This window comes from Muscardinus avellanarius (assembly GCF_963383645.1).
Source record: "Muscardinus avellanarius genome assembly, chromosome: 4".
NCBI lineage: Eukaryota > Metazoa > Chordata > Mammalia > Rodentia > Gliridae > Muscardinus > Muscardinus avellanarius.
In genome coordinates, this window is record NC_137789.1 from 3,315,988 (window position 1) to 3,456,201 (window position 140,214).

General features: G+C 54.0%; 3 protein-coding genes across 5 annotated transcripts; 1 reads left to right on the top strand and 2 right to left on the bottom strand.

Annotated features, from left to right (window-relative positions):
- Window positions 1-1,027: 1,027 nt before the first annotated feature.
- AGO2 (argonaute RISC catalytic component 2) lies at window positions 1,028-95,639 on the top strand (the record flags this gene model as incomplete). 3 transcript variants are annotated; one of them, XM_080694703.1, is made up of 19 exons in its annotated part: window positions 1,028-1,049; window positions 50,177-50,369; window positions 63,733-63,853; window positions 68,637-68,818; window positions 70,926-71,062; window positions 72,304-72,438; window positions 73,447-73,534; window positions 74,819-74,966; window positions 75,616-75,735; window positions 75,824-75,946; window positions 78,765-78,898; window positions 79,664-79,848; window positions 80,897-81,056; window positions 83,696-83,786; window positions 85,584-85,778; window positions 88,227-88,361; window positions 93,080-93,181; window positions 95,157-95,356; window positions 95,531-95,639. In XM_080694703.1, 19 exons carry the CDS (start codon window positions 1,028-1,030, stop codon window positions 95,637-95,639), a joined length of 2,580 nt encoding a protein of 859 aa, XP_080550829.1. The 3 variants fall into 3 exon arrangements, with proteins under 3 accessions (XP_080550829.1, XP_080550830.1, XP_080550831.1); XM_080694704.1 differs by lacking the exon at window positions 93,080-93,181; XM_080694705.1 differs by lacking the exon at window positions 1,028-1,049 and having other exon boundaries at window positions 50,227-50,369; window positions 75,824-75,955.
- Window positions 95,640-107,710: 12,071 nt separating this feature from the next.
- Window positions 107,711-110,504, bottom strand: CHRAC1 (chromatin accessibility complex subunit 1; the record flags this gene model as incomplete). The annotated part of the gene is made up of 4 exons (XM_080694709.1): window positions 107,711-107,827; window positions 107,928-108,028; window positions 108,514-108,640; window positions 110,358-110,504. The coding sequence occupies 4 exons, from the start codon at window positions 110,502-110,504 to the stop codon at window positions 107,711-107,713; spliced, it is 492 nt and encodes a 163-aa protein (XP_080550835.1).
- Window positions 110,505-122,249: 11,745 nt separating this feature from the next.
- On the bottom strand, window positions 122,250-122,668 carry LOC308262155 (BET1 homolog; the record flags this gene model as incomplete). The annotated part of the gene is made up of 1 exon (XM_080694571.1): window positions 122,250-122,668. The coding sequence occupies exon 1, from the start codon at window positions 122,604-122,606 to the stop codon at window positions 122,250-122,252; it is 357 nt and encodes a 118-aa protein (XP_080550697.1). The 5' UTR covers window positions 122,607-122,668.
- Between the last annotated feature and the right edge of the window lie 17,546 nt (window positions 122,669-140,214).

Consider the following 140,214-nt stretch of genomic DNA (forward strand, 5'->3'; position numbering starts at 1 on the left):
AGGCCAAGTTCAGCTCGGGCGCAGCGTCCCGCGTGGGCCGGGGCTGCGGGCAACTCGCGCCGGGCTCCGGCCTCCCCGTCCTCCCGGCCTCCCCGTCCTCCCCGGTCTCCTCGTCCTCCCGGCCTCCCCATCCTCCCATCCTCCCATCCTCCCCATCCTCCCGTCCTCCCATCCTCCCCAGCCTCCCGTCCTCCCGTCCTCCCCAGCCTCCCGTCCTCCCGTCCTCCCATCCTCCCCAGCCTGCCGTCCTCCCGTCCTCCCCATCCTCCCCAGCCTGCCGTCCTCCCGTCCTCCCCATCCTCCCCAGCCTCCCCAGCCTGCCGTCCTCCCATCCTCCCCAGCCTCCCGTCCTCCCGTCCTCCCCAGCCTCCCGTCCTCCCGTCCTCCCATCCTCCCCAGCCTGCCGTCCTCCCGTCCTCCCCATCCTCCCCAGCCTGCCGTCCTCCCGTCCTCCCCATCCTCCCCATCCTCCCCATCCTCCCGTCCTCCCATCCTCCCCAGCCTCCCGTCCTCCCGTCCTCCCCAGCCTCCCGTCCTCCCGTCCTCCCATCCTCCCCAGCCTGCCGTCCTCCCGTCCTCCCCATCCTCCCCAGCCTCCCGTCCTCCCGTCCTCCCATCCTCCCATCCTCCCCAGCCTGCCGTCCTCCCGTCCTCCCCATCCTCCCCAGCCTCCCGTCCGACCGTCCTCCCATCCTCCCATCCTCCCCAGCCTGCCGTCCTCCCGTCCTCCCCATCCTCTCCGTCCTCCCGTCCTCCCATCCTCCCATCCTCCCCAGCCTCTCGTCCTCCCGTCCTCCCGTCCTCCCGTCCTCCGGTCCTCCCCGCCGGCACAGGCCCGCAGGGGGCGCCCCGCGAGCCCCGCCCCGCCCGCAGGCCCCGCCCCGCCCGCACAAGGCCCCGCCCCGGCCCCGCCCCCGCAGGCCCCGCCCCGGCCCCGCCCCCGCCGCCGCCCGGCCGCGTCGGGGAGACCTGCTCGCTGCGCGCCGCGCCGGGGCCATCTGCGGCCCGAGCCCTCGGCGGCGCCACCATGTACTCCGGAGCCGGCCCGGGTGAGTGGCCGCGGGCGGGTCCGGGGGGGTCCGGGGGGGTCGGGGGGTCCGAGCAGCCGCGCCGCCGCCCTGCTGGCCGCCGCCCGCCCCAGTGCCCCTCGCCGCTCGCGGGCGGGAGCCGTGCGCCCCCGGCCCCCCCGCCGGCGCTCTTTCTTTGGAAAAGTTCCAAAAAACTTAACGCGGCCCGCGCCGGCCTCCCGCGGCCCGAGGCCGTTGCCCGCGGCCGTTCCGGACGAGCCCGCCCCCCCGCACGTGGCCCCCAGCCCGGCGCCCCTTTGTCCGCCGCCGCCCGCCCCCGCCCGCGCGCCCGGGCCCGCAACTTGGAGCCGAGGCCCGAGCGGGGCCGGGGGCGCTGGCCAGGCCGCAGCCCGGCCGCCATGCCGGGGGTCCGCGCGGCGGCCGGCCTTGGGAGAGCTGGAGGCCCGGAGAGGTGAGGAACCTTCAGGAAGGTCAGGCTTTTTGTCTGGTGCGAGCGTGGCCGGAGTGGGTGGTCTCCATCCCAGCCGGGCGCCGGGGCTCAGCGAGGCCGAGGAGTCGGCCAAGGTCGCGGACCCGGCCGCCGGGCGGTCAGCCCCCCGAGCCCCCGTCCCGACCCTCCAGCCTCCGCCGAGTGGCCTTTGGTCCTTCTGACCTTGACCCGCCGTGAGAAATACCTGTGGGTCAAGACCGGGCCGGCCGGTGGCCCTCGGAGCCGGACCGACAGCGCCAGGAAGCGGCGCCGGCCGCGGCGGGCCCATGGCGCTGGGCTGGCTGGCCGCTGGCCACCCGCTGGCCGCAGCTCTGGGTCCCGGCCCGCGCCCGGCCACCGCTGCCGGGAGGGAGGCTGCGCTGCGGCCCTGCATGGCGGCCCGGCCGGGAGACAGCTTGCTGGAGAAAATGAATGTCTAGGTGATTGGGCTAACGGCAGGCCGGCAGGAGCCCAAGTTTGGGGCGTCCGTGCTCTGTAATTACCAGGCTGCACTGCACTTCCATTCCAGTCTAGGCACCGAGGCTTTGAGTTTGCTTGAGAGGGATTTCTGGGCCAGAATCCCGTCAGTGAAACTCATTGTACTAGTATTCCTCCAGAGTTAGAGTACACGTTGGATCCGAGTTGCACAAAAGCCACAGCTCGGCATTGCTCCTTCCACCCGTGATACGATTGCCAAGCAGTCTTGTAAGTGATTTAAAAAACAGCTCACAGTAGGTCCACATTACAAATACTGCCGCACATGTGGAACCCATCCCGGGGCTCTAAGCAATGTTCTGTTTCCTCATCCCTCCCAACTGTCGGAAAGGATCAGGGGCTTAGCACGGTGGGTTCCGCCCCAACCTGGAAACTGCATGGATTAACCAGTGCCCCCCCCCCCCCCCGGTGTGTGTGTGTGTGTGTGTGTGTGTGTGTGTGTGTGTGTGTGTGTGTGTGATTATGTATGCACACATGTGTGCCTGTACAGGTGCTGGAGCTTGAACCCATCCCCTGTCCATTTTTTGAGTCAGGGTTTTGATAAATTGCCCAGGCTGGCCTCAAATTTATAATCCTCCTGCCTTAGTCTCCCAAATAGGTGGAATTAAGTGTGTGGCCCGCTGTGATTGTTGTTGTTGTTGTTTCCCTTCCACTTAAACAGGGAGTGGGGGCGCAGGCTTGTAATCCCAGCATTTGGGAGGCTGAGACTGGAGGATCACTGTTGGCAGACAGCCTCAGCTACCTAGTGAGGCCCTCTGCAACTCAGTGAGACCCTGTTTCAAAGTAAAGAATAAAAAAAATAGGGCAGGGGGTGTAGCTCTGAGGTGGAATGCCCCTGGGTTCCATCCCCAGACCCACAAAAACAAAACAAAACTGTAAGAGATTGTGTCCTCCAGGGGGAAGGTGTCTGTGCAGATCCTGTCTGGCTCACCCCTGGTGGATATGCTACAAAGTAGCCTCTGCAAAGTCTGAAGACAGCCCTCCCACAGGAGTCACCAGGCCTTGTTTGGTGGTTTTTAGCGGCATTAATTCTGCCCACCCCTCCGTCCCCTTCCACCCCAGTTCCAGTGAGGATGAGACCAGTTCTCCTGGCGATGGTTCTTGTTTGCCAGTGGCCCATCTGCCTGTGCCCTGGTGAGGCCACCCTGGGCCACAGGCCTGGCAGCATGGTGGTGTGTGTGTGTGTGTGTGTGTGTGTGTGTGTGTGTGTGTACTGTACTGGGAATGGAACCAGGGACTTCTACCTCCAAGCTATACTCCCAGACATTTTTATTTTTTTCTTTTTGAAATGGGATCCCAGCTAAACTGCTGCCGCTGGCCTTGAACCTGTGATCCTCCTGTCTCAGCCTCCCAAGTACTGGGATTATAGGCGTGCACCACCACGCCCAGCATGGCTGTGTATTCTTACAGTCGCCCTCCCATCTATTATAAACCTGGCAGAAAAATTAACGTGTGTGAAAAAGATGTAAACGCTTTGACTTCTAAAAATTACATGCTTTAAGAAGCATCAGTTTTTAGCTTCTGGTTTCTGTATTGAAAATTTTAACGGGGGGGGGGGGCGTTCATTCTTTATAGCCACAGTCCCTCCTGGGCCAGCTTGATGCAATGTCTCTTCATGTTATAAATTGTTACCGTGGACTTCAACAATGTAACACTTGATTTTTTTAAATGTTTCAGTGGAGCAGGGCCTGGTGGCAAGTTTGTAATCCCAGTGCATGGGAGGCTGAGACAGGAGGATCACAGGTTCTTGAGACCAGCCTTAGCAATTGAGCTCTGTTTCCAAATAAAAAATAAAATAGGTCTAGGGGTGTAGCCTGAAGGTAAAAGGCCCCTGGCTTCCATCCCCAGCACCCACCCCCATGCACAAAATTTCAGTGGTGAAATAATTTGCTTTGGTGATTATCTGGATTTCTCACCTTTGCCGTTAGTGTGCCCCTTCCCCTTTTGCTCGGTGGACACCTCCAGCTCTCTTTATTTCATTTTTCTTGTGCTGGAGATTGAAGCCAGGGCCTTGAACACGCTGACAAACGCTGTCCCATGAGCTGCGCCCCAGCCCTTCTTCGTAGAGTTTTCTAGTGGGAGCTCCAGGCCTGTCATTTCTTCCTTGGCCTCTAAGTGTGTACACCAAGAGCAGGCACCCGGAGCCAGTGCCACCGCAGCCTGCGGTGGTGGTTTTAGATCTGCTTCAGTGCAAGCTCACCTGTGCCTTTGTGTTTCTGTGGCACTCCACTGAGTCCTTGAAAGCTAACCCTTGCTTTAGACTTGTTACAGCCATTTACATTTTTTAAAATATATTTTCTAGCCGGGCGTGGCGGCGCACGCTTGTAATCCCCGCGCTTGGGAGGCAGAGACAGGAGGATCACGCAGGTTTGAAGCCAGCCCCGCACACTGGCTTAGGAGACCCTGTTTCAGACCAGCAAAAAAAAAAAAAGTAAAAATAGGTCTGGGAGTGTAGCCCGAAGGTAGAAGGGCTTCCAGGAACCCCAGTACCACCAAAGGGGAAAAAAAATATATATATATATTTTCCTCTCTATATATATTTCCTACATATATATATATATATATATATATATATATATATATATATATTCCTCTCTATATATATTTCCTCTTCAGAGTAGGTATCTCAAGCTGGGCGTGGTGGCGCAAGCTTGTAATCCCAGCATTTGGGAGGCTGAGACTGGAGGATCATGGTTCATGGACAGCCTCAGCTACTTAGGCCCTCTGCAACTCAGTGAGACCCTGTTTCAAAATAAACAATTAAAAAAATAGGGCTGGGGTGGAGCTCAGAGGTAGAATTCCCCTGCGTTCCATCCCCAGTACCACAAAAAAACAAAAACAAAACAGAGTAGGTATCTCCCAATTTTGTTTGTTTAATCAATCCTTAAAAAAAAAAAAATCCTCTATTCAAAATTTCTTCTTGGTTTCTCTGTTCCGTGGAGGAGGCCGATGGGAGAATCACTCGCTCCTAATGGTTCTAATTCCAGTACACTTATCTTAAGTGAGGTCTTGGGCCAGATCACTCCATCTTGATTTTTAATTTAATTATTTTGTGGTACTGAGGACTGAACCCAGAGATGCTGTACCACTGAACTGTGTCCCCAGCCTTTTGTTTTTATTTTTTTGCGGGTCTGGGGATGGAACCCAGGGGCATTTGACCTCCGAGCTATACTTCCTGCCCTAGTTTTTATTCTTTAATTTGAAACAGGGTCTCAGTAATTTGCGGAGGCCTCACTTAGTAGCTGAGGCTGTCCGTGAACCTTGATCCTCCGGTCTCAGCCTCCTGAATGCTGAGATTACAAGCGTGCGCCCCCACACCCGGCTCCCAGGCTATTTTAATTTATTTACTTTTGTGTGTGTGTGTATGTGTGTGTTACCTCTCAGGTACATTCCCAGTCCTTTTAACTCTTTTTATTTTGAGATAGGGTCTCATTAAGTTCCTGAGCATCTTCCTACTTCATCGAGGCTGGCCACGAACCTGTGGTCCTCCTGTAAGTACTGGGCTTACAGGTGTATATGTGGCTTTATTTTTTGAGAAAGAATCTTTTGTGTGTGTGTGGGGGGGGGTACTGGGGATTGAACCAGTATGCCCTCAGCTCTATTTACTCTTTATTTTGAAACAGAATCTCACTAAATTGTGAAGGGCCTCACTAAGTAGCTGAGGCTGGCCATGAACCTGGGATCCCCGTCTTCACCCCCCAACTACTGGGATTATGTGTATGCACCACCAAGCCTGGCTAGGAGAATCTTCTTTTCCCATACATTTGGAACTAGAGATGTAACCCAGGGACATTCTACCTCTGAACTATACCCTCCAGCCCTATTTAATTTTAATTTAAAAAAATTTTTTTTAGCCGGGTATGGTGGCACAGGCTTGTAATCCCCACCTTGGGAGGCGGAGACAGGAGGATCGTGCAGGTTCGAAGCCAGCCTTGCTGGCTTAAGAGACCCTGTTTCCAAATAAAATATAGAATAGGTCTGGGGATATAGCTTGGAGGTAGAAGGGTTTCATCCCCAGTACTACCACCAAAAAATAAAAAATAAAAATAAAAATAAACTTTTTTTGTGGCACTGGAGGGTGGAACCCAGAGGCTTTCTACCTCTGGACTACATACCCCCAGCCCTATTTTTTATAATTTATTTGGAAATAGGGTCTCACTGAGTTGCTGAGATCCTCACTAAGTGAGGCTGGCTTCGAACCTGTGTGATCCTCCTGTCTCAGCCTCCCAAGCACTGGGATTACAAATGTGTGCCACCACACCCAGCTTAATTTTTAAATTTTTACTTTTTGTGGTGCTAGGGATTAAATCCAGGGACATTCTCTCTATGATCTACATCCCCAAACCCCTGTCCCCCCTTTTTGCAGTACTACTAGTGATTGAATCCAGGGACAGTCTACCTCCAAATGACAACCCCAGCCCTATTTTTTAGTGAGACTCTGTTTCCAAATAAAAAATAGCCGAAAGTGGTGGTGCATGCTTGTAACCCAGTACTTGAGAGGCTGAGACACTGAGACAGGAGAATCACGCAGGTTCGAAGCCAGCCTCAGCTACTTAGTGAGGCTCTCAGCAACTTAGTGAGACTGTCTACATAAAATATAAAATAGGTCTAGGGGTGTAGTTCCCAGGGGCTAGAAGGCCCTTGGGTTCCATCTTCAGTACCGCAAATATAAATAAACAAAGTAGGCATGGTGGCACACACTTGTAATTCCAGTACTTGAGAGGCTGAGACAGGAGAATCACAGGTCTGAGGACAGCCTCTGCAGGTACTAAGACTCATCAACCTAGTGAGACCCTGCTTCAAAATCAAAATAGGACCAGGGGTGTCACTCAGAGGAAGCTTGCCCTGCGTTCAATCCCCAGCACCGAGGGGATGAAGGCGATGTGTGCAGAAGAGAAAAGCTGCTGGGGATCTTGTGGGCTTCTTCCTGCTGCTGGCGGGAGCAGGTTCTCCCTGGGCAGGCCCTGGGAAGGTGGCTGGTGTGTGGCGGGAGCAGGACCTGGCTCCCACCGCCTTATCTGTCCCTAGCCCTCTCTGCCTGGCGGCATGGCCCCCACCGCCCCGCTATCCAGACGCGCCAGGGACCGCTGGCTGGCCAGGCCCCAGCGGGTGCCATAGGTGTGGCCCGGCCCTTGGAGATCTAGCTCTCTCTCAGCAAGATGTCATTAAGCCACGCCAGGCTAACTTGTCATCTAAACTGGGATCTTTTGCAAGTGAAATGGGGGGTTAGTGATTAGTTCCCTGGGACCGCAGGTGCGCGCCAGGGCTGCGGGCACTCCTAGGTAGCTGGTCTCTGGCTGATTCTGGTGCCCTGTCCCAGAAATAGCAGGGTTGGCTAGGCATGCATGGCGGCACAGGCCTGCCATCCCAGGACACAGGAGAATGAGACAGGAGGATTGCAAGCTGGAGGCCGGCGCTGGATAACGTAGTGAGACCGGTAGTGAGATCACCGGTAGTGATGATGTAGTGAGACCGGTTCAGAATAAAAAGACTAGGGCCAGGCTTGGTGGGCACGCTGGTAATCCCAGCATTTTGGAGGCTGAGACAGGAGGATTGCGGCTCACATTTAGCCTCAGCTGCTTAGTGAGGCCCTCTGCAACTCAGTGAGACCCTGTTTCAAAATAAAGAGTAAAGAATAGGTCTGTCTGGAGGTGTAGCTCAGAGATAGAATGCCCCTGAGTTCAGTCCCCAGTAACTACCCAGTAACACACACACACACACACACACACACACACACACACACACACACGCACGCACGCTTGAACACTTGTTGCTTGCTGAAGCTGCTCTGCATTTCCCGAAGCCTCTGGGTCCTGCAGTGTGAGGCCCTGGGATGACCAGGCATGCTTCATGGGGTAGAGAGTAGGCACGAGACCCTCCTTGTTCCTGGGGAGGAAGGGCCTGAGCCCCAGGAGCCGCACATGTGGACACCCAGTGGTGGGGTTTCGCAGACTGCAGAAGGCCCCCTTCCAGCCGGGCGTGGTGGTGCACGCTTGTAATCCTAGTACTTGGGAGGCTGAGACAGGAGGATCGCAGGTTCACGACCAGCCTCAGCTACTTCCTGAGACCCTTCGCAACTTAGTGAGACCCTGTTTCAAAATAAAGGATAAAAACAATAGGGCTGGGGGTGTAGCTCAGAGGTGGAACACCCCTGGGTTCAATTCTCAGTACTGAAAAAAAAAAAAAAGCCCTCTTTTCCTTTGGACAAGTGGTGGTTGGACTTGTTCAGGGAGCCTGTCCGTTCCCACAGTGCAGCGCACAGTGGGGCAGATAAGAAAGGAGAGCTTGCTCCGGGTGGGCTGAGAGGCGGGCCTGTGGGAGGCCGGGCAGGCTGGACCATTCTCGGCACAGCCAGCTAGTCGGAAGCGGGTGGAGCGAGGAGCCCTGGTACTGTGTGTAGGGGACAAGCACGGGCGAGACTTGGAAACTTAGCTGTACCCAGCCCGCCTGGGTGGATGCTAGTGTCGGAGCCACCCTCAGCCAAGTCCCCTTAGCCGCCCCTAAGGCTCCCGGCCTCTCTCCTTAGCTGGCAGTGCAGGCGCAGCGGCTTCTCCCTTCCGTTGTCTGGGTGAAACTGTGAGAGGGCGACCCACAACCCTCGGGGTGGGGTGGGGCCTGAATCCTCAGGGCCTGAGCCTGCCCGCTGGTGCTCTGTGCAGGCCACATGGGGACCCAGCAGAGGGCCTACCGCGGGACCACCCCGCCAGTGATGGGTGGTCTTCCCTTGCGCCCCCGCAGGGAATGTTTGCCCGTGTGACTTCACACTCCGTGGTAGGAGAGCGCAGGTGTGATGCCTCTGGCTTGAGGCGCTGCAGGTGGTGGCACTGTTAACAGAACCGAGGAAGGAGGACCAGCACTTGGGGAGGGGTGGGGCGCGGCATGGCGGAGGTTCGCCTGAGGCTGGGCGGCCACTGGAGGTGGCCTGGAAATGTGTCTGACCTCAGTGGGGTGCACCCAGCCCTTGGCCTCATGATCCAGGCAGCGGCTCTGGGCACTCCTGAAGGCCCTCCATCTCTGTCCCTGAAGGCCTAGGAAGTGGGTTTGCACTCAGGTGATCGCTGTTCATCAGGGCGTGGGGCTGCGGTGCTGGGAGAGGAGGTGGGGCAAGGTCACGGGGGGCCTGGGTGATGGATGGGGGAGTCTGCGTGTGGCCACCAGTCCCAGGGACACAGGATTCTAGGAGGTGGAGAGTTGGGTGTCCAGCGAGGACTATGCGATTGTCCCAAAGGAGTTAAGTTTAGCTGTGGCTACCTTTTCATGAAAAGCTTAAAGCTCCCACTTGGGGCCACTGCACTTGGGATCCTGGGTGCCCTGTGGTTTGTGGCTCTGGGGGGGCCGTGAGCAGTTCTCTGCTACCTCACTGGATGGGAGCCCAGGGGACCTCTGAGTATTGTTGCTGGGTTCAGCAATTACAGGGGGATCATGCTGTATCTGTTTTTAAGAATCTGCAGCTTGGAAAAAAAAATCAACTCCAGCCGGGCTTAGGAACGGCTGGACGCAGGCGTCCTGGGGCTCCTAGAGTCCTTTGGCAGCAGTGACCTAGCGGCCAGCTCTCCACAGTTTTCCAAGGTATTTCTAGGTATTTCCACTCTGAATTCTAGCATTTGCTCAGTATAGAGAAAATGACAGCCAGAACCTTCCAGCAATTGCACATGAAAGAGTAAAAAAACCCCAGAGTCATAGTCACAGGAGAGGTTTTGTCAGGTTTGACTCATGCAGCCAAGTAATACAGTCGCTAGGACATTATGTCACGTCCACGTGTTGGGGGCTTGGACCCACCTCGTCCACAGCCTGAGGACCTCCGGGGATGCGCCTGCTCCATCGTGCCCGCTGCGGCGGGAGGGACCCCCAATGGGCGCTCACACCCTCAAGCCCACGGTCAGTGCTCACTGCCGGAGCGGACGCGGGGCTCTCTGCCAGTGCGCTGGGCGCTGCCCCTGAGTCTCCGTGACAGTGACTGTGTCCTCAGAGTCCTTGACCCCTGAGCACGGTCACCGCACCTGCGGTGGTCAGCAGAGCAGGGACTGAGCAAACCCAGCCAGGTGCCCAGAGCCCAGAGTCAGTGACTTCCCCAGGCCCTGCAGCTAGCAAGCAGTGACGCCGTGTTTTTTTTGGTGGTACTGGGGATGGAAGCCTTCTACCTCCGGGCTATACTCCCAGACCTATTTTATATTTTTATTTGGAAACAGGGTCTCTTAAGCTAGCGAGGCTGGCTTCGAACCTGTCTCCGCCTCCCAAGTGCAGGGATTAAAAGTGTGCACTACCACACCCGGCTTTTTTTTTTTTTTTTTTTTTAAGATAGAAACAGAAATTAATGGAATAATACAAGTAAAAGGTAGAGAGAAAGCAGAGGGATTAGCAGAGGGTGGGGAGGGCCCCGGAGCCCCGGAGCTGCTGGGCACCGTCACACACGCCTCCCTTGGCCTGGCAGGGCCCCGGGCCCTGCTCCTGGGCAGGCGGCCCCTCACCTCATCTCTAGAGCCCCAAGCCCTCCAGCGAGCTCCGCCCTCACCCCCGCCTCCGCGGCCACATCTCGAGGCCTCCTTGCTCTTTTTTGACTTCCAGATCTTTACTTTGCAAGCAGGGAAGGAAAAGGAAACATCTAGAAAGCCGCATCTCCCCTGGGCACCGAGTGCTTGGTGTTGGTGGCGCTCTGTAGGGCCTGACAGCAGGGTGGGCAGAGCGAGACCCGAGCCCTGGCCCGTGGTGCGTGTGTAGATGGACACTGGCTGGAGGTGTGGACTGGCCTTGTCTCTGCTCATGGTCTGGAGCACCGGCAGAGGAGCACTTGGTCCTGTCCCCAGATCACAACCCCATCGCAGCAGGGCGGTGTTCCTGTGGCTTCCTGCCGTGGCCCCCCTCCGTGGGCCCCCCTCCGTGGGCCCCCCTCCGTGGGCCCCCCTCCGTGGCCCCCCACCTCCTGCCTTTGGGCGCTGCTGCTTTGTGGGGCGCAGCTGGTTGGATGTTAAGCACATGGCTCCCTTTGGAGCCCCCTGAGCTGTGGGCCTGGGGAGCGCCTGAGGGATGAGCAGCCGGGAGCACTCCAGGTGGAAGGGTCCCTGTTCTGAGGGGCAGCTCCCAGAAGGAGAGCTGTGTGTTCTCTGGAACGTTGGAGGAGAACCCAGGGGACCGCTGGCCATGCCATACCTCGCAGTAGACAGTCACGCAGGTGGTGGCTGGGCATTTGGGATGGAATCCTAAGGAGAAGCTTCACAAAGGACTGCCACTTGGTGGGACTGGGAAGGCCGGAGTGTGTGCTGGCCGCTGGGAGCCATGGAGAAGCCACGGGCAAGCCATGGGCCTCTGGACAAGCCAGGCCTGGGCCAGTGTGCTCCCGGGAGTCTGGGGCTACTGCCGCGGAGGTGGCAGAGGCGGGAGGGAGGGAGGCAGGCCCAGGACCCTGGCGTGGAGCTGGGATGGACTGGCCTTTGAGGGGAGGCTGGGCGTGCCATGGGTGAGAGCAGACTGGAGGTCCGCAGAGGTGGGGGGCACCTGACTGGGGTGTCCGGCGCGACCTTGAGCCTGGCCCTCGTGCAGATTTCAGTGCCCTGGCTTTGTGTGAGAGGGAGACTGGGAATCTGGGAAGAGCCTGGAGGCTCTCTGACCTCTGAGCTGTACCTCCAGCCCTTTTCATATTTGAATTTGAGGCAGTGTCTTGTAGAATTGCCCCACTGTCCTCAAACTTGGGGTCCTCTTGCCTCAGCCTCTGGGTGGCTAGGATTGCAGCCAGCGCTGGCTCCCTTCCCTCTGTGTACACAAGCATGTGGGTCTGTCTGCCTCGCCCCATAACCAGCTCCTGTGCCCTGGCACTGAGGGTGCTGCTGGCTGGGGCATAGATTCCCGCCGGGGCAGGGGTGGACTCGGGGTGCTGGTGTGGCTCCTCCTCCTTCTGGCTTGTTCCTCGTTTGCCAGGCGTTGGAGGGCTATGCGGAGTGTCTCCCACCACTGGGCCCAGCCGGCCCCTGGGCGTGCCGCCGTGTTCCTCCACCCTTGTGTGGCACCTGTATGTCAGGCCTTGGCCCAGAGGTTGGGTCGGCTACAGCCCACTGCTGAGTGTCCACGCTGGGCTCCGTCCCGCCAGGGCTCCTGCCTGCTGATATTCTGATTCAATTTCTATAAATAAAGCCCTCCCGGCTCACCTGCTGGGTTGGGGACTTTGAGAACTGAAGGGAGGCCTGCGGTTCCAAGGAGGCAGGCAGCCCTGGGGTCACTGGGTGTGCGTGGGGAGGGCCGGGCTGCTCCGTGGCCCGGGGCAGAGCAGGTGCAGGCGGTGTGCAGAGCAGGGCCCTGGTGCCACCAACCCAGCAGTGCCAGGGCCCCCAGGGCCCGCGGGCGGGAGCGCTGCTTGACGGTGGTTCTAAGAAGCCCTGGAGAAACCGCTCAGTTTGCAGACTCGTGGCCAGGGTGTTCTCCCTCCTCCCCTGGTGTGGCCCCTTGCTGCTGGGATCATTACGTTGCCTACTTCTCAGGACCCGCCATGGTGTCTTTTTTGGGGGGAGTTACTGGGGAGTGAACCCAGAGCCATTTCACCTCCGAGCTACACCCTCCGCCTTTTGTCTTTTCTTTTTCTTTTCTTTTTTGATACTGGGGATTGAACCCAGAGGCACTGTGCCTCCAAGTTATACACCCAGCCCAGTTCTATTTCTTATTTGGACATAGGGTGTCACTAAGTTGCGGAGGGCCTTGCCAAGTTGCAGGGGTTGGCTTTGCACTTGTGATCCTGTCTCAGCCTCCCAAGTACTGGTATTACAGGTGTGCCACACACCCTGCTGGCCCTTTGACCTCTTTATTTTGAAATGCTCTCTAGTTGCTGAGACTGCTTTTTGCACCTGCAGTTCTGTCACAGCCTCTCGAGTGCCGGGGTTACAGGCAAGCCCCGCTGTGTCCGGCTGATGCCTTCTTGACTATGTTTAGTTGTTTAGAAAATTAATTAAAAAGAAAATTGGTTAAAAGGTTTAAGCCACACCGGGCGTGGTGGTGCATGCTTGTAATCCCCGCGCTTGGGAGGCTGAGACAGGAAGACCACACAGGTTCGAAGCCAGCTTTAGCTACTGAGTGAGGCTCTCAGCAACTTAGTGAGACCCTGTTTCCAAATAAAGTATAAAATAGGTCTGGGAGTATAGCCCGGAGGTAGAAAGCCTCTGGGTTCCACCCCAGTCCCCCCCTCCCCCCACAAAAAGGTTTGAGCCAGGTATGGTAGTACATGTTTGTAATCCCAGTACTGGGGAGGCTGAGACATGAGGATCACAGTTCATGGCCAACCTTAGCTACTTAGGCCCTCTGCAACTTAGTGAGACCTTGTTTCAAAATAAAGAAGTAAAAATAGGGCTGAGAATGTGGCTCGGAGGTAGAATATCCCTGGGTTCAATCCCAACTTCTGCAAAAAAAAAAAAAAAAAAAATCTAAAAGGTAAATCTGAGCTGGACGTGGTGGCACAAGCTTGTAATCCCAGTATTTTGGAGGCTGAGACAGGAGGATTGTGGTTTGCTGCCAGCCTCATCTACTTAGTAGGTCCTCTGCAACTTAGTGAGACCCTGTTTCAAAAATAAAGAATAAGAAATAGGGCTGGGGGTGCAGCTCAGAAGTAGAATGCCCCTGGGTTCCATCCCTAGTGCCATACACACACACACATGCACGCACACACAAACAATATGAGCTAAATCTGTGTGCTGAAACCTGTTCTTGTTTGGAGGAATCCCCAGGCAGCAGCGCCCGGGGCCTTCCCTGTGGTCCCATCCTCTCCCTCGGTAGCTGGGCTCTTGGTGGCAGCGGGCTTTTGGTCTCAGGGGCCTGGGCTGGGAAGTGGCGACCGTCCGTCCTCATGGTGGGCAAGGGCAGCATCGAGCCATGGAGGGACGTGGGCCAGGAGGGCCGCTCCGGCAGCCCTGACTGACACGGGGGTGGATGCACACGGAGGGCCAGGCCTTCGACACCGACAGGCAGGCGGTGAGGCTCGGCGTCCGCCCTGCCTGCCCATGCAGCACTCTGTTCTAGGGGTGGCGGGGCCTGCGTGCTGTGGGCCCTCCCTGCCTGGCCGGGGGCTGTGGGGCCCAAGAGGGTGCCTGAGCCTTTGGTCCCGTCTCCAGCCGTCAGCGAGGGCAGTGCCATGCCCTCCGCATACAGGGCCAGCGTGGCTACCCCACGCCCATGCTCCTGCGCACAGCGCGTGAGCCCGGGCCTGGCAGTGATGCTGGAGTGAGGCTCGGTTGGGGACTGGATGTGATTTGGTTTCCAGGCTAGGGGAGCCTTAATAGGGAGTCTGGTTTTCCATGATCTGAGGTATGAGCTGCCCTCTTCAAAGCACAAGAGCCTAGAGGTGAGCTAGGGAAGATGCGGGTCTTAGGGAAGTTGTTCTTTGTTTTATGGGTGCATTGTAATCACGCGTCGTGACAACGTCCAGGGCGATAGCGACTGTGTAGTGCTTGGTGAGCTCTTCCTGGCCCCTCGCACTCCGTCCTCGTCCCAGTGCCTGGCCTTGAGATGGTCTGGGCTTCCTGTCAGTCGAGGTGCCTCCTTAGATGCTGACCCCAGGGCTCCACCCACTGGGGTCCTTTGTCTGGAGGCCCCTTGGTGTCCCAGTCTCCCTGGCTTCCTTGTGTGAGGGAAAATGGATGACCCTTAGTTTCTTGTGACTGGCGAGTCCCACTTAGTGTAATAGCCTCTAGATCCATTCATTTCCTTGCAAATGACATAGTTTTGTTCTTTATGGCCGAGTAGAATTCCATTGTGCGTCTGTCCCACAATTTCACAATCCATTCATCTTTTGATGGACACCAAGGCTGGTTCCATAACTTGACTATTGTTAATTGTGCTGCTATGAAGGGGCCCAGACCCATAATGTGTCTTTTTCTTTCTTAAAATTTATTTTTATTTATTTCCTTTTCTGCGTTATCCACCCTCTAATGGGGCAAAGGGGTCCGGCCCCTTGAAGAGAGCACCCTCTAGTGGGGTCGAGGGCTAACGCTTAAGCCCCTTATTTTTTCAGCAAGGGTGACCCTGTCCAGCAGAGTGTGACCCCTACAGGGGCCCTGACACCGTGTGCACGTGTGCCTTCCTTGCCGAGTCAGAGATCTGATCACGCCGGCATCACCCATGTTAGGGTCCGCTACACTTCCTGTCCATTTTCTTGGGGATGGGTGATCTCTGGTTGAGAAATACCCAGGCAGGAGAGGGCAGCTGGTCACTCTGACTTTATTCAGAACATAGAACTGTACCTGAATTAGAGGTCTCACAATGCTACACAAAGAAGTCTGCATACATAAACCTAAAAGCGACTGGCTCAAAGAAAGCTTGAAGAGGAAGAGCCAGGGTAATCTGCAAGGACACCTGCTGTCTCCAGCCCGCAGAAGCCCACCTCGAGGCCTCCGGGCTTTACTGGGACCTGGCTTCCGGCTTTCCCCAGCCATGCTCAGAGTTTAGCAATTAGCCTGTCAGGAAACACGTTATGGGCCTGGGCTTCACTGCCGTGAACACAGAGGTGCACGTGTGGCTATAAGATTCTGCCTTGGTTTCCTTTGGGAGGATACCCAGGAGTGGTATAGCTGGGTCGTACGGCGGCGCCTTCCTGGGTGTGTGTGTACGGAAGCCTGGAACTAGGCGGCCCTGGAGGATTTTAATTCCATTCCGTTGCTCATCACACCTTAAATAGTCCTGGCTGCCAGAGGGAAAAATCGAGGCGCGATTTATGTCACATAAAACGGACCATTGAGAAATGGTTTACTGCGCCCATCCCGCTCCCAGCTCCTGCAGGCCAGCGCCTGCCGTGTTTCTGCGGCTGACCTTTTCCCGCGGTTGCTTGTCGGTGAGTGTACAACACGTGACCTTTTGTGTCTGGCGGCTTCTGCTTAGCGGTGTGTTTTAAGGCTTGGGTTTCAGCATGATCAGAACTAAGCTCCCTTTCTTTCCTTACCCCCTTTCTTTGTTGAGAGACACAGTCTTGCTGTGTTGCTGAGGCTGATCTCAAACTCCTGGGCTCGGCCTCAGCCCCCTGAGCAGCCGGGACTACAGGCGCACACTTCCACGCCCTGCTTTGGACGCCCATGCCTTTTTATTGCTAAATAATATTCCACTGCATGGACATACCACAGTTGATCGGTCTGTTTGGGTTGTTTCTGCCTTTGGCTGTTATTAATAATGCTACTCTGAACATTTGGGTGCGAGTTTTTGTGGTATGATTTCGTTTCTCGTGCTCATGTAGCCCTGAGAGTGGAGTTGCCGGGCAGGTGGTGACTGAGTCGCTTTCTGAGGAACTCTGGACTGCTTTGCATGGCGGCCGTTCTATTTTATGCTCCCACTAGCAATAGACTGAGGCTTCCCTTTCTCGCATCCACATCCTCCCCAACACTTGCTGCTGGCATCTTAGGGGTGTGTGTGTGTGTGTGTGTGTGTGTGCGCGCGCGAGTGCGTGTGTGTGTGTGTGCATGTGCACGCACACACGCACTACTGGGAACTGAACACAGGGCATTCTACCTCTGAGCTACACCCCAGACCTGTTTTATTTTGAAATAGGATTTTATTTATTTATTTATTTATTTATTTGGGTACTGGGGATTGAACCCAGGGGCATTCTACCTCCGAGCTACACCCCCATTCCTATTTTAAATTTTTTTTTTTTACTTTGAAACAGGGTCTCCCTAGGTTGATGAGAATCTCACTACGTGCTGAGACTGCCCTCAGACCTGTGATCCTCTGGTCTCTGCCTCCCAAGTTCTGGGATTACAAGCGCATGGTATACCAGGCCCAGCTGAAACTGGGTCTTACTAAATTGCTGAGGGCCTCGCTAAGTTTCTGAGGCTGACCTCGAATGGAAGAGCCCAGGTATATAAACTTTAAAAGACATCTTATTGTGAAAGAATTCAAATGCACACAAAAGTAGCAGAGAAAACACAAGGTCGGTTCATGTGGCCAGCACAAGGTTAAGTCAGACCCTGCGCCTTGCACATGCTAAGCGCACGCTGTCTCTGAGCCATGCCCAGCCCCGCGAATATTCTTTTAACGATTTGAGATGAGAGACGTACAGGAAAGTGGCTGGCACCCGGCGTGGGGCGTGCAGGGCCGCTGCCTGTTTTCTGGGACTCCGTGCCCACCCTGAAGCCCTTCCCAGCACGTTGCTGGTGTGCTGTCTGCGGCCGTCCCTTGGTCTTTGGCTCTCGTGACCTGGACATGGCAGCTCTTTTCGCGTGGTGCCTGTGTGGCCCGTCGCCTCCTGTGCGCCCTTCTGACCGCTGGGTGCTCGGGCCTGGCTTGTGCCCTTTCTGGCCCAGCTCACTCGTTGATGAGCTCTGCTCCTGCTCTTGGGGAGTTGGGGTGCTGGTGCTCCCTGCTGCGGCGGCGCCCCCAGCTTCTCATGGACCCTGCCTGCCCTTCCGTGTTAATATCAAACACCATGAGTTCCTATGGCTTCTGATCCAGACCCGGCTCTCCAGGGCTCTCTGTAGCCTGCCCTCAGATGGCGAGAAGCGCGCTCGCGTGACCCACAGCGTGTCTGCCTATTTGTTTGCACGCAGCACGTACCTGAAGTCACTTCAGCGTTGCTGGCCACGTGCCGGGCAGGGTGCATGCGCATAGCTCTTTTTTGCTGCAGTTGGGCGCGGCTGTGTGACGCGCCCTGTCCTGGGTGCCCACTCTGCGCCTCTTTGCCGGCCGATGCCCGCTGCGCACTTGGCACCTTGCGTGCTGCAGGCGCTCTGAGTCCTGTGTCTGGTCGCAGCATCCAGCTCGGCGGTGCAGGCGAGGCCCCGCACAGTGCTTGTGGGCGCCGATAAGCCGTCTGCGGTGGGGACCGACGTCGTCCCTGGGCGGCGCCAGCTTCTGTCCTGTGAAGAGCTGCTCTTGGTGTTGCCCGTAGATTAGAGTTGCCACCAAGTGTGTGCCAGGCCCCGGGTGACACTGGGCAGCCCTGCGTGTGCAGTGAGGAGGGCGTGTGCTGTCGCCGTCCTGCGTGCTGGTGATAAGGCCCAGCAGCCTTCTCGGAGACGTGGGCTGTGGTGTCTCAGGAGGAGGGCTCGGCCTCCACCGTCGCCCCTTGCACCAGCTGCCAGTGTATGCACTGTGGCCACGGGTGGCTCTGCTTAAAAAACCCACATTAACATATTGTTCTTCATGATAAAAAGGAATAGAAGCTCGTTTCAGAGAATTTAGGAGATAGGTCAAAGAAACAATTGCCTTGCTATTACCGAGAAGGGACAGGTGTCACATGCACGTGTGTTCCAGACGCTCTCTGGATGAGCGCGGAGGGGCCCGGCCTGCACCAGCCCCTCCTCCCTCCACGAGACCTTGAGCCTTTCTGAGTGCAGTTTAGTTTTTGCCGATGGAACCAGTTTTGCAGAGACTTGGAGGGGTGCTGGAGATTGAACTCGGGGGCGGTCCCCCTAAGCTTCACTACCAGCCCTTTTTGTTTTGAATCAGGATCTCACTAGGTTGCTGAGGCTGTCCTCAAACCTGTGATCCTCCTGTCTCAACCTCTCAAGTACTGGGATTATAGGTGTGCAACTTCATACCCACGTTGCAGCGAATGAGTGTGTGTGTGCGCACGTGTACATGTGTGTGTGCGTGCATGTGTGTGCATGTGTATGTGCGTGCGTGTGTGGCTTTGGGGATTGAACCCAGTGGCATTCTAGCCTTGAGCTATACCTTCAGCCTTTTTTATTTATTATTCATTCATTCTTTCTTTTATTTTGCAGTACTGGGGATGGAACCCAGGGGCCTTCTACCTCTGAGCTATACCCTCAGCCTTATTTTTTTTTTTTCTTTATTTTTAAACAGAGTCTCACTGAGTTGCAAAGGACCTCACTAAGCAGCTGAGGCTGTCCATTAACCGCGATCCTCCTGCCTCAGCCTCCGGGATGCTGGGATTACAAGCGTGCGTCACCACGCCCGGCTATTTTTGTTTTAAAATAGGGTCTCTGCCTTGAGTTTCACTAAGTTGCTGAGGCTGATTTTGAACCTGTGATCCTCCGGTCTCAGCCTACCAAGTACTGGGATTATAGGCATGTACCACCGCAACTAGCTTTTGCAATGATTTTTAAAGTTAAAAGGTTAATAGCAGGTGGGCATGGTGGTGCACACCAGTAATCCCAGTACTCAGAAGGCTGAGACAGGAGGATCACAGGTTCCAAGCCACCCTCGGCAATTAGTGAAGCCCTCAGCAGTTTAGCAAGACTGTTTCAAAATACAAAATAACAAGCCGGGCGTGGCGGCGCACACTTGTCATCCCCACGCTTGGGAGGCTGAGACAGGAGGATCACACAGGTTCGAAGCCAGCCTCAGCTACTGAGCGAGGCTCTCAGCAACTTAGTGAGACCCTGTTTCCAAAATAAAGTATAAAATAGGTCTGGGATTATAGCCCGAAGGTAGAAAAGCCCCTGGGTTCCACCCCCAGTACCACACACACACACACACACACACACAAATACAAAATAACAGTACTTGGGAGCCTGAGACAGGAGGATCTCTGGTTTTGAGGCCAGACTCAGCTACTTAGTGAGGCCCTCTGCAACTTAATGAGACCCTGTTTCAAAACAAAGAATAAAAATAGGGCTGGGAATGTAGGTCAGAGGTAGAATGGCCCTAGGTTCAATCCCCATTACAGCAGAAAACAAAAACAAACAGATAAAAAACCAAAACAAAATAAAATAGGGCCAGAGGTGTAGTCAGAAGTAGAATGTCCTTGGGTTCAATCCCGTGTACCACCCCCGTCATACACAGGTGTAATAGCAGCCAGGCATGGTGGTGCATTCTGTAATCCCAGTCCTTGGGAGGCTGACATAGGAGGATCACGGATTAGAGGACCGCCTCAGCAATTTAGCAAGAATGTCAGGAACCAAGCGAGACCCTGTTTCCAAATATAAAATAGAAAGGCTGGGGCGTGGCTCAGAGGTAGAACGCCCCTGGGTTCAGTCCCCAGCCCACAGGGGAAGGGTAAGAGTGTCCGGTCAGCTGGTGGGCGCCCACCATAGCCGGGCCGAGTGTGGCAGCCACGGCGATCCCTGATGCGAGCCGCCCCAGCTGTGGGCCGGGATGCCGTCGCCTCTCCCCGTTTGGTGTGAAGGCGCGGTGGTGGCACCTTCTCGGAGTTCCTGGTAAAGAAATGTGGGTCTTGTCACTGACACCCTCCGCCGTCTCAGCGCTGGGGGACCCTGTCCTGCCTCCCTCTGCTGAGGGGCTGGACCGTGTCCATGCCTGTACGCCAGCTTGGTGATGGGATGGTGGCACTTAGATGCCGGCCGGCAGCTCCAGAGGCGCACGGCTGTAAGGAGCTTCTGCGGCGCCGCCGAGTGGGCACTCTGCCCCGGGTGAGGTGGGAGGAGAGAAGCCTCGCCACGGTCTCCAGTCTCGGCGAGGTTCGGGCCTCAGCTGCGCCCCTGGCTTGCGTGTCCTCACCCCGTCCGTAAGTCCTCAGCGATAATCATGCTGGTTATTGTTGTTAATTACCGTAACACAGCGTTATTAACATGAAACTCAAGGATGTAAAATGATAGTCCCATCAGAATAATTGACGGAAGGCGGTTCTCCATACATGGCGAGTGGTGTATATTCAGTTATATGAAATAATTGCCGGTCGTAACTGGTTGTCACGGTCTAAGTGTTAATTGTGTCGTGGTTCTGCGGGGAGGTGCCTGCTGCCGTTTGTGGCCGTCTAGTCGCAGGAGCCCACCGCAGCCCCGCTGAGCGCTGGATGTGGGTCCGTTGGCCCGGGGAGCAGGGCGCTGGGGCTGGAGGTTGGGGCCCTGGGTCTCATCTCTGGCCTGGAGCCGTGGGTGACCCGGAGCGGCCTGCTGAGCCGGCCAGGTGCCAGTGTGTGCGTCCGTCCATCAGAGCGAGCGCCGCACGTCCACGGCAGAAGGCGCTAGACACGTGAGACTAGAGGTGGCGGGTGGGCAGGCACCCCTCAGCGCTCCTCGTAGCGCCCCTCTTTGAAGGGGGACAGACGTCTTCGAGGCGACTCTGCCAGCCTTGGGCCGCAGTTATTTGCTTGGACATTGTCAGAGGTGTTTCTAAACAAAGCTGCCGAAGAGACAGCAGACGCGCAGAGTGTGCAGGAGGGGCGGCCGAGAGCCTCGACAAGCGCCCGGACCCCAAAAAGCATCCTCCATCCTCCCTCCTCCCTCCCCCCTCCCTTCCTGTCCCTCTCCCTCCCTCCCCCCCCCTCCTTTTTCATGTACTGGGGATTGAATCCAGGGGTATTCTACCACTGAGCTACTTCTCTAGCCCTATTTTATTTTTTTATTTTGAAATAAGTTCTCATTAAGTTGCCAAGAGCCTCACTAAGTTGTTGAGTCTGTCCTCAAACCTGGTGTCCTCCTTTCTCAGCCTCCCAAGTACTGGGATTACAGGCGGGCACTACCACACCAGGCTTCTGTTTTCTTATTTTGAAACAGGATCTCACTAAGTTGCAGAGAGCCTTGTTAAATTGCTGAGGCTGGCCAAGAAACTGTGATGTTCCTGCCTCGGCCTCTCAAGTACTGGGATTTCAGGCCTGGCCGTGTCCTCTTGTTTTAAAAAAGCTGGCCTTGGTGGTACACACCTGTAATCTCAAGACTTGGATGGCTGGGACAGAAGAATTTCAGATTCCAGGCCAGCCTCAGCAACTTAGCAAGGTCCTCAGCAACTTAGAGCGACCATGTTTCCAAAAAAAAATAAAAATAGGGTTGGGGGTGTGGCTTAGAGGAAGAATGCCCCTGGTTTTAATCTCCAATCAACAACAAACAAAACAGCCTGTAATCCTAGTATTTAGGAGGATGAGACCGGAGGATCACAGGTTTAAGGCCAGCCTCAGCAACTTAGTGAAATTTAGTTTCAAAATAAAAAGGACTGGCTCAGAGGTAGGATGCCCCTGGGTTTTATCCTCAAGCACAACCTAAATGTACACCACTTTCAATATGTTCCACTTATAAAAAATAAAAAATAAAAAAATAATCCTCAACACAAAACAAACAAAAGGCCCACCTCTGAACAGGGCAGAATTTCTTGGAACCTGTTGCTCCCGAGGCGCACGCAGGAGCAGGGGGTGCAGTCCCTCCCTCTACATTCTGGGGACCCCAGCCCGAGCCCTGAGTTGTGGCCCAGGCCTTGGACCTGGAGGAGGCCTGGCTGGAGCTTCCTTGAAATAGAGCAAGCTTCCTAAAGGAATCAAAGGAAACACGACTGGGGGCTTGGTGGGTTCGGGCTCTCCTGCGTTTTGATTGGACAAGTCGAAGGCGTGAACTCCAGGGCGCTCTTCTCAGCCAGCGGCGCTGCCCTGCGTTTCTGCCCTTGAACCTTGGCCCTAGGGCTCCAGGTGCTTCTGGCTCCTCCGGGCCTTGCCAGCTGCCAGCAGCCACAGTCTCTGGGGCCGCACGGGCCGCTCACCGTGTATGATAAGATCATCGTCACCTGCTCCTGTGGAGGAGGGTATAAATGGCATAACAGGATAAAAGGCCCTTCAGACCCATCTCCACGCTGTCATCTCCCCCTTCCTACACCAGAATAAAGGGGTGCTTTTAGTAAAGTGGCTGCGGAACCATGGCTGCAGGCAGGCGTCTCTGGTCGCTTGGGCTATGCGCTGACCCTCAGCCGTCAGGGGAGGGGTTGAAACCTGCCAGTCTTGCCCGGCTGCGCACTGGGGCTGGAGCTGGAGCTTCGGGTCAGTGGCCGGTGCTTTCTTCAACACTGGGTATTGAACCCAGAGCCTCGTGTAAACTGTTGAAAACTAAAATGGGAAAGGAATTGTAGCTTTCCCAAAGCAGCCCGGCCGGAACTGCAAGGGTTTCCTGGCCCCCTCAGCTCCAGGCCTGGTAGGGGCCTGATCGGCCTTTAATCCTCGGCATTGCCTGGGTGGGGGTGAGTGGGCGCACCTGTTTGCCTGGCTCTTCCCTGGGGCAATTTTATGTGTTTGGAAGTGAATGTTTGCTGTCTTTTGAGTTGAGCACTTGATAAATAGTTGTTTAAACTGAAGTTAACTGGATAGACTCGGAGGTAACATGATGATTTGCCAAACTACAAAAAAAACCCAAAACCACCACAGGAAGTGGGCCGTGTTACTAGATGACGGACCTGGAAGTTCCTTCTGTGTTGGCACACAGCGTGGGCTGCCTCCCTCTCGGTTCTGGGTTGTTGATACCAGGAAAACATAACTGGGTTAATCCACAGGCATCTGTAAACTAGCCTAAAATCCCCGGCTGGTCGTGGGTCCTCCTGGGCCCCATGGATCTGTCTGTTTGCTAGGGACAGACCTGTGCTGGTGGTTGGTCTACACGTGGCCCTCTCCCGGCGCTGCGCGACATCTCTCCTCTCCCCAGCCTCACTGGGTGTCCCTCAGCGGGGGCGGGAGAAGGTGCCCCCCATGTCTTCATGGCGTGGGCTGCCTGCTGGAATGGGCCTGAGCAGCTGTTAGAGAGCTCAGTTATCTGGGACCCTTAAAACCAGCGGGCTTCCCCACAAAGAGCCATGGGCTTTGTACCTGGGATGCGTGGAATAGGGGTCATGCCTACAGTCGTCCTAGTTGGAGTTCCGGGCGGGTCCCTCATGTCCACCAACATTGCCTTCTACCTGAGGAAGCCTCAGCCCCTCCCCTAAGAACGCACCCTGGACAGCCATCCTCACCCACAGCTCAGGCTCACGGCGGGTCTGTAGCCCTCGGGGTCAGCACTTCATGTTCTTCTGCTCCTCGAGACCCCAAAGGCCTTCTGTTTGTGTGGGTTTTATTGGTCAGTATTTATTGTATCAGAAATTAAAACTGAGGCTGGGCATGGTGGCACACACTTGTAATCCCCGTGCTTGGGAGGCTGAGACAGGAGGATAGCACAGGTTCGAAGCCAGCCTCGGCTACTTAGTGAGGCTTTCGGCAACATAGTGAGACCCTGTTTCCACTGAATTGTAGCCCAGAGGTAGAAGGCCCCTGGGTTCCATCCCAGTACCAAAAAAAAAAAAAAAAAAAAAAAAGATAGGTCTGAGGCTGTAGCTCAGATGTAGAATGCCCCTCCATCTCCACTACTGCAAAACAAAAACAAAAATAAACCGAGGAAGCTGGGTACTTGTAAGGCTGAGATAGGAGGATCGCAGGTTTGAGGACAACCTCAGCAGCTTAGGGAGTGTCAGAAACCTAGTGATCCAGTTTCAAAATAAAAAAGCAAAGGGGGGTGCATGTGACTTGGAGGTAGAATGCCCCTGATCAATCCCCACTACCAAATAAGTAAAACTTAAAAAAACATAATGCAATTGCAATGGCAGCAAAAGCCAATTGATACAGAAATATTACATGGTAATGATTTTTTTTAAAACAAAAGTGGCCCTGCTTTGTGTGTTCTGACTGTAGGCTCGGGCTGGGAGAAGGCAGCGTTGGCCTTGGCGCTCATGCAGTCTGCTCAGATGTGTGGCTTTGGTTGACGTGTAAGAAAAAAATTCTGTCCTCACACGGATATATGGCTGGGAGCTGCCACAGCAGCCTCTTCAGATAATGGTGCCTTGCACATGCTGGGTAAGCAAGCGCTCTACCACTGACCTGCACTCCCGGCACCCCCCTCTCCTTCCTTTCTTTCTTTCTTCCTTTCTTTTCTTTGCTTTTCTTTCTTTCTTTTTGAGATAAGGAGGTCTTGGTAAGTTGCCCCGGCTGACTTTGAACTTGCGATCCTCCTGCCTTGGCCTCCTCAGAATTGTAGATACTTTTGTTATCACGCCAAAGCCCCACAAATACAGGCTGAGAATTCCTAATTTCAAAATCCCAAATCCAAATTGCTCCAAACTCTGAAAGTTCTTGAGCGGTGATAGACCACAACTAGTGGATCCCACAGCCAGCCTCGCGGGGCAGGGCTTAGTCAAAATCTGGGCATGCTGGCCGGGCGTGGTGGGCACGCTTGTCATCCCGCGTTGGGAGGCGGAGACAGGAGGATCGCACAGGTTCGAAGCCAACCTCAGCTACTTAGTGAGGCCCTGTTCCCAAATAAAGTATAAAATACAGACCTGGTAGAAAAGCCCCTGGGTTCCACCCCCAGTACCACACATACACAAAAAAATCTGGGCATGCTGAACACACTGTGCGGCCGGGACTCGGGCTGTGTGTGTCAGGCGTGTGACACACTGGTGAACTTTGGTTTGGACTTGGGTTCTATCCCTAAGATGGCTCCTTCTACATATGCACATATTTAGAAGTGTTCCGGGGAGGGGCAGTTCAACCCATGTGTGTGCGTGTGTGCGAGGGGGTGTCTGGGCATTGAATCCAATGATGTTCTGCCTCTGAGCAACACCCCTGCCCTATTTTATTTTTATTTTGGAACAGGGTTTTGCAGGGTCACTGCGGCTGGCTGCGCGGCCACCGCGCCGGGGCCATCCTGGTGTCGTAGACGTTGGCTGCGGTGCAGGCTCTGACGGTGTATCAGCTGCAGCTCTCCTACACGGCTGACACCACGTGCGATTTGTAGCCGCACGCCCCAGTCGCTTGGAACAGGGCTTACTGAGATATGCAGGCCTTCCAAACATTGCCACACTCGATTGCACAAGAGCAGACTCCCATTCATGAGCACAGCCGGGTTCACCGGGAGTCTGAGTATTTGGAAGCTTTGAGTTCAGGGTGACAAACAGAAGTCTCGTTTTCATGTCGAAGCCTGAATTTCATAATTGTGCCTCCCACTCCCGCCATGGCCCTTGCAGTGGCAGCCCCTTGGCTCACTTGGGGACCACCTACCCAGCTCTAGGGGCCCGGCTGATGTTTAATCAAGCGAGCGAATGAAGTTCACCGGGTGTGTACGGCGTGTGCATGCCCTGTGCCAGCGGGTGTGGGTCCGCCTGGCCTGTGCGGGCACCTGCGGGCGCCTGGCCCGAGTCACAGCGCACATGGGAAGTAGGTAGTCTTGCCGGGGCCCTGGGGTGCGAGGCCCATGCGGGGACCTGCTGGGGGGCACCCCGAGCTCTGTTGGCCACCCACAGTGAGGTGTGCGTGCTGGAGCCACGTCTGGTCTGTTCTCCATTGTCGTGGTGTGGGTGACTCCGTGCCAGAGCGCCTGGGGTGCCCGGGTGGGGGGGGGCAGGCCGCCCCGGGCCCTGATTGGGGGGCAGGGCTGCTGTTGCGGGGAGCAATTGGCGCCTTTTGTGAGGGGTGTTTTTGGAGTGCTGGGTTGTGTGTGTCGCGGGGGGACTTGTGAGCTACTTGTGAAGGAAGCCCGGCTCTACCAGCTGAGGCAGGGTATGGGAGCCCCTCGAGGGGGAGTGTCGTGAAGGGGCCTCCGTTCCTCGTGAGTGTCCAGAATGGTGCCCAGTATTTTCCTGCGTCATACAGAAAGACCCCCTCCCTTGCCCCTGCCCTGCCTGGTCCTCATTTCTACCACTTTTACAATCAAGTGCGCCCTTCTCCTTGGCCCAGGACGGTGGTGAAGCCGGCTGGAGGCTTGGCGCTGGGCGTGCTCAGGCGGCGTGGATGAGGTTCCGGGTGGTTTTGTGCCTGGGCAGAGGGGGGGTCGGGGCCCCACGTCGTCTGGTGGCCTCTGAGCAGCACCTCGTTGCAGGGACGCGCCTGCTGCTCTTGCCCCAGCCCAGCCCAGGACAGGACAGAAACCTTGTGTTCACAGGACCGGTGCTGTGTCCGCTCCTCACACCCAGTCTCGCGCCGGCTGCCCCCACACCGCCCACAGGGAGCTTGTGTCGGTGGGCGACGGCCCAGAGTGAGATGAGGAGCCTCGCATGCCTGGTGTGAGATGGCTGGTTCCCAGGAGGAACCCTGCGGCCGCGCCCCTCAGAGGATGTGTTACCAGCCCTTCATAGAAAGCCCTGCCCCGGCCGGCCCTGGGTGTGGCGTCCGTGGAGGCTTCCTTGCAGTGGATGCCCTGCGCCCAGGACCTGCTCAGACGGGTCCTAGGCACCTGCCGGCCCTTTCTCCAGAGCTCACCTTGGCTGGCTCAGGGCCCGTGCCCCCACAGCAGCCTGGGGAAGAGGCTTGCGGCTCAGGGCTCCGCACCCCTGCTGTTTTTCCCGCCCCGCCGTGTGCAGGGGCCGGCGGGCATTAAGAGTCCAGGAGGCAGGTGGCCTGAGTGAGTGGGCTATCCAGGCATTGGCCGGGAAGGGGCTGCAGCCAGCTGTGGAGTGCCCCGTGACCCAGAGCTGCCCTCTGCCACTCGGGAGCAGATGAAGAGAAGGGTGGCAGCCACCCCGCTTCCTGCTGTACTGGGCCTGGCGCACGGGAGCCCCGGGTGTCTCACGGCTGGCAGCTGAGGGCCACTGCCTGCGACCTCCCTCTGCCCCACTGTGGGTTCCTGAGGAATGAGAGGAGACGTCGATTGTGCCAGCAGAGGCGTGGAGAGGCCCAGGCGCATCGGGCGAATTCCCGGGGGTGGTTTTTCTAGGAAAGGAGCTCCAGGAGGCGGCTCTGCCACCCAGAGCTGGGACATGGGGTGTGCTGCCACCCTGCAGGGGCCAGCAGGGGGGCCACCAGCTGGCCGGCTCTCACCTTCTCCTGCAGCGGCGGAGGGCCAAGCCCCGGGTTCCACCGAGGCCGCGGCGGGTGGGCCCTCTGCGACAGGAGCTTGGGCTGAGCAGCCGTTCCTCACGTGGACTTAGATGTGCTGTGCTCAGAGTCCCGTCGCGAGGGGTCCGTCAGTGGCGCGCCCACCGCCTCAGGTCTATCTACTCGCGCAGCGCGGTCTTCACCCAGGCGGGAACCCGTCACCTCCCCGTCTCGGGCTGGCCTCTCTGTGCCCGCCTCAGTGATCGGCCTGCTCCGGAGTTCCGTGTGCTTGGAACAGACAGATCGTGGCCTCATGTGGCTGGTTTCTTTGCTGGTTTCAGGCTCACCCTGCTGGTGCAAGTGCCAGCGCGGCACTCTGGACGTGCCGCGTTTCACTGCCTCTTGTTTATCCGTCCACTCGTCAGTGGACATTGGGTTGACCACTGTTTTTTCTTAGAGAATTAGCTTGTGGGGCCTTCAAAGCCTGCCGGGGCTGTAAATGCGTGTGGCTTCATCGGGAAACACAGGCCCATTTGGCCGTCTTGCCACTGTTCTGAAGGGCGGAGATGTCGCGGTGGCCTGTCTGTGCCAGCGTGGGGCGAGCTGGCGTCCCAGGAGCAGTCTACCTTGGCATGCCGGCCTCTCTTTAGGGCTGGGTCCACCTGGCTTCTTCGGGTGAACTGAAATGTAGTTGCTGTTCAGTGTTACTTCTCCGCCTGTGTGATCTGGGAAGAGCCTCCTGGCTTCCGCAAGCCTTTCTGAGGAGCTGGGGCCGTGTTAGGGTTTGCTGGCCCCTGGTCATGAGGAGCAGCTCACCCCACATGTGTTCACAAGGCTGCTGTGCTTTGTGTGTCCAGCTCGGAGGCCCCGAGTGTGAGCAAGTGGGGCTACCCCAGACTCGTGGCTTCGTCATGCCCCAGGTAGTGGCCCGGTGTCCTTACCGGGCTCCACGCACCCTGAGTCTGCTCTGCAAGGGTCTTGTCCGATTCCTGTTGTTCAGTGTTTCCCATGGTGTGATCTCCCTGGTGTTCCCCAAACCTAGGGGTTTAGCCCAGCGTTTCCTGCTGTGCACCTGCCCCTGGGGCCACGGGGTGCCAGCCCCAGGCAGCTGAGCAGCATGTGGGTGACGCCGGTCGATGTGGGTCCCAGGAGAGCGGGCAGACGCAGCGAGGCACCTCCGTGAGCCCCGGGAGGGGGAACAGTGGCCCCTGCGCCTCTGGCCAGCCGAGGTCACCTGGCTGAGGGCGAGGGCAAGGGCAGCCCGCACCACCCACCAACCCGCGCCGAGCTCCAGGTCAGAGCTCCCGGGAAGTCCATGAGGAGGAGGAGGAACCAGCGCTGGGCTGGCCGGGCCTGGGAGTGCGGGCTGGGTGACTGCCCCGTAGGCGTGGGGTTTCTTCTTGGGCTCTGGAGTGCTCTGGAATCCATATTCGAGACCGGTGGCATGGTACTGTCAGGGCACTCCAAGTGCTGCACTGGGCGTTTTGAGATGGTTGAAATGGTGGATTATGTGTATTTTAACAAGGGGAAGGAAGAGGTGTGGCGCGGAGGCCGCACGCCTCGCCTGGAGGTTCTTTGGTGGGCTGCTTCTCCTGTCGCCCAGGCCCGCTGCTGTGGCCAGGGAGCCCAGCCGGGCTGTGTGCCGCGACCCAGCCTCCCCTGAGCGAGCAGAGCAGGGGAGCCCAGCGCGGGCTGGAGCGCTGGCCGGGGAATTCTACAGTGGTGCTGCTGGGAGGACGACAGCCAGGCCTCTGTCCTGCATCCGTGGTCCAAATATGCGCAATTAGCAGCCCCCCCCTTTTTTTTTTAGTCTTCTGAAGAACACAGCACAATTTCAACTTATTTTAAATTGTTGGCTTGTCTCTTCAGGAAGGATTTGATTAAAGCAGCCAAACAGTCCTGGGGATTTTATCTGGTTGATTTTCAACAATTTACTCCTAATTAATTATCCTGACTAGAAAAAAAATTGTACCTCTACAGGATGCCAGTATTTAGGAGTGACATTTCAAATATCTGGTTGGACAAATTGGGGGGAGTTTCCTGATTTCTGTCATTTGTTAAATTTGCTTTTAAGTGCCCCCTCAGGGAGTTGTATTGCATCCAAGTGCCGGGAGCTAGAGTGGGATTTGCAGGGGGAATCGCAGCAGCCGCAGGACTGGCTGGGAGCCTCGCTGACGCCGCTGGGTGGGGACGCGCTGCCTTCAAGACAAAGCCCGGGCTTCCTCGTGAGTCTTTCAGATGTTCTCTCTGGCTACAAGGAACATTCCGGTTTTCGTCTGAACGTTTTCTAACATGGCATGGTGTGTCGTTTGCTAGTCGATGTGTGCCCTGTTTTGTTAACATTAAGACGGCATTTCTGTTCACAGCACGCAGTGACGGTAATTTAAGGGCAGTGCGAGATTTCCCGTAGCTGAAGATGTGCGGAAGTGCCGGGTTTCTGAGCTGTCAGTGGAGGCGGGCTCTGGCTTGCTTCCCAGTTCCCTCTCGGGCGGGCTGGGAGACCTGTTGTGGAATAAGAGGCCGTGTTATTGCAGACAGGACAGCACAGGCCGAGAGCGTGATTCCCTTCATAATATTTGTTTTTAAGTATTTCTGTCTAAAAAAAAGAAAAGCACCCACAGCATTCTTTGTGTTCACTGTAAGAAGCGCAGTGCAGAGAGGGATGCGTGGCTGGGTGGTGAGATCTACGGTTGGGCCGCAGCACACACCTGTAATCTACGCCTTTGGAGGTGGAGGCAGGAGGATCCCACGTCCAAGGCCAGCTTGGTAGCTCACCAAAACTCTGTCTCAAAATTAAAAGGGCTGGGGATATTGCCCAGTGGTAGAATGCCCTGGGTTCAGTCTTCAGTACTGATAGACAGATTCATGCATACATATATACAAAGCAAACCAACCCTACGCTCCAAATAGACCCAGATACAGCAGCTGGGAATTGGTCGCTGAGGAGCTGGCTGCCCTTCCCGCAACGTTGCAGGACTGTGGGCTCAGACACGGCTCCAGGCACCACCCGGAATTCTGGCCGCTGGCGCCTGCAGCCACCTGCCTGCTATGCGCCCGGCCACCTGGGGAGCCTGGAGCCTGGCTAAGTGGGGGCCACACCCAGTTGGTATAGAAGAGCCAGCGGGCATTAGTGGTCAGCGACAGCACCAGACGTGGCGGGGGGAAGACGCAGGCCTCTTGGAGATGGCTGGTCACCACCCTTCAGCCCGCAGCCTGCTGCTGGGTGCTGGGCCAGGCCAGGTGCCCCAGGCCAGGTGCTGTCACTGGCCAGGGAAAAGGTGGGCAGCAGCGGCCCCTACGCAGGTGATGCTTGAGCAAAGACCTAAAGGGGCGAGCGAGTGAGCAGGCCAGAGAGAGGGTCTCCAAAGAGAGTGTCCCAAGCCACGGGCAGGTGGCCAGGGCGGAAGTGGGAGACAGAGGCCCCGGTGTCCTGGCTGGGACCTGAGCTCTTACCCAGCATAGGTGGAGCGACCCAGCTGGAGAGAATGGCGGCCTCGCCCATGTGCTAAGTGGGCGGGGAGTGCCCCACATGCTGGGCTTTCACCCCGGGAGGTGGGCAGGAGTGTGCGGCCTGAGCCCCGGTCCTGGAGACCCAGTTGTATGGCCCAGGGCCAGTGGGCGACTCCTGGCATGTTGGCATCGCGATGGAGATTGGGAGGGGAGCGAGGCAGGAGGAGCTGAAGGAGGCAGAGGCAGGGCTCTGCGCCCCCAGCCAGGGGGCGAGGGTGGAGCTTTGACTCTGGTGTGGCTGCATGGTATCTGCAGCAGCCTGGCTGGCGTGAGGAAGCTGGCAGGTGCCAGGGGGACGCTGGAGGGGGCAGCATCCAGAGAGTGCTTCTCGAGTGGACTCCATGGCTGCGACCCTGAGCTTACTGGAGGCACCTCTGCTTTTCCTTGGTTCTGTGTGCATGCGTGTGCTATTGGGGATTGAGCCCACGACACTCTACCTTGGGGCTACACCCCCAGTTTGGTTTTCTGTTTTTCGAAACAGGGTCTTGTTGGGTTGCTGTCTCATGACTTTCTGAGGCTGGCCTTGAATGTGCTGTGCTCTTGTGTCAGCCTCCCCAGCCTGGTATTAGGGTGTGCGCCGCCACGCCCACCAGTTTTCATTGTTTAGGGAAGTTTTTCTGGGTATAAAGTACCAGTGTTTGTTTTGCTTTTGCTCTTGAGATGTCTCTACCTGTGAGCCCTGGGGCACCGCAGAAGCTCTGCTGGATCCGGGACTGAACTACTTTGTCCAGGTAGATGAGTGCCCACATCTAGCCAGGCACGGTGACCGTGGTGACGCCTGCTGTTCCAGCACGTTAAGAGGACCACAGGTTCGAGGCCAGTCTGAGAAAAATAAAATACGGAAAGGGCTGGACCGTGGCCCCGAGCGGGTGCTAACGCTAGCTTGGCGCACGGCTCTGGGTTTGACAGGAACATGTCAGAGGAATGCTCGCTCCCAGCAGCTTTCTTTTGAGGTGTTCACTGTGGCCGGTCATCTGTGCTGAATCGGGCCTTTTGGTGGGAACATACTTCAGTCCTGGTTGGTGTGGCGCTATGGAGACATTGATACGGGCCGAGCCTCCCTAGTCTGAAAATTTCCAGTCTGAAAATACTCGTGGGGGTGCCACGCCTGACCTCCGTGCGTGCGTGTCACAACCAAAACGGGCCCTGGCCCGTGCGTGGTCACCTTCAGGCCACGTGTGGAAGACACTCATGAAACACAGTGGACTCCGTGGACTCAGGTCCCATCCCCCAGAGGTGTATGCGCACACACTCTGAGTCTAAAATCCTCCAGTCCCCAGCGTTTCGGGCAAGCGACCTGCTGGCTGCAGCCACCCTCTGCTGTGTAAAGCTCCTCTAGGCGCTGCGGTGTGGCCTGGGTTTGCAGGTTGGGATTGGTATTACCATCAACGCACGGGAATCAGAACCATCAGGGAGGTTCAGAGTGGCAGTTCCGTCCGGGCCCCTCCCGCGCCCTCCTCGCCCAGGAGGCAATGTCATCACCCACAGAGCGGCCTCCTCTGTGAGCACGGGGCTGTTTGTACCCGTACGTGATTGGCTCTCCCACCACCCCTCCCTCCCAAATCCCCTTCCGCCAGTCTACTGGCGTCTCCCTATCTAGCAGAAGTCCTCTGTTTTCATTCTTCATCTTGAAGCAGGGTTTCTCTAAGGAGCTGAGGCTGGCCGTGAACCTGGGGTCCTCCTGTCTTTGCCTTCCAGGCACGCGTTGCCACGCCCGGCTGGACGTCCTCGTTTCCCAGTTTCTCTCTGGCTTCTGCGTGTACATGAATTTTTAAATTTGGTACTGGGGATGGAACCCAGGGGCATTCTGCCCCCGAGCTACACCCCAAGTCCTATTTTTTTATTATTTTTTTATATTGAAACAGGGTCTCACTGAGTCACAGTGGGCCTCACTAAGTAGCTGAGGCTGTCCGCAAACCTCACTCCACTGTATTAGCCGCCACGCCCGGTCATTCTCAGTCTTTTAAGGAAACCTCCACATCGATCTCCATATTGGCTCTACCTATCTGCAAACTCACCAGCAGTGTGTAAGATATTCTGTTTCCTCACATCCTCATCAGCATTTATTATTGTTTGTAATAGGGCCTTCTACCTCTGAGCTATACTCCCAGCTATATTTTTTATTTTTATTCTAAAAACGGTCTCACTAAGTTGGTGGGGACCTTGTACATTGCTGGTGCTGGCCTTGGACCAGCGATTCTGTTTCAGCCTCCCAAGTCCCGGGATTCCGGGTGTGCATCACGACACCTGGCTGACCAGTGGCCCTTCTAACTGGGGTTAGACGTGGCCCGTGTCTTTGGGACTTGGTTTTCCTGATTGCTAACAGTGTCGAGCGTTTCTTCCTTATTCGTTGGTCTTTGTCTCTGAGAAGTGTCTTCAGGCCCACTGTCTGTTTTGTTTCTTTTTCTTTTGCGGTACTGGGGATGGAACCCTGGGACATTCTACCTCCAAGCTAAACTTCCAGCCCTATTTTTTTGCTCTTTACTTTGAGATAGGGTTTCCCTGAGTTGCATAGGCCTCACTAAGTAGCAGCTGAGGCTGTCTGCAAACCACCATCCTCCCGTCTCAGCCTCCCAAATGCTGGGATTACAAGCGTGCCCACCACGCCCGGCTGAACATTTCTTCATATATTTGGTGACCATTGTCTCTGAGAAGTGTCTTCAGGCCCACTGCCTGTTTCTTAAAGGCACCCGAGGTGCTGTGTGTCTGCTCCCATGCCTCCCTCAGCTGGGAGCTTGCGATCTGCCTCCCGGCAAATGCCACAGAACTGAACACCGGCTATCACGCCACTCTGCTGCCTCAACTTGAAGCTCGTCCTCCTCAATTGCAGGACAGTACTGTGTTGGTTTTAAACAGCCCTGTTCCTGAGAGGTGGGGCCAGGACCCCTCCCTGGGACCTGGGATGGCTCTGGCCGGGGCCACAGAGACGAAGGAACACCTGAAACTGGTGAGGCCGCGCGCCAGCGGCTTCCCCACATCGCCTTCCAGCAGTCCACACAGCGGGGGCCGCTGTGGGCCAGGCCCATGGCCTGTGGAGCCCAGGCTGCTGGTGCTGATGTGACTTCCAGAAAAGCAAGTTGGGCACAGCTCGGCCAAACCTGGGGAGCAGCCACCCTGAGAGAGGCGCACTTCCAGCACACCGACCAAAGTGCGCAGGTGGGCCTCTCCACGGCAGGTGGCAGCCGGTGGGCCTGCGCCAAGCCAGGGCCTCCTGCGCGTGCTGGGTGCTCCCCCCAGGTCTAGGACTCAGCTTCTTCCTAGTGCCTCTCAACAGAGGTGTGCAAATTAGGTGGTTTTCTCACCATCAGCCCGTGGTGTGGGGAGGAGAAGGGGCTCCCCACTGTGTCCTGAAGGAACCGGCCTTGCCCAGATCAGTCCCTTGAACTGTGATGTTAGCCCACCTCCTGGCAGGTGTCCTCTGGTGGAGGCCTGATCTCCAGCTGTGGTGTGAGATGCGTACGCCTCTGGGCCAGGGTGCTGTCTCCGTCCTGGGCTGGTGCACCCCGGGTATTCTCCAGGACAGGGCCGTCCTTGGAGCTGGGCGCCTGCCCCTCCACCTGCCCCAGCTCTCCAGCTCCCGGCCCGGCCCGGCCTGGCAGGGCTCCGCTGCCATGCACGGGTCTTGGCCTGGCAGGTGTTTAGTGTGGGCATCTGTGGAGTCGGGCAGTGACTGCGCTCACATCTTAGCTTCTCCTCCCTTCCCCTTTGGCAAAGGGCGGAGGAAGGCAGAGGCTGCGCCCCGCGCCCTCTGCAGACCAGCCGCTGGCTTTCTAGTAGGAGATGTCATTGGTCTGTTGAAGGCACGCAGAACTATAAAGAGTGGGGACGGCGGCCGAGCCTGACCGTGCACGTGCTGTTTGGTAATCTGCCCGTAAGTTTTCCCATTCAGACACCAGTGTGTGTAAATATCGGCTAGATGGACGGCATCCAGCACCGTCCCGGAACTCTCCCACTCGGAGCACAGGGCCTCTTCCTGCACGGCGCTTGGCAGAGGCGCCCTGCCACCGCCCACCGCGCTGGTCACCCGGGCCGGCTGCAGTGGGCCAGGGTGAGGGTGTGCCGGGTGGCAGCCTCCTCTTAGGACCGGGCTGGAGACCAGAGGCGCAGTCCAGGTGCAGGCAGACAGCACGGCCCTGTCTCCCTGCACTCAGCCGTGCTGTCGAGGCAAAAAAAAACTGCAATTTTAATTGTATTTGTTTGATTAAAGGCTAAATATACTTTGCTGGCTCTCTGTGTTTCTAGCATTCTTCTTTCTTGTCCATTTCCTTTTTGAGTTTTAAGTCTTTCCCATACTGGGAATTGAACCTGGGACATTCTACCTCCCAGCCACACCACTAGCCTTATTTTTTACATTGAAATAGGGTCTAAATTGCTGAGGCTGGCTTTGAACCTGCGGTCCTCCTGTCTCAGCCTCCCCAAGTACTGGAATTACAGGCATGTACCACCTCTCCTGTCTTTCCTCACTAATTTATATAAACTGTATATTTAGGTTTGTATTTTCAGGTTTGAGTTTATGATGCTACAAATTTTCTGATTTTTGTCTTGCAATTAGAGAAATTTAAAAACTCTTGTAAGGCCGGGCGTGGTGGCGCACGCTTGTAATCCCCGCGCTTAGGAGGCAGAGACAGGAGGATTGCGCAGGTTCGAAGCCAGCCGCGCTGGCGTAAGAGACCCTATTTCAAAAATATAAAATAGGTCTGGGAGTGTAGCCCGGAGGTAGAAGGGCTTCCAGGAACCCCAGTACCACCAAAAAAAAAAAAGAAAAGAAAAAACCTCTTGTAAGCCAGATGTGCTGGTGCACACTTGTAATCCCAGCGTTCGGGAGGCTGAGATAGGAGATCATGGGTTACGGACAGCCTCAGCTACTTAGTGAGACCCTCTGCAACTTAGTGAGACCTTGTTTCAAAATAAAGACTAAAAACCACCCGAGGTGGCGCACGCTTGTAAACCCACGCTTGGGAGGCTAAGACAGGAGGATCGCACAGGTTCAAAGCCAGCCTCAGCTACTTAGTGAGGCTCTCAGCAACTTAGTGAGACCCTGTTTCCAAATAAAATATAAAATAGGGCTGGTAGTGTAGCCCAGAGGTAGAAAGCCTCTGGGTTCCACCCCCAGAACCACCAAAAAAAAAAAAAAAAAAGATAAAAAATTCGGGCAGGGGGTGTAGCTCGGAGGTCAAATGCCTCTGGGTTTCAGCCCCAGACCCACAAAACAAACAAGACTCTTGTAACCAGGCATAGTGGTGCATGCCTGTAATGGCTGTACTTGGGAGGGTGAGATAGGAGGATCACAGGCTCAAAGCCAGATTTAGCAATGTAGTGGGACCCATTCTGAAATTAAAAATGGTGATGGCTGTGACTTGGAGGTAGAATGGCTGGGTTCCATCCCTAGTAATGAAACAAAAAGGGCCGAGGGTATAACTCAGTGGCCGAGGCCTGCCAAGCCGTACAGAGCCGGCTTCTATCTTCACCAGAGACAGAAAATGTAAAACTTGTTATGAAGTCACATTTGTCTTTTGTGGCCTCTGTGTTTGCTTTTGTGAAAGAGCATTCTCTCTTAGTTATAAAGTTATTAAATTTTAAAATATTTCTGTGGAGCCAGCCGTGGTGGCACACACCTCTAATCTCAGTACTTGGGAGGCTGAGACAGAAGGATCACAGGTTCGAAGCCAGCCCCTTTTTATTATTTATTTATTTATTTATTTATTTTTTGTGGTACTGGGGCTGGAACCCAGAGGCTTTCTACCACTGGGCTATCCTCCCAGACTTATTTTATATTTTTTTATTTGGAAACAGGGTCTCACTAAGTTGCTGAGAGCCTAAGTAGCTGAGGCTGGCTTCAAACCTGTGCGATCCTCCTGTCTCAGCCTCCCAAGTGCGGGGATTACAAACATGCGCCACCACGCCCGGCTATGAGACCCTTTTTAAAAATTAAAAATAAGATAGAGCTGGGGGTGTAGCTCAAAGATAGACCCTAGTACCACAAGACAAACAAAACCTTAGCAAATGCATCTGTTTGGTTTAAAAATTATTACCTGGGCATAGTGGCGCACACCTTAATCTCAGTACTTGGGGAGGCTGAGATAGGATCACAGGTTCAAGGTTCAGCAACTTAAACCCTGTTTCAAAAAATACCAGTTAGCCGGAAGTGGTGGCACACGCTTGTAATCCCAGGATTTGGGAGGCTAAGACCAGAGAATCACAGTTCACAGCCAGCCTCAACTACTTTTGTGAGGCCCTTTGCAACTCAATGAGACCCTGTTTCAAAATAAAGAATAAAAAATAGGGTTGGGGGTATAGCTCGGAGATAGAATGCCCCTGGGTTCCATACCCAGGACCACCACCAAAAAAAAAAAAAAATGCCGGGCGTGGTGGTGCACACTTGTAATCCCAGCATTGGGGAGGCTGAGGATCACGGTTCGTGGACAGCCTCAGCTACTTGGCAAGGCCCTTTGCAACTGAGTGAGACCCTGTTTCAAAAATAAAAAGACCAAAAACTAGGGCTGGGGGTATAGCCCGGAGGTACAGTGCTTCTGGTTCCATCCTCAGTACCGTAAAAAAAAAAAAAAAAAAAAAAAAAAAAAAAAAAAAAACAGCAGCTGGGGGTGTAGCTTGGCGGTGAATGCTCCTAGGTTTCAGTCCTCAGGACCTCAAGAACCAAACAGAACAACAAACAACCAGATGGCCTGCTGACAGTGTCGTGCAGCTGTGCCCGTGACGCGGGCCGCCAGACCTCTGCGGGCGCACGCTGCGCGGTACCTGGCGCAGCAGCGCTGCGGTTCCTGGTAAAGTTTCTAAGGAGCTTAAAGTTAAAAGGGGGCTTGGATGTTCTTGGCGGTATTGAGGGAGTCCTCGCTGCAGGCGGACTGGCGCTGTCACCGAGCTCAGGCAGTGTCTGCGCCCTCACTGTACGGCTGCGGGAGCACGAGGGCGGGTCACATGTGATGCTTTAGGTAGCTGGGAAGGGTTAGGTGTCTTGAGAAAAACCTTCTTTGGAAGCCAGAGCCCTTGCCACCAGGGCTGGCCAGCTACCTGGCTCCTCACCTGGGCAGGGGCACGGATGAGGACCTGGCCCTGGCGGCGGTTGGTGCGTGCTGTCTGCCTGAGTGAGCGGCGCTGGCTGTGCCGAAGGTGGGGGTCATCCTCACGGGGCCTCGGGTTTTGCCTGGGGGTGAGTGATACGCAGAGAAAGGTGTCTCGGGGACTCGAGGTGCCTTTCATTCAACCACTCCATCATTCACTTCACAGTCCCAGGCCAGACACGCCCCCAGCGGCCCGGAGAGCGGCAGGTACCAAGTATGGCCAGAGAAATGTGCCATGTCACTCCAAGCCTGGGGTGGCGGCACGGTGCTAGAGAGGGGGTGCAGCCGGGTCCGCCTGGGCGGCCGCGTCAGGGTGGCACACTCCTGTGGGAGGCCGGCTGTCTCAAGTTCCCCTGGCATTCAGAGCTGTGTTTCTGATACCATCCAGTGAAGACGGCTCTTCAGAGGAAGTGGCTTTAACTTGTGAGGGGAAATTTATTCACAATTTACGGGACAGAAAAGCTCTTACAGAACACGGGGGCGGCTTCGGGGGCCGTTTCTCAAAGAGAGAATGCTTGGACTTTCACGTTGAACCACAGAAACCCATTAAAACCCCACTGGCCACGAGATGGTTTCAGCTTGCCGAGAGCGAGTCCGGCCCGAGGGTGGCCGCGTGGCGAGTCCTCAGCTCTGTCACGGGCTTTCGTACACGTGCTGCATTGCTCACTAAAATAAGGTCAAGCTATTTTTAGAAGATTACTCATTAAACCCAAGGAGCTGCGTGAGTAATCGTAGTAGCACCCCCCGCTGCTGCAGGACGCGGGGCTTGGCTTGTGTTTCCTGGTCAGCCCTGCATCCCTCCCTGAGCTCCACGTCCCCTGGGCGTGCCGGCTTCCCTGTCCCTGTTGGCTCCAGAGTCCCCTCCTTTAGGGCTCCCCAGCCAGGCTGTGACCGAGTAGAGATTCCGGATTTTTACCCAGGGAGAACAGAAACGGAAGACTTCCAGGAACTGCGGCTGCCTGCAGAGACGGCCCCTTTCCAGAGAACAGTTCCTGGGCCTCCTTGCAGGGCCCCTCTGCATCCCACCGGGGCGCCAGCCAGGGCTGCCTCAGCTCCTCCCTCATCCTCCCTGGCAAAAGGCACTGGGAGGACCATGAGGAATGGGCGCAATTCCTTCCTGTGGTGGGCGGTGGGGCCCCACACATGAGGTCTAGAGACCGGATCCCCAGGAACATGAGTGGCTGTCAGTCACCCTCCCTGGGTCTCACAGGAGAGCACTTGACTGATGGTGTTTAGTGCCCTGTCTCTGCTCCCCTGAGCTGGCAGGGCAGGTGGCAGCCCTGGCATGTGTTCTTGACCCTGTGTGCTCGGGATCATTTACCAGCACATTTAAAATGGCACCAATGGGCTCTTTAGGAAGGCACCCTTCATTCTAAAGGGAAGCAATAAGGCGGTTCCTGAGGACTGTTGGGGTGATGGGCACGCTCCCCCCATGCCTGGCCCGGAGCAGCTTTCCACGTGGGGCCGTGAGCGGGGCTGTGAGGTTACATCTGTCATCCCCTTCCCATTCCAGAATGTTGTGTATCGTCCCCTAAGACTCCGACCCGCAGGGGCCTAGAGAACGACATAGACACCTCTTCAGCTGAAATATGAATTCTTCTTTAATGGATCCTTAATATGTTTCTTCTTCATATGTCTCTCAATATGTCTCTGAATATGTCTAATTTGTCTCTCCTTCTAATATGTCTCTGACAATGCGTACAACAAGCACAATATATATCAGCATCATAATCCCTCCCTCTATTCCCTACCAACCCCAAGCTTCCCACAGCTAGGGCATGCACACTTCTGACTCTCTCATAGGCAGGCTGGTGATAGCACGAGGTGCTGCGTCACTGATCATTCTGCAGGCACGTAGCATGGCACACTGTGCATGCTCAAGGAGACGTCCATCTTGTGAGTCTCATGACTTGGCTGCAAGCCTAGGCGCCATCTTGAGTCCACGCTGGCAACAAGCCTGGGTGCCATTTCGGTCCAGCCGAGTGGGCCCCGACATCTCCCCCTTTTTGTTTTATTAAAATAAGGCTCGGGATCGGGCCTGTCTTAGGTTGTCGACCCTCAAGGACCATTCTTACCCGTCATTGGGAGAACAATAGCATGATTGTTTCCCTGTCTTAGGTTGATATGGTCCCGGGGACAATCTTACCCGTCACTGACTACCGATCCAGCATACTGAGCCATACGTGGGGAGATGAGCCAGCTTCAAGGGCTGCCATAGCTTGCACCAATATGCGCTGTTGTTGCAGTGTGTGTTGTTGAGTTCGCCTGATATATCCAACCAGGAAACAGCATGCTACCACCAGCAAGAATGCCCAGAATGCCATGCCACCCCAATCTTTTAAGAAACCCAATGTTCCATATATCAAGTCCATCCATTGTTGTACTGTGGCGACTTCCACATGGGTAGAATTAATTGTAAAGATGGACGCTCGAAGCTCAATCATGGTGTGTTCAAATTCACGGCTCCAAGTCCCTAGAAGCATCTTGCTTAATTGCCGAGACAAATTACCTGCATGGGAGAAATTCTGATACTGCACATACGTTATACATAATCCAGATAATTTATGAATACATGGTACCATGGCCATTTGCCCTAGAATGTCATCCTGTTCTTGTAACAGGTCTACTCTTTGATTTACCATTAATATGCCAGCTTTAAGTTGTCCATTTATTTGAGCTTGCTGAGCCATGGCAGTAGCCGCATGTGAGGATAGGGCATTCATAGTGGCTGCAGTATTTATAGACGTTGCCAAAGCGGCAGCAGCTGCAATTGCCGCGGTCACAGGCCACAATTACAGCAATAAGAGCAGAAATTCCAAAATCTCTCTTTTCTCGGTTCAGCAAAACTGGAAGGGAATTTACATCCACTCTTATTGGCCAAGGAACTGCTATAGGCAGTCGCATTACTACTGCCCAAGGGTGCATAGAAGCATTCTAGCAGAAAGTTAGAAAACAGGTATCAATAAAACAACTTAGACTATCATTAACTAAGGAACTATTAGAAACAAGCCAAAAAACTGGAGTAGTTACACAAACAGGAGTGGGTCCAAATGGGAGTTGTGGTCCCATTGAACAATTTACTTTGACGCTATCCTCAAAAGTATCAGAAAAATTCTGAGAATAGCTGCAATTTTTTACAGTTCCCCCTAAAATCATAGACAAAGCTGTTATATCAGTACAGCCTCCTGCTGTCCCACAGAGAAGCCAAATATTAAAAGGATTGGGCGGCTTATACTGTATAGGATTTTGATATGTATAATTATATCCTGCCCAAGTATGATTGCGCATAGTAGATATGCCTGGAGAAAAACTTAAATCATAGCCTGAAGAGGCCCAGACTACCTTAGAGTCTTGGCAATCAGTCCATTTAAATGGCCAGCTACGTGGGCTATAACATTTTGGAGCCCACCGCGGCTGCAAAGGAGCTGTTTTATTTTCGGGATGCTCATATCTAGAAAATGCTAAAGGAGCATATCCTTCTAAGACAGTAACATTTCCTATGGGACTGGAATCATTAAATGGCTGAAATTTTCCCATAGTCTGATTATATAACTGCACACATGGATTAGGACTATCATAGTTATCGTTCAAAATTTTATTAGCATAAAAACATAAACTGCCACTTAAAAGTTATATTGAAAAATGCATAAGGCCTAATTTCTTCATCAAAGGGAATCCGGGGCAAATTTAAGGAACTATTGGTCGTAAAGAACCGAGGGAAAATGGTGGCAGTGGTGGACACAGGTAAAGGAAGAGGGAAAGCAGAAATAATTCCCCAAAGATCTTTTTCACCCATTCCAATGTTGAACATTACCAACAGAGTTAGCCATATCCATTTGTTGCTTGGCATCTTCCATTGGTTCCTGTACATGGCGCCCTGACAGTTGTGCACCCTTTTTCCCCCTGTGGTGCTGGGGATTGAACCTAAGGGTATTCTGCCATGGGCTACATGCCCAGCCTCATTTTATTTCTTATTTTGAAATAGGGTCTCACTAAGTTGCCAAGGGCCTCGAACCTAAGATCCTCCCGTCTCAGCCTCCCATGTTACTGGGGTTGCAGGTGTGCATCCCCCTTTTGACCTATGCTGTGGCAGGTTCTCTGGTCTGGGAGCCGGCACCCTGGAAGGGCCGGTCTCCTTTCCTGCCCCCTCTGGTCACTTTCTTCCGTGTCCTTGCACACCTGGGGGCTCTCCGGCTCACTTTGAGTGGGGTTTGCCAGGGCTTGGGGTTGGCATCTGTGCAGGAGTCTTGCTCTGAGCTGTGCTCAGCGGGTGCTTGAGCTGGGCAAAGCGCGCATGCCCCTGCGTCTCGCGGCGCTGCCCGGAAACCCCTCTGGGTTTGGCCTGGTGTCCTTTGTGCAGTGGGCTGGGTGGTGGCCGGCCCGCCCTGTAGCTGTGTAGACGGTGTGCAGTTGTATTCTCTCCACAGCCGTGTTCTTAGCGCACATCCCAGTGCCCCGCCCACTTCTCTAAACCGACTTGGGTTTTACGTGCTCCTGCCTGGTTGCCCTGGGCAACCAGGATGCCGGGGCTGGGACTTGTTCCAGCCTCACAGGGCGGCTTGCGTGGCCCTGCTCTGTAGGCCGAGCTCCCTGAGCTGTCAAGACCCGCCATGGGGCGTCATCCTGCTTGGCCACTGCCTGGCCAAGGTCTCTGACAAGGCGCTCAACCTGAAATCTGTTTCCCCCTTGCAGGGACAGCCAGAGGTGTGCAGAGGACGGTCCTTGCCCGGGGTGGGTCCCCAAGTGCTCAGCAGCCCCAGGCCCTTCCTGTCGCTTCCTGGCTCCTGGCAGATGCCCCTGCACGAAAAAAGAGCTCTAGGGGGGAAATAGCAATGCTCAGCCGGTGCAGGGAGAACCCCTGTACCCCAGTACTTGGGAGATAGAGACAGGAGGATCGAAGGTTCGAGACCAGCCTCAGCAACCTAGTGAGACCCTGTTTCCAAACAAAAAATGAAAAGGGCTAAGGGTGTAACTTGGAGGTAGAATGCCCCTGGGTTCAGTCATCGGTATAAAACATGCACGAACTCACGCACGCACATGTGTGCTTGCTTTGAGGTCCTGGGCAACAGACCCTTATGAGTTCCCAGCTCCCCAGGCGGGGCTTCCTGAGGAGAGCCCCTGGTCCCTGCAGCAGGCACGTCGCTGCAGAGCCCACCCTGGGTTTCGCCTGCCTGCAGCCACAGCTGCTCCTGGTTTGCTGGCAACTCCTCATGGCTTGGGTTTTCGTGAGGAACACTTAGGTCACCCGGGAGTGAACAGTCATCCAGCTCTGTTTTCTAAAGGTCACATGACGCGCACTGCGATGTCGAGGAAGGAGCACTGTCTTCAGGCAGGGCAGGGACAGGGCCCTTGCAGCCACGTGCCAGCCCCTGGAAGCCTGGGTGCGTCTCTCGGGCTGTTCCCGGGTCCCCCAGATCCGTCTGGTTGGCCTGTGTCCCCAGCACCGGTGTGGAGCTGGGCTCGTGGCTGGCGGCGTGGGTTGGGTGGGAGAGTTTAGTTGTTTCCTCCTGGGTTTCCAGTGTGGCTTCTGCGCCACGTTCTGTGATTGATCACGTGTCATCTGTGGCCAAGGATGTGGTCTCTGCGGGGCTGGCATTCAGTGGCAGCAAGACGATGTGCATGGGGCGGGGTGGGCTGCAGTGCGGCCAGGGACCTGTGGACCAGCCTAGCAGGCAGAGCGCTGTGCTTCCCAGTTCTGGAAGCAGCAGGAATGGACTTGGTCCCTGTCAGCCGCACTTTCCACGCTGGGCCCAGCGCTTGCAGGTGTCCACTGTTCTCCTGCAGCCGGCAGAGCTGCCGCCCTGGGCACCTGTTGGCCTCACACCAACGTGCTTGCTCAGGCGTAGCATGGAGGCATGGCCATCAGGACTCACCAAGATGTCTGCATTCTGATTCCCAGCCCTGAGCCCCACCCGCACCAGGCAGCCCCGTGATGAGCCTGGTTGTCATGGCAGCAGGTAAATCGCAAGTACAGCGCACATCAGTGCAGCCATGGAGACAGCAGAGCCCCCACCGGCGTGCGGGGCCCAAGCCTGTCCCCAGAGCAGCGCCTGCCTCGCGTGCCAGCAGCCACACACCCAGGCGGCCTCGGCGGGGAGCAGCGGGCCCTGGCCATCCCACCATGGCAAGAGCCAGCAGGCCTGCTGGTCACCGTCTTCTGTGCAGAGATGAGGCCTCGGTGCCCTGAGCAGGTCCACGGGCCCTGAGCGGCGCTCAGCCAGGTCACCTGTGTGAGGGACCCCTTTCCTGAATAACGGTTTTCAAGGACAGAACACATATGCAGGACGAAACCGGTCATCCTGAACACATGGGACGAAGGCTGTGTTACTGAAATGTGCTTATCAACATGCCAAACCAAACACACGCAGGTCATACGTGCGCTGTCGCAGGTTCCGTGTGGGGATTGGGAACACTTGATGTTGTAGGTACAAGGGTCGTGGCAGGGGTGCCTGCGCCTCCTGTCGGGGTCACGTGGCCCTAGTGCAGGTACATGTGGGAGGTGCTCCCCTTCCAGGTTTTCAGCCACCAGGCACTGGTTGGGACAGGTGCCAAGATGGAGAGGGCCTGAGCCGCTGTCCAGGTGCCGGTTGCAGAGCCAGTGAGGCTGCTGCCTGGCTCTGGGTGCGGGTCCGTCCCCAGGGAGAGAGGCCCAGAGTCCGCAGTTCTCTCAATGGTGCACACGCGGTCCAGAGAGGCCTCGCAGTGCAGTTCTGTGTGTGGCAGCAGCAGGGCCGTGGCTGGAGGAGACTAAGGGGGCCACACCTCCTCTCCACCAGGGTCAGCCCCGCACCCCGCGTGCTCCTGGGTCATGGGTGCCGGCGACGTGTGCAGGGGCCTGTCTGGGGTGCAGCTCCCAACCTGGCTTGGTGCCTGGGCCGGGGCCAGAGCCAGATTCACAGTTTCACTGGTCCAGTTGTCCTGGGGGCTGGGGAACTGCAGCCCAATTCAAGGCAGGAGGGTGTGCGGTGCCAGCCTGGGGGGCCTCAGCAGTGCCTCGCCTGTGTCTGCTTCTGGTGGCCGTGGGGGAGGGGCCCAGCAGAGGACACCCTCTGAGCACCCTGGTTCCTCTCCCAGGATGTTGAAGACGCTCCCACGGGGCCGAGGTGGACATTTATGTTATTCAAAGTGAAAGTAAAACTATGAGCCAGGCACAGTGGTTCACACCTGTCACCCCAGCACTGTGTGGCTGATACAGGCGGGTTGCGGGTCCCAGGCCAGCTGGAGCAACTTGGTGAAATGTTCAGCAGCTTAGCGAGACCCTCTCTCAAAATAAAAAGGGCTGGGCTATAGTTCAGAGGTAGAATGCCCTTGGGTTCGTTCCCCATTACCAAAAATAAATATCAAGCCGGGCGTGGTGGCGCACGCTTGTAATCTCCGCGCTTGGAAGGCGGAGACAGGAGGATCACGCAGGTTCGAAGCCAGCCTCTCTGGCTTAAGAGACCCTGTTTCCAAATAAAAATGTAAAATAGGGAGTGTAGCCCAGAGGTAGAAGGGCTTCCAGGAACCCTAGTACCACCAAATAAATAAATATCAAAACAAACACCCTAAGCGAGGCGAGATGGCGCACGTTTGTAATCCCAGCATCTAGGAGGCTGAGATAGGAGTGAGGTTCAGGCCAGCCTTAGCTAAGGACTCAGTGAGGCCCTTTGGAACTCAGTGTGACCCTATTTCAAAATAAAAGAAAAAATAGGGCTGGGGGTGTAGCTCAGAGGTAGCATACCCCTGGGTTCCATCCCCAGTACCACAAAAACAAAACAAAAAAACCAAAATCCCCTAAATAAATAAAGTTAAAATCTGGAAAACACTCATCAGTAGGGGATGAGTCTGAGAGTAATACAAGAAATATAGTTTTGGAGAAACCAAGCATGGTGGTGCACACCTCTGATCCCAGTACTTGGGAGAATGAGATAGGAGGATCACAGGTTCAGGGCCAGCCTCAGCAGCTTAACTAAGAGACCATCGGCAATTTAGCAAAACCCTGACCCAAAATAAACAATTAGAAAGGGCTGGGGTGTAGCTCAGAGGAAAACAGGGCTGGAACACGCCCGGCCCTCAAGGCCCGTGCCCGTGGTGCCGGAGGGATGGCACCCCGACCTGTGTGTCCCTGCAGGAGGGTACTCAAGCGTTCCTGGGAGGTTTTCTAGAAGGAGCCCAGCAGCCTTCCCTGGTTCACAGCCAGCTGTGAGGCCACTAGAGAAGGGACTGGTCGCTGTGCCCACCCACCTCCTGGGTGTGTCTGCGAGCATGCTTACCTGGAGACCTGTCGCCTTTCAACGCTGGTCCACATGTGGCCTCCCAGCCTCATGGGAGCGAGGAAGGGGAAGAGTGAGTTTAACGTGTGTCCGTGAGTCCTGAGCCACACGTGTCCTTTACCACTAGGACATCTTTTCTGCGGGATAGAGACCCCCATTGTGGGCCTATCCTATCCCAGCCTGGCAGGCCGAGTGCCCACCCGGCTTGAAGTGTTGCCGCCCTGTCCGCACCAAGGCCGCCTTGTGACCAGGCCTGTGCTGGGGACTGGCCAGCCTCTCCTCGACCCTCCCAACCTCCTTCCTGCTCCGCTCATCCATGCAGTGGTGCTCAAGTCTGAGTCCTCGTCCTGAGCATGCACGGGCCTCGGGAGCCCCCTGGACAATGCCCACACAGGGCGGCTGTGATGAGCTCTCATCAGGACCGTCCCTCGATGCCTGCTGCTCCACCAGGGGCACCGGGCCAGAGGGGAGCTCCACAGGCCCTCCCTCCCACTTGTCTGGTCCCTTGCCTCAAGGGGCGCTGGGGGTGCGAGCACCCCAAGGCCCTCGGGAGCAGACATCACAGCCCACTGAGTGGCCCTCCCCTGAGACACGGCTGCAGCCCAACTCCAGTGGGGTTTGAGGAGGGCTCGCGGCCTGTGGAAGCTTACTCATGGCACAAATCCTCGGCGTCTGCTCTTGGTGGCCCAACCCTGTGGCTCACACAGGAAGTCCATTACTCACCCGCCGAGGTTTCCTTTCGCTGCTGAGATAGGGCTCTAAAATTGGGGTCTTACGATGCATGCAGAGCGACTGGCAGTCAGCACACCCTCGACCCACTTTGTCCCTGAGGCTGTGCTGGGCTCCGGGGACTGCTCAGTGAGGAGTCCCCAGCTAACCCCAGCGCTGGGGTCCCTCCCCCATCACCATCCAGGGAATCCTGCTGAAAGGCCCCAGGCACTCCAGAGACAAGATTAATTGGAAAGAATTTAAAGCAAGCCTAGCTGGGCAGGGGAGGTGCCCGCGGGCGCGGGCATGCGTGGACCAAGGACAGGGCAGTGGCTTGGACCCAGGCCTGAGGTGGCCCTACAGTAGCTGCCAGGTAAGAATCCCAGGGCAGGGTCTGTCCTGGGCCCTGAGGGACAGGCCACAGGAGCGGGGCAGCTCCGCGCTCTCTCCTTGGTGAAGTCTCCCCAGATGCCCCTGTGGGCTTTTAATTGGGCTCTCATTTGTTCAACACAGAAAACCTATCTCACTCTGAAACGAGAGTTCATGCTTTAGACCCGCCAGCGTCGGATGTGGGAACGCCGAGCGCGTCTTCATTTTCTCTCCCTCTCCCTCTCTCTCTCCCTCCCTCCTTCCCTCCCTCCCTCCCCCCCCCCCAGGGATTGAACCCAGGGGCATTCTACCTCCGAGCTATACCTCAGCCCTATTTTTTTTTATTCTTTATTTTGAAACAGGGTCTCACTGAGTTGCAGAGGGCCTCACTAAATAGCTAATGTTGGCCGCAAACTGGGATCCTCCTGTCTCCGCCTCCCAAATGCTGGGATGACAAGCGTGCGCCACCACGCCGGGTCCTCCTTGGTCTCTTACAGCATGTGCTGTTGGTCATGGCACACTCCCTGCCAGGGCCGAGCCGTGGCCCGTGAGGACGGCGTCTTTCCCTTGATCCTATGGTCTGTGAGGATGGCGCCTGCCCCCGTGGCCCGTGAGGATGGCGTCTGCCCCTGTCCCCGTGGCCCGTGAGGGTGGCGTCTCCACCCTGCCCCCGTGCCCCATGAGGATGGCACCTCCCCCTGCCCCCGTGGCCCGTGAGGATGGAGCCTCTCCCTGCCCCCGTGGCCCGTGAGGGTGGTGCCTCCCCCTGCCACCGTGGCCCATGAGGGTGGCGCCTCCCCCTTCCCCCGTGGCCCGTGAGGATGGCGCCTGCCCCCGTGGCCCATGAGGGTGGCGCCTCCCTCTCCCACCACATCCTCCCGCCCCTCCTCTTCTGCAGGTTTGGCTTGGTCTCTGCGTGCCTTGGTGCTCTCCCTGGGAGTCCCTGTGAGTGATGAAGTCACTCCAGGTCTCCCCAGGCTGGGCCCTGAAGGCAGGGCTCCTGTTACTCAGGGACAGTTTCCTTCCTGGGGGAGGAAGGGAGCGTTTTCCGGCATCTCACCTCTACAGCGATTGCTCTGCTTTCCTCAGCTCGGGCTCCTCAGCGCCGTGGCTGACTCTCTGGGCAGGTGCAGGGGCTCTGGGTGCGCCTAAGGAGGGGCAGGGTCACCGGGCGCGTTTGCTGTGGCCAGGCGCAAGACACTCCTGAGTGCCCTGTGGATGGGGGCAGTATGTAGCGTGAGCCGTGGCGGGGCCACACCGCTGTGCCAGCTCTGGACGCTTCCGGGACGTGGACCGGCTTGGCCTCTACTTGCCATTGCCCTGTGGCTGGCAGGTGGAGTGTTCATTGTCCTGGGGGCGGGCCAGGCTTGCGGAGCCAGTCTGGACAGCGACGTCCACCCCTTGTCATGGTCAGGGTCTGTGGCAGGAGGGGTCTGGTGTGGGCCGGCTCCGTGGCTACGCCCAAAGCTCCAGGAGCACTGCCTGGGAGCACGGCTTGCTTCTCGTCCCCAGTCAGGCGCAGCCCAGTGTGGGGCGCACGCACGCGGGAGGCGTGGTGTCTGCAGGCGTGTCTCCTCGGAGCACAGAGCTGAGGCAGAGAGGCCTGAAAGCTTCCGGAAGGCATGACTCAGTGCGATTAAGGACCTTTTGCACTCCAGGTTCCTCAGAAAACAAAACAAAATGCAAGTCATTCAAGACTCTGAATTTTTCTAGGTCAGAAATATAGTAAAAACAGTGCATTCGTGCTATTTTTAGTAAAATACTTGTTTCCAGCAAATGTTGATAAGAATTGAAGTACATAGAATTTTTTTTTTTTTTTTTGTGGTACTGGAGGTGGAACCAAGGGGCTTTCTACCTCTGGACTACACTCCCAGACCTATTTTATACTTTATTTGGAAACAGGGTCTCACTAAGTTGCTGAGAGCCTCACTAAGTAGCTGAGGCTGGCTTCAAACCTGCGCGATCCTCCTGTCTCAGCCTCCCAAGCGCAGGGATTACAAGCGTGTACCACGCCCGGTTCATGGAATATTTTTTTAATGGGGAGGATTTATTCTTTGAAGCAAAGACATTTGGTTGAAAATTAAAAGAAGAATGCTATGGAACAAGTACTTAGTGGATTTTTTTCCCTAGATTCAAGGTTTGAACTTTACTAACAGGGAATTTGTGAGCATTTGGGTCTTCCCACTGTGCACCAGTGTGGGGCATTTCTAAGTACATGCAGGGCTTGTGGGCGCCGCCCTGCCCTGGGGGTTTTGACCCCTGCCTCCCTCTGGCCTGCACCCTTGGTGGTCCTCGGGTACCCATGGACGGCTGATCGAATGTCTGGGCCCCTGAGCCCTCAGCGCCTGCAGGTGGTGCACGGTTGAGATGGCAGCCTGGCAGGCTGACTTGCACTGGAACGGAGTGACGGTGAGGGTGCTGAGCTGGGACTGCGGGCGGCGCCGCCAGCGCCGTGTGAGTGGGATGGCTGCCTATGTAGGCGGGGGTCCAGCGGTACAGGTGGATGCAGGTTGGGTGACTGGATGAGGAGTCAGGGCTGCCTGCGAGAAGCCAAGGGTGAGCAGAGGAAGTCCAGCATCTGAGCCGGGAAACGGAAAGGACCCAAGAGGGGAGGGTTTGGGAAGGAGGGCACGGTGCAGTGCCGCACACCACTGCGCCTTCAGAGCTCGGCCGTGCGCAGGGTGGGGCGAAGCCGCAGGGCATCCAGCAGGGTGCTGTGTGTTGTGGGATCTTCCGTGGAAGGTGAGACCAAGTAGAGGATGAAGGTACCAAGGGTGTGACAACTGGGGGCAAGGGAGGGCAGGCCGGGATGGCCACGAGCGCCTGGTCTTGACGCCCTTCTCCCTGCTTTGCAGTGCTTGTGCCCCCTGGGCCGCCGCCGCCCCTCCAAGGCTATGCCTTCAAGCCGCCACCTCGGCCCGACTTCGGGACCTCGGGCAGAACAATCAAGCTCCAGGCCAATTTCTTCGAAATGGACATCCCCAAAATCGACATCTACCACTACGAATTGGACATCAAGCCAGAGAAATGCCCGAGGAGAGTTAACAGGTACTCCATTCCCGCCCTCACTTTGACTTGGCTTCTCAACGCCCGATCCTTTCACTCTCCGCACATCCTCCAGCTTTTATCCATGAAAACCCTTGCACTTGGGGGGCTGGGCACTGGAGATTGCGCTGTTGTTTGAAAAATGTTTTTGTGTTGAGATGCTATTTTGGTCAAATGAAGCCCAGACATGGTGGCTCTCCGGCTCAGTGAGCTTGGCAAGCGTCCTCTGTCCTAGCCACACGGGCTCTGCTTTCTGTCGCCGTGGACGGTATTCCTGATCATAGAAATGAGTGATACAGCAAGGTAGGGTACCTTTGCTTCTCTTGACTTGGGGCTTGTTTGCTTTTTTAGATCACCTGTTTCAGTCTGTGTATTTTAGCTTATTATTGCTAAGGAATATTTTCTGCGGATGGGTGACTTGTTTTTCCCTCTTCCTTTATGATATTGGGTGATCTAGGCTTTGGCTAGTATGCACACAGCCGCTGCAGGTGCTCTTACTGGGGTCTTTTTGGGGACACATGCCTCCCTTTCTCAGATGAGTACCTGGGAGAGGCCCATCAGGTGCAGGTAGATGAGGTGAACCGCCCAAGTTGTCCAGAGCGGCGATGCCCGCGGCTCCCTCAGCCGTGCGCGGGGGCCAGCTGCTGCACGCCCTGGTCAGCGCCGGACAGGCCTCTGCGTGCCGCTGCCTTGGTGGTGGTGTGCTTTCTCACGGTGAGCTTAGTTTTCATTTCCCTGATAACTGATGAGTCGGAAACCTTTCCGTACACTCAGGTTCATACAGTCACGTAGTAGATAGCATTCTGCTGTTTCGAGTAAAGTGCCTGCTGGTCTTTTGCCTGTTTTACTCAGTCTTCCTGTGGACTTGTGCGAGGTTTAGTAGACTTGGGCTGCAGGAACCTGTTGGGAGTGTTTTCTCCAGTCGGAAGCCTTTCATAATAGTGTCTTTTAATGAGTAAACCTTTTTAGTCTTGTTGAGGTCAAGTGTGTGAATATTCAAAGATGGCTGCTAGATTGTGTGTCCTTTCAAGGAAATTTTTGTCTATAAAGGTCGAAAAGATAGTTTCCTGCCCTCTTGGAGAGAGTTACCATTTTGACTTGTTCCCTTCAAGTCCGTGCTCTGTCCTGAGTTGACTCAAGGTATGGTGTGAGGTAAGGGTCTTTGGAATAGATTTTTCTGAACCGGCCTTAGCAGCCCGTACCTGTAACCCCAGCTATTTGCGAGACAGAAGTAACGAGATCACAATTTTGAGGCCAGCTTGGATGACTTAGCAAAATGAAATAAGGGGCTGAGAGCGCAGCTCGCTGCTAGAGCACCTGTCTGGAGCTTGAGTCCCAGGCGATGCTCGGTGTAGGGAGGAGACGGCTGCTTTTCCGTTGATTTATCGTAGTGTCCCTGAAAGGGGGGATAATCGATTGTGCATGTGTGGGTCCATTTCAGTAACTCGTGGTCTTGAAGTGGTGGCTCTATGGTAAATCTCCTAGTTCTTCACGGTTGCTTCGGCTCTTGTGGACTCTGTGCTTTTCCTACTAAGTAGATTAATAAACAGAAACAGTTGCTGGGTGGGTGGTGCAAGTCTGTAATCCCGGTACGTGGTAGGCTGAGACAGGAGGACTGCAGGGTTGAGACCAGCCTCAGCAACTTAGCAAAATAAAAAATAAAGAGGACTGGGGTATAACTTAGGTTTAGAGTACCCTGGGTTCAATCCTATATAATCCCCCGACACACGCCCGTGCGCGCGCGCGCGCGCGCGCACACACACACACACACACACACACACACACACACACACACGGGAAACAACTATCCAATTTCTACCAGAAAGCTTCTTGGAATTTTAAATTGTGATTTCTTTTAATTTAAATTTTTTAAAATTTTTAATTATATTTATTTATTTATTTTGCAGTACTGGGGATGGAACCTAGGGGCATTCTACTTCTGAGCTATACCCCCAGCCCTATTTTTTATTCTTTATTTTGAAACGGGCTCACTGAGTTGCAGAGGGCCTCACTAAGTAGCCGAGGCTGGCTGCGAACTGCAATCCTCCTATCTCCGCCTCCCAAGTGCTGGAATTACAAGTGTGTGCAACTCCAACCTGGCGCTCTGAGTTCTAAAGATGATGTTCTGTGATGCTAATAATATCTGAAAGCTTTTTTCAAGAACAGAGAGTAACCACTAATGAGTATGGAGGGTTTTTGGGGGTGGTGATGAAAATACTTTGAATTTAGTTTGTAGTGATGCTAATATACCACGTCATTGAACTGAACCCCCCCGGGCCTGGGAGTTGAAACCTGGGGCACTCTACCTCCAAGCTGTGCCCCCAGCCTTTTGTAATTTTTTTTTTGTTTGTTTGTTTTTCCATTTTGAAATAGGGTCTCCTAAAGTTGATAGAACTGTTCTGATCTGCAGCCCTCTTGTCTCAGCCTTCCAAGGCTGAGGTTACAGGTGGGGGGCCACTGCACCCAGCTGAGATGCCCACCTTTAATGGTGGCTTTGATGTTTATATAACGGTATCTTAACAAAGAAGTTACAATTTTTCATTATTTTTGAATTAAAATGTATTTTCTTTCCAGCTTATAATATGTCTTACTTCTTTTATGTCCTTAATGCAGGGAATAGGAAACCCAGCAGCATGCTGCCTGTTGGTAGAGTGGTAAAGTGTGGTCCTAGACAGAGGAATGCCCTAGAGCCCTTTTATCTGGCGGGGATTTCCTGTCCTAGTTTGTTGAGAATTATCTTCAAAAGTAAGTTGAGTTCTGCCGGGTGTGGTGGGCACACTTGTAATCCCCGCGCTTGGGAGGCGGAGACAGGAGGATCGCGCTGGTTCGGAGCCAGCCGCGCTGGCTTAAGAGACCCTGTTTCCACATAAAAAAGTTAAAAAATAGGTCTGGGAGTGTAGCCCGTGGGAGTGTATCCCGGAGGTAGAAGGGCTTCCAGGAACCCCAGTACCACAAAAACAAACAAACAAAAAAAAAAGTAAGTTGAGTTCTGACAAGTGCCTTTTCTGCATCTGCTGATGAGATGGTAGTTTGTTTGTTTTTACTCTCACAGGGTGAGTTGGGTTCATGTCTGGATGGGAAGTCAGCCATGCGTTCCGGAGAGCTGTGGCTGTTGTTTCTTTGCCGTGCTGGAGTGAGTGTGTTAGTGTCTTGGTGGCACTTTTTGTGTCCGGGGACACTGGTTTGTAATTTCCTTCTTTTGTCAGGCTGTTGGTATCAGGGTTAGTGGCACCATTCTAAGCTGCCAGGGGAAGGGTGAGATCTGTGTAACTCCTTAAGCGTTTGATGACCTCTGCCGCTGCAGCTGTCTGGCCTGCCCTTCTCTTTGTAGGAAGTGTTTCTTCTCATTTAGTTTCTGTGTCAGATGCCAGTCACTGTGCAGTTTTCTTCTGGTTTCATTTTCTGTCAGTTTTGGTACTTTGGCAGAAAGTTGATGGTCGTATTTGATTAATACTGTAGGAAAAACCTCCGTTTCAGTCTTCATATTTCAAACTTGGGTTTCTTTCTTTTCTTTTCTTTCTTTCTTTTTTTTTTTTTTTTGGTGGTATTGGGGTTCCTGGAAGCCCTTCTACCTCTGGGCTACACTCTCAGACCTATTTTTTTTTGGGGGGGTGGTATTGGGGTTCCTGGAAGCCCTTCTACCTCTTCTACCTCCGGGCTACACTTCCAGACCTATTTTATGTATTTTTTTGAAACAGGGTCTCTTACGCCAGCACAGCTGGCTTCGAATGTGCGCGATCCTCCTGTCTCCGCCTCCCAAGTGCAGGGATTACAAGCGTGCGCCACCACGCCCGCCTAGGTTTCTTTCTTTTCCATCAAGTTTGCTAGGTATTTTTAATTCTTCACATTTTTTCCAGAACTAACTTACTATTTTGTTGAATTTTCTGTTTTTGCTTCTGTTGTTGTTTTTTGTTTTTCTGCTCTGATATTTATTTCTTCTTCCTACTTACCTTTTAGGATTAGATCATCTTTTTTTTTTTTTTTTTTGGACTGGGGGTGGAACCCAGGGGCTAAGTAGCTGAGGCTGGTTTCGAACCTGTGCGATCCTCCTGTCCCAGCCTCCCAAGCGTGGGATGACAAGCGTGTGCCGGCATGCCCGGCTAGACCATCAGTTTTAAACCTTTCTTCTTTTGCAACACATTTAAGACAGTGAGTTACCCTCTAAGTGTGGCGTCAGCTGTAGCCACAAAATTTGATATCAGGTCATTTTAGTCTTCATTAAGTGAAATATTTGCCTCACAATTTCTTTAGCCAGTGGGTTTGTCGAGGTGTACTGCTCCATTTCTAAGTATTTGGGTTTTTTTAACCCCATTGACACTGCTTTTTGATTTAGTTTTTGACGGTCAGAGCACACACTGTGTAAGAGTGCAGTCTTGAGCATGAGCTCTCTGTGAACACGCCGCCACATGAGAAGGCTGTTGGAGCTGTCGGCTGTGGAGGTCCATGAGTTCAGGTGTGGGTATTTGATATTATTAGTTCAGTCCTTAATAGCCTTTAAAAACTTTTTTTTGCCAAGTATAATATAGATATTTTTGATTCTCTCTGATGTGTTCTGTTTATACCTTTTGTATTTTGAAGCTGTGTAATTATGTCTTAATGATAAATTGGCTCTTTTATTATTAGGAAGTATCTTTACATCTTATAAAGTTATTTCCTTTGATTATTAGTATAGCCTTATGGATATTATTACCCTTACTGCTTTATTTATCTTTTTGTGTGTGTGTGTGTGTGTGTGTGGTATTGAAGATGGAACCCCACGGTCATTCTACCTCTGAGCTACACCTCCCAGACCTTTTTATTTTTAGTTTGAAACAGGGTCTTGACCTCAAACCTGTGATCCTCCTATCTCAGCCTCCAAGTCCTGGGCTTACGGCTGTGCACCACCATGCGCAGCCAACTTCTCTCCTTTACTCTTTCTTGCGAGTGTTCGTATTTCCTTTGGTGCTGGGGATTGGACCAGGGTTGCATGCATGCTGAGCAAGCGCCATGGCTGAGCCACATCCCCAGACCACTCTTGGGTTTTTATAACTCTACAGATACTAGTGTTTCTCTAGTCTTCTTTGTCTTAATGCTGTGACTCTGTATACAGTGTTAAGAGTTGTGTAGTATTATAATCTCATTCCCCTGCCATCCTTATACTAGTGTTATGTATTTTATGTTAGAAGCCCCACAGTAAAATGCTGTCATTTTTAAGCAGTTAAGAAAAAATGGTTGCTTACCCACATTTTTTTTTTTTTTTTTTTTTTTTTTTTGGTGGTACTGGGGGTGGAACCCAGGGGCTTTCTACCTCCGGGCTATACTCCCAGACCTATTTTATATTTTATTTGGAAACAGGGTCTCACTAAGTTGCTGAGAGCCTCACTAAGTAGCTGAGGCTGGCTTTGAACCTGTGCGATCCTCCTGTCTCAGCCTCCCAAGCGTGGGGATGACAAGTGTGCGCCACCACGCCCAGCTTGCCCACATATTTACTATATTACATGGTGTTTATTTGTCTTTGTTTGCAGTGGCCGAGATTGAACCCAGGGTCCTGTGTATACTAGGCAAGCACTCTGCCACTGTGATGTAACTTTAGCTTTCCCCTGGTGTCTGACGAAATGTCTGTCACAATTCTTTACCCCGTATTGAGAGTGTGTGCGTGAGAGAGAGAGAGATAGGAGAGAAAGTGTTGGAGATTGAACCTAGGGTCATTGCTCCCTCCAAGCTACACCCAGCCTAATTTTTCTGTTTTTATTTCTTATGGAAACAGAATCTCTCTAGGCTGATGAGAGGCTCCCTCAGACCCGGGATCCTCCTGTGTTACCTCTCAAGTTCTGGGATGCGCGTGTATGCCCCTGTGCCCAGCTCTTCTTCATATTTAAAAATTTGCTTTTCTGGCCGGGCGTGGTGGCGCACGCTTGCAATCTCCACACTTGGGAGGCAGAGACAGGAGGATTGTGCAGGTTCGAAGCCAGCCACACACTCTGGCTTAGGAGACCTGTTTCCAAATAAAAATGTAAAAATAGGTCTGGGAATGTAGCCCGGAGGTAGAAGGGCTTCCAGGAACCCCAGTACCACCAAAAAAATAAAAAAATAAAAATTTGCTTTTCTGTTATCTGACTTTGATGTGCCTAAGTTTGATCCTCTTTGTGTTTCCCTTCTTGATCCTCTGTTTTGGGGATTTGTATGTTGTTGTGTATTATGAGTAGGGCTCTCCTCTGCAGACCTGCCGTTCCATGTACACTAGACCATGTGACGTGGATTTGGGGTCGGTGCGATTACAGGTAAAGAAGCAAGGCCCCGCTGCCTTTGTTCAGCGAGTGTCTCGTTTGCATAGTAACTTCTCTAGAATGTTCTTTCTCATCCTTTGCGTTCTCTGATGGCACGCACCATCTTTTTTTTTCTTTTTTTCTTTTTTGTGCTACTGGGGTTCCTGGAAGCCCTTCTACCTCCGGGCTACACTCCCAGACCTGTTTTATGCTTTTTTTTTTTTTTTATTCTTTGGAAACAGGGTTTCTTAAGCTAGCACAGCTGGCTTTGAACATGCGTGGTCCTCCTGTCTCCGCCTCCCAGTGCGGGGATTACAAGCGTGCCCCACCACGCCCGGCCTCCCCATCCTTTGACTCCTGTTCCTGTCACTTTCTTGATGACCTAGAATTATCTTTGTACCAATAGCAGGTTTCCTGGGGTGGTCCTGTGCCAATTGCATCTTGTGGGTCATCCCAAGGTCTGTTTTTGTTGTGACCGGCTCTATCTAAGCTTAGATTACACATGGGCTTTCCTGGCTTACATACACACACAGTGATACCAGTAATACCACCCCCAGTACCGGGGGTCGAGCCTACGGCCTCACACATGCTAGGCACGCACTCTACCACTGGGCCACATCGCTAGTCCTAATTTTTTGTCTGTTACCTGGTTTTTTTGTTTGTTTCTTTGTTTTTATTGGTGCAATGTATTCATACATCATAATGGTATAAAGAAAATACTTTTGTAGACATACATGCACACATTGCCCAGTCAGCCCCTACCCGATCCCCACCCCGTTCCCTCCCCAACCCTCCTTCCCATGCTTGGTTTAGTGGTTGACATCTAGCATTATAGCAATTTATCCAAAATTAAAAATGATAATCTCACATAACAGTTTCATTTGTCTGATACCAAGCTTTTGATGACTTAAAGATAGCATTTCAATATTTCTTTTTGCTTTCTTTCTTACCAGAGAATATTTTTTTCTTTCTTTCTTTTTTTTTTAGTGAAACTATCATACATTTATTTATTTATTTTTCAGAAAGAATCTATCCTGATATGGAATATGGACTCTAGATACCCAAAACAATCTCGAAGAAGAACAAAGCTAGAAGATGTATATTTTCTGATTTCAAACCATATAAAGCTACAGTAATTGAAACAGTGTAGTACTGTTCTAAAGGCAGATATATAAACCATTGGAGTTAAATAAAAGCCTAGAGATAAATTCTTCCATATACTGTCAAGTTATTTTTGACAAGGTTTCCATGAACATTTGGTGGAGGAAATACTAGTCTTTTAACTATATATTGTTGAAAAATAATAATTACATGAAAAGGAATAAAATTGGACCCTTACCTAACACCATATACAAATATTAACTCAAAATAGATAAAAGACCTAAATATAAATCTTAAGACTATAAACTTTTAGAAGAAAATCTGGGTCATAAAACCTCACAACATTGAAATTGGCAGTGATTTCTTGGATATGATTTCAATGGCACAGGCAACAGAAGGGTATACAAACTCCCTAAAAAATAAAAAAATATTGTATATCCAAAGACAATGTAAACAGAGTTAAAAGTTACTGATAGAATGGGATAAAATATTTCCAAATGCTATATCTGAAGGTATATTAATATTCCAACTAGAAATCCTAAAAATTAACAACAATAAAAGCAAACAATACCATTTAGAGATAGGTAAAAGACTAACATAAATAATGAATCTCCACAGATAACCAATCTTAGTTGTCTGTTGGAGGGAAAATCTTGTTTCTCTGTTTCTGGTGTGTGTTACCTATTTCTTCTTTGTAGTTAATCTCTTTGAGTATTTTCTCTAGTGCTGGTTTTGAAGACATAAATTCCTTCAGTTTCTGTTTGTCATGGAAGCTTCTTATTTCCCCATCAAATTTGATAGAAAGTTTTGCTGGGTAGGAAATTTTTGGCTGGAAGTTGTTTTCTTTTTTTTTTTTCTTTTTTTCTTTTTTTTTGCGGATCTGGGGATGGAACCCAGGGGCATTTGACCTCCGAGCTACACCCCCTGCCCTATTTTTTATTCTCTATTTTGAAACCGGGTCTCACTGAGTTGTAGAAGGCCTCACTAAGTAGCTGAAGCTGTCCGCAAACCGCGATCCTCCAGGTCTTAGCCTCCCTAATGCTGGGATTACAAGCGTGTGCCACCACGCCCGGCTATTGGAAGTTGTTTTCTTTCCGAGTTTGGAATATGTTACTCCAAGCCCTTCTGGCTCTCATGACTTGGTTTGGGAAGTCTGGAGTGATTCTAATTGGTTTGCCTCTGAATGTCACTTGACCCTTTGTTTTTGTTGCCTTCAAGATTCTCTGCTTGGCTTCCACATTGGTCATTTTGACAATTATGTGGCGTGGGGATCCTCTTCTCCGATCCTGTCTAAAGGGAGTTCTTTAAGTTATCTGGACCTGTGTATCGACCTTTTGCTCTATGTTTGGAAAATTTTCTGCTATTACTTCCTTGAAGAGATTGTTGATCCTTTTGGTTTCACCTTCTTTTCCCTCCTCTGTTCCAATTATTCTTAGGTTAGCTCTCTTAAAATGGGCCCATATTTCTTCAATGTCAGATTCCTGCTGTCGGATTTTTTTTTCTATATTAGAAACTATGCGTTCGTTTTTTGAACGATCATGTAAGAGTGAGATTCTATTCTCCATGTGGTCTAATCGGTTGTTTGTGCTTTGAATTGATGCCTTTACTTCATTAATTGCATCCTTTATCTCTTTTTGGCTCTCTCTGAATTCTTTTCGAAACACCTCTATTATTTCTACAGTTATTTTCCTGATTTGATCTTCTAGAAATCTCTGAATTTCTGTTTTATCGGGTTCTGATGTTGTGGGGTTGTGGGCATTCATTGCTCCATTGTTATTCCTCTTTCCCATGATTTAGGAAGTTTGTGCCTTCTCTGGGTTCTTCCCTTGGGTCACTATGACTTCACTTAAGGTGTTCTGGATCTCGAGTCTGTGGTATCTCAGTCACCACTACTCCTTTACTGGGTTGTATGGCAGAGTCTCAGACCCAAGGAGTCAATTGAGGCTGCTTTAGACCATGGGGGGGGTGCCAGGTTGGGCGTTCTCCTATGGTGTTATATCTCTGCTACCGCCACTCCCCCACTGGGTCAAGTCCCTGGTAGTGCAGTACTCGGATTTCTCCTCTAGGGGCCATAATTTGACTCACTATTGTTGAGTGCGTAGACGGAGCTTTCGTGGAGTCGGTGAATTCGCTGCTGCTGCCGCCGGTGCCAATATGGGACCGCTGCCACTCCCTCGGCCGTGAGGCTGGCGTATTTCTTCTCTGGTTTTGAGCTCCGCTCTGAGTTCCTGCAGGGTGTGCTGAGCCCAGCCTCTGGGAGCTTTAGATGCTCCCTGAGCCGAGAAATCTCCCGAATTCCTCCCGGCTGATCCGCAGCGGCTCACCTTGGCTCACTGTCCGCCACTCCTCTCTGGAGCCTGGTGGGCTGTTGAGTGTGTTAGTCTGGAGCCGTCTGGTGAGTTTGCCGCTGCCGCCGGCAGTAAAGGGCTGCTGCCGTGTCCTCGGGCGTGAGCCCAGCTTATCTCCTCTCTGGTTCTGAGTTCCGTTATGAGTTCCCCTCCTCTCTGGAGCCTGGTGTTACAAGGGAAAATGGCGTCCGCCGCTTCGCACCGCGGCTCTGGCTGCAACACTGCGGTCTGGTTTCTTTCTGGTGTCTCGTTTTTCCAGCCCTCTTTTTTTCTGTCCCTTGTAATTACTTGTTTGTTTGTTTGTTAGCTGTTTTGAACAGTATGTTGAGAGAGCCCAGTTGCTGTCTCTTCCAGTACCTTTCCTAGAAATGCCTGCCTGTTTGCCACTCTGGATTCCACTCTGTGTCTGCCTGGGTGGACCTGAGGGCTCTCCAGGGCTCTCAATTCCTGGGTTGGGCTTTGGAAGCTGCTACAGGGCCAGGATACTAGAAAGAATATGGGACTAAAGCCCTGCGGTCCCTCCCTCAGCAACTGCCTTCCATGCTGCCTGGGTCTTAATGCCAGAGACAGCTGTTCTGTCTTCTTCTATAGCTGCAGGGCAGGAGGTGGGGCAGTCCGCACCACTGCACCATGGGAGCACAGAAGCAGGCTGATTGCGTGGCGGGCTGGTGCTCGTGGGGAGAGCACTTGGCTGCAGTATTGGTCCTGATTACACTCTTCGAAAGTGACAGAAGGCCCAGGCCTCAGTCCCTTTACCTGTAAAGCTACGCTGTCGGGCTTGTTCAGCGTGCTCAGGACAGTCGAGAGGACCCGAGGTCCTTAAAGACACCCTCTCTCAAAGTGTGTTTCTGAACAGAAACTATGGGGACAGCTGGACGGCGTTCTCTACTGAGTCTTTCTAGATCTTTTATTTCATCTGATTCTTTGTGACTCTCCAAAAATACTTGTCCGTTGGCTTTTTCCTTTGCTGGGACTGTGCTCTCTAGGTCTGGGGTGTGCTCTGGGAGCTGCAACAGAGGCAGGCCAGGCAGGCGGGCTTCTGGGGCTCCAGGCCGGCAGCTTGACCCTGTCCTCTGTCAACACCGCACATAGGAAGCCTGGTTTAAGGCTCTGCCTCTGGCCCCACAGAAGGCTGCAGGCGACCATCGTGGGCCTGTGTGGACTGGACTGCTCACTCCTGCCGTCCCCCCCACCCCCCACGAGAGCTGGGTGTAATGACGCAGTCCTAAGTCCTATAATACCAGTGCTTGGGAGACTGAGACAGAATGATCACAGGTTCAAGGCCAGTCTCAGCAGCAAATAGCAGCACTGTCAGCAAACTAGTATGAACTTGTTTCAAAACAAAAATATTTTTTTAAAAGGACTGAGGGTTCATCTTGGAGCTCGGAGGTAGAATGCCTCTTGAGTTCAAGCCCCAGTGTGAAGCAAAAAGAAGAGGAAGGAAGGAACTTCCAGAAGGTTGGCAGAGACCAGCAAGCTCATAGGGAGCAAGCATACTGGCTTCTCTAGACTTGCCGACACGTGTGCCCGGTGCGGCAGCTCCCCTGGGGACCAGGAGCAGACCTGGAGACCGGCCTCCGGGGGCAGGGAGGCCTGGGTGAGGGGCTCTGCGTGGGGGTTTGGCAGGCACAGGTGTCGGGCTTTGTCTTCCTGCTCCTGTCTGCAGGTTGGACCCACTCTGTCGCACGTGCCCTGCACAGGGCGATGGGAAGCGGGCCTTCTGTCTCTTGGACTCTGGACCCTTAGCGAGGTCGGAGCAGGAATTTTATATTTTGCACAATTTAATTTTATTCTCTTTGGAGGGAGTCTGAGGATTGAATCCCAGGGTTTCACCCACCTTAGCAAGTTCCAAGCTAAACCCCCTAGCCCCTTACCACCATTTTATTTTATTTTTATTTATTTATTTATTTATTTTTTTTTTTTGTGTGTGTGTGTGTGTGTGTGGTCCTGGGGATAGAACCCAGGGGCCTTTTACCTCCAGGCCATACCCCCTACCTATTTTATATTTTATTTGGAAACCGGGTCTCACTAAGTTGCTAAGAGCCTCACTAAGTAGCTGAGGCTGGCTTCGAACCTGTGTGATCCTCCTGTCTCAGCCTCCCAGCGCTAGGATTACAAACGTGCGCCACCACACCCGACTCCTTGCCACCATTTTAAAAACAGAGAGAGGATTCCCTGGCAAGCGTGTGGGCGCCGGCTGTGCTCAGGCACGAGGGCATCCTGTTTCAGGCTTGGTCAGCTGAGTGACCACCCGTGATAACAGCTAAGCTTCCAGTTTCTCTTACTTTCCATGACAGCACCTTCTGTCCCTCCCAGCGCCTCTGGAGTCTGGGGTTACCATCTCAGCAGTGTGATGCCTGGCGGCCGGCTCTCTGCAGGCCCCCATGCAGCAGGGCTCTGCGGCCCATTGGGGTGACACTTGCTCCTTCTCTCACCAGTGTCTTTCTGCCCCGCTACGCCCGGCCCGGGGCGAGCCCTGGCCACCCTGGCCCCTGGCTGGCTCTTGCCAAGAGCTGGATTCAGCTCAGGACAGTATGCACTAGCAGAGGCGCTGCCCCATGGTGCGCCCCTGTCCTTTCTCTGAACACAGGGTGCCCCAGCTCAAGTTGGTGAAAAGCACCCGTCCTCTGTCTGGAGTTGTGTGGAGTCCGCCCGGGGCAGGCAGAGGCGGCTGCTCGGCTTTGCTGTCTCTGACCTTGGTACCCAGCAAGCGCAGCTTAGAGGAGTGAAAGTTACCAGGACTTGGGGTTTCGGAGGTTTCCTCGGGCTGGCCCCTGGCAGAGGGCTGTGTCTGTTACAGCACAGCGTCTGAGAGGGGAAGGCGAGAAGGGGCTCGCGTATGTAGGCCCAGGACCACGCCGGAGCCCCTCCCCGCCGGGCTCCACCTCTGCCCCTTGCTGAGTTGGGTCAGGGATCCGAGCTGTAATAGCACTGCGTGCGAGAGGCCGCAGCCGGCGAGTGGGTTGCAATGGCTGGAACCACCTGCGAGCCAGGAGAGAGGTGCCCAGAGGTGACCTTGAAGCAGAGGGCCAGGGGTGAGGGGTGAGCCTCTGAGCCCGCAGGGTGCTGGGGACCTCAGCCGGGGACAGAGAGGGCAGGCCGAGGCCTCGACTCCACCGCACATGGAGGAGCAAAGCCGCGCAGCGTCTCAGCTGCGTACAGTGGCGGCGTCTATTCTGCCCGTGGCCACAGGTGCTCTGGGGTGCGCCAGAGCGGGCTGGGTGGCTTTGAGGTCAGGTCCAGGCTTTTGTGCTGGAGCCCAGGTGGAGGTGCCAGCGCAGGGGCACGCCTTAGCGATCCCAGGAGCAGCAGGAGCCCTCGCCGAGCCCTGCACCCTGCGCCAGCGCGGCAGAGCCCCGTGGAGCCACCCTTGGAGTGAGAACCCGCCAGCGGCTTCCTCGCGCCTCTGCGAGCGCTGGATGCTCTAGAGTATCAGTCGTCTGCCCTGCGCTGCACGCTGCGAAACTCTCGAGTGTGTCTGCCTCTGTTTCTCTCTCCCTTGCTCCATAGGTGAGCAGGCACAAACCCGGCAGGTTCTAGGTTGAATCATTACCCAGGCGTAGAAATCATGTCACTGAAAGGAAGCCTGGGTCCCAGGAACTTTCCTGAAAACCAGTGTCCGAAAAATGTCTCCCCTGATTTTCTTGACATTTTCCCTGGTCTTTATTTCAGGGAAATCGTGGAACATATGGTCCAGCACTTTAAAACGCAGATCTTTGGGGATCGGAAGCCAGTGTTTGATGGAAGGAAGAATCTTTACACGGCTATGCCCCTTCCAATCGGGAGGGATAAGGTGAGCCGCAGATTCGGTGAGTGTGTCTCAGTGACACTCAAGCAGGCTGTGAAGTTAATCACTCCTCTAATCATACAGCGTATCAGCCGCCTAGGGAAGGGGCAGCGGGCGGCCCATGTGTTTCCTCCTGAGACCTGTCAACACTGTCTTGCGTGTGACGTGGTTTGCCATGAGAGCAGGCTGAGTCTAACCAGAGCGCACGCTCCAAAGTTCAGGCCACAGCCACCGCCAGGCAAGGCCTGTGCACACGCGTGTTCACTGGCAGCTCAGTGGTGACGTTTGCCTCGCGAGTGTGAGGCCCTGGCTTTGAACTCCAGCACCCCCCACTACAGTGCTCACGCAGGGCGGGGCCGGCATGAAGGCGAGGTGTGCCTTCTGCTGTAGCCAGAGAGCCAGCCGGAATCAGAGCAGGAAATGGGTGAACCCGGGAGGGCTGCAGGAGAACGTTGCCGTCTTTCATCACCTTTATCTTTCCTGTGGCTTTATTTAAGAATTAATAAAGTTTCTGCCCAAAAGCCATCACTTATTGGCACCATCTTTAAACAGATGTGCTGTGCCAAGGTGACAGTGGGCATTCTCCGTAGGTAGAGAGAGAGCAAAGCCCAGCTCAGGAGTGACCTTTACACATTCTCTTAACAGACACACAAACCCAGCAACTTACGGGAAAGCACCAAATGCCCCTCCTTGGGTCCCCTGTGGCGCCTTGAGCGCCCGAGGAGAGCGCAGGGCTTTCAGGCCGTCAGGGATGCATGTTCGGGGAGGAAGGGGCCCTGCACGCTGTTGCAGACAGGAATGTGCTTGTGCATGCTAATGACAAATCAGCACGCTCCGCCGACCCCAGCCGTCTGCGTCTCCAGCGGCCCGGCAGCCTCCGAGCTCTGCAGCGCTGACTGCAGGGAGCTGCGCTGTGGCGGAGTGCAGGCGGGTCACCAGACACGACTCTACAGCGGGGTCTGGTCGCACGGTGCCTCCAGCGTCCCCAGACATGTGTGGGTGTCACTGGCAGGCCAGGGTGATGGGCAGAATTCCCAATCAAAGGGACTGCCGGGGCTGCATGCACAGCCACTGAGCAGGAGCGCCCTCTGCAAAGGAGCATGCTGTGAATTTGAGATCCATGGATCTTAAAGTTTTCTGTTTAATTTGCACATTTGCTTACATTTGCTTTTGTTTAAAACTATATAAGATAGGAAAGCGTAAGAAGTGTATTCACAGCTTTGTTCGTGTGTGAAGTGTATTCACAGCTTAGTTCTAGTCAGCCACTGGGAGGGGCAAGAGGAGTTTTCCTTAAGAAGGGAGGGGTCTCGGTATTGCAGATGCGTGACTGTAAGAGTAGATCTGGCCCGCCCTTCCTGGTGGTGGGACTGGGCGAGCCGGGTTGGCTCAGGTCCAGGGGCGCCTCCTCGGTGCTGGGGGACATGGCCCTGCGGCTCTGCTGGGTGCCAGCCCCCAGGGGCTGCCTCTGATCCCACGTCACCTGAGCAGCGAGAGTGTGAAGCACCTGGTCCCCCTGCCCGGGACGTGACGTGGCGGCACCCTGCAGAGGCCCATCCTGGCCCAGTCCAGAGCGGTTGGATGCCCATAGCCCGTCCTGCACGCAGCTGGTGCCCAGGTGGGCACCCAGTGCTCCCTGAGTCCTCCCAGACCTCTCGTCCTCTTGATGAAAGCCTCAAGGCCCCAATAGCTCAGAGAAGCTGGGCACAACCCATGCCTCTAGCCATGCCCTTCCCGCCTGTTTGCAGGGCACTGCCACCGAGTGTTCACAGGCCAGAAGGAAGCCCCGTCTGCACGCTGGCCAGGGCCCTGGTGCAACGTGCGTGGGCAAAGAGCCATGTGTGGGCTTCTCTCCTGGCACCCTCTTCCTTTCACATTGTATGTCGTGGGAGAGGGTCTGGGATGTGGGGGTCTCTCCAGACCCCCTTGACCTCCAGGACACGCTCGCCTGCTTGCCTCTCCCAGCCCCTGCTGTTAGGGCTGCGAGACCCCATAGGCTCCCTGCCCACACCCTCCCTGGTGGAGTCGGCGCAGACCTAGAAAGGCATGTGAGTTGTCCTGAGGCCCCGGCGCCTGCTCAGACGCCCTGGCCAAGGCTGGTTTCGGCGCCAGCCCTTTGGAGGGGCAGTGGCCCGCTTTTCCTGAAGATTGGTGGCTGCACAGTCCCTTGAGGCCTGGGTGCAAACAGGACATGGCCTGCATGGCCTGTGGCCCGGAGCCCTGCAGCTGTTGCTCTGCCCGGCCCGGCCGGCACGGGGGTTTGACCCGTCCCCGGGGCCCAAAGGGCCCCGGCAGTGCCAGCCTGCCTGCCGGCACCAGTGCTAGCACTCCTCCCGTGCTCATGGGGCAGGGCCCCACTGGCCTTGGCGGGCAGCTAGTTCTGGGCAAGGACCTGGCAACGCAGGTGCTTCTGCGCTCTTGCTGGCTCTCTGGGTGCATGCACGGTGCCTCCGTGGTCTTCAGAGTGGGGCTTTCTCCTGCTTCGTGTGGTAGTTGTGCAGTGGTATAAAGCAGGAATCTCCCCTCACCACCGGACTGCCGCACCCCAGGGATTTCTAAGCGGAGTTGGGGGACTGGCGTCCAGTCTCCTGGAGACGCTGACTGGCTGCGGTTTCTCCCTCCCCCGGCCTGGTTGCTGCCGACTGCCATTTTCAGTTGTCCATCTTCAGAGAATGGCAGTCGTGGGGTCCCTGTGACGCAGGCAGCCCCCTGCGGCATGCAGGGGTGTTCCGAGAGACCAGCCACCTGCCCAGGTCAGGCGCAGTGATGTGCTGGGCCCAGGGTGGCACCTGGCGTTACTGAGGCCCCGAGGCCGGGGTGCCCTGGCATGTGGCAAGCAGCCTGGATGCAAATGAGGCCTGCCCTTTGGAGGGCGCCGCGCCACTCTGCCCCGTGGTGACATTTTGCTGAAGTCCCCACCCACCCTGAGCTGTGGCGGTGGAGGGTGTAGTTGAGCCTGGACGGACACTGCAGGTATTTCTGTGGGGCCAGAAAAAGGCTGGACTGGACGATATTTAAGAACATATTTTGAGCCAGGTTCGATGGCACATGCCTATAATTTCAGTATTTTGGAGACTGAGACAGGAGGATCACAGGTTCGAGGCCAAACTCAGCAACTTAGACTCAGCAATTTAGCAAGACCCTATTTCAAAAGTTTACAAAAGGGCTGGAGTATAGCTCAGCAGTAGAATCCCCAGTAACAAAGGGGAAAGGAGTGTGAATGTATTTTGGTATAGGAAAGGTGTCTCTTGGGATAGCCCCTCAGGTTTGATTGTAGAGGCTTTTTTTTTTTTTTTTTTTTTCCAGTACTGGGGATGAAACCCTTCTCCAGGCTACACTCCCAGACCTATTTTATATTTTTATTTGGAAACAGGGTCTCTTAAGCCAGTGAGGCTTTGAACCAGAGCGATCCTCCTGCCTCCGCCTCCCAAGCGCAGGGATTACAAGCGTGCACCTGTCCACTGTGACTTAAGTTCTCACCTAGAGGAGTAATGCCACGATCCTGCGTGCCTGCTCTCCACGCCAGGCAGTCTCTGGCATTAGGTGGCTTGTGTGGGACTTGGAACATCGACCTCTGCTCTGCTGCGGTCTGTGCAGCACCCCTGGGCGTGGGCAGTTTTGAAGGATCACACTGGGTGTCCTTGTCTGGCTGCTTCCCCTTCTCCCTCTCTGGTGCTGGCAGCCTCTGCAGCCTGGAGGGCACGCCTTTCCACAGCTCCTGTCTGCAGGTGGGCCTCTGCACCCTCCGGGGAAGGCTGTTGGGTGTGGCGGAACCTTAGTGCAACAAGATAGTGCGGGGGCAGGGGACGAGCAGGAAGACGCTCCCACCTGGGACCCGGGAGCGCGGCAGCACCATGGGGCTGCTCCTGAGCAAGGGGTGGCAGGTGGGCCGCACAGGAGCTCCTGGGGGCGGGAGCCGAGTGAGGGATGGTGGGATGCAGGGATGGAGTGAGCAAGTGTGCTGGGGGCTGGTGCGGGGTAGGGTGAGACTGCTTTCAGGCACTGCTGTGGAGAGGGAGGCCTTTGGCACCAGCAGCAGCCGGCCTTGGTGCGGCCGGCTCTGCCTGCGCACAGTGCTGTGGCCTCGGGCTAGTGGTTCAGTCTGAGTGAGTATAGAATCAGTCAACAGAGTCTCCCTTGCTGGGATTTCTGGGCACTTACGGTAACGTGCAGCCCTGGCCTGTCAGGTGGCTGCTCTGGACCCTCTGGGCAGCGCAGGAGCGGAGGGTGGAGCTCTGTGGCAGCACCGTGAGGGTCTGTGCCCGCCACATTCAGCGCAGGGGCAGCCCCTAGCCACCTGGCTGCGGTGCTCAGCCCAGGTGGAGTGAGCAGGTAGGAGGCTGGCCTCTGTGGAGCCCTCTGGGCAAGTGAGGGGGACCCCAAGACCCAGGGGGAGAGTCGGGGGTGCCTGCTCTAGACCACCATTCCTCACGTGGACCACTGGCCATACATAGCTTTGTGAGTGTGAGTTCATTAAAAGTACTTGGGAGGCTGAGACAGGAGGATCACAGGTTCATGGCCAGCCTCAGTAACTTAGTGAGATCCTGTTCCCAAATTAAGAAATTAAAAAATGGGGTTTGAAGTGTAGCTCAGAGGTAGAACGCCCCTGGGTTTAATCCCCTAACACCGCAACACACACACACACACACACACACACACACACACACCCGCACACACGCAGTGTCAGTGAAGTTTACAAGTTGGGGCTCGTGGTCACGTTGCCTGCGCTCGGTAGCCACGGTGGCGGCGGGTGGCTAGGCGCTGGGGAGTGACCGTGTGCTCTGCCTGGCAGGTGGAGCTGGAGGTCACACTGCCAGGAGAAGGCAAAGACCGCATCTTCAAGGTGTCCATCAAGTGGGTGTCCTGTGTGAGCCTGCAGGCGCTACACGATGCGCTTTCGGGGCGGCTGCCCAGTGTCCCCTTCGAGACGATCCAGGCCCTGGACGTGGTCATGAGACACCTGCCTTCCATGAGGTGAGGCGCACGGGCCGGGGCGGCGCTCCGGTGCTTGCCCCAGGTGACTGAGGAGCCATCCTGCCCAGAGAGTGGGTGGGGGGCGCTGGCCTTGGGTCGTCCGTGAAGATGAACCAACGAGGGTGACACGGCGTAGCGCACACACTGAGCGCCGCGTGCCGCCCGAGCACTTGGAGGTGGAACCCCGTGTGCTGGTCCCGTGCGGGCCTGGGCGGCAGCGCGGGGTGTCCCTCTCCTGTCAGGCCTGGCCTGAGACCGCGCCTGGCCCGGTGTGCCCGGAGGAACCTTCTTTGTGGCTTCTCAGGCCGGGCGAGCTGTAGACACCAGGTTCCAGTGCCATTCTGTGGGGTTACCTGGTTGCCAGGGCTGCTGCGCCTATCCTTGCCAGCAAGGGGGCGGGAATTTAATGGCTCCTCACTTGACCAGTTGCTGGGCCGAGGGCTGTGCTGACTTCCCGTGGGAGCCGGACCTCCCGCCACATTCAGCCTGGGTCCTCACCCGCTGCCTCTACACACTGGCACACAGTAGGGCCTCAGGAGCATGGATGCAGAAACCTGCCCAAGGCTGAGTCCACGCTGACCGCTCCTGGGCCAACAGCGCTGTTGTCGTGAGAGGGTGCCCTGACGCCAGCCACCCTTGGGTGGAGAGGAGACCCTGGTGTCCCCAGCGTCGGCCCAGTGGAGGGGACTGCATCCAGGACCACTGTCACTCATGATGGACCCACAGAAGATATTCATTGCTTGGAGCTACTTAAGGGGCAGGCGGGCACAGAGGGAGTAGAAGATGGTAGCCAAGCTGTTGTTGATTTTTCTTTTCTTTTTTCTTTTTTTTTTTTTTTTTTGACGGTACTAGTGATGGAACCCAGGGGCATTCTACCTCCGAGCTACAACCCCAGCCCTATTTTATTCTTTACTTTTGAAACATAGTCTCACTGATTCTCAAAGAGCCTCACTAAGTAGCTGAGGCTGCCTGTGAACCCGGATCCTCCCGTCTCAGCCTCCCAAATGCTGGGATTCCAAGCGTGCGCCACCACGCCCGGCTTGTCATTGGTATTTCTAATTGAGTGGCCACAGAAGTTTTTCCTTTTGAATTCCTTTGAATTATTATTTATATTAATTTCACAATCAGGGAGGAAATAGCTTTTTTTTTTTTTTTGTGGTACTGGTGATGGAACCCTTTATTTTATATTTTTTATTTGAAAACAGGGTCTCTTAAGCCGGCAAGGCTGGCTTCGAACCTGTGCAATCCTCCTGTCTCCACCTCCCAAGCGTGGGGATTACAAGCGTGCACCACCATGCTTGGCAATAGTTTTTTTTTTTTTTTCATTTTGGAAAAACAACAGAAACAGAGGCAGACACATTTCAGGTAGAAAATGAAAAGAACCAGCTACATGGTCCTATGAAGAGCGCGCCCATCTGTGATCAGGCACTGCTAGACGGCGCCCTCTCCCTCGGCGGCAGGGTGATGAGCAGGGGCTCCTCCCGGGTGGCTGGGCGCTCAGGCAGCCGGCCGCAGGCGAGACTGCCTGGAGGAGATGTTCCCGGCTCAGGCCGCACTCCATAAAAGGAGCCGAGAAAGGCTGAGAAAGAGCCTGGGCACACCCCTCAGCCAGGGGTCCAGGGCGGCGGATCTCCCCGAGGCCTGGGCCGTCCAGTCCACCTGCCTTGGCACGCAGCAAAGGCCACGTCCACCCACCCCACGCCCCACACAGCCCTGTGGTGCACGGACGGGCCAGTGCACACAGGTGCTTATAGCACAAGGGCAAAGCAAGTGTGCTGACTGCAGGACACGGGAAATACCCAGCCAGGCGGCTCTCGGCAGGAGCCACGCCTGTCCCAGCTCAGCCCCGTCTCTGGAGACCCGCGACGCGGCTGCGCACATGAGCTGGAACCACCGTGCATCCCGAGCCAGTTCACTGCGCTGAGTGCAGTAATGTCACCCCCATGCGGTGTGTTAGGCCCACTCACTGTTGCTACTGCCGGGCCCCGTCCACGGGGCTGCTGGACCTGTGCTGGCCAGTGCAGTAAAGAGACTGGGCGGCCAGGTGGCCTGCCGCCCAGCGGGCCCGGCCCTCTGGCTCACGTCCGATGGCCGTCTGTTGGTGCAGGTACACCCCCGTGGGCCGCTCCTTCTTCACCGCGTCCGAGGGCTGCTCCAACCCTCTCGGTGGGGGCCGGGAGGTGTGGTTTGGCTTCCACCAGTCCGTCCGGCCATCTCTCTGGAAGATGATGCTGAATATTGATGGTAAGCCCAGCATGGGGCCTGACTGCGGGTGGGGACACACGGAGGGCCCTGAGGCCCTGGGGCCTGATTGCGGGTGGGGACACACGGAGGGCCCTGAGGCTGTGGGGCCTGGACTGGGGCAGTGGTTCTCAGGTCTGCAGTGAGCTTCTGGCGGGCCCTGAGCCTGAGCTGCTTCCACCAAGGCCTGGGTGCTGCTGGGCTGTGCCCGGCTCCCTCCCAGATGTCTCCTGGGTGCACACATGCGGCCCCTTGGCAGGGCCCACCCCGCCCGGCCGCCCTGTGGGCTTCCTTCCTGGGTTTGGGTGATGCTGCCTTTGCCCTGCCTGGAGACACTGGGTTTCTGCTTTGCCTTGGACTCCCATTTCACTGCCAAGGTCAGAGGGGAAGGCTCCTTATTTAGGAGTTAGGCACTATGAGAAGTCTAGAAAGGCCTGGAACTTTTATCTTGCTCAGATATACTTTCATTGAAAAAAGAGAGAATTAATCTGGATGTGGTGGCGCACACTTGGAATCCCAGCATTTGGGAGGCTGAGACAGGAGAATTGTAGTTTGAAGACAGCCTCTGCTACTTAGTGAGGCCCTTTGCAACTCAGTGAGACTCTGTTTTAAAACAAAATATTAAAAAATAGGGGTGGGGGTGTTGCTCAGAGGTAGAATGCCCCTGGGATCCATTCCAAGTACTGCAAAAAATAAATAAATAAAACAGAGGAAAGGCCAATCTGAGAAATACCCATACTGGAAAGCAGTCAGAACCCTGCACATCCACAGCCGCGGCTGCCGTGATTGGTTGGGCTTTGCCTTTTTTTTTTTTTTTGTGGGTCTGGGGATGGAACCCAGAGGCATTCCAAGCTACACCCCCTGCCCACTTTTTTATTGTTTATTTTGAAACAGGGTCTCACTGAGTGGCGGAGGGCTTCAGTAAGTAGCTGAGGCTGTCTGCGAACCACCATCCTCCAGTCTCAGCCTCCCAAATGCTGAGAATACAAGCTTGCACCACCACACCTGGCTGGGCTTTCCTTTTTTTGCTAAGTAGGACTTAGCCTTTGGCGGGGCAGGTGCCTGGTCTCCTCGGGCTCAGTCCCTCACCTGGAGGGGACCCTGGCCCTAGGGGGGCCCTGTGGCCTGAGAGCGGAGGCCAGGCATCCTGGCCGGTCCTGGGCCTGGTCTGGGGCCTCCACTCCAGCATGGCGTCCCAAGCCTTGCGCAGCCCCATCGAGCTTCTCTCCTCCTCCTGCCCACAGTGTCAGCGACCGCGTTCTACAAGGCACAGCCTGTGATCGAGTTTGTTTGTGAAGTTTTGGATTTTAAAAGTATTGAAGAACAACAAAAACCTCTGACAGATTCCCAAAGGGTCAAGTTTACCAAAGAAATTAAAGGTAAGGAGCCGCCCCAGCGCCTCCGGCCCGTGAGTTCTCCTTCCCCCATGTGCAGAGGGAGGCGGCCGTCAAGTAAATAGTTACTGAGAAGCTTGAAGCCTGTTCCACAGAGCGGGAACGATGGCTTTCTAGAGAACGGTAACTGTCCGGTGGGCTGCGCGTGTCTAAGAAGGCCGCCGGGCGGGTGGCAGAGGGAGGCTGCTCCCCCAGCAGGTGTGGCCGGGTTCCTGTCCGCCCACCGGGGCGGCCCCGGGCACCCCCCCTCTGAAGGCAACCGAGGGGCCCTGGTGTTGCCACACTGGTCCCCTGGGGAGTGGAGGCCTCGTGCTCGCCCTGAGCCCCAAGGCTGCTCATGTCTGTAGACACCGTGCCTTAGGTTTTGGCCACATTTCCCAAGTGAAAGGCACCCCCACAGGTGCGCTGGATCCGGCCTGGGGGGCCTGTGGGTCACCTCGGCGTTCCCTCCTGGGGGGCCTTACAGCTCCAGAGCCTACAGCAGGGTCTCTAGCCAAGGCTCTACGAGAACAGGCTCTCTAAAGTAGTGCTCAAGCCAGTACTTGGGAGTCGGAAACGGGGACTTCAGGTTTGAGGCCAGCCTTAGCAATTTAGGCCTTCAGTAACTCAGACCCTGTTTCCAAATCAAATATAAAAGGAGCCAGGTGTGGTGGTGCACCCTTGTAATCCCAGTACCGAAGAGGCTGGGATGAAGGACCGTGGTTTGCCGCCAGCCTCAGCTACCTGGTGAGGCCCCCTGCAACTTAGTGAGACCTTCCTTTAAAATAAAGAATAAAAAATTGGGCTGGGGGTGTAGCTCAGAGGTAGAAAGCCCCTGGACTCAGTCCGCAGCACCACACACACACACACACACAAATAAATAAAATAAAGAGGATGCTCCAGCGGCTTAGTGAGACCCTGTTTCCAAATTAAAAATAAATAAAACATATAGTGGAGCTCAGCGTGCAGACATTGAGTGGACAGCGACGCTGACCCCGTGTGCCGCGTCCCCAGGTCTGAAGGTGGAGATCACGCACTGCGGGCAGATGAAGAGGAAGTACCGCGTCTGCAACGTCACCAGGCGGCCTGCCAGCCACCAAACGTAAGAGCCCTGCTCTCGCCCCACTCTGGTCCCGCTGCCCCTCTGGCCTCCTGAAACAGGAGCCGCGATTCTCCTGGAAAGATTATTCTATTCTGATTTTATTTTAGTTTAGTTTATTTTTGGGTTCTGGGAGTGAAAAGGTATTGTACCTCCAAGTTATACCCTGGATCTTATTTGGAACCAGGCTCTCACTAAGTTGTGGAGGGCCTTGCTAAATTGCCGAGGCTGGCTTCAGACCTGCGATGCTCCTGTTTCAGCCTCCCATGTCTGGAATTACAAACGATCGTGCACCACCACACCTGGCCTGTTCTGTTTGTTTTTAAACGCCAATACTCTCTTATATGTGTCTTACTAGATCCCAGAGTTTACCTGATGGAAGACCTCACTTCCACCCTGTGGGGTAGGGTGGGCAGCGACTCCCTCACCCCCTCTGACTTTCTGCGGTGACGGCAGGGTCCTCCCCGTGTCATCAAAACTTGTGCTGGGTGCTGCCGGAGTTGGTCTCGTGCAACCTCTCTGACCGCGTGTGCCTTCTGCACGCTTGGTGTCTAAGGCCGTGACTTGCCGTCTCAGGGACACAGTGCCGTCAGAATGAACGTGTGCTCATTCTGGGGAAAGTGAATAGGTTTGGCTTCTGCTCGGGTCTCTGAGCCGTTGAGGGCTTGATGACATCGTGGTCCTTCTGTGGGAAGTGCCTCTCCTGTTGCTGGGCAGCGGAGATGACTAGTTACTCGGGGCCTCCCCCTCCCCTGGCAGAAGCCACAGCTGCTTAGGAGAGGCTGGGTCTCGATGCCCTGTCCCCGGGGCCCCCTCCCCAAGCATGGGGAAGGCCAGCCTTGGGCAAGGCCAGCGACACCACTCTGCTCTTGTCCTGTCCCGAAGGTCCTGGCTCCTGGCTCCTCTGGGCACTGGTCCTGGGCATGGGACTGACTTTCCGAATCACCGTGGTCCGTTGGGAAGCACACAGGCCTTTCTTTGTGGGTTCTGTCTGAGTCCTTTCTCTACTGTAGGTCTGTGGGTGGTTTGTGATGGCTGCGTCTCATGCATACGGCTATTCTTTATTCTCCTGCAGGCAGAGTCAGAGTCAAGGACTCTGGGCTAGTCCAGGTCCTCCAGGGGACAGGGCCTGGTTTCCAGCATCAGCAGTCCCTCCGAGCCTTCAGTGCCCACATCCCGCCCCAGGAAAGCAAGCGCAGATGCTCAGCTCTGGGCGAGGCCCGCGCGGTGCCGGGCTGGTCCCGGGGCCTGGGGTGTTCTGGCCTGCATCGCCTCTTTGCTCCCCAGGTTCCCGCTGCAGCAGGAGAGTGGGCAGACGGTGGAGTGCACGGTGGCCCAGTACTTCAAGGACAGGCACAAGCTGGTTCTGCGCTACCCCCACCTCCCGTGTTTACAAGTCGGACAGGAGCAGAAACACACCTACCTTCCCTTGGAGGCAAGTGTCCATCTGCCTGTGCGTCCGCTGTGAGAGGGAACCTGGCCCGGCCACGCAGTCTCCAGAAGCCCAGGGCCCAACTTCATCCTCTGCTGCTGGAGGTGCTGGGGCAAGGGAGCAGTGTCAGGCCTCGGTTTCCCCACTAAAAGAAAGGTGGGATTGGTGAGGACTGAAGGAGGTCAGGAGAACGCGCCCATGGGAGTCAGCGCCCAGCTCCTGGCGGCATTGTCCTGCACTTCTGGGCTGGCATTGAGTCTGTTTGAAACTTTTGTGGGAAAAGTTTGTGGGGAGACTAGTCAGCGCCCGTCACCCTCACTGGACGTCCTTCCGTCGCTCCCTTAGTACCTTGGCTTCTCTGTTCTCCAAGTCCTTTTCGTGGGCAGCTGGTTTTATGCACAGGCATTTCCGGCATGTGTCTGCTGAGGACCAGAGAGCCAGTAACCTCGTAGCAGGACCTGGCCGCGTGCCTGGCAGGCTGGAGTCCGGGCCGGGTGCACCTGTCTGTGTCAGGCCGGGCTTCCCTATTTAACAGGGAATTCTGCGTGCCCAAAGGTGGTAGCAGTGACCCCTCCTGCTCAGCTTCTCAGCCCCCTGCCTCCCTGGCTGCACAGGGCATGTGTTCACTTTCCCATCTTCATCTTCTGCCTAGGTCTGTAACATAGTAGCAGGACAGAGATGTATAAAGAAATTAACAGACAATCAGACCTCAACCATGATCAGAGCAACTGCCAGGTCGGCTCCTGATCGCCAAGAAGAGATCAGCAAACTGGTGAGTGTGTGTGTCCTGGCCGGCGGGCCCCACTCCGAGCTCTGGACAGCGCCGCCTGACCCCAGGCTCTCTTTTTCCCCTTTTCAAGATGCGAAGTGCAAGTTTCAATACAGATCCGTATGTCCGCGAATTTGGAATCATGGTCAAAGATGAGATGACGGACGTGACCGGGCGGGTCCTGCAGCCCCCGTCCATCCTCTACGGGGGCAGGGTAGGTGCGCGTCGGCGGGGTGGAGTGCGTGGCGCAGCGCCCTCGCCTCTGTGTGGCCCCCGGTCAGGTGCAGGTCTGCCTGAGCTGCGCGGTGAGCCCGGAGGCTTCACACACCCCCAACGGACTGGGGCTTCGGAAGGCTCTAGAGTGGAGTGGTCCCTTGAAAACTTGCTCTGAACTTTAGCTTTTGCTCTGTGGGCATTTGGTAGCAGGTGTAGAGTTTGGGTTTTATTTTGTATTTTTGGTTTTGGTGGCACAGGGAATCAAACCCAGGAGAAAGCTGGGCAAGCACCTGCCAGCAAGATACATCTTCCACCCTGTTTATTTTGAGATGGGGTCTCGCTCAGAGGCCCGGGCTGGCCTTGAACTTGAAATCCTCCCGTCTCAGCCTACCTAGTGTCTGAGACTACAGACGTGCGCCACTGAGCCTGGCAGCACTGCGGTTTTGTTCTTGCCAGTGTAACCTCGTGAAGTGTAGATGAGGTGTCTTGACCACTGAATGTGGCAGGGCTGGAGGACGGTCGCCACGTATCCTCTGCGGCGGGCCCGGCCCGGCTCTGGGCGATGCCTGCCTGCGCTTTGGGCAGGTGTCAGAGACACCGGCTTGCTGGCAGCCGCCCCTGGAAGGTCCCAGCTGGCTTTGTTCCCTTTTACCTGCCAGACTTGGAGCAAGGTGTGTTTTGTTTTTGCATTGCGAGGGTTCTTAAGCAGGCCTCAAGTTCTGCTTTTTAAATGTTTTAAACTCAGAGGATACAAAAACAATTTTTAAAACAGTTTTTGACAGCTGGGCATGGTGGCGCATGCTTGTAATCCCAGCATTCGGGAGGCTGAGACCAGAGGTTCGTGGTTCCCAGACAGCCTCAGCTACTTAGACCCTCTGCAACTCAGTGAGACCTGGTTTCAAAATAAAAGACTAAAAAATAGGGTTGGGGAGCTGGGCGTGGTGGCGCACGCTTGTAATCCCCCCCCCCCCCCCCGCGCGCTTGGGAGGCTGAGACAGGATCATATAGGTTCGAAACCAGCCTCAGCTACTTAGTGAGGCTCTTAGCAACTTAGTGAAACCTTTTTCCAAATAAAGTATAAAATAGGTCTGGGAGTATAGCCCAGAGGTAGAAAAAAAGCCCCTGAGCTCTACCCTCAGTACCACAAAAAATAAAAAATAGATTTTGGGGGGTAGCTCAGAGGTACAATGTCCCTGGGTTCTATCCCCACTACTGGAAAAAAAATTTTTTTGCAGTACTGGGGATTGAACTCAGGCGCATTCTTCTGAGCTATATTTCTAGGCCCGTGTAGTTTTTCTGTTTCAAAGTTGCTGAGCGTCTCACTACTTGCTGAGGATGTCCTTGAACCTGTGACCCTCCTGTCTCAGCCTCCCAAGTCCTGGGATTTCAGGTGTGCGCCACCATGCCCAGCTCCTATTTTATTTTTTATGCCGAGGGCCTCCCTAAGTAGCTGAGACTGGCCTTGAACCTGTGATCCTCCTGGCTCAGCCTCCCAAGTACTGTGTGCTCTGTTGCACATGGCTAAAGGCATTCTTCAGAGGCCTTTGTCCCAGCTCTCACCTGCCTGCGCAGGGACACTTGGCGTCCTCTTTCTCTGTTGCAGTTGCCTAGGGACCACCACAGGTGTTTTGGTGCCTGGGGCTTAGCAGCGTGTGGGCTCTGTGCCTGCCGCAGCCCGCTGCCGCGTGGGCCCTGCCATTTCTAAGTGAGCATGTTTTTTGGCTCTATGAAACATTTTATTATTATTGTTGTTGTTGTTGTTGTTGTTGTTGTTGTTGTTGTTGTTGTTTTGGTGGTACTGGGGTTCCTGGAAGCCCTTCTACCTCCGGGCTATACTCCCAGACCTTTTTTTTTTAATACTTTTTATTTGGAAACAGGGTCTCTTAAGCCAGCGCAGCTGGCTTCGAACCTGCGCGATCCTCCTGTCTCCACCTCCCAAGCACGAGGATTACAAGCGTGCGCCACCACGCCTGGCAAAACATTTTATTTTTCATTTTTCATTTTTTGGTACTGGGGGTTGAACTCAGGGCATTGTGCCTCCAAGCTGCACCCCCAGCCCTATTTTTAATTTTGATTTTGAAACAGAGTCTTCTTACTAGGTTGATGAGAGTCTCACTACTTGCTGAGGCTGCCTCAAATTTGCGATCTTCCTGTGTCAGCCTCCCAAGTACTGGGATTACAGGTGTGCGGCCGCCATCGCCTGCCTGCTCGTGCACGCTTAGTGACACCGTTTGTGGCTCCGCTCGGGTGGGTCTGCTGGCACCTGGTGGGCAGAGATGAGTGCCACAGAGCACAGGACAGCTAGACATCATAGAGCCACCAGCCAAGTCACACTCAAGGTCGAGGGGCTCCTGGGCAGTAAAGGCCTGGAGGCGTCGCCCTGTGCAGGTGCCTTTCCCGGGCAGCCTTGTTGACAACAGACACCAGGCAGCCTTTCATATGCAGGAAGCCTCCCTGCTGCAGGGCCCTTCTGTTCCTCCTGACTGTTTGGACCCGTTCAGTTCGTGAGGCTGGGCAGAGCCTGGGCCCTCCCTGCACTCCTGGCCTGGCCTCCTGCCCCGTGTTTACCCGCCCACCCATCCTCTGCCGGCCCCCTCCCCCACCTGCTGCCCACCACCACCCACCCAAGTGTTCTCCATCATCCGTGCATGCCCCCTCCCCAGCCCGGCCTGCATCACGTGCAGAGTAGCCCAGCACTAGGCAGCGCACAGGTCAGGTCTTGTCCCCCGGAGCGGGTTGGTGGGGGCCGATGGAGTAACGGCGCGTCCGAGGACTGTTTCCCTTTCTTCTCACCCTGGGCTTCTCGCTGTTCACAGAACAAAGCGATTGCCACGCCCGTGCAGGGCGTCTGGGACATGCGGAACAAGCAGTTCCACACGGGCATCGAGATCAAGGTGTGGGCCATCGCCTGCTTCGCCCCCCAGCGCCAGTGCACCGAAGTCCATCTCAAGTGAGCCTGGGGATCGGAGGCCTCGGCCTGGCTGCCTGGAGGCTGGGGGAGGGGCAGGGTTGGCTGGTGGCAGGCCCTTCCCTGGTGCAGGCCAGGCGCGTCGGCCTCTTGTCTAGGGGAAGGGGGGCGGGTGGTGTGAACAGGTAGCACAGATCACAAGCCAAACACGACTGTCCGAGGAACACGTTTGAAGGTATAGACAGAGCCTGGCACAGTGAGTGTGCCCCATCTGTTGGGGAGACTGAAACAGGAGGATCTCTTGAGCCCAGGAGTTTTTTGTTTTATTGTGGTTCTGGGACGGAACCCAGGGCATTCCACCTCTGAACTACACCCCTCCCTCAGCTCAATTTCATTCTTTACTTTAGAGTCTCACTCGGTTGTGGAGGGCCTTAAGTAGCTGCGTCTGGCCGCAAACCTGCGACCCTCCTGTCTCAGCCTCCCAAGTACTGGGATTCCAAGCGTGCCCACCACGCCCGGCTGAGCCCAGGAGTTTGAGGTCAGCGTGGGCAACATAGGGAAAGCCCATCTCAGAAAAAGTAAAGGGCGCAAAGTCAGTGTCAGCAGCGTACCAGCCCCTTCGTGGGTGGAAAGGCTTTAGGACACACAGCGTTGATTTCTGGCTTTGGGACATCAAGAAACTTAAGTCTGATCTTCACGTCCGTGCTTTGGCTTCCTTAACCTCGTGCCCTTTGTTTGGGGCCCCTGGTTGGCACAAGTTCTTTGCCGCTTGCTGCGTGTCTTAGCGAAACGGGCCTTCTCCTGCAGGTCCTTCACGGAGCAGCTCCGAAAGATCTCAAGAGACGCTGGGATGCCCATCCAGGGCCAGCCATGCTTCTGTAAATACGCGCAGGGGGCCGACAGCGTGGAGCCCATGTTCCGGCACCTCAAGAACACGTACGCCGGCCTGCAGCTGGTGGTGGTCATCCTACCTGGCAAGACCCCCGTCTACGGTGAGCGCCTGGCGTCCACTAGCTCGTGAGCTGTGGCTGTCTCGGGAGGTGATCCTCCTGGTCCTTGCTGCGTCTGCGACACCAGGAGTGCTCCCTCTACCATGGCAGCCGGTGCTCAGGGTCATCTTTGTCACCTCCGGGCGGCACAGGCCGAGGCTGAGGTGGGCGTGGCTGCCCCCACACATCCCCACCATTCTGCCATCAGCCCCCCATCCTAGGCCCAGTGTGGCCTTTGTGCCATCTGCCCCATCTCAGAGTCTTTGGACGCTCCTCAGAGTCCTTCCTGCCCAAGGGCAGCTGCACTGGCCATGTGCTAAGCCTGTGGCCATGTGGAAGGGTCCCGCTCTCCACCAGGCAGTGCATGGTAGTGAGAGCGAGCAGCCAGGCCGTTCTGACGGGAAAGCCGTGTGCAGCAGGGACACACAGGGCCTGGCGGTGTCTCCAGCAGGACGCCCTGTCTAGTTCAGCCCATTAGAGCCATGTGGACGCTATCTTCTGTCTTCCAAGTCCAGCCTCCCAAAAAGAAGGAATAAGGAAGCCATTGGGGTTTCCAGGCATCCTGGGAGCTGCCATTTCAGAACTGCGGGGAGCTGGGACCAGCTGCTCCGTGAGGAGTCCAGGGACAGAGGGAGGGTGGGCCCAGAGCTCTTCGATGTCAGCTCTATGTCGGCCGGGGATTTTGAGGTGCCAGTGTGTATATTTTCACCCCAAGCAGTATTTGCTACGATGTAAGGTGTCATTCTGCTGAGGAATGCCAGGCCCTTGGGTCCAGCCAGGCGCCGCCTGGTTGAGTCGTTCAGATGGGCTTCTTCACCAGTTGGAGGACCGCGATGCGGGCGGCCAGCTCCCTTCCTCAGAGGGTGGGTCGGCGCTGGGTGCACGGCAGAGCCGAAGCCCAGGCCCCTCCTGGGGCCCGCTGCGGTGGACGAGCCGGAGCGCCCAGTGAGGCGCTGTGGCTCAGCACTGCACCGGCAGGGACAGCTGTTGCTGCAGCGCCAGCCAGGAAAGGGCGCGGCGGAGTCTGTGATGCGCGGCTGTGTGTCCACAGCGGAGGTCAAGCGTGTGGGGGACACGGTGCTGGGCATGGCCACGCAGTGCGTGCAGATGAAGAACGTGCAGAGAACCACGCCCCAGACCCTGTCCAACCTCTGCCTGAAGATCAACGTCAAGCTCGGCGGGGTCAACAACATCCTGCTGCCCCAGGGCAGGTAAGGCCGGCGTGCAGCGCTGCCCGGGGCCCCTGGACACGGGCCGCAGAGGCCAGCCCAGGGCCCTGGCAGACAGAGCTTGTGACTGCTCCCTGAGCAGGAAGGGGTGCGGGTGGAGGACGCCCCGGTTCTCCGGCTGGGCCTGGCGTGGGCTGAGTGTCATAGGTGCTGTTGTGGTGGTGCTGGCATGCCTCGGGCTGGGGCTGCCAGTGGAGCTGCGCCTCTGGAGTCTGGCATGATGCCCGGGCTGACAGGCCAGGGAGCAGTCGTCATGGCGACAGCCAGTGTGGCTATCTTGAGAAAGTGCAGTCGTCTCACCGTAGACGTCAGGCTGGATAGTGCTGCGTGGGGATGGGCTGGACGCGAGGAGGAGCCTGGGAAAACAGGAGCCTGGTGTCGGGAAGCGGGAGTCAGGATCCCTCTGCGTAGGTGGTGTTTAAAGCCAGAAGGCTGGACGAGCTCCCTGGAGGAAAGCAGAGCGGAATCCCCAGGCACTGGCGGAGTTGGAGACTGTGGGGCCCCACAGCAGACAGGAGGGCGGTCCCTGGGTGCAGAGGAGGCGTGTCCTGCGGGAGGCCTGACACCTGCTGTGGTTCTGGCTGGGTGGGAGTCCCTGGAGACTGGCAGAGGAGCCTAGGAGCCTCGTCACTGTGGTAGCGTGATGCCCGGGTGGGAGGCCTGGGTGGGGAGGGAGGCCCAGGCGCCATGGTTCTGCTTGTTGAAGGGCAGCCACAGGTGAGGAAGGGAGCCGCCACCGGCCGTACGTGTGGGGTCCTGATGGCAGCAACGGCACGGTCAGGGAATGCCACGCAGCCCCCACTGCTCCTCCCCGGCTCACCAGGGCGCCCCCAGCTCTCAGCCCAGGTTGTGTGCTCTCCGCCGGGCCAGTCTCCTCCTCACACATGGTGGTGGTGACAGCAACGGTGCAGGAGCATCCTGGCACCCGCACATTGCCATAGCAAGCCGCTGCCAAGATACCAGGCACCCAAAGGGTGCAGGGTGGAGGAGCTGAGCCTCCAGTGGGCTGGAACCTTGGTGGGGGTTGGGGAAAACTCGCCGCCCCCCCCCCATTTAAGCAGAACGCTCATGACATTGCTTCCCTCCTGCTCCCGGTGGGTGCAGCCACGGTGAGGGCAGCCGCACCTGGCACACTGGCATCTGCTGGGAGTCCTGCTCAGGCTACCTCCTGCGCCCCGGCACACCTGGCTCTGCTGTGTGGTGGGGGGGGGGCAGCAGTGAGCTCCGGGACACCTCGCATGAGTGCAGCGCCACCGTGAACGGAGGGACAGGGCTGCCAGCCAGGGTCCTGCGCCCATGACTCAGGCCTCACACAGAGTACTAGGCAGATCCTCCTGCCCTGGGGGGACCAAGTAAGAGGGCTGCCTGCCCACATCCCCGACTTCTTGTTCTGCATGGAGGAGGACCACGGTGAGGGCTGAGGATGTGCTGTGCCCCTGTAGCTGCCGTGTGAGCAGGCCGCCTGTGGAAGCCCGGGGAGCGGTGCTGGCACCTGTCACTCGTTCCCAGCAGGTTCTGGCCACAGGCCTGGGACACAGAAGTGCCAGCAGCCGGCCAGCCTTGTCCCGTCATACGTAAAGTCTTCTCACCTGTGCCTTCCGTGGCGTGGAGCGCCTCTGGAGTGGAACACAGGCACGGAAGTGGGGGTGGAGTGTCCCCCGCCCCAGCACTGCCCCTGGGCTAGCAGGTGCCCCGGTGAGGGGGAAGCATAGCATCCTGGGCAGGGCCCTGCGGCCTGCTGAGGCAGGCAGGTGGGGAGAATGTGCGCTGCCCGGAGGCTCCCGAGGCTGCGTGTCGGAGCCAGCCCTGGGGCCAGTCCCCCAACACTTGGTGGCAGAAATGCCCTTGCCTGCCCCTTAGTTATCTCCATGACAGTCCAGCCCAGCCTTCAGGGAGAGCAGATGTTTCAAGTCACCAAACCACAGGAAGGGGCAGAACAGAGCCCCTTCTGATGACCGCGCTGGCCAGCCTCGGGTGGCTGGAAGGACAGCCGCATGGGACGGCCCTGGTGCCACTGTGCGCTGGGCAGGCGCGAGCTCGGAGCCACGGCGGCACTGCGGGAGACTAGACGGCCCCTCGCTGTAGCGGGTGCCGTCGGCGCTTCGGAGCTCTCCTCTGGAGTGCGTGGTGATGGGGACCCAGGGGTGCTGCTGCCACCCAGAGTGCGCGCGTGCGTGTGTGTGCGTGTGCATGCGTGTGCGCACACTGCTGGGGATGGAATTCAGGGCTTGCTCATGCCTCACTACATGCTGCCACTGAGCTACATCCCAGCCAAGCCATGAGATGTTTTTGATTTTGTTTTTAATTTTCAAGTACATACAAAGGGCGACTATATAAAGATGGCCCCTCCTGCGTCTGACCCGTGGCCCAGCAGCCATCACTGTCTGGCCACGCTCCTCTCGGGCACACTCCGCCATCCTCCCCTCACTACCCCATTATTGGAATGCATGGCAGCCCTCACGTTATCTTTGAGATGTCTTGTATGTATCTTTAGGGGTAAAGATTTTGTCCAAAACATGGCCACCCTTCCCTTACCACCCAGGAAGGAACGGTGGTCACCACTGTCATTGCGGTGCGGGCCAGGTCCCGGCCGCAGCCACTAAAGCCCATTCCCCCTGCAGGCCTCCTGTGTTCCAGCAGCCCGTTATCTTCCTGGGAGCCGACGTCACTCACCCACCCGCCGGGGACGGGAAGAAGCCTTCGATCGCCGCCGTGAGTGTCAGCGCCTCCCTGGGGCCGGTGTTGACCAGCTCCTGGGGACCTGGGCCACCCACGGTGCCCTGGTCTTTTAGCAGTGATGTGCTGGGGTTTCTTCCTGGAAGGAATGGGGTTTGCTCACCTGCTCATTGTGTGAGATCGAGGTCTAATGGCAAAAAAGGTGGCTGGAGGGGACACTGAGTGGGGCCTACATGAGTGAGCACTGTCCCCGGCTACCACCTGGGCTGTCTGCCATGGCTCCCAGCGTGCTTGGGGGTGTGGAGCACCACCTGCCCTCCTGCACCAGGGTTGGGCCTCAGCTTAGCAGCTGCAGGATTATCCTCTGAAAATATGGCATCACCGGTACAGCCGCCTCTTATTTGAAAGGACTGAGGGAACCATGCACTCCGGGTAGCAAGGCTCTGAGCATTGGAATGGACAGGACAAAGGGTGTCCCTTCAGAGAGGTCTTGACCCAGCAGAGTCCTGAGGCCGGCTGGCTTGAGCCGATGAAGGATGCGCCAGCCCACCCATCGCTTGTGGAGTGCTAGAGTGCTGGGCAGGAACCAGGACCCCAGGGCCCTGTGGCCTCCGACATCCCCACAGGCACAGCCTCAGACTCCCTGAAGCCCAGAGCCTCTAGCTGCCTTCTGCCGGCCTCTGGGCAGTTAGTCTTCACCTTCCTGAGCTTTCCTTTTGTGAAAGAACGTCGTCGAGCCCTGGCACGCTGTGGGTGCTAAGGTCGGCCTTGCCGAGTCTGGAGGGAGGCAGACGCGCTGCCCTGAGTGGACAAAGGCCATGGTGTTTGTTGTGCACGTGTGTACAAGCACGCGTGGCGAGCTTAGGTTTTGTCCAGGGCCCGTGGCTTGTATGAAATCAGCATCGTGGAATGCAGGTGTTTCTTGCCCGGCCGTGGTCCTGGCCCACACTCCCTGTGTGGATGGCATTTCTCACTGGGCTGAGGTTTCTCAGCGCCTGGAGCTTCTCATTGGCGCAGAGCAGCAGGCAGGTCACCTCAGCTCGGGGGCTCCGCGGGGGCCCCGGGGGCCAGCTGGACCCCACACAGGGCTCTTGCTGCCTCACCTGGTCTCTGTTAGAGTTGTTTTTTCTGGAAAACATGTAGTGTTGAATCCTATCCCTGAGTTTTGGAGTCTTAGAATTTGTTTTTACATTTTCAAGAAAAGAGAGATCTGTGTTTGGTCCTGATCCCTTCAATTCTGAATCAATAGGAACAAATTTCTGTTATTCCAACTCAAAACATTTCAGGGCCTATTTATTTTCACTTGGTTTGAGAGAAAAACCGTAGCTCCAGGCAGGACAGAGGCAAGGAGCTGGGAAAGCAGCTGCGGAAGGCTGCTCCGTGTGGCCTCCTGGGCCCAGCCTCCCCGCTCGGCCGCGTACAGGCCCTCGGAGCAGCTGGTTGCCTGTCTTTAAGTCCCTCAGCCCCCGATCACAGGACCCTGCACACCACGTGCTCCTCCACCCAGCACCACTTTCTGGGTGGCGCCTCTGTGCTGGCTCGGTGCCTCTGGGCCTTTCCTCCCCTCCCGGGGTGCTGTGTGTTGACACGTCAGAGGGTGGGACAGGAGGTTGGCCTAGGGACTCGGGGACACTCCCTGTGCTGTTTCCTTGCACAGATCAGCTCAGCCCCATTGAGCACAGGCCGAGCACGGCCGGTGGCCCTGTGCAGGGCTGCCTCGGGCGGGCTCTTGTTCTTTAGACGCCTCTGCCCACCTGCGGGCCGCTCTCCGGCCCGTGCGGGCACAGGGAGGCCCCAGGAAGCCTGGCAGAGGGCTCATAGCGTGTCCCGCAGGTCGTGGGCAGCATGGACGCACACCCAAACCGCTACTGTGCCACCGTGCGCGTGCAGCAGCACCGGCAGGAGATCATCCAGGACCTGGCCGCCATGGTGCGGGAGCTCCTCATCCAGTTCTACAAGTCCACGCGCTTCAAGCCCACGCGCATCATCTTCTACCGCGACGGCGTCTCCGAGGGCCAGTTCCAGCAGGTGGGCTCGCCGTCCTCGTGCCCGCCGGCCCCGTGTGTCCTGCTTGTGCCGCGGGCACCTCCCGGCACCCTGGTGCGAGGGTGGAGTGCTCTCTGCCCAAGGTTGACCTGGTCATGGTGCGGGAGGCAGGGCAGGGGGCCACTGCAGGGCATGGGGTGGTCAGGACCCCGGCCCTGGCTGGGCAGGACAAAGGAGGAGGAGATTTGGGTGTGTGATTGGGTGCAGAAGACACGGGAGCCAGGATCGCCACCAGAGGTGGGCTCAGCCATACCGCATGCTGCCCAGTGCCCCTGGAAGTGTGGGCCTGGCCTCGGGGGCTGTGGAGAGCCATCCGGGTGCGAGGTCTTTGCAGGACGGGAGTCTGTCGCATCTAGCAGGCCTCTGTCTGCAGTGTGAGGGGTGCCCACAGGGGCGGCTTGAGAACTGCATTGGGAGAGGATGGCGCTCTTTGAAGACGGCGTCCACAGCCCCAGCATGGTGAGGGCAGCTGTGTATGGGTCCAAAAGCCCAGGAGGAGAGCCGCCCAGGCAGGGGCGAGGGCCCCCGGCAGGAGGGTTGTGGCTGGCGCCATCTCTGCTGCCCGCCCTCCACTCCTGCAGATGCTTTGATGGGAGGTGGTAGCAGCTGAGCAGGAGTGAGGAGTGGGGCCACACGTGCTGCTGAAGGAGACCCCCTGGGAAGTCTTCGCTAGCTGCCCTGGTACAATTTAGTAGGCCCCAGGGGCTTAGGAACCCGCCACCTTGATCACCAGCTGATCCCACATGGTGGCTCGCGCACTGGCCTTCCTGCTCCACGGCAGGAGAAGCGTCTTGTTCTCCTGAGGCCGCGGTCCCCTGGGAGGAGAACAGAACCTGCTCCTTGACCCAGTGGCCTTTCCTGGCCAGGGCCGGCGGTTCTGAGCTTCTGCAGGGCCTGGGCCAGGAGCTTGTGCAGTGTGCCCTCATGACCCAGAGTCCCGTGTGGACTCCCCAGCTGAGAGAATCCTCCCTTCCCCGAGGCCCCAGCCCTGCCCCCCGGGGCACAGTCCTCCCTGCACTGGTAGAGAGGAGGGCTCTGTCTGTCTTTTTTTGTGTGTGAGTGTGTGTGGTACTGGGGGTGGAACCCAGGGGCTTTTCTACCTCCAGGCTATGCTCCCAGACCAATTTTATAATTTATTTGGAAGCAAGGTCTCACTAAGTTGCTGAGAGCCTCACTAAGTAGCTGAGGCTGGCTTCAAACCTGTACCATCCTCCTGTCTCAGCCTCCCAAGTGCGGGGATGACAAGCCTGCGCCACCACGCCCGGCTGTCTGCCTTTTGTGCCTCTTAGCACCCGGGGAACACTCGGTGTCTTCCAGACTCCTCACAATTAAGCTTTTTGCATCCCAAACTCAAGATGTGGTGTCGACGCATTGTAAGATTGGTCGGGGCCACTGGGAAGTGTTAGTGCAGCCAGGCTGGCCGTGCAGCCTGGGCTGCTCCGGAGGCTAGGGCAGGAGGGTCATTGAGCCAGCCTGGAGCCAGCGAGACCTTGTCCCAACACAGCAACTAAAGGCTCAAGTACCCCAGATTTTTATGCACAAAGTTTCTCCCACAGCCCCCTCAATCTGCCGTGCCACCCTCAAGGCAGGACAGTCACAAGTTGATGGACGGGGGTAGAGTGTGGTTTCCCAGAGACCCATGTGGCTGTTGGTGGCAAAGCTCAACTTGAACTCAGCCCCCCCCCCCTCCTGCTCATTAGAAAAAACAAAGGAGGCTGGGCGTGGTGGTGCACGCTCGTAATGTGGGAGACTGTGATCAGAGGATCGCAGGTTCAAAGCCAGCCCTGGCAACTTAGATCTCAGCAACTTAGCAAGACCTTATTTCCAAATTTTAAAAGGGCAGGAGGCGTAGTTCAATGGTAGAATGCCCTTGGGTTTAACTCCCACCGCACGAAAAAAGGAAAGAAAGAAAAAGAACAAGCTCAGTGAGTGGCTAGGTAACGCCTGCAAGTCTCCCAGTGACTCAGCTCCCTGCAGAACGTGGGTGCCGTTTACTAAGCATCGAGAACATTCTAGATGCTGTGCTGTGCATTTTCTAATTTAAACCATCCAACTGTGGACCCTGGGTCTCTCAACTCCGTGATAAAAATGAAAATGCAAGCTCAGGTGATCGCACAAAGATGTGGTAGCGCACACTTGTAATCCCAGTGCTTCAGAGGCCGAGACAGGAGGAGTGCAGGCTTGAGGCCAGCCTCAGCAACTTATGAGACCCTACTTAAAAATAAAAAAACAGGTTTGGGGGTACAGCTCAGAGCTAGAATGCCCCTGGGTCCACCCACCAGCCCTGAAAACAAGACAAGATGGCAGCCCCATGTGCAGGGGCGCGCTGGTAGGCCAGATGGCTTACCTGCACACGTTTGTTCAGACACTCGCGGTTGGGTCTCAAGAGGCCTTACAAGCAGCCTGAGTCCATCTCCCTCCCGCCCCCAGGTCCTCCACCACGAGCTGCTGGCCATCCGGGAGGCCTGCATCAAGCTGGAGAAGGACTACCAGCCCGGGATCACCTTCATCGTGGTGCAGAAGAGGCACCACACGCGGCTCTTCTGCACTGACAAGAACGAGCGGGTGAGCTGGCGGCGCGCGCAGGTGGCGGGGCCAAGGGCTGCCTCCCCTCGGCCCGGTGCCTCGAGACACGCTCGCGAGCACCAGGACTGCGGGCCGGGTTCTGGGGAGACTCCTCCAAGGGTGTCGGGGACCAGCCTCAGACATCGCGTGGGGCTCTCATTGCTTTGAGAGAATCTCGTAAATCTCGTGGATGGGACAGGTCTAGGCGCGAGATCTCGATTATGTGATAAATACCAAGAGAGACTCCAAGGAAGAGCCAGTTAGAGGCCCTGGCAGTGCCCGGGATAGTCGCGAGGACGCGGTGGCTGGGCCTTCTGGGAGGTGTGTGGGACCGTGGAAGGCGTACTGACAGCTGAGCATCTCCACGGGCAGATGGGCTCCTGGGGCGGCAAGTCGCCTCCGGACCCTACCAGGACATCGTGACCTACAGCAGCTGCCTAAGAAAGAGGTAGGCAGGGGGGTGAGGCCCCAGCCTGGGAGCCACGGACAGCCAGCCGGTCACAGTAGGGCAAGACAGTGCAGGTTAGGATCCACTCGGTAGCTTGGCGCAGCGGCACACACCTATGATTTAGTGCCTAGGAGGCTGAGACCAGAGGATTGTAGGTTCTAGGCCAGCCCAGGGCCATTTACTGAGGCCCCGTTAAAATCAAAGCTAAGTGTGACAGCATACACGCCCAGTACATGGGAGACGGAAATAGGAGGATTGCAGGTTCACGGCCACCTTCAGCAACTTAGGCCCTATTTCAAAATGATAAATAAAATAGGGCTGGGGTAGGGCCAGGCATGGTGGCGCACGCTTGTATCCCAGCATTCGGGAGGCCGAGACAGGAAGATCGCGGTTCGTGGACAGTCTCAGCTAGTTAGTGAGGCCCTCTGCAACTCAGTGAGACCCGGTTTCAAAATAAAGAATAAAAAATAGGGCTGGGGGTGTAGCTTGGAGGTAGAATGGCCCTGGGTTCCATCCCCAGTACCGCGAAGAATAAAAATTTAAAAAAAAAAAAAAGTGTAATAGGGATTAGCTAAGGGGTAGAATGTCCTTGGGTTCCATCCCCAGTAGCAGGAAGAAAAGAGTGAGAGCCGAGGATTAGAAGAGTGGGGGGCATGCAGTGGTTGGAGGGACCCCGCCTGTAAGCAGCTGAGGCCAGGACAGGTTAGGAAGCTGCCTCCGCCGGGACAGAGGAAGTCTCCGGAGATTTCCAAACCTCGCTCTGTGTAAACCATATGATTTGATCATTACACAACTAAATTCTAAATCAGCAGTAGGAACGCAATTTAAGAACTCTTGGAACTTTCAGCTCACTGCTAAGTAGCTCATACATTAAGCACGTAATGAGAATAGAAATGAACAAAACCAGAAAACTCCCTATCAGACCTCGTGCGGTGCAGCTGACACAATGCAGGCTACAGACTGAGGCACGTTTGCTGTAAAACGACGCCGAGGAGGGCAGCAAGCCCAGACAGGACGGACGGAGGGCAGCAAGTCCAGACGGCAGGCTCAGGAGCTCCCGAGGCCGGGGCCGCCTCCCCAGCCTCTGCTGCCAGGAGGCGGCTGAGCGCAAGGGAGCTTGCCTGGCCAGCTTCCCTACCAGAGCGGAAGTACTCAATTAGAAAACGAGGAAGCGCGCCAGGTGTGGTGGCGCACACTTGTGATCCCAGTACTTGGGAGGCTGAGACAGGAGCGTCGCAGGTTCGAGGATGGCCTCAACCAGGAGCTAGACGACTCCCATCAACCTCGTGAGACCCTGTTTCAAAATAATAAAATAGGGCTAGGGATGTAGCTCAGAGAGAAGGCCCCTGAGTTCAATCCCCAGCACCACAGAAGAGGAAGGAAGGGAGGAAATGAGTGGAGATTGAAGTCAGACCCTTCCACCTGTTTTCTCAGAAGACAGACGTAGCAGGCCTCCACGAGGAGCAGCAGAGGACAGGGCCCCAATGCTGGGAGCAGGAGGGGCCGAGCGCTCGGGACACACGTGGACCGGGGCGTCATTAGCAACGCTAGGCCAGCAAATGTGGGAACTTGTGAGAAAGAGAATACAGACTGATGTGTGTGGCATCATGTAGACGTCTGCGATCAGCTCGAGAGGATCACCCACTGATCGTCCTCAAAGCCCCACATCCCAGGAGGGAGCAGGCCCCGAGAGCTTCACAGGCAAGCTGCCCCACACCTTCAGCGATATGGAATCTAAGGGTGTGGCAGAGACAGGAAGCGGGGCGCGGCGTCGCACATCTTGTAAGTGTGGTCCAGAGACTCCTGCAGGCAGAGCTGGGTCGAGTCCAGCCCTGCACGTACGGCGGCTGGGCTGACAGCTATCACTGCGCCTCCTCCGCACCCCGGGCCAGGACCTCTGGAGCCTGAGCCGTGTGAACCGACACCAGTGCTTGGCCCTGTGCTGGTGCAGAGCGCCCCTGCAGCAAGGAGGAAGCAGCGTGCGCAGTGGCTGGGAGTACAGGCCGACAGCCAACTTGGAATGGGACTTGGCAGCTGTGGTACCTATCCTGGAGGAATCCACATCGCAGAGTAGGAGGAGATGGATATAGTAGAATCATTTATTGCAGTATCATTTATAATAGAAAAAAGTAAAAAAATACCTAACTTTCCACCAAGAAAAGATTGTGCTGTTCCTGTACTTAGCATTCTGTACAGCAAAGGAAAGTTAACATACTGTATCAAATAGATATTTCTCTCTTTTTTTTTTTTTTTTGGTGGTACTGGGGTTCCTGGAAGCCCTTCTACCTCTGGGCTACATTCCCAGACCTATTTTATATTTTGAAACAAGTCTCGTAAGCCAGCGCGGCTGGAATCGAACCTGCGCGATCCTCCTGTCTCCGCCTCCCAAGCGCGGGGATTTCAAGCGTGTGCCACCACGCCCGGCTCAAATAGATATTTCTTAGAATTACAATATTAGGCAAAAGCAAGTAGCAGAATATGTACATGTGATGCAAGTATATCATTCGTGTGTGTGGTGTGTGTGTGTGTGTGTGTGGTGTGTGGGTGTGGGTGTGGGGGGGGGATTGAAACCAGGGGCATGGTCTTGATACATTTCCCAGGCTGGCGTCAAACCTGCAATCCCCCTACCTCAGCTTGAGTAGCTGGGGTTACAGGTGTGCCCAAATATTTTACTTCTCAAAAAACGGAAGGTTAGCTGGGCGCCGTGGTGCATGCCTCTGGTCCCAGTATTTGAATAGCTGAGACAGGCAGTAGGATCACGGGTCTGAGGCCAGCCTCAGCAACTTAGACTCTGTTTCAAAATGAAATTATTTAAAAGGGGAGCTGAGTACATAGCTCAGAAGCACATGCCCCTGGGTTCCATCACCAGTACCACAAACAAAACAAAACAGAAAAAACTCTTGTTTAAAAAAAAAAAATCGGTGAGAAGTAAATTTAAATTGGCAAGATATGAACAAGGGGGTATACTAGGATTCACCTTTTTGTCTGTATGTCTGAAACATTTTGCAGCTGAAATCCCACAAAGCGCGGCAGGGTAGTGCACACCTGCAATCCCAGTATATATATGGAAGGCTCAGACAGGAGGATCCCGGTTTGAGGCCAGCCTCAGCAATTTAGCAAGGCCCTCCGCAGCTTAGCAAGACCTTGCTTCCAAATAAAAAATAAAACAGGGCTGGGTTTTATTTTATTAGAGGTAAAATGCCCCTGGGTTCAACCCCCGCGCCACACAAACACACATGCACACGTATGCACACACACACACATACACAAGTGTATATGCACACGCCAGTGTTTTTCCTCTTGTCTCAGCCTCCCAAGTATTGCCATTAATGTACCACCACACTTGAGTGGCCCCACCACACGTGTAAAAAATCGTACTTAAGTTGTTGAGCAACTGTGCCTAACTACCCCCATACCCCTGCTTCTGGACACTCTTTTTTTGTTTTGTTTTGTTTTAAGTACTAGGGTTGAAATCAGGGGTCTTCTACCTCCAAGCTACACCCCCAGCCCTATTTTTTCATTCTTCATTTTGAAACAAAGCTCACTAAGTAGCTGGGCTGGCCGCTCCTGTCTCAGCCTCCCAAGCACTGGGATTGCAAGTGTGCGCCACCTCGCCTGGCATCTGGATGCTCTCTGAAGCCGCTCTGCTCTCGCTTGGGTGGTGGGAGACGAGGCCGCGCCGCGCCGAGGGAAGCCCTGGCAGGTCTCTGCTGGGCCCCGCCCTGAACACCTGTCCCGCGGCAGCCTACGGAAGGTCCACCGCCCAGCGTTCCTTAGATGGTGTGTTTCTGACCATTTCCATCTTGACCTCACATTAAAATAGCAATAATAAAGAATTCTTAAATTATTAAAGCAAATTCTTCAGCAAAGACTGCACATAACTTGTACGTCTTTCTGAGATGGGGACAGAGGGGACAGGAGCCGCCCAAATAGAGCCGCTCCTGTTGTTAGTACTTACTAGACTTGGGGTTGGGACTGGGGCTCGAAGCCAGGGGTATTTCACTCTTGAACCAAACCCCAGCCCTATTTTATTTCTATTTTGAGACAGGGTCTTACTAAGTTGCTGAGGCTGGCCTAGAACCTGCGATCCTCCTGCCCCGCCTCCCGTGTGCTGGGGTTGCAGTGTGCACCACTCCCGGCTCCTGTTAGATTCTCGCACTCCCCATGCAGCAGAGGGCACTGAGCTCCCGAGAGCTTTGCCACGGGCACGCTGGCTGGGCAGGTGGCGTGGGCACCCCTGCAGCTGCTCACCCTGTCCCCTTGGCCACAGGTTGGGAAGAGCGGGAACATCCCAGCAGGCACGACCGTGGACACGAAGATCACCCACCCGACTGAGTTCGACTTTTACCTGTGTAGTCACGCTGGAATCCAGGTAGGGACGCGGGCGGGGTGAGGGTCCCTCTGGACAGTCGAACACGTCTGCAGCGACACCCACACATCCAGCAAACTCTCAAGCTCTGGCCGGTGCCAGCCATACCCAGCTCCCACTCGGCCGGGACCAAGGGGGCCACAGACTGTTAGACACTGCGGACACAGGCGCTGCCGGGGCGTGGGTGGACGGTGGGAGCAGTGGGGTCTTGCTGGGAGAGCCCACTGTGGACGAGGTAAGGCCAGGCCGAAGGAGCAGCGTTGCCTAGGACGAGCCCAGGTGGGGAGGAGGGGCAGGTGGGCGAGGCAGAGGCCTGAGTGGTCCCGGCCACTGGGCAGCGCTGTGGTCGGGGTGCGCAGAGGGTGGCTACGGCTGCTCGGCCTCATTCACCCCTGTACGCGCCCATGGGCGAGTGCGGGGCCACACTCGGGCTCCCTGTGCCCAGGGCTTTGGGGATGGCCACCAAACCGCCATGTCCACCTGGGGCAGATCTACGCCCTTGTGGCCCACGTTCTGACTGCAGCCCTTGGGGACACCAAGCTCGGTTGGTCTCCATGTTCTGGGGGTGTTTTTAGAAGGGAAGGAAAGGCGCTAGTGGCAGAGGCGGAGGTTGGGAGCCTCTTCCTGCTAGTCTCACCTGCCCGGGCCTCCTCCTGGCTGGGGCTGGCAGCTGCTCCGTGAGCCTCCCTCCTGGGGTCCTCGCCTCTGGGGCCTCTGCGGCTCTCTCTCTGCCCAGAACATTCCAGCAGAGGAGCGTCTGGTTGGCTGGCCGGCTGTCGGCTAAGTGGCCCGGGGTGAGCGCTGCTGCCGCCCTGCCCAGCACTGACCGCCCTCGGCCCCTGTGGCGGCCACAGGTCGCACGGCCAGCAGGGAGGTGCAGCAGCGCTCCGCGCCACCAGCTGCCAGGGCTGTGAAGGGAGGCGGGCGGAGCCAGGAGGGGGGTCTGCAGAATCACTACGGTGGACACAGGGTGGACTGAACAGCTCTTTCCATCTCAAAAGGCTCCAGGTGACAAACCTGTGGAAGTAGTGCTCAGACTCGTCTGTAAATGCTGTTTTCAGCCGGGCGTGGTGGCCACGCTTGTCATCCCAGCATTCGGGAGGCTGAAACTGGAGGATGGCGGTTTGCGGACAGCCTCAGCTACCTAGGCCCTCAGCAACTTAGTGAGACCCTGTTTCAAAAGACTAAAAATAGGGCAGGGGATGTGGCTCGGAGGTCAAATGCCCCTGGGTTCCATCCCTGCACCTGCAATAAATATATAAGTAAGTAAATAAATAAATAATTAATTAAATGCTATTTTCAAGCTGGGCGGTGTAATCCCAGTACTTGGGAGGCTGAGACAGGAGGATAGGTGTTTGTGGACATCCTCGGCTACTTAGTAAGGCCCTCTGCAACTTAGTGAGACTTGGTTTCAAAATAAAGAATAAAAAATTGGTCTGGGGATGTAGCTTGAAGGTAGAATGCTCCTGGGTTTCATCCCCAGGACCACAAAAACAAATAAAATGATATTTTCGGCCAGGCATGGTGGCATATGCTTATAATCCCAGTACTTGGGAGGCTGAGACAGGAAGATAGCGGGTTCGCAGCCAGCCTCAGTCACTGTGAGGCCTTATTTCAAAAATAATGGCTGGGTATGTGGTGCTCGCGTATTATCTCAGTGCTTGGAGTCTGAGACTGGAGGATCGCGGGTTTGTGGCCAACCTCAGCTACTTAGGCCCTCTACAACTTAGACCCTGTTTCGAAATAAGTAAAAAATAGGGCAGAGTGTAGTTCAGATATATAGAATTCCCTTAGGTTCAACCCCCAATACCGCAGAAAAAGGGGGAGCGGGGGCACAGCTCAGAAGAAGCATGCCCCTGGTTCCAGTCTCCAGTACCACCAAACAATAGTAACGTGGTATAAGTCTCTGTGTCACGAAGCATTCTTCCATGGTGTTCCCAGACTTCTCAGCGAGTCTGACCCTCTGACCCACTTTCAGGGAACAAGCAGGCCTTCGCACTACCACGTCCTTTGGGACGACAATCGCTTCTCCTCTGACGAGCTGCAGATCCTAACGTACCAGCTGTGTCACACCTACGTGCGCTGCACGCGCTCCGTGTCCATACCGGCGCCCGCATACTACGCACACCTGGTGGCCTTCCGAGCCAGGTACCACCTGGTGGATAAAGAACACGACAGGTGGGTGCCCGGCCGGAGGTACGGGGGCTGTGCCTGGTGGGCATGGCGCTGCTCTCCCAGCACAGGCATGGAGTCAGCCGCAGGGGCAGCCCGAATACCCGCGGAGCCGCCCCGCTGCCAGCTGCCGGTGCGTCCCCACTCGTCCCTCACTCTCCACCCTCCCTCTTCCCGCAGTGCTGAAGGAAGCCATACCTCTGGGCAGAGCAATGGACGAGACCACCAGGCGCTGGCCAAGGCGGTCCAGGTCCATCAGGACACGCTGCGCACCATGTACTTTGCTTGACGTGTTCTCGTGTTTAGCGATGTGTACCATGTTGGATTCACATGAGACCAGCTGCACTCAGACCAACAGACGCCCAGCCCTTCCCCCATGACCCGGCATCGGACGAGAGACGCCATTGGTTTCGCCAGATTCTCCATTTTCCAGGATGCCTTCCGTCCCAGATTCCACACTCGGATTTGAACTGCAGACCTGTATGAGACCCCACTGTCGTAGGAAATGTGGTTTGCCAAAATCTCTAAGCTGCTTATCAAAATAAGAGTCCCGTGTTTCCTAAACATCTCCTAAAACCAGTCAATGAACTCAGGGCTTTAAAACATTTTTAATTTATTTGGTCATTCGATTTACTTGTTTTTAACACACGATTCTTTATGAAATTGATGGGCTCAAGCTAGCGGTGAATGTTCTGAGAGAAAGCAACACAACACGACTGTGGTTTTAAAGCCTTGAACGTCCTCATGTCACTCACGCTGATCTGGTGACGCCGCGCTCCGTGGCCGGGGGCCCGCGAGGTGCCCGCCCGCCGCCCGCCGCTGGTGTCTCGCTCGGCCGCCGCCCGCTCGCAGCCTGAGCTGAGGAGTGGTGGCCGCGAGTGTTCACAGCAGTGACGGGTCCCGAGAGACTGGCAGACAAGTGCCATTTTAATAAAAATTTATTTAAAAAGAGAAGAAAGTATACCGACAGTCTAATCGTAAGATTTGTCCTATAGGACTGTGATGTTTATTTTCCAAAGTTTCTAAAGAATACGGGTCTGTGGTGATAAATACAGTACAATCCTTTTTCACTGTTATGTCTTTAATGTAAGAGAAAAATATATATATCTGGTTTGCAGTATTAATGTGATAGGTAGATGCTGTTCCTTTCGTTGACCACCGGGTGCTTCTTGTGACCTGTTGCGCATATCAGAAGTGGTTTGGAGCCTGGAGACAGTTCAGCTCTCGCGGCTCCAAGTGCTTTCGGACAGGAACTCGCAACCGACTCCGTGTGCCCACGACCCGCCCCAGGGTGGACTGCGCAGCGTGGACCTCGGGAGGGACAGCGTGCCCGCCGGCCCCTGCCGCCGGTCCCGGTGCCACTCAGCCGATGGAGCGCAGGCGGGATCTGTTCATCCTTCCGCGGTGCGTGCTGCTCGGGCATGCGTGCTGTCAGTTGGGCGAGTTTCATGGGATCGAGGCACCGGACTGGGTAGAAAGCGGCCGCAGCGGTGGCGCTCCCGCCTGCGAGGCCACTGAGGCCGTGCAGCCGGCCGGCCCTGGGCAGCTCGCCGACGGCCGGGCCAGCCGGGGCATTTGCGTTTGGGCCCCTGCCGTGCGCTTGCTGGTCTGGAAAGCGCTGCACCACGAGCAACACACGGACGGTTTTCAAGGGGACAGCAGGCATTGCTGCTCGTGCCGAATGGGTTTCTGTCCTCGTGTACAATCTGAGTGAGAACCAGATCCGTGTCCGGCTGCTGGCTCTGCGCTCCCCCTCCCTCGTTCCCCTCCCCTGCCTGTGTGCCGTCCTTACCTCCACACGGTGGGCGAGGGGCCCAGCCGTGGCGCCTGGCGTGGTGGGCGCCCGCCTCTGTCCCGTCACTCCCCGCCCCGGCAGAGCAGTCCTGACACTGGGCCCGGGCCGGCAGCAGCCGCACGGGGTAGCTGCGTCTGCGGGTGTGTCTCGGAGTGGGGCGTGTCTGTGTGCATGTGGCTGTCTTACTAATGACATTAGTGTCTTCTTGCTGTATCTTCTTTTGATCTTTTTAAGTGGCAGCAGCCCCCGCTCAAAGAAGCTTGTAGCTGCCTGTTGTCTTATTGGCGAGTGGCACTTCTCCTGCGTCCAGAGGGACACAAATACGCCCTGAGCTCAGCTCACCCAGCGCATTAAGCCGAACAGGGAAGATAGAGCTAGAGAATTTGTAGAGTCTGGAGTTAGGTTTCAGCCATTCTTGGGAGCATCTGGAGCCGCACGTCTCTACCCCGCGGGACAGGATCTCGGTCACTGGGCGGTCTTGCCGAAATGCAGGCTGGCGGGCCTGTTGCCAGCCTCGCGGGGCAGGTGCGGGCATCTGCATCCTAAGCCACTGCTTGCAGCTCTGCGGTGGCCACGCTGGAGGCTTTCTGAGGATGTCCCTGGCGCTGCGGGCCCAGCAAGGGACGGACCCTCAGCCAAGCACAGAGCCTGAGCTGCTGCCAGGGCGAGTGCGGGCTGGCCGCGGGTCAGACCCGCGTTGTTTTGTTTGGTCATTTGGAAGGATGAGTTTTCTTTTTAGTGGGCCAAAGTACTTTGAGAAAGGTACTTTTATCCCCTGTGCTTGTTTTGTGAAACTTCTAATACTGAAAACATGAACAGACCGAATGTCTCCACTTGCATTAGCTACATACCTTTGTACGCGTCAGAGGATTCAGAATTTAGATGGCTATCGTCACGATTTCTCAGGTAAATAATTGTTTTCCCAAATTTCTACCGATCCCCGTTATTAGCATAAGTTTTGAGACCGTGCAAAACCTCCAGGTGCAGTAGTGTAAGTCCATACCCTGTCGGCATGGAAGCCAGAGGGCGTGGTCGCCGGCCTCGGCCACCCTCACACCCACGATGGCTGATGGCGATGGCGGCTCCTTCCCCTGGTCTCCATGGCCCTGGCGCTGTCCCCGCCCGCGGTTCAGTAAGGTGTGCCTTGCTTTAAGCAAACTGAATGTGAAAATTACGGTGTAGGAATCTGGATTCATCTAAAAGAAAAACTGGGATTTATCTCATCTCTTTAAAAAGAGGCTTACCAATTAATAGTGACTCTTATACTGGGACCCTTCCTAGTATATTTTTAAATCCTTTTTAAAAATGTTAATGAACTCCTGTCCCTCTCCCACCATCTCTGGGGCTCAGCAGCTTCTCCCTGTGTCGCCTGAGGATAGGAGGCCCTGGGGAGCCCTGTCAAGCTCTCTCTTGTAGAAGAGCCCTGGTGACGTAGCAGATGGCACCCTGTGCTCCTGTGTAAAGCTGGGTGTGTCTGTGTGTCTAGAAAGGGGCCGTTTGGTCTTCGCTTTGATTTCCCGCTAGAAGTCTTTGCACGCGCTTGGTGCCCACTGTAGGGTCTGCCTGGTGCTCCCCAGCCCAGGGCGCCCAGCGGTACCAGGCTGGCCTCCGGCCTTGCCCCGGGCTGACGCTCAGCGTTGCTGTGTGCTGACTGTGGCTGGCCTCGGCACAGCTGTTCCTGACGCCACCCTGTCCCCAGCGCTCCTTAGACCTTTGCTTTTCGGTCCCTGCGGCGGGGTTGGGGGAGTGTGATGTGCTAGTGTGTTATTTCTATTGTTAAATGCAAATGTTGCTATTTATTTTTTTCCTCTCTGCTCTGGTTCCGTTTGGCTGAGGTGAATATTCCAGTGCATGTGGTACCTGATGGTAGAAATCCTTTTCCCCAGCTTTTATAAATGACCTAATGTTTACCTTCAAGTTTGCCGGATGGTTTATTTTTGAAAGCCGCAAATGTAATTTTTCTGAATGAATTGTTTCTCTTATATATGCAGCAGTGTGCTTTTGCATTGATCTGCGGGGTGGTTTAAATTTTATTTTTGCAAGGCAGTTTTTCAGTCAGATTATATATTTGATACAATACAGTAAGGGCAGACCGGCCACGGTCATGCGGCGGGCGGGGTGCAGAGTGTCTGTCGGAGGCCCTGGGGGCCGGCGGCCTCTCCTGGCTGCCCGGGCGGGGTGGCCCTGGGCTTGTGGCAGGGGCCTCAGGAACTGGGCCTGGTCCTTGCGCGCCACTCAGACCTGTCAGACAGATACAAAGATTTTTCATGGGCATTTTCCTGCACCTAAGGCAGTTCCATTTGAAGGCGCATTAGACGTTGGCCTAATCCAGACAGTGGACAATCCCAGTGGCCCAGACAAGCCATAAGAACCTCTCCCGTGACCTCTCTGACTCATCTCTCGCGCTCATGAGCGAAGGAATGTATGACGAGTGGGAGCGGCTGCTCCCGTGTCCATGCGCCTCACCTGCAGAATGCAGTGTTTTAGTTATGTTTTAAGCCCTTCCCCCAAAGGGACCGAGGACACTCTCGCCGCCCTGCGCCGCCTCGCTGCTGTGACGTGTTTCTGTGTGGACACGGTGCACGTGTGACTGTCACGGGGTGGGTGTCTGTTACATGCATGCTGACTCGCTTTTGTAAGGAAAAGTTTTCAGCTCCAAGTAATTGCACTGATTTTTTGACAACCTCCTTTTTGTTATGCCCAACCTTGCATCCGCTGTACTTGAGATGACTGTAATAGGTTCATGGTAGCAGAGACGATGTGAATACGGGCGCTGCTCCGCTCAGCCCCACCGCCGCGCGTCAGTATTGTGTGTCCGGGTCGTGCGGCTTGCTCCCCAGCCTCCTGTCCTGACCTTCGCGGGGAGCTCACCTGCCTCCTGCTTGCTTTGCTCATAGAAAGTTCGGCCCGTGCCCCGGCGCATGCTCTCTTGAGTCTTCAGTTGAACATAGGAGGACTGAGTGTAGGCCTTTACACGCTTTGTGGTGTGTCCAGTTTCTTGCTGCTGCGTGGCTCCCGACAGCACTTCGCTCCCCATCCACCCTCCTCTGGCAGTTTGGACAGGGCACGTCCGCCTGGCCCTTGTCCCTTGCGTCTCTCTGGCCAGCTGTCAGCCAGGAGGTCAGTGTCATGTCAGACTCTCACTTGTGGCTGCACCTGCAGGTGCCAGAGAGCCCCGAAGCCCGTGCTGGCCCCGTAGCCCTGGCGGTTCGCTGGGCTGAAGTGTACGCTCCAGCCCCTGCTCGTAACTTTGTGGTCAGGCAGCCCGTGTCACCTTCAGAGCGGAGCTTGTCACCCAGACAGGTTCTGCTGTGGCCGCCTCGCCGGCCCTCGCTCTGCTGCCCCGCACGCACGACCGTCCCATGTCCCACGGGAATGTACTGGCTCAGCCAGGTCGCGCAGAAGGTGGTTTCTCAGTACCTTTTAGTTGAAACAAACGCAGATAAAAGCTACCTCTGAAATCTCAGTAGATTCATGTTCTCGTCAGCATAGCTGTCCACGCTGAAAGTAGCCAAAATGTTGCCTGAACAAACCAAATTTTGAACATCTCTCTGTTCAGCTCTGGCTTGAAAACGTGTGTGCCATACTGTGCTCGGGGCAGCCCCTCCTCTGCCGAGCCGGTTGACCAGGGACTCCCGGGCTGTCCAGCTGCGAGATTCTAGCATTCTGAAGGCCGGCACCAACAGGATGAAGGGCTTCTCTGCCGGGGCAGCCGTCCCGGGGCGCCGGTGCAGGGCCACGTGTGCGGCCTCCGGCAGCCTGTGTGCTGCCTGCTTTTGCTTTCTGGTTTAATGTAAGAATGCACTTTTTTGTTGTTTCTGCTTATGGATAAATGGGTTGAAAATGGCTGTCTCTGCTTTTTTCTCCTTTGCATATACTCTTAAAATCACGAAGGTGCTTCAACACCGACTCTTGTGCGAATGATACATCCAGAATGGCTGCGTGGTTTCCCAAGACATGTAGACACAGCTGACCTTGGGCTTTGGGATCTGGAGTTACTGTCACTCCCTACTTAAAAATGAAGGAAGGGATTACAGCAAAACGTTCTGACCCAATCCAGGGCCGTGTGGAAAGCACGCGGGTCTGCAGCTTGTAGATTTCCACCTGCCCCCGTGGACTGTCCGTGCTGCCTTGCGGGATGTCCGTCCCGGCCCCCTCCGCAACCCACTTGGCTGTCAGGAGCCACCGTGCGCTGCGACCCTGGGATCCCGGCCCTCACCCAGGAGCCCCGCCCACTAGCTGGCTTTGAAGCGCGCGCGCGCAGGTGGCTCTGCTGTTGGATGCTTGTCCGCCCTTGACTCTGGCCCCGAGGGTTCTCAGAGATGGACTCCCGAGGAGCCGCTCCTGACACTGGGGGGTTCTGACGCCGCAGGTGAAGATGGTGTGCTGATTCCTCACGGAATCCTGCTATCACGCAGATCTGCCCCGAGGGAAGCAGGGAGTTTTAGGGCAGCGCCCCGGCCTGCTTCACCGGCTGCTCAGGTGTCTGGCGTGGTTTTGGGGTTTGGGAGGACTGCGCAGTCCTGGCCACGGTTCCCGGTTGTTATTGGCACCCGGCATGCACTCGCATCTCCAGGCGCGGCCTTGGCCTCGCTGGTTCTTGCTGTTTGGGGAAGATTGTTTGTGAATGAGAGCTCTGATGATCGCGGGTGCTTTTGCTAAGGCTTTTCCTACTGGTTCAAGAGACAAATGTAGCCGTGTTCCATCTCAGTGCCCGTGGCGGCGTGACTAAAGGATTAAGCCCCCACATGGCCCCAGCCCCCTTGGGCGGCGGAGAAGGAGACTAAATCATCTCCTAGTTAAAACCTCTTGGATTGGATAGTTCAGCGTGAAAGCTAAAACACCAAATACTCGCCTTCCTGCGGGCCTCCGGGCTGTGGCTGTGGAGGCTTGCTCATGGCCTGCCTCTGCCTCTTAGGGGCCTGAAACCAGTGAGTTGGTTCCAAGAGCGCCCACGCCCCCTCGAGGGTGGGACAGGGCAGGCCCCGCAGCCCCAGAGCAGGAGGCCCAGGGACCCCGTGCCAGGCGCTGTGCCTCTGAAGTCTGGTCTTCAGTGCCCTCTGGGCATGGTGTTGGGGCTGCATTTTAGTGGAAGAAAGTGTGAGCCGTCATCGGGTGAGCCACAGCCAGCTTGAGGCAGACTTGCCCCCGCCTCCACCCCAGCCACACCCTGGCGAGCTCACGTACTGGGTGTTCAGGGGCTGGTGCAAGGGCACCTCCCAGGCCTCGACCGGGAGCGGCACAAAGCCTGCTGGGTCTTCGCTTCCGGCAGGGAGCGTGTCTGTGTGACGGAAGCCGGTCACTGGATGGGGCGTTGGGGCCTTGCGTTTGTGGAAGCATGTCAGGTCCAGCGGTGAGGCGCTGTCGCTCCGTGTCGTGGCTTTGGGGGCACGCCGCGCGAGGCGTGGTGGCACCTGAGCTGGGCACACAGGACCCCCTGCCACCTACAGCTCTTATCTAGTGTTCTCAAGCCGGGTGTTGAGCAGCTCCGTAGCTGATGGTCTAATCAAAAACCACCCTTCCCTGTCAAGGAATGATTGTGTTGATTTTAACTAGAGAAATGATACAGTGTGTTTACTCTTGAAAAATAGCTCAAAAAGGCCTTTCCCTCAGTAGAGTTGCTGGCTGCAGAGGGGTAATGTGGTAACAATATTGGTTCTTCTTCAAAGCTAGACACATGACTAAAATTCTAAAGTCTACAGTTGAGCATTAAATTGAAATCTGAGCTCTGAGATTGCTAGTGGATTTTAACGTAGTTCTTAAGGGTATGAATTCATGTTTTATAACTGGAGAGGCAAGCAAGAATTTATTTTTAAAAAAAAGTTTTAAGAGACATCATCCGTTTCTGAGCAGCAAAGTGGCTGATGGCTGAGTAAATCTAAGGCAAGCGCGTGGTGTCTGACTTACCTCTAGCGCTTCAGACACTTGCATCTTGAGAGAGGTTGGCCCTTAGCCTCAGCAATTTTTCTGGTTTGATTTTATTTTTATAAAATAACTGAAAAAGAACCAAAAATGAATTCAAAAGTCCCCTGGTGGCTCTTACTTACCCCGTCTTGATTTCCTCCACAATAAAAGATTTTAGAAGACACTTTGAATCAGAATGTATTATGACCATTTAAAGTTTACTATCTTCTAAGAAGCTGAGCAGCTCAAGGGCCTCCTTCAGGCGGTACTCTGTCCTCCGTGGACTCCTTTACACCTGTGCAGTGGGTCTTGTGACCGTGTCTCGTGCTTGCAATGTAGAAACCATGCAGAGCTGTTCTGTAAATTGACAGTCCTGTATAAACTATTACTTATATACATTGGCCTCTCTGTATACGTTTTTATTTGCTACATGGGTTGTATAATTAATTGTAAAATTATAGTACCTGCTAAATCCAGTTACGTGGCTTCGTGTCCTCGTCTCTAGTGCCATCCTGTGTGTCTTGAGGGTGTCCAGTGCTTGCATGAAGCTAGGTGGTAATACCACTTTAAATTAAGCCTTAATCGGATATTGACTTTGTGAGTTTCAGAGTATGCAAAAACCTTAGGCGAAGTGGGTTTAAGCTGTTCAGATCGAGATGCTGTATCATAACTCGGCAAGTTCTTCCTCTGGAGGTAGAAGGGACGGAGCATCCGTGCGAGGCCCCTCCTGTGTCCCTGGTCTGGCCAGGCTGCGCCCTTCGTGAGGATGGACCGCCGTGCGTTTCCGTGGCGGTAGGTCCTGAGGGTCTAGAGACAGTGTCAGGATTCTTTGGGAGTGTTTTGCTACGTTTTTCCTCGGTCTGAGTCGTTACTGCTGGAGACACCATTGGGCGTCGGTCTCATTTGCAAACCTGCTCCTGTTCTGAGTTTCCTTCGTACTGCCGCGTCCGTCGCTTCTGCATACGATTCAAATGGACTTTCGTTTTTTGTAAAAGCATCAAGTTAGAGATACAGTGGAGGGGACCCAGCTTTCTTTACAATGTGGATCTACCTCAGTTAAACAGTTGGGTGCTATTTACTAAGTCTGTCAAATTAAATTGGAAAAAGCAACCAAACAGTGATATGTAACTCCACGTGAAACTTGAAATCATGATTTCCGTTTATTTAATAATATTTTTATTTATTTTGTGCCTTTTATGTTGAACCCTAATGTGTTTTAAAAATCAGTAGAGAATGACACACTTACGAGCAGGCGGGGGAAGAGCCCAATTGGCCATAGGATTGGAGATTCCCAGCCACTGCCAGTCTCAAAATCCCAACTACCCTCTCGTGCAAAAAAGGAAAAAAAGATTATGTCCAAGAGCAAACTTTACATTGTACAAATAAATTCCAAACTCTTCTATGCATATATTCGTAGCTATCGTTTCATTTTCTGTGCCAATGAAGGGGTGGCCCCAAAAAAACCAACTCACAAGTACTCCCAGCGTTGCTGCTGCAGCCACCCACCCCCTCCTCTGGCTTCCTTCGTAAGCAGCAAATGGAGTGTGGTCGGTGTCATCTCTCTCGGCCTGCCTGGTGGGGGTGCTGGTGCCCTCCATCAGAGGAAAGGCAGCTTGTGGCGGGGCCCTCCGCATCTGGCAGCAGCCCCAGGGTTTCCAGAAGTTAGGAAAGCTTCCTGACGGGGAAAGAAAGCAAGAGAGGAGATCCGCGATTCTCCGGGCTTTTATATTTGGCAGTTTACAGTTCTAGACTTTTCCTACTATGGCAATCTTTTTTAACTTAATTCTTTGGAAGTAACACAATATTTTGGAGTCTTAAGAATTTGATTTTATATCAATAAGAAATAAAAGTTAGGGATCTTTCCTGTAGTATATAGTTTACTATTTTAAGGAGATCTCTGAATTTTACAAGAGAACCAACATTCCTTAGTGGCAAAACTTTGAAAGTTGATTTGGGAGGCTTTTTGCTGCAGGATCTCAAAAAAATTTTAAAAAGGGGGGGGAGAGAGAGAAAGAGAGATGATTCTAGTTAAATGTTTTTAATTTTTTAGCTTCTTCCATCAGGTTGATACATAAGCTATATTTTATAAAGAGCAAATCATCCTTTGGTATGCTGCATATGAAGTTGAGCATTGTTGCACTTTGTCAGTGATGATAAAACGTCCTGCAGTTGGCTCGCCAGGAAGCATTTTGTTTTAACCTAACAAGAGTACTTTGGGGCGGGTGATTAAGTTTATATAGGTACCTCAAGAAAAAGGACCTGCACATGCTGCATTTTATTTCTTTAGCTTTTACATGGAGCGTTTGGTTTTGCTTCTGTGTTTTTGTTTAGGTATATGCCTTTTGGACCCCCCAATAGAGTGTTGAAAGAAAATTTAAGTTACTCTTGTAGGGTGTATAGTATCTTCTTTTTTTTTTTTTTTTTTAACTTTCCGCAATATCTGGCTCAAAGGTTCCCCTGGTTAGGATACCTTACCCAAATCCGCCTGAGGAAAAGGATACCATGTTTATAAGCAGACGGTCATGTTGCGAATTTCTGTTCCTGCTGCTTTCTGATTCCCTTCTCCAGTCATCAAGAGGTTGGACACCTTATTTCTAAACTCCAAGTTAAAAATCATGGCTTTTCAATTGTTCGCCCCAGACCTCACCAAGTGGCCATCCGTAGAGTAAGTAGCATGACCTCCAGGTGCTCTGCGCCTTCCTCCTCCTCAGCCTCACTCCGAGCTGAGCGGATGGGGTGGTCTGGACCGACGAGACAGACTGGTGAAGAAAGCTAAATGCTGAGACGCTGAGCATCTGTCGTCGTGTTTAAGCTTAGCTGGGTCCTTTTAAGTTTGTTTTCACAGCTTACTAGGTTAAGTAGTTTGCACTATTTTTGCAATAAATTCATGGAAAGCCTAACAGTTACTGTTTTGTTTCTTACTGTGTGTATATAAACTAATACTAAAAGTTTGGCTTAGTGTTTTCCACCTCCTGACAACCCCTAACATGCACAGAATGCTGTAAATCTGAAAAAATATGATGTGAATGATATTTTATAAACTTATTTTGTATGGTGTCAATTTTGTTTTGCCTCATAGTATGTCAGCAAAAAATAAAATAAAACTCCTCATATTTACAACTGCCTCTTCCAAAGACCTCCAATTACTCGCGTGTTTATTTGGGTGCTGCACTGCGCACGGGTTCCGAGTCTTTTCTGTTGGGGATGGAGTCCAAAGCCCTTGTTCCACAGCTCGCAGTTGTTCCTTGAAAGATGGACGGAGCCGGGCCAGGCATGACCTCGGGTGTGTGTGCGTTTGTGTGCGTGCCTCTGGTGGACTGGGATCACAGGTGTGCACCATCATGCCTGGCTTTACTTTTTTTTTTTTGGTGGTGGTAGTGGTACTGGAGTTCCTGGAAACCCTTCTACCTCCAGGCTACACTCCCAGACCTATTTTATATTTTTATTTGGAAACAGGGTCTCTTAAGCCAGCCCGACTGGCTTCGAACCTGCACGATCCTCCTGTCTCTGCCTCCCAAGTGCAGGGATTACAAGCGTGCGCCACCACGCCCGGCTGGCTTTACATTCTTAATTGGTTAAAGAGAAAAGAAATTTCATGACACATGAAAATTGTATAAAATTCTAATTTTGGGGCCCAGAAATAAATTCTTACTGAAACACAGCTCATTCCTTCCACGCCATCTATGGCTACTTGGTACTTCACTGGTAGAGGTTGACCAGCCACAAGTGGTTAACCAGTTACAAGGTCATAATAGCCACCTGCTTAAAATACACATGGCTCTTCCTAGCCACTGGGACTGGAAGCCCAGGGCTGCCGGAGAAAGTGGCGCTGGAGGGCGAGGGGTCTTCCGGAGGGCGAGGGGACTGTTAATTGTGGCGGTTATGTGACTGCATCTGTTAAAACTCTAAACTGCACACCAAAAAGTGGATTTTAAAATATTTTATTTAAAAATAATTTTTAGAAAACAAGAGGGGCAGAAAACAGCAGTGGCTGCCAGGCAGGAGGGTAACTATAGGCAGCACAAGTAGTCCTTCCGGGTGACGGAACTATATCTGTGTATTAAGTGTTTACAAACTGCATTTGATGGTGTAAATAGTCTTGAGTTTTTAAATACCCAAAGCTAAGCCGGACGAAGTGGTGCACCTTGTAATCCCAGCTTTCGGGAGGCTGAGACAGGATTGTGGTTCAAAGACAGCCTCAGCTACTATTTAGTGAGGCCCTTTGCAACTCAGTGTGACCTTGTTTCAAAATAAAGAATAAAAATTAGAGCTGGAGGTGTAGCTCGGAGGTAGAATGCCCCTGTGTTCCATCCCCGGTACCTCAAAAAAAAAAAAAAATTAAATGCCCAAAGCTAAAGGTAATGTACCACCTATAAATTTACATAGTTAGCTAAAATTGCATCTAATTACAAGCTGGGTATGATGCTGCACTCCTGCAATCCCTGCTACCTGGGAGGCTGAGGCAGGAGGGCTGCAGATCCCAGGCCAGCGCAAGATAACATAGTGAGACTCTGTTTCAAAACCAAAGTATAAAGGGCTGGCGTGTAGCTAGAATACCCTGGGTTCAATCCCTAGTAACACACACACAAACACACACATGGATTCAGAATATTCATATAAATTTAGAGCTTATTCAGAAGTCTTCACAACGGGTCTGGAGCTCAACAGGGCAGCACGGCGGCCTCCCTGGCGGAGCAGCCGTGGGGCGCGCTCTCCTGGCGACCTGGCTGCAGGGCGGGCCTGTCGCAGCAGTGCCAGGCTGCTTTCTCTTGACTCTGCTGGAGGCGCAGACGGGAAGTCGGAGGGAGCAGAGGCCAGCTGCCGGCTGCGCTCTGGAGTGCTGGTACCCCACTCAGTCCGCCGTGGTCAGGACTCCACCCCGTCACTCTCCTCAGCCGCAGCACTCCCCTCGTCGTCTTCTCTCTCCTCTCTGAGCATTTTCAGGTACTTACTAGCTAAAATCTTCTTTGGTAATATATCTTAAAAACATAAAGCTTACATCAGCAGTGGTTATGGTCAACCAGTGAGAACAGCAGTGCGAATTTCCACACGCACTCGTCCTTATTTTGACCTCTAGAATACGTTCCAAAACCAGGTGGGATCCGGGCGGTGCTTCTGGATGAAGACCCAGGCCCGCAGTCTTCTGACCAGGGCCGCGACCCTCCCCACAGCAGTGCATGGTGCTTCTCCACCCACCCTGAGGTGAGCCGAGCTGGACCCAGAGGACTCTGCTCCCGTGTCTGTGGCCTGCTCTGGAAGCCGAGTGGGCCTGCCCTGACTTTCCCTTAGTGATGGTAGGGTAAAGGGGTGGGTCTGCCCCGCAAAGCAAGCATCTAGAGAGCACTGGAAACACCGCCCTACGTCAGGGCATGGAGAAGGCCTCCTACCTGACTCCAGGAAAGCACAACAGGGAAAAACAGCTGTAATTGGGCATGTTAAGGTGAATGTTTCAGAGATTAAGTACCTGCGAGAAACTGAAAAGTCTCTGACTCCTCTGCAGACTTGGCCAAGTCGCTGTAAGCCAGCGCTTTCTTTTCTTCTCCGCTGCCATGACTGTATGAATAGGTGGCTAGATATTGAACAAAGAGTTCCTGAAGAAAACAAAAAGGCCCAATGAAAGGCGTGCTTTGGAAACTTGCCATAGGCCCAGTTTTAATCTTTAAATTTATTTTTGTGGTACTGGGATTGAACCCAGGGGCATTCTACCACTGAGCTACATCCCCCAACCCTTTAAATTTTTTTATTGAAACAAAGGTTTTAGCAAGTTGCCTGGGCTGGCCTCGAACTTGAGATCCTCCTACGTCACATTAAGTTTAAAATTACATTAGCACTTCAGATTACCTTGGTTCCTCAAATTAAACTACAGGAAGTCGTTTTCCAGCAGAAAGGACAAACACTGATGTCAGAAAGCATGAATGTTTCGATAGGCATGGTGGCCCATGCTTGTAATCCCAGTACTTGGGAGACAGGAGGATCACAGGTTCAAAGCCAGCCACAGCAATTTAGCAATCTAGTGAGACCTTGTTTCCAAATAAGAGGTAAAATCGGAGCTGAGTGTGGTGGGGCACGCTGATTCAGGGCCAGCCTCAGCGACTGGGCGAGGCGCTCAGCAACTCAGTGAGACCCTGTTTCCAAATAAAGTACAAAATAGGTCTGGGAGTGTAGCCTGGAGGTAGAAAAGCCCCCCGGGTCTCACCCGGAGTATCACAAAAAAAAAAGTAAAATCGGGCAGGGGGTAGAGCTTGGAGGTAGAATGCCTCTGGGTTCCATCCCCAGTTCCAAAAATTGTTTCAAGGCTATATATAAGGGAGAAGGGCATTTTCAGGGTCTAGTTTAAATATACTTTTGAAAAATATTTACAAGTGCTCAAAAACAATGCATTATGTTTAATGACCAGTGTCTAGAGTAAAAGAAAGGAGCAAAGAATGCTATCTCAGGTACAGCACTCGCTGCATGCAGGCTCAGGAACACTCACCCCATCTCATCCCCACCCTCAGTCCTGGGAACTGAACCCGGAGCCTTGTGCGAGCTAGGTAAGTGCTCTGTCACCGAGTTACCTCCCCAGCGCATTTTATTTACTTAATTTTGAGACAGGGTCTTGATTTTGCAACACTCCTGCCTCAGCGTCCCAAACAGCTGGGTTTACACGTGGGGGCCTCGATGCCAATCTAGAAAACGTGTTTGTGTGTTCTTATCTAGGAACAAATCTTCGACTTGAATCATTTGTTCAAAGATACAACTACCGTACAGTCAAAAACCTGAAGCTGACAACTGGCATATCCCACTTTGCCCAAACTCCTGTATTCTGGGGCCTGACTCCTCAGACTGTCCTAAAACGCCAAGTTAACGGAGCCTCTTTTTGTCAAAGACCAGACTTGAATCTCTCTAGTCCAGACGGTAAAAGATGAGTAAGTGCCTGCCTGATCCTTGTTTCCTTCTTAGGAACAGGATGGAACTGTTCAGGAAAACGCAAATGTCCCCGAGTAACACCGAACACGTGATCACCGCCGCCCTACGTCCAGGGAGGCTGTAATGTACAGGGGAGGGCGTGACTGCTTTAAGCGCACCATTTTATATAAGAACCTGAGCGCAGCGTGAATGGCGGGGCGAAGGGCGTGCGTGGGAGCGCGGGAACGGCGCGGTGGGCGGGGCAAGCGGGGCGCGCGGAGGACGACGGGAGCGCGGCGCGGGGGGCGGCGGGAGCGGGCGCCGGGCCGAGGGGCGTCGCCCTGGCGCCGCCTGGCCCGGAGGGCGGTTACGCGCCACGCTCGCCCGTCTCTCCGCGGCTCCGGCGCGGGGCCGCCTCACCGTGGCCTTGGCCGTGAGCACCAGCGCCTCCTGGTTGATGCTGGACACCTCGGGGGAGCTCTTCATGATGACCCGGATGCGGGACAGGGGCAGCGACACGAGCCGCTGCTCCCCGCACTTGTCCTTCCCCACGGCCACGTCCGCCATCTTCCTGCTCCCGCGCGACCCGCCCGCCGGCCCTGGCCGGCGCCCCGCTGGCCCCTGGGAGTTGTAGTCGCCCGGGTGCCCGTGATGCCGCGCGCGCGCGCGCGCCGCCGCGCCTGCGCAGAAACGCCGCCCCGCCCCCGCGCGGGGAGAGCAGGCACGGGACTGGTGACGTCCCGGCGGGGGGCGTGTTTGCGGGGTGCGCCTGCGCGGTGCTGGGATTGGCCTGGGGCTGCGAGCGGGGAGGAAGGCCCTGGGCCCCACGTGCTGGCGGAGCGCGCGTGCCCGTGTGGGCGTGTAGGCCTGGGTGTGGGATGGCGACGCGCCTGGAAGGAGAAGTCAGGGGAACAGGGAGTGGGTTCCTGGCCAGGCGACAGGGAATCGAGAAAACCCACCCCTCTGCTGCGTAGGACGGCCTTCCCGGAGTGGAAACCAGTGCAGAGGCCCATGCGGCCGCCCCTTAGGGAGACCAGACGTGCTTGTGAGAGTACAATCAGGTCCTTCTGTGCAAGGCATAGCCTGACTTGAGCTCCCTTTTGTAAAGCCGTCATTTTGTCATCTTGTACGCGGTTATATTCTTTTCTGCTGGTTTTCCATCTCCTGAGAGTAGTGTTAACCCTCCCCAGCCCAGTGGCGGAAAGAGAGATTGTGCGGTACGGTCCCGCTAATAGGAGTTGTGGGGTTTTTTGTTTTTTGGGGTTTTTTTTTGTTGTTGTTGTTTTTTTTTTGCGGGTCTGGGGGTGGAGCCCAAGGGGATTCGACCTCCGAGCTACACCTCCTGCCCTATTTTTTATTCTTTATTTTGAAACCGGGTCTCACTAAGTTGTGGAGGGCCTCACTAAGTAGCTGAGGCTGTCTGAGAACCGCGATCTTCCGGTCTCAGCCTCCCAAATGCTGGGATGACAAGCGTGCCCACCACACCCGGCTTCGCTAATAGTTTAACACCGAGCCTAATGCTGAAAATAAAACACCCAGCAGTTTTCCGCCATGTTGCTCCTGGTGGTAGGATGCCGTTTTGCAAGCGGTAAATCGCCTTGCTGAGCCACTTTCAAATGCGCTTTTCTTAAGATGCCGTGGAAACCGATTTCTAACACGCTGGAGGAACTTGGGCGGCATCCAGGAGCTAGATGTTGTTGGGTTGTACTCTCGGGAAAATGGGTCGTCGTGGAAGAAAGGATGGACTGTGTGCCCTGGGTTTTAAGGTTCTTGGAGCTGCTGAGTGTGCGTGTGGCCGGCGACGTAAGGAAGTAGAGAGCCAGCTACTGTAACCACCGGGAAGGTGTCAGGAAGCCAGCCAGCTGTGGCTAAGGTGGAACACACCTAGGGCCCAGGTCAGGGACGCCTTGATGCCACAGAATTGTTCCCGTGTGTGGCGAGACCCGTGGGAGAGGAAGGTGGGCTGGACTTACTTCCACAAGGATCATGGGAAGGAGGATTTGAGAGCTGATCCGAGGTAGAACCCAGAGGACTCGGTAATGCGGGGTGGAGTCCGTGTGAGAGGGTGCTGGGTGCCCTTACTGAGATGAGGGTCCTCTGGCAGAACGCGCCATCTTTACCACTGTGACTCCTGTCCTGGCCCAATAAATGAGCACAATCGACGGTTGTCCCTCGGTGCCGGTGGGGAATGGCTCCAGGATCCCCACAGATCCCCAGATCTGCAGATGTTCACGGATATTGAATATAAGCTGTGTCAATCTTCCCTTATATAGCACTGTGAATCCTCTCCAAGCCACGCGTGGTGGTACAGGCTTGTAATCCCAGTACTTGGATACTTGGAAGGCTGAGACAGGAGGATCACAGGTTCGAGGCCAGCCTCAGCTACTTTTTAAGGGCCTCCACAGCTTCGACCCTATTTAAAAAAAAAAAAAAAACAGGGCTAGGGAGAGTAGCTCAGAGGTAGAATGTGTACCAGTATTGGGAACGGCCTAGGAAGATTTGAGAAAGCTCTGATTATTAATAAGTATATTTCAAAAATTGGGTGAGGGGCAGATCTGTGGAAGGACTTGGTTTCGGCCAAGAAGCAGGCAGCTATTGTAACTTAAGTTAACCTAGCTAAAGGTAATTAACAAGTGGAAAGAGAAGGGGGCTAGGACTTCCTCATTCTAAAGACAGGTTTACCTGATCATTGGTCATCTAGTTAGGATGGGAGGAGGGGTGACCTTCAGGAAAGGAGAAGCCTGGGCGTAGACCAGCGTTCTGCAGGAAAATCAAGGGGAGGGGCTTCACCTATGTCAGAGTTACGTAGAGCAAGTTGGAGGATGTCGTGTCTATAAAAAGCCTGTTCCGTGTTTTGTATTTGGTGATTTTGTTCAAAACACCACCACCCCCATGCCACTCCTGAACTCCTGAGTGGCATGGGGCTATAACTGTCTTCTGTATTTCTATCTTTTTTTTTTTTTTTTTTTGGTGGTACTGGGGTTCCTGGAAACCCTTCTACCTCCGGGCTACACTCCCAGACCAATTTTATATTCTTATTTGGAAACAGGGTCTCTTATACCAGCGCGGCTGGCTTCGAACCTGCGCGATCCTCCTGTCTCCGCCTCCCAAGCGCGGGGATGACAAGCGTGCCCACCATGCCCGGCTCTGTGTTTCCATCTTTTTAATAAACTTTAAATGTTCAGCAAGAGTCCGGGCTGTTGCATATTTATCCTTAGCTCAGGACAAGAACCCGCAGTTATTGTTTGAGGGGAATTGTTTCCAGGGGTCTAACAAAGGTCTCTGGGGACTGTTCCCTAAACAGTAACCCCCACCCCCAAACGGTAACATTCATCTTTCACCGTAACAGAATGCCCCTGAGTTCAATCCCTAGTACTGCAAGTAATAGTAGTAGTAATCATCACCTAGAGTACTAAACAATATAAATGTAAAATTTCTGTACTGTATTATTTAGGACATAAAGGGCCTGTCCATGTTCACTACGGATGGAAAAATGCGTATTTTCTATCCAGACTTAGTTGGATCCCTGGATGTGTCACCCCCAGATCCCCAGATGTGAGGACATGCCCCCACGGCAGCCACCCCTGGCATAAGGGTCCAGCAGAGGGGGAGATCGCCATGGCCCTGCCCCCACAGAGCCAGCCTTCAGGCTCAAGGCAGATGGAAAACTAAACATCTCCAATGTGTAAGTGCTGGGGGAAACAAAACTGAGTGGTGTCCTCTGAGGCACGATGCACGCTGGGATGTGAGCAGAGGCCTGGAGCAGCGGGGCTTTCCGAGCCAGCCCGCCTGCGGGAGGGCACCCAGCGGGGCAATGCCTCTGCAGCCTGAAGCACCAGGGCCAGCGTGGCGGGCACTGAGTAACCCTGGAGGTGTGCCAGCAAGGTGGGCGGGCGGGCTCAGGCAGCTGTGAGAAGCCTGGTGTGAAGGAGGAGGAGAGCCGCTTAGAGCCCGGCCTGGTGCAGCGATGGCTGACACCGTGTCCCTGCAGAGCGGGCTCCGCTGTGTTTGCAGCGCCAGAAGTGCTGCTTCTGCCCCTAGGATCAGCTCTTGGGCAGAGACGCTCCTCCCCTCTAAGTCAGGAAGCCCTTGACCTTCCCAAAAGACATGGGTAGGGGGCTGCTTAGCAGGAAACAGCTAGGTCCACACAAGAAACACGCTGTCTTGTTGACATTTTGAAGTTTCTGGATGTGTTGCCTTGGGGCTGCTTACATTTTGTATGTCTTATCTTTCTCTCTTGAGTACGTTAGAAAGCTGGATGGGTTAAGATGAAGAAAGCAAACAGGAGGGAAGGCACCAGGACAGTTAGGAGAACCGAAAGGACTGAAGAAGAGCGACGAGGGGCAGGTCTGAATCAGCCGCCCGCGCTCCTGCCTGCCGTCCCGCATCGCGGCTGCCCTCAGGCCTCATGAAGCCCAAGACCAAAAAAGAGGACCGTGGAGTTCATCCGGCACTAGTCAGACCAGCCGTGAGTGGTGGGAATCCAGAGGTAGAGACAGCAGGGTGCGGAGAAGAGTGACGGGCCGGGTCTTGGTGAGCCCTGGTGATGGGCGTAAAGATACGGCAAAGCATGAGCTGCGCGGCGGCTTCGGGGAGTCCCGGGTCACAGCGGCAAGGAGCTGGACATGTTCCTGATGTGCTGAGGGTCTGACAGCTCCGAGAGTGCTCACAAGGCCTCCCCCAAGAACTGCGAAGTCACGGCGGAAAGGCTGCCCAGCTGGCCGGCAGTCACCAACCCCAATGCCAGGCTGCACGGGGAAGAAAACAGATTGCCACTCACACACGCTGCTTAGCCCACAAAGACTGCCAAATGAAAAGAAAAAACAGAAAAGCCCAAGCATGGTGGCACAGACCTAAAACCCCAGTACTTGAGACAGGATGAGCACAGGTTTGAGGACAGCCTCAGCAACTTAACAAGATCTTGTTTAAACATAAAAAATAAAAAGGGCTTGGGAGTGTAGCCCAGAAGTAGAATGCCCGTGGGTTTAATCCTAGTACCAAAATAAATAAATAAATAAATAATGGTTAAAGAAAAGAAGTGCCGGGTGTGGTGGCGCACACTTGTAATCCCCGCGCTTGGGAGGCGGAGACAGGAGGATCACACAGGTTTGGAGCCAGCCTCAGCTACTTAGTGAGACCCTGTTTCCAAATAAAGTATAAAATAGGTCTGGGAGTATAGCCCAGAGGTAGAAAAGCCCCTGGGTTCCAACCCCAGTAACACACACACACACACACACACACACACACACACGAATAAAAAAATAGATCTGGGAGTATAGCTTGGAGGTAGAATGCCCCTGGGTTCCATCTCCAGTATTGCAAGAAAAGAAGAGAGAGAGAAAGAAAGAAGGAAGGAAGGAAGGAAGAAAAGAAGCACATAAGCTTCAACCCCAAGGCAGCAAGAGAAGTAAGTACCCGGCATCCCTGGGACTCCCTGGCACTGGAAGGCACGGAGCTGGAAGGCACGGAGCCGGAGCCATCCTCTGCCGTTCTCTCAGCCCACTTTGTCTTCACGGCTCCGCGGGGGGCGCGCGGTTATCTTCTGATGCCTCTTTGCACCGTCCTCAGTGCTCGAAGGCAAGACGATGCTCTGGGAGTCCCTGCCCGCTGGCTGCTGTGGGGTTCTGCCAGGGAGGCAGTGTGAGAAGCTGTGTGTGTGCGCTGGGTGTTTATCCACCGTGTGGGGCACCGCACAGGGCAGTGACTGCGAGGCCACCGCGCGCCCCCAGCTCAGGTGGGCCTTGGGTGTGAGCAGCTGCGCCCGGGGTCTGCTCAGCAGCAGCAGCAGAGCGTGGAGCCTGGGTTCAAGCCAGGGCCACGTGGCGCTGTCTGACCCCCAGGTGGCATCACCTCCTCCCTGGTGCTCCCGGCCCCTTGCTTCCTCCTCGCTCCTCTGGTGCCCTTAGAACCCATTCCTGGCATTGGAGTCTCTGAAAGACCTGGAGAGCTGGGCATGATGGCGCACACTTGTAATCCCAGTACTGGGGAGGCTGAGACAGGAGGATTGCAGGTTCAAAGGTAGCCTCAGCAGTTTAGCGAGGTCCTGTTTCCAAATTAAAAATAAATAAAGTAAGTCGGGGGGTATAGCCTGGAGATACAAGGCACCTGGGTTCCATCCCCAGTATCAAAAAAAAAAAGAAAAGAAAAGAAAAGAAAACTGAAAAAAAGAGAAAGAAAAGAAGAAACTCGGAAAAGTTTCTGTCTTTCTGCCTGGTCCCTACAGTGGTCCTCAGAAACAGACCCACGCAGGTGGGAATCTGGGGCTGCTGGTCGTTAGAGATGGCCTCACTGGGTGGGCCCTAGCTGAACAGTTGGACAGCAGAGGTCATTGGATGGTGTGTCTATTGAAGGCAAGACTGTCACAGTGGCAGTCACCGTGGGGCTGGGGCCGTGAGCTCATGGGGTAGGCAGGCTTCTGATCGCAGTGAAGAGGTTTTCACAGTCAAATTCAGCACTGCTTTTGTCTTTATTTTGTGTGCGTGTAGGGTGTTTTGTAATGGGGACTGAGCCTAGGGCTTTTCTCTTTCTTTGTGGTATTGGGGGTGAAACCTCGGGACATTCTACCTCTGCACTAAACCTCCAGCCCTACTTTTTTTAATTCTTTATTTTGAAACAGGGTCTCACCAAGTTGTAGAAGGCCTTGCTAAGTAGCTGAGGCTGTCGGTGAACCTCAAACCTCCTGTCTCAGCCTCCCAAGTACTCAGATTACGAGCGTGCGCCACCACGCCTGGCTCTTACCTTTTTTTTTTTGTCGGTCTGAGGATGGAACCCGGAGGCATTCTACCTCCTAGCTACACCCCTGCCCTATTTTTTATTCTTTATTTGAAACAAGGTCTCACTAAGTTGCGGAGAGCCTCACTGTCTGTCCTCACTGCGAACCTCCTGTCTCAGCTTCTGGAAGGCTGGGATTACAAGCCTGCGCCACCACGCCCGCCTTCTTTGTTGTTGTTTTGAAACATTCCCCTAGGTTGCTGACTGTCTCACTAAAGTTGCTGAGGCCAGCTTCAAACCTGAGTTCCTCCAGTCTCCGCCTTCCAAGTGCTCAGATCACAGGCCCGCGCCCCCGCATACAGCAAGCTTGGCGATATAAACGGTTCCACAGAACATTTGCCAGTGACCCAGAGAGAGTCCCCTATCTTCTGAGGCCTCAGGCTGATAGGGCCAGGTAGCCGCAGACCTGGCTGACAGGTTGTCCGGGAGCTGTGCAGAGGTGGAGCTGGAGGGACTGCCCCAGCAACCACCTGCTGCGTGGACGCACCTGCTGGGGTCAGTAGCTAACCGTGGCTGGCGACCTGGGGAGTCAGGACGGGAGAGCCGCGAGCCCTCCCCAAGGAACGCTGGTGCACGGGAGGCCGCTGCTGAAGCGCAGGCCCGTTGCCGGCGTCGCTCAGCCTGGTCGCTCGGGTGCCACGCCGTGTCTCCTCCACGAGCTCCCTTCTGGAGCTGTGGGCACCAAGCCTGGAGCTGGTGCAGCAGGCTGTCCACAGGGACGCGGGTCCCTCTTCCTGCCCTGAGCTCTCAGCGTGCTCCTCCTAGGCCTCCTGCTGACTCCCTCCTACTTCTGAAATGGCTGCCGCTGCTCCAGACTCGCGACTGCATTAGAAAGAGCAAGGGAGTGGGCGTGGTGGCGCACGCTTGTCATCCCAGCACTTGGGATGCTCACACAGGAGGATTGCAGGTTGAAGGCCAGCCTCAGCTACTTAGTGAGGCCTCTGCAACTTAGGGAGACCCTGTTTCAGAATAAAGAATGTAAACTAGGGCTGGGGGTGTAACTTGGAGGTGGAATGCGCCTGGGTTCCATCCCTAGACCTGAAAAAAGAAGGGGAAGGCCGTAGAGAGTGTCCTGTTGGGCGTCAAGGCCTATCTTTTTCCTAAGGAAGGGGAGACTTCCTTAGCAGTCTTCCTTTCATGTCCAAATGACCAGAATCACATCTTTAGATCACCCTGTGACCAGTCATTGGCCCTGAGACTACCACGCCTGGCTCCTGCCAGCCAGGATCTGTCGCCTGGAGCTGTCTAGTTGACTCAAAGGATGTCTGCTCCCTGCAGAGGTGGGGTGAGGGCGCTAAGGCAAGGAATGTATATATTTAGACAATAGCCAGTTCCCTGCTAAAATTGCCAGCATGTAACATTTCAGAGATTTCACTTATAAATCCAAATTGAGGAGTGGGCGGCAGGTGCGGAGCCCCCTCCCCTCCCCGCCTGCTGAGTTCCTAGGCACTCCCTCCTGCAGAGCCCAAGCGCAGAGCTCTGAAGTTCCCTTCTCCAAGAAAGAAGGCCTAGACTGCAGTGGATCCGGATGGACTTAGGAGAAAGGACGGGGAGAGCTGACGCCGCCTCTTACTACGCATTACAAGGCTGCAGGTGCTTAAGAAATATTTAATAGTGATTAGCGTAGGACACAGTATACAAATTGCGAAAATAGGATTATGCCAGGCTGCCATCCCAGATAATGGCCTAAAAACGGGTGCAGAGGGGAGAGCCAGAGCCCCCCTTGGGGAGGAGAGCTGCTCCCCACGGTGGTCCTCAGAAACAGACTCACACCGGTGGGAACCCAGGGCTGCTTACCCAGATTGACATCCTGGACGTGCGTGGAGCCCTGGGGCCAGGCCAGCCGGGTGGGGAGTCAGCTGGGGGCAGCAAGAGCTGACTGCACCACCAGCCCATTTTTCATTTTTTATTTTGAAACCAGGTCTCACCAAGTTCGGGAACCAAGAGCCCCATCTCAGCCTCCCAAGTCCTGGGAATCTTTAACTGTAGTTTCTTGGTTTGACACCACAAAAACAGATTAAAAAAAAAAAGAAGAAGAAGAAATAGACAACTTGGACTTTATGGAAAAATTCTAAAATTGAGGATTAAAAGACACTATCAACAGCTGTGGTGCACATTTGTAATCCCAGCATTTGGGAGGCTGAGACAAGAGCATCACAGTTCGAGGACAGCCTCAGCTACTTAGTGAGGCCTTTTGCAACTCTGTGAGACCCTTTTTCAAAATAAAGTATAAGGCCGGGCGTGGTGGCGCACGCTTGTAATCCCCGCGCTTGGGAGGAGGAGACGGGAGGATCGCACAGGTTCGAAGCCAGCCTCAGCTACTTAGTGAGGCTCTCAGCAACTTAGTGAGACCCTGTTTCTAAATAAAATATAAAAATGGGTCTGGGAGCATAGCCCGGAAGTAGAAAGCCTCTGGGTTCCACCCCCAGTACGACCAAAAAAAACCCCCAAAACAACAACAACAACAAAAAGAATAAAAAATCGGGCTGGGGGTGGAGCTCAGAGGTAGAATGACCCTGGGTTCCATCCCCAGTACTGCAAAAAATAAAAATAAAAAAGAGCTGACTACGAGTCTTAAAAAGCTTTATCATGACCAGCTGTGGTGACTCACACCTATAATCCCAGTGACTCGGAGGCCGAAGGAAAATCACAGGTTCAAGGTCAGCCTGGGCAACTTAGACTCTGTCTCAAAATAAAATTTAAAGAAAGGGCTAGGGCGGGGCTCTGTGGTCGAGCGCCCATCTAGGTGGACTGGAATGAGATCTTTTCTATCAAGGAAGTAGCTCCACTCAGGCTCCATCTGTAACAGCCGCTGTGTAACTGAGTGCTGGCGTTTTGTACCGAGCGTTTCCCGCCATGCGGGCCAGCCCCTCCTCCTTCAGACAATGGCATAGAGCCCTGAGGCTCTGTTCCCGCCACGGGCAGCACAGCACAGGAGTCCTGGGATGGAAATGAAATACCCAGGGGCTTTCCACCACACTCTTCCTGCGTACCTGACTAACTGGTGGTAGGATCCCCAGTGTGTGCGTGCGCGCGTGTTACGGGGGATTGAACCCAGAAGTATTCTACCTTTGAGCTAGACCCCCGACCGATTTTATTTCTTATTTGGATACAGGGTCTTGCTAGGTTGCTGAGCGTCTCAGTACTTGCGGAGGCTGTCCTCGAACTGCGATTCTCCTTTCCCAGCCTCCCAAGTACTGGGATTTAGTGGTGGCATGTGCTGTCGCACCAGCCTAGCAGGATCCTTCATTACGAAAAGTAAGAGTCACCTTGCTGAGCTCTCAAATTTATCTTTTTTTTTTTCTTTTTCAGAACTGGGGATGGAACCCAGGGGCAGTCTACCTCCAAGCTATACCCCCAGCCCTATTTTGTGTGTGTGTGTGTGGTACTGAGGGTGGAACCCAGGGGCTTTCTATCTCCAGGCTACAACCCCAGACCTATATTATACTTTATTTGAAAACAGGGTCTCACTAAGTTACTGAGGGCCTCACTCAAGTTGCCGAGGCTGGCTTCGAACCTGCGCGATCCTCCTGTCTCCGCCTCCCAAGCGCGGGGATTACAAGCGTGCGCCACCGCGCCCGGCTTAACTATTTTAAGTATAGCGTTGAGTGTTCTGAAGAGCGTTTAGGCTCCTGTAGCACACTGCTCCCGTTCTCCTTCCCCAGCCCTGGCAGCCGCCTCGTCCTCTGTCTCCACGATTCACCTTCCCTAGGCACCCCAGGTGAGCTGATCACACAGGCTCTGTCCCTCTGTGACTGGCTTGTTTTCGCTCAGCCAAAGCCCTTCCGGGTTCCTCCACCTTGCATATGCAGCACTCTCGTCTGTGGAGTGCTGAATAGTACCCTATTGTATGAACGGAGCACTGTGCTTGCCCGGTTTCCTGTCGGTAGCGGTGGGCTGCGTCCGTCTTGGCTCTGTGAACAGCACTGCTGTGGCTGTGATGACGCACAAACCTGCCCTAGCCCACTCTCAGTTCCTTGGGGTGTCTGTCCAGGAGTGGATTGTTCCATCGGATGAGATTCTAGTCTTATTTTTTTCTGTGCTGGGCATGGGATCCAGGCCTCACACGGGCCAGGCAGGCGCTCTGCAACCGAGCTACACCCGCGGCCCTAGTTTTAATTTTTTGAGAAACTGCCACGCTGTTTCCATAGTGACCGTCTCATCTTGCGGCTCTGTGGCACCGGGTTCCCGTTGCCTTCCTCCTCCGCCCGCGCGGTCTTCTGCTCCTTTGATAACAGCCATCCCAGTGGGGATGGGGTGGCATCTCGTTGGGATTTTGATTTTCACTTCCCCAGTGAGAGGTGAAGTTAAATGTCTTTTCATGTGCTTCCGAGGGACATGTGTATCTTCTTTGAAGAAATCTATTCAAGTCTTTTGCCCATTTTTAAATTTGGTTGATTGTTTTTGTCATTGAATTTAATAGTTCTTGTCTATATTTTGGATTTTTTTTTTTTTTGGTGTGTGTGTGTGTGGTACTAGGAATTGAACCTAGAGGCATTCTACCTCTGAGCTCCACCCCAACCCTATTTTTTTATATTGCAATAAAAATTTTATTTTTGGGATCTATAAATAGGTCAGTTCCAAGGTAGTAACAATACAGAGTATTTTACAATATTTAGTATTTCTTTTTTACTCAATAAGCCACCTCTATGTTTTGATTTCTATATACAAATACATTGGATTAAAACAAAAATTCTAACTCTGATTTTGTTGCCTAAGTATTTTCCATATCAGTTTTGATCACATAGTAAGACAGAGGCAGTTGATTTTCTTGAATGCTTTTTTCCACTCAGAGCTTAGCAATTTCTTAATTCACATTATTCTGTCACAAATGATAATGTCCTACCTAAGTAGCTAAAAATCATAAAACTGTTATAAAGCAAGTCCATGGAATCTATAAATATAAAACAATAATTATACTGATACACATGTATTAGGCCCTACTAGAACTATGCCAACTTAAGTTTTATTAAAAAGACAGAGAGGAAAGAGAAGTCATATGATAAGAAATTATTAAGAAGATTGTAGGTAAAAAGAAATCAGTCTCCAATTGTAACCAGAGGAGGAAAGGGGAGGACATCGCGACTGTTGATGACAGCTGAGGAAAATACAACTACCATTCTACCACAGATTGGCTCGCTACCTCAAGAGCTGGGAAGGAGGTTCTCCAGGCATTCAGGTGCTCTCCTGCCAGCGACCTTACATGGGCATTAACCCTTAATTTTGCTAACACCAGAACATTACATTGTTAACTTAATCCCACAGGCAGTCAACAATGGAAAATAAGATCAGTAGAGCTACACTGACTTCAGGCCATCTTAATAAATACCCCTGAAAATCGGGGCTAACATGGGCTTATGAAAAATAATATTCAAAGAGCTCTGTACTATCCAATAAGATTTTAAAACAAGTAAAATTCAGTGATCTTCAATGGGAAAGGCAGTAGTATTTGAAAATTTGGAATGCTCCGATGTTCATAATTATAAAAATGGTACTCTAAGCCATCATTTGGAACAAATCCCAGACTCATGCTTACTTGCATCACCTTAGTTTAATAATCCAATAAATGACAAAAAAGACAAACAATGAAAATAGCATCATATAGCACAGCAGCTTGGTTTGGCTCCCTCTGGATAAAATCTTCAGTTTTCTCATAGTTTTCCCCAGAAATCCGGTTGTAGAATCAAATTGTGAATCCATTTCAGCTAATAATTTATTCTGATGTTTAACTTCATGGCCTATTTCAATGGAAAGAGATTTGATAGCAGTGACTTTGCTTCTCAGACTTTCAGTGAGTCGCTCATTCTCCTCTTCGCAGGCGCTGTACCCGCTAGGAGCATAGCCATGGTTCCCATAGCTGCCAGGAGGTGCTCCTTCCCCCAGGCCTGCACGCCTCATCCTGCCAGAGAGGGAGGAAAGGCGGGCGAGGGAGAAGTGGGTAGGAAAGGGCCAGGGGTCACTCGGACCTCGTCTTCAGTCCCAGGCCCCCGCCGAACACCAACTTCTTGTCCCAAAGCGCCACGACATCACTGGAGTCTCCCAACCCTATTTTTTATTCTTTATTTTGAAACAGGGTCTCACTGAGTTGCAGAGGCCCTCACTAAATAGGAGCTGAAGCTGTCTGAGAACTACGATCCTCCTGTCTCAGCCTCCCAAGCGCTGGGATTACAAGCGTGCACCACCACGGCCGGCTCACTTTTATTTTTTATTTTGAAAGAGTCTCCCAGTAGCTGAAAGTCTTCCTCAGTTGCTGAGGCTAGTCTAGAACCTGCAATCCGGACTGGCGTGGACATACTGGCTCTGTATTTTTATCGTTAAGACATGGTCTTGTGGCGGGGCATGGTGGCACATGCTTGTAATCCCAGTACTTGGAAAGCTGAGACAGGAGGATCTCAGGTTCTTAGATAGCCCCAGCTACTTAGTGAGACCTTGTTTCAAAATAAGGAATAAAAATTAGGGCTGGGGTGGAGCTCAGAGGTAGATGCCCCTGGGTTCAACTCCCAGTACTGAAAAAAATAAAAGACATCATCTTGTTAAACTGCCCAGGCTGGCCTTGAATCTGCAGTCCTCCGGTCTCAGTCTGCTGAGTCCCTGGGATTACTGGCCTGTACCACCGTGTCAGACACTAAGCCGACAATATGTTTAAATGAGGTGCCTTTAAAGAGAAACACGTAAAACGAAGTCCAGCATTGAGCATTGGACAAGAATTTTGACAACAGACTTATGAAGCTTAACCCTGTACCTCCTCAGAAGCAATGGTTCAGTCTTTCTTTTTTCTTTTTGCTTTTTCTTTTTTTTTCTTTTTTTTTTCTTTTTTGTGGTACTGGGGATGAACCCCAGAGGCATTCTACCTCCAAGCTACACCCCCAGCCCTATTTTTTTATTCTTTTATCTTTGAAACAGGCTGTCCTGAGTCGCAAGGGGCCTAAGTAGCCGAGGCTGTCCGAGAACCGCGATCCTCCTGTCTCAGCCTCCCAAATGCAGGGATCACAAGCGTGCGCCGCCACGCCTGGCGGTTCAGTCTTCTAATTCAGTGTTTGCCATCATTTTAATAACTACCACAGACCATGAAACTAACTTTATTAGAAAGCAAAGAAAGCCTAGGTGCTCTTGTGGGGAGAAAGGTGCCGAACAGCATCCCACAGCCCAGGTTCAGCCAGGACTTGGGCCTTTTGAGGAGTCCAGACCTCCTCCCACCTCTGGAGCAGGGCCCCCTACCTGTCCAGCACGTGCTTGGTTTGGACGCCGTCCTGCACGTCTGAGAACCCTGCGGCCCTGGCCGGCTATGGTGGAGCCTCCCCAAGGTCCCTCTACTCAGCCGACACTCCACGAGCCGCTGCACCCCTCCCCAAAACAGTGCCCCCGTCCTCTGCCGTCACCCGTGCTACAGATGCTGAGACTGAGGCTGCAGCAGCCACTCAGCTGCCCAGCAGCACGTGATAGAGAAGCCATCTCCCCAGCCCAAGCCTGGCCTCTTTCTACTACAGCCACCGTCCAGGTGAGTCCCCTTCTCGCTCCGCATTTCCCTGACTCACAAATTTTATCCTGTTTAACCTGGCACCTGGCTTGGTTCAGTCTCTCCTCACAGCTCAACTGCACCCTTTCTATAAAGCATTAGTACCGACAGTTTTAGAAATACGTTAAAATCGCTGGGCGTGGTGGCGCACGCTTGTCATCCCCGCGCTTGGGAGGCGGAGACAGAAGGATCGCGCAGGTTCGAAGCCAGCCTCACGCGCTGGCTTAGGAGACCCTGTTTCCAAATAAAAATGTAAAAATAGGTCTGGGAGTGTAGCCTGGAGGTAGACAGACTTCCTGGAACCCCAGTACCACCAAAAAAAAAAAAAAAAGTTAAAATGGGAACTGGGTGTGGCGGCGCACACCTGTAATCCCAGCATTTGAAAGGCTGAGACCACGCGGTTCAAGGACAGCCTCAGCTACTTAGTGAGGCCCTTCGCAACGCAGTGAGACCCTGTTTCAAAATAATAAAAAATAGTGCTGAGGGTGTAACTTGGAGGTAGAATGCCTCTGGGTTCCATCCCAGTACCGAAAAAAAAAAAAGAAAGAAGTTAAAATGTCTCCAGACTAATCTATAACGTTAACTTATAAGTTTCTGAATTCCCTCCCTAGCCTTCAAAAACTGCATGAGGGTCACTGGTTGTGTGTGTGTGTGTGTGTGTGTGTGTGTGTGTGTGTGTGTGTGTGTTTTGTGGTACCAGGGATGGAACCCAGGGGCATTCTACTTTTGAGCAATACCCCCAGCCCTATTTTTCATTCTTTATTTTGAAACAGGGTCTCACTGAGTTGCTGAGGGCCTCACTAAGTAGCTGAGGCTGTCCGCAAACCAGGATCCTCTGGGTCTCAGCCTCCCGAATGCTGGGATTCCAAGTGTGCGCCACCACACCCAGCCTTTGTGTCTGTTTTGTTTTTTGCAGTTCTGGGGATTGAACCCCAGGGCGCTCCACTCCTGAGCTACATCCCCTGCCCTTTTGTTATTTTCATGTTGAGACAGGGTCTCCCTAAATTGCCCAGGCTGGCCTCGAACTTGTGATCCTCCTTCCTGGGCCTCTGGAGTTGCCGGGATGCCACTGTGCCCTGCTGCAGACACATTTCCCATGCTGCATTCTTGCTGTCTGTCCCTTCGGGCCTCCTGCTTTTCACTTATCATTAAAATATTTTGCTTGTTCTTTTCAATAATTGCTTGCCCTTCCTTAGCCTCGTAGGAGGAAACATTTAATTGCTAGCAGTGGTTGTATTATAGTAGCGTGATTCTGGAACTTTTTTCTTCTTTTCCACACTTTTAAGTTCCTTGTAATTAGTATTTTTGTTTGTTTGTTTGTTTGTTTGTTTGTTTTTGGTACTGAGGATGAACCAAGGGGCATTCTACCCCTGAACTACACCCCAAGCCCCCACCCCTTATTTTATTTTTTTGCGGGTCTGGGGATGGAACCCAGAGGCATTTGACCACCAAGCTACATCCCCTGCCCTATATTTTATTCTTTATTTTGAAACCAGGTCTCACTGAGTTGCAGAGGGCCTCACTAAGTAGCTGAGGCTGTCCACGAACTACGATCCTCAGGTCTCAGCCTCCCGAATGCTGGGATTACAAGCGTGCGCCACCACGCCCGGCTTATTTTTTGGTTTTAGAAACAGGGTCTCACTAGGTTGCTGAGAGTTTTGCTGTGTTACTGAGGTGTTATCTTGTCTCAGCCTCCCAAAGTCCTGGGATTGTGAGTATGTACCACCACACCTGGTTGCAATTCATTTGAAGATTAAAATATGACTAAAGAGCCGGGCGTGGTGGCGCACCCTTGTAATCCCAGCATTTGGGAGGCTGAGACCGGAGGATCATGGTTCACGGACAGCCTCAGCTACTTAGTGAGGCCCTCTGCAACTCAGTGAGACCCTGTTTCAAAAAATAAAAAGACTAAAAATTAGGGCTGGGGGTGTAGCTTGGAGGCACAATGCCCCTGGGTTCTATCCCTGGTACCACAAAACACACACACACACACACACACACACACACACACAAATATACATGGCTAAAGATGTCAACCCTCTCCAGTCAGTGAATTCTTATCCATCCTGCCTCAGCTCAAGGCTGAGTTGGACTGCAGTTTCCTGGCCCCCATCACCTTCTGAGAACAAGCTATGTAACCCTACCCCAGGAAGGCATACTGGAGATTTCTGACCTGAAGAGAGAGAAATACAGTATAAATTTTATCCATGCCTACGTGAGGAAAAGTGTCCTGAAAACCCAGTAGCTTATCGGTAGGATTTATGCTCCTTTTGTGGTCGGCCGCCAAGCCAGGGGACCAGCCTGGATCCTGGCTGCTCGGATTCAGCTGCCGCCCGCGAGGGAACTAGGCAATTGATGCAAAAATAGAAAATGTATTCTATGGCATTTGCTAAACTGGGGGAGAAGCAGCTGGGCCTTTTCTCCACTGGTCCTAGAGGTGCCATTACATTTCTAGACACGAGGCCCGGCGGTGCCTGTGTACAGTCAGCTGGGCTGGGCTCGGCCAGGGAGCGCGTCCGATTTAGCCTACTTGGCGGCTGTTTGTAGCAGAAGAAAGTTTTCTTCTCAGCCCGAGGAAGTATGGTCAGGATCGCTCTTTTTCAATTTACCTTGATTACTTCATCTCTTGAAGGTTTTTTGTTGTTGTTAATTTATACTGGGGATTGAACCCAGGGACAGTTTGCCTCTGAGCTACACCCCCAGCATTACTTTATTTTTTATTTTGAAACAGGGACTTGTTAAATTACTGCACACTGGCCTCAAACCTGTGATACTCTGTCTTGGTCTCCCAAGTATTGGAATTCTGGGCCTATACCATTATACCCAGCTAAAATCTTTGTTCTTGCCGGGTGTGGTGGCGCACGCTTGTAATCCCCACGCTTGGGAGGCAGAGACAGGAGGATCACGCAGGTTCAAAGCCAGCTGTGCTGGCTTAAGAGACCCTGTTTCCAAATAAAAAAGTATAAAAATGGGTCTGGGAGTGTAGCCCGGAGGTAGAAGGGCTTCCAGGAACCCCAATACCACCAAAAATAAATAAATAAATAAATAAATAAAATCTTTGTTCTTTAAGTCAGTTTTTTTTTTTTTGCAAATTTTGCTAAAATTCCTCAGGCGGGGTGCCGTGGTGCATGCCTGTAATCTCAGTACTTGAGTGTCTGAGACAGGAAGATTGCAGGTTCAAGGACCGCCTCAGCAACTTAGCGACACCCTTAGCAACTTAGCAAGACCCTGTTTCAAAATAGAAGATAAAAAGGGCTGGGGTGTAGCTCAGAGGTAGAATGCCCCTGGGTTTGATCCTCAGTACCAAAAAAAAAAAAAAAAAAAAATCCTCAGACGACAGGGAAGGGAGAGAGTTGATGTGTACTACTGTGAAACTGGGGGGCAGTGAAACTTTGGGTCCACAGATTTAAAACTTCACTGTCAAAAGCAGCCAATCTGTCAATACTGGTGAAGGGGAAGGGAGGAGAGTCTGGAAACAAAATTGAGTGTTGCAGCTGCGGGGCTATCCTTACCATTTCTTTTCCTCGGTCAGCCACAGCGGCGTTCCGGTCCCGCCTGGGTCGCCATTCTGCTACAGGCAGCCCGCCTGGATCCGGGCTGGCGGGATCCGGCCACCTGCTTGCGAATGGCGTGAAAAGGGAAAATGGATTTTCTGCAGTGTGATCGAGCCAGGGAGCAGCAGCTAGAGTGTCCACCCGTCCTACAGACGTCATTCCAGTTTCTAGAAATAGGAGGCGGGTGAACTGAGCGGCGGATCCAGCTCGCTGGGCTCAGCCAGGCGGCAGGTCGGTTAGCCTTCCTGACAGCTGTCTCTAGCATGCAGACATTTCTATTCTCGGCATGAGGAAGTTCAGAAGCTCTCTGTTCTGTTTCCATTTCTTTCCGAATGCATTTAAGAAATGTAAAGCCTCCCTTGGGTTTGGGGAGGCAGGGACCATATCTTCTTGTCCATTTTGTTCCCCCACGGCCTGGTCAAACAGATGCTCTGGGAATGTTCTGGAAATAGGGAGGTTCAGCTGGTAGAGCACTTGCTAACACTCATGGTTGGATTCAGTCCCCAGCTCCCCCAGAATTACAGGAAAAAGCGTCCATTTAATTAAGACGTACAGAGCCCCCTGGAGAATAATCGTAAGGCTCATCTAAGATTTATTTATTTTAAGGAATCCAAGTCGAATTCAGAAAGATAAGCCTTTAAAGTTGATGGGAAAAATTCTTTTAATTAACCATCAAGTGATAAATAGCATGGCCATAATGCCAGAGAACACTCTTCTTTGAGCTCTTAAGACGAATCCAACTCGGCTGCTTTTAGAAGCCGTCTCCTCTCATCCTACGACATCAGCTTCAGCCTTTTAAGGAGAAATCGCTCATCATGGAGACAGAAGAACGCAGGGCTCTGGCTTAGCTCTGAGTTTTCCATGGAAACACATTTTTTGAGTGTGCTGTCCTGAATCTATATTGAAGATATCACTGAAGTAGATTTATTTCAAGGAAGTTAAAAAAAAAAAAAAAAAAAAAAAAAACCTGGCCGGGCATGGTGCACACACTTGTAATCCCAGCACTTGGGAGGCTGATATAAGACGATCACAGTTTGAGGACAGCCTCAGCTACTTAGGCCCTTTGCAACTCAGTGAGACCCTGTTTGAAAATAAAGAATAAAAAATAGGGCTGGGGGTATAGCTCGGAGGTAGAAGGCCCCTGGGTTCCATCCCCAGTACTGAAAACAAAACAAAAAAACCTGGGCATAGTGGTGCGTGCCTGTAACCCTAGTACTTGGGAGGCTGAGATAGGAGGATCGCAAGTTCGAGGACAGCTTCAGCAAGTACTAAGACTCTCATCAATTTTGTAACACCCTGTTTCAAAATAAAAATTAAAAATAGGGTTGGGTATAGCTTGGAGGTAGAATGCCTCTGACTTCAATCTTTATACTAAAATAAATACAATACAATAAAATAATAAGCCGGCGCGGTGGCACATGCTTGTAATCCCAGCATTTGGGAGGCTGAGAGAGGAGGGTCATGGCACACGGCCAGCCTCAGCTACTTAGTGAGGCCCTATGCAACTCAGTGAGACCCTGTTTCAAAATTAAGAATAATACCAGGTGTTGTGATACACACTTGTAATCCCCGCACTTGGGAGGCTGAGACAGGAGGATCACACAGGTTCGAAGCCAGCCTCAGCTACTTAGTGAGGCTCTCAGCAACTTAGTGAGACCCTGTTTCCATAAAATATAAAATAGGTATGGGAGTGTAGCCTGGAGGTAGAAAGCCCCTGGGTTTCACCCTCAGTACCACCCAATAAATAAATGAATAAATAAATAAGTAAGCAAAATACAGAATAAAGGATAGGGATGTAGCTTGAAGGTAAAATGCCCCTGGGTTCCATCCCCAGTACTGCAAAATAAATAAATAAATAAATAAATAAATAAATAAATAAATAAATAAATAAATAAAATAGGGGTGGGAATAGCTCAGAATTAGAATGCCTCTGGATTCAAGCCCTAATGCTACCAAATGGAAGAATGAAAGAAAGAAGAAAGAAAGAAAGAAAGAAAGAAAGAAAGAAAGAAAGAAAGAAGGAAAGAAGGAAAGACAGAGTATAAAATCTGGGGCCAGGCTGAGCAGGCCGTAGCCGTTGTGCTCTGGCTGCGTGCCTGGGACTGGGTAACCTGGAGCCATTGTCCTTTCTCACGCCCTGTGGTCAACTCAGTGACACCCCAAAGTGCCCCTGCCCTAATTCCAGGGACCTGTGATGGTGTTAAGTCAGTGTCAAGGGAGAATTAAGGCTGTCAAGAAATGAGGGCTGCTAAACCACCATTGCGACAATAGGTAGCTTGGGCTGGATGATTGGGGTGGCCTGATAAAAATCACAGCATCTTTAATAGTGGATGAGGGTGGCCTAGGAGTCCAAGGGAGATGTGAGCCTGAGGACCGGTCTGGCCTCTGCTGGCTTTGAAGATGGAGAAAGAGGCCACTGGCCAAGGTCTGTGGCAGCCCACAGGAGCCGCAAAGGGCAAAGGTCAGGTTCCCCAGAGAGAACTGGACAGTGGTAGTGGTCATGTAACGTGTTGAATACATTAAGAACCACTGAACCTTATACTTTGTTTTTTTTTATTTTTAATTTAATTTTTTTTTTTTTTTTTTTTTGCGGTACTGGGAATCGAACGTAGGGGAATTCTACCTCTGAGCTCCACCCGCAACCTGATTTTTTAATTCTTTATATTTGACACAGGGTCTCACTAAATTGCAGAGGGCCTAGCAAGTTGCTGAGGCTGGCTGCGAATTGGCTGCAATCCTCCTGTCTCAGCCCCCCAAATACTGGAATTGCAAGCATGCACCACCCTGCCCGGCTCTGAACCTTATACTTTAAAACGGCACGTTTCACATTATATGAATGACATGTCAGTAGTAAAGAGAGAAGAATGAGGTGTAGGGAGAGCAGCCCCCTTTTCCTCTCTCTGGAGTTATGTTTCAGGGTACCATGCCCGGAGCTGCTACAGCCATCATGCACCCAGGAGAGACACTGGCCACCCAGCAGCAGGCACTCAGACAGGAGGTGCCTGGGCTCTCCATGACGTAGTAGGGGAGTCCCTCCGGTAGCCCCCTGCTCCTGGCCTGTGTGTGCCGGATGGAGCCCTCTCCCCCTGAGCCATGCCCACCTCCCGACTTCCGGTGAGATCACCAAAGTTCTCGTTGAACTCAATGAGTGGAAGGCAACTTTCCGGTCCCTGCAGCCTGGGCGCTCCTCCACAGACAGCACCCTGAGCTGCTGTATCACCTAGAGGCCTCGTACCTCGGGGTCCTGACTTGCTGTCAGTGGCCCCAGGAGGTAGTGAGCTCCCTGTACTTGCTGTACCCTTCCTCTCCAACCTCACCCTCTTGGGGCCAGCTCTGCCTCCTTGGCCACCCTTCCTGACCCTCCACAGGCTTCGGTGAGAAGCCCCGCGCAGCACTGGACCCAGGGCTCTCCAGTGTCTTCTGCCCCTTCCCAAGGGACAGCCCAGCTCTGCCCCCTTAGGTCTTTCTCAAAGAGCCCAGAAATGGCCCATCGAGTTGCCCAAAGAAACGAGCCAAGTGTGTGTGGCCAGCTAAAACCACCCTGTTAAGTTATTGAAAACACCGACCATGCGCCAGGCCCCAGCTGGGCTCTTCTCAGACCCAGGCATTTAATCTCCGCAGCTGCCCCGGGGCGGGCTTTACTCTCTCCATATTGCAGATGGAAAGAGTTAAGAGAGGCAGACTGCTGAAGGGTAAGCTGCTGCTGCCCAGTCTGCCTTCTTGCTAACCCTGAGTTCCCCTCCCTCCCCCCTCCTCCCTCCCTCCCTCCCTCCTCCCCTCCCCTCCTCCTCCTCTCTCTCTCTCTCTCTCTCTCTCCTTTTGGGTGGTACTGGGAATGGAACCCAGGGCCATTCTACCTCTGAGCTACACCCTCAGCCCTATTTTTATTCTTTATTTTGAAACCAGGTCTCACTGAGTTGCCGAGGGCCTCACTAAGTAGCTGAGGCTGTCCGGGAACCGCGAACCGCACTTCTCCTGTCTCAGCCTCCCAAATGCTGGGATTACAGGCGTGCCCACCACGCCCGTTTTAACTCCTAGTTCGCTAACAACCTTACAGGAACATCTGACCCTCAGGTGGCAGTCACAGCGCGCCACGAGCTGACCCAACTGATGTAACCTCCTCCCACTGTCATAGCAACACCTTGTAGTTCCAGAAATAGCTGCAAAGACGGCAAAAGTCCCGCAGCCAACGCGTGGCAGAGCCCACAGCCAGCACCCCGCCGCTCCGCGCAGCCTCCTGGACACCGCCGCAGCCAGGCAAGTGGACCAGAACGTGGGGATTAGCAGTCAGCTCCTACAGTGGGGGTGGTCCGGGGGACACTCAACCCAGGCGTGACCACCGCTGCGGTGCCAGGGGACCCCAGGGCCAGAGTGGGGCAGGGAGGGTTCCAGGTAGAGCGACAGCTGCTGCCTGGCGCCTGACTGGGAGCCGTAGCCGCCAGCGGTCATGGTCCAGGCCTGCGCACTGGCCCCACTCGGGCCTTTTTTTTTGGTGGTGCTAGAGATCAAACCCAGAGGTGCTCTACCTTCAAGCAAGACCCCGGCCCTATTTTATTTTAGTTTTTGAAATAAGGCCTTGCTAATTTCAGCAGTCACCTAAGTTGCTTGCTGAGGCTGGCCTCAAACCTTCTGTTTGAGCCTCCCAAGTACTGGGGTCACAGGGATGTAACATCACTCCCTGCTTGAGTCGCTGTTTTGAATCCCAGCCCGGACCTCACTGTTCATTAACTGAAGGACCTATGAATATGGTTCCTGATGTGGCCAAAGGGACTTTGCAGGTGTGATTAAGGTTCCAGATCTTGAGTTGGGGAAGTATCCTGGATTATCCAGGTGGGCCCAATGGAATCTCATGAACTCTAAAAAGAGAAAGAAGGCAACGGGATCTGTCGGAGACAGAGGGCAAGGCTCCTGAGCTGAGAAGGACTTGGTGGGCGGTGCCGGCTGGGGGGTGTGGAACACGCCTGTATCTCAGAGCTGGAACAGCCAGAGACACCAGAAAGGAAACAGGACCTCAGTCCTGCAGCCCCAAGGAACTGGATTCTGCCCCCAGTGCAAATGGGCAGGGAAAACAGATTCTACTCTGGGTCCCGGGAGACGACACACAGCAGTACCCGAGGACAGCCAGCGGGCTGCTAACTTGGCAGTCATTTGTGACAGCGGCCGCAGAAGATGGTGTGCTGCCCAGCCCGTCTCCTGCAGTGAGGACCTGATCCTCATCTCGTCCTCTGCTGCTCGGTGGTGCTGGCTCCCAGCCCGGTTCTCTTGAATCCACCGGCAATCAGTTCAAGATGGCCTCTGCCTGCGATGTGGGCAGGAAGGCCAGGCTGCCGGGAGGCCAGGCGTGTGGCTTCATGCCCAAGTCAAGCTCTGGATATAAATGCACTTTTTTTTTTCTTTTTAAGTTAAGTGCTGACCCACTTTTTCCTGACTCTCTAGCTTAGGCACGTCCCTCTAACAGAAAATTTATTCCAAGTACATGCTGTTCCTGAGGCTGACAGTCACCCCCTCCCACTGGAGGCAGAAGCCCTGGCGGGAGTCTGGGGGCTGGCATCTGACATCTGCTCACGGAGAAAAGGTGCACACATTGTGGGGCCTGGCGGCCATGTCAGCAGGCCGCTGGAGGGCGACGGATGTCACTGGAGTCAGGGTCTCTGCTCTGGCCCTGCGGTGCAAGCCCTGGCAGCTGAGATGGAGGAGCAGAGTCTGCCCTGGCTGGCAACAGCAGTGGGGTTCAGCATGTTTATCCAGCTGCTGCCAGGATAAAAGGCCTTCCCAGGAAAGCCGCCTCTCAAGTGGCCATGGGTCTCAGAACAGGCAGGGGGACTGCTGGGAAACTTTCAGAGACAGGTGCATCAGGGCAAGGATGTAGACATTGGGTCGGTCAACCTCTGCTTCTGTCCTGACTTCCCATTGCCTGGGAGGCCCTGCCTGGCCCATGATGTCATCTGTGAAAACAGATGGGGTGGTATCAGTTTGCTATTGCTGCTGTAACAAGTTGCCACAAAACCAGCTGCTTAGATTGCATGAATTTATTATTTTAAAGTTCACCAGGCGTGGTGGCGCACGCTTATAATCCCCGCGCTTGGGAGGCTGAGACAGGAGGATCGTGCAGGTTTGAAGGCAGCCTCAGCTGGCTTAAGAGACCCTGTTTCCTAATAAAATATAAAATAGGTCTGGGAGTGTAGCCCGGAGGTAGAAGGCCCCTGGGTTCCATCCCCAGTACCACCAAAAAACCACCACCAACAACAAAAAAAGTTCTAGAAGTCAGAGCCGGGCATGGCAGTGCACACCTATAATCCCACCCACTCCAGGGGCAGAGGCAGGAGGACCACAAGTTCAAGGCCAGCCTGGGCAATTTAGTAAGACTGACTCAAAATAAAATATAAGGGGCTGGGGTGGATCTCAGCGGTAGAGCACATCCCCAGTACCACACGCACAAAGTTCTGGAAGTCACAAGTCTTGAACTCGTGCCAACTGGGCTGCGTTCCTTCTGGAAGCTGTAGGGGAGAGGCCATCTCATTTTTTCCAGCTTTTGGAGTCCTGCCTTCATTGTCCTGTGCCATCTCCTCCACCTACAAAGCCAGCAACATTCACAGCTCCCTCTCTCTGCCCTCTGGTCAAAGCCCTGCCTTCCTTCCATTTGTGGAGACCTTTGTAACTAAGGCTCAGTTCACACACATAATTCAGGATAATTTCCCATCACAAAATCCTGAATGTATTCATCCTGCACGCTCCCTTTGCCTGAGAAGAGATTGATGGGTCCCAGGGATTCGAGGGTCGTCATCTTCGGGACCTCGACGTTGTCTCCTAACGGGCACTGTACTCAGGTGAAAGGTTGTTGGTCATCTTCACACTATACACAAAGCATCAGCCGCTGCCATGACTGGACCCGGCCTCCTGGGCGGCCCCAACCACAAAAGCTTACTGTCTCTGTCTCCCAGTGCTGGATGGCTCCTTCTGAGGCCCCTCCTGGCTTGCACATGACATCTTCTGCCGGGTCTTCACATGGTCTTCCCTCTGGGTGACATCTTGACCTGTGTCCTCTTAAATACCACCCATTTATTATCACCCTTATTGTGTGTGTGTGTGTGTGTGTGTGTGTGTGTGTGTGTGGTACTGGGGATTGAACTCAGAGGCATTCTACCTCCGAGTTATAACCCCAGCCCAATTTTATTTCTTATTTGGAAACAGGGTCTTGTTAAGTGGCCAAGGTTAGCTTTGAACCTGCAATCCTCCTGTCTCAGTCTCCCAAGTACTGGGATTACAAGCGCGTGCCACACACCCGGCTTCAGTTAAGGGTGTTTAAGGAGCCAGCCCAGCCGTGTGGTCAGGGCAGGGATTGGAGAGGCCACGGGGTCAGCCCGGGATGGGCAGCTCTTCCTGGTTGGGGCAGGAGGAACCGCACAGCTGAAGCCCGGGCACAGCCAGAGGTTTATTACTGTGTTGGTTTTCCAGGACAAGACTTGTGATGAGTGACCAGCCGACCTTGCTGGTGTGCCGCTGTGGCCAGTCCGGGGTGCTCCTCCGTGAGCAGATGAGGGCTATTTCATTCAGTGGACTGGTGTGTTTGACAGGCCCATAGCCGGATTTTCCTGACATGGACCTGACACACCCATGCATCCACATGTTTCCGATGTAATTTGCTAGTTCATAGGCACTCGTTTTTTATTACATGATTACTTTATCAGTTCGTACCCTATGGTTGTGCCATGTAGGTGGTGGTTGTTTACTTGTGCAAATAAGGTATAGAATCATTTTGCTCAGCATTTGGGCTCAAAATGGAGCAGCTCAGGCTTAAGCACAGCCTGAAAACTACGATTCTCCGCCTCCTCTTCCTCCTCCTCCTCTTCTTCCTCCCTCTTCTCTCTTCCTTCCTTCTTCATGCTCCTTCTTCCTTCTTCCTTCTTTCTTTTTCTTCTTCTGTACTGGAGACTGAATCCAGGGACATTCTATCTCAGTATCTCCTATCTCTCTCTCCCTTCCTCCCTTCCTGGCTTCATACTGGGGATGGAACCCAGGGGCATTCTACCTCTGAGCTACACCCCCAGCCCTGTTTTTTATTCCTTATTTTGAAACAGGATCTCACTGAGTTGCAAAGGGCCTCACTAAGTAGCTGAGGCTGTCTGTGAACCGTGATCCTCCTGTCTCAGCCTCCCGAATGCTGGGATTACAGTGTTCACCACCATGCCCAGCTCTATTTTTTTTTTTTTTTTTTTTTTTTTTGCGGGTCTAGAGATGGAACCCAGGGGCATTAGACCTTCAAGCTACACCCCCTGTCCTATTTTTTATTCTTTATTTTGAAATAGGGTCTCACTAAGTTGCAGAGGGCCTCACTAAATAGCTGAGGCTGGCCAAGAACAGCAATGCTCTGGTCTCAGCCTCCCAAATGCTGGGATTATGAGCGTGCACCACATGCCCGGCTCCGGTTCTATTTTTGATTTTGAAACAGGGTCTTGTTCAGTTGCTGACGGTCTTGCTGGTCTCAAATCTGTAATCTTCCTATCTCAGTCTCTTAAGTACTGCATTACAGGCATGTGTCACTGTACTGGGCCCTTTTTATTTATTATTATTATTATTATTTTTTTTTTTTTTTTTTTTTTTTTTGGTGGTACTGGGGTTCCTGGAAGCCCTTCTACCTCTGGGCTACACTCCCCGACCTATTTTTTTTTAATATTTTTATTTGGAAACAGGGTCTCTTAAGCCAGCACGGCTGACTTCGAACCTGCGCGATCCTCCTGTCTCCGCCTCCCAAGCGCAGGGATTACAGGCGTGCGCCACCACGCCCGGCTCTGGGCCCTTTTTAAAAAAATTTTGGAACAGGGTCTCAGTAAGTTGCCCAGACTGGCCTTGAACTTTCAGTCCTCCTGCCTCAGCCTCCTGAGTAGCTGGCAATTCAGACATGTGCTACCTTACCCTACTGAAGTCTACTACGTATGATGGCATTAACACAGAGCAGGCCACAGCCCGCTCCCCACATCTGTTCCAGCTCTTTGTGCAAATGGGACCAGATAGAATGGACCCTGGCACCCTGTTTCTTTGGCTTAGTAGCATGTGTTGGGATCCGTCCATATTTTTGTACATGCCAGTAGTTTGTGTGTGTGTGTGTGTGTGTGTGTGTGTGTGTGTGTGTGTTATTAGGGATTGAACCCAGGGGCATTCTACCTCTGAGCTGTACTTCCAGGCCTGTTTTGTTTTTTATTTTGAAACTTCGTCTCACTAAGTTGTGGACTACTTCTGCGTTGCGGAGGCTGGCCATGGGCCTGCAGTCCTCCTGCCTCAGCCCCCCAAGTACTAGGAGTACAAGTGTGCGCCATCACGCCCGGCTACAGTATTTAATTTGTATTGCTAATCAGCATTGCATTGTATGAATACCAACAGATTGCCTCTTTTCCCATTAACGGTGGCTTGAGTTTTATCTAATTTTTGGCAATTTTAAATAAAGTTGTTATAATTACCCTTGGGTAGGTCTTTGTGAACACGTGTTTTCATTTACCTTGAATACATACCTAGCTAAGGCATTTCTGGGCCAAAGTGTAAGGGTATGTTTAATTTTATAAGAAATTGCCAAACTTTTCCGAGTTACTTGGACATCTCACATTTCTCTCTGGCGGTGCAGGAGAACTTCAGTTTCTCCCTAATATTTGGTGTTTTTAGTCTTTAATTTTAGCTCCTTGAGTAGTTGTGTAATAATATGATATTGTGCTGTTTCTCTTGTGGTGTTGGAAATGGAACCCAGGGTCTTGCCCATGCTAAGCCTGAGTTCTTCCAATGAGTTCTACTCCATTCCGGACGGTGTGGCTTTAATTTGCATTTTCTTGATGACTAAAGATGCTGAGTACTTTTTAAAAATGTGCCTATCATGTCAGATATATAATGTGCCGTTCCTTAATGGCCTAGGATGTGTAGTACTTTTTCATATGTTTATGTGACAATCTGTGTATCTTGTTTTGATAAAGTGTATTTTCAGATATTTTGCTCATTTTTAAATGTTTTGTAGCTACAAAATTTCACTACTATTTTTAACTGACAAATCATAATGGGAGCCAGGTATGGTGGTGTATGTTTGTAATCCCAGTACCTGAGAGGCTAAGACAGGAGGCTTGCAGGTTCGGAGCCAGCCTCGGCATCGTAGGGAGACACTGTTTCAATAGAAAATAAAATAACAAAATATAGCTGGAGGTGTAGCTCAGAGGTAGAATGCTCCAGGGTTCAGTCCCTAACACACACACACACACACACACACACACTCATAATAGTTTTTTACATATGTGGTACTTAGGCTTGAGTGCGGTGGCACTTTACCACTAAACCCTGTCCCCAGCCCTTTCAGTTAATTACCTCGTTAATTAGCTTGGCAGTACTGGGAATAGAACCCAGGTGCACTTTACCACTGAGCCACATCCTCAGCCCTTTGAATTTTCATTTTGAGACAGGGTTTCATTCAGTTTCCCAGGCTGGCCTGGAATTTGGGATCCTGCTGTCTCAGCCTCCCTAGTGGCTGGGATTACAGGTGCGTGCCATCACCCCTGGCTGACCTGTGTTGACAGTGCAAAGCACCAACAGAGGGTGACCCCAGGCCCGGCCGAGGCTCTGGAAGCCGCCCTATGGACAGACCCAGAGCAGAGGCCGCGCGTCCCGGTGGCTGCAGGAGTAGTGCACAGACCTGGGCACTTTCAAAGAGGCTCTGGTTTTCTTGTGTGAAGTGGCACTTTCTTTAAGTAGGAGAGGGAAGGCCTCCTGTGTAATGGGAGAAGCAGAAAAGGAAACCTCGAGGTCAGGGGAGGCCCAGCTTCACTAGGCGGCTGGAAAGGAACAAATGGTTTTGGCTGCCGCGGAGGCTCTGGATGGGGAGAGGGGGCTGGGGCAGGCGTCCTTCTCTAGGCCCTGGGGAGCAGCTGTGGTCCAAGCCTCACCGCACTTTAAAAATACACATCTCGTAGCCACACCTCCAGTGTTCTCATCAGTATGTCTGAGTCAAGCCAGGGAATCATGGTGTATTTTTAATCGCATGGACTTTCTCTGGAATCCTCTTCTTTTTTTTATTTTTTTATTTTTTTGCAGCACTGAGGATGGAACCCAGAGGCATTCTATCTCCAAGCTACACTCCAGCCCTCTTTTTTATTCTTTATTTTGAAAAAGGGTCTTACTGAGTTGCAAAGGGCCTCACTAGGTAGCTGAGGCTGTCCTCAAAGCGTGATCTTCCTGCCTCAGCCTCCCAAATGCTAGGATTAAAAGCGTGTACCACCACGCTTGGCCTCTTCTTTTTTTGAAATAGAATCTCACTATGTGGCTCAGGCTGGCCTCCAATTTATGAGCCTTCTATCTCAGCCTCCTATAACTGAGATTATAGGCATGCACCACCATGGCCGGCTTGGAATCTTCTTTTAAAATAATTTTTAAAGCAATTTCTAAGCTGGCCATGGTGGTACATGCCTATAATTCCAGTACTTGGGAGGCTGAGACAGGAGGATCGCAGGTTTGAGACCAGTCTCAGCAACTTAGTGAGACCCTCAGTATCTTAGTGGGACCCTGTTTCAAAATAAAATAGGTTAGGGGTTTCATTCAGAAGTAAAATGCCCCTGGAGTCAATCCCCAGTACTTAAAAAAAAAAAAGGCAATTTCTAACTTAAGTTGCAAGTACAACACAAGTAATTTATTTTCCTGAGTGTTTATTTATTTTTTGGCCGTACTGGGGATGGATCTCAGGGGCATTCTACCTCCGAGCTATACCCCCCAGCCCTATTTTTTTATTCTTTATTTTGAAATAAAATAAAGAGTATTTTAAAAGTTTTTTTTTCCTGAGTATTTTTAAAGTTGCTAACCTGAAACTCTCCTATCCCACCTCAAGAGTTTATTGTGTATTTTTTACAAAAATGACAAATCTCCTGCCTAGCTATCAACACCAAGACATCGATGTTGACATGCTACTCCCCGAGGGCCCTGAGGCTCCACTCAAGTGTCTAGTTAAATATATTTTGATCTATATGACCAAATGACCCAGATGGGACCCATAGGCGACCCTGTGTGGTCACATCCCTTCATCTTCCTCTGGAGCAGCCCTCTGTCTTCCCTTGACTTTTGTGACCTTGACACTTGAGGGGCTGCCAGGCCAGTGGCACTGCAGAACATCTTTTACTTTCTCCTGACCGGAGCCAATTCTCCCAGGGCTGGCGGGAGCATCCCAGGCGGGCTGCGCACTGTCATGCCGCGTGCTGTCGGCTGCTGCGCCCGCCGTGCGGCTTTGGCTCAGTGCTGTTGGTGTTCAGTCTGACCTGAATCCCTGTGACCTGCTTCAGTGAGAGAAGACACAGGGCCAGGGTGTGGATAGCTGAAAATTTAAAACTCCTCTTGGCTCAAAGGGGTAGCACACGCCTGTAATCCCCGTACTTGGGAGGCTGAGACGGGGGAACGCAGGCTTGAGATGAGCCTCAGTAAT